We start from the raw sequence: 144,179 nt of genomic DNA, 5'->3' as shown, positions 1-144,179 counted from the left end.
GCTCTCAGTTCTGATAGAGGGTAATTGACCTGAAAGGTTAATTATGTTTTTCTCTCCATGGTTGATGCTGGACCTGCTAAATATTTCCAGCACTTTCTGGATTCCCCAACAGTACACATTCCCCAACCCACCCTAAAGCCAGCATGTTGAGACTCACTCAGGATTTGCTAAAATCAAATGCAAATGGTTCCACATACTACTTCCTCTGTGGCAAGGTGGCATAATGTTCTTTGCTAATTCAAGGAAACAATACAGGGATTTATTAACTGGCCAGCCAATCTAATAATATTAGTTTACGGCCACTCCCCACTGACAAGCATCAGACATTGCATCAGCCAGGATTGTACTCAGTTGAGCATATGTGCAAATACTACATTATTTACAGAGCTAGTTTTTAAATGATCTTCAAATATATCTTAATACTACCAAATATTCCATTATGGTAGTATTAAGATTTGATTCACTCAAAACCTTTTACAAACATATCTACATAGAAGCAACATTGAACACCATAAATGCACATCCTAATGACTCTTTAAATGAAATGCATGGCGGTACAGAAAGACCAAAGGACTGAACAAAATTTATTCAAGGCGCTTATCCCCACACCTAAGGTGAGCTGCAATCAACAAACAAGTATTGAACACAACTTGCCTGTCAGCGCCAAGGTGGTTTTGTTTAAGAGCAGGGAGCAAGTGTGAGCGCTGAGTTTGATGGGGTCAGGGGAAAGGGGCGTTGCGAGGTGAAATATCATGGGATAAAAGCAAACAGTAATGCTCTGCAGTTGTTTGTAAGGTCAGTAGAACTGCCCTTTCAGATTTCACAACAAAATCCTTGAGGGCTTTTCTTTTGAGCAGTCTCCAGCATTCTCTCAAGAACAGGAAATTACATTCTTTATGAACTCAATATCTAAGGCCAGACAAGATTTTCTAGGTCCAGAAGTATATGATTCATGAACATTTAGGTGATGAATCCTGAAATTGGTATAGGGGTCATTGCACCCAAAGATTATTGGAAGTGGGGTCCCACTGTCAGTGGAGCCATCGATTAATTGCCCAGGCAAATTGGGCATGGGTCTTTTCTCTGTCAAATTGTTTATTTAGATATGCAATGAACTTTGATCCAAAAGTTTTGCACATCGTTGAACAATCTGTTGTTTAAACTGAGCTGGTAAAAATGGTTTGTTTTCTTGAATGGGTAAAATTTCAAGTGTTTATTAAAGGCCAAGGATTATTTACACAGCAACGTGCTCCCCGGTCCACTCTTCCATCCCCACCAACCATTCCCCTTTTTACAGCAGCTACGCATTCAACCGCAATAGATGCAAAACCTTTCACCTCTTCCCTTCCCGCCATCCAGGGACCCAAACAGTGATCGACTTACACTTCTTCCAATCCACTGTACTACATTTGATGTTCACAATGAGGTCTCCTCTATATTGGGGAAACCAAATTCAGATGGAATGACCACTTTGTGGAGAACCATTTTCAGTGCCTGGGTCTAGAGGGGGATGGGAGTGGTGGGAGAAGGGGGATCCTATGCTTCTTGTTGTCTGTCACTTTAATGTTCTATCCCATTCTCACTCTGACCTATTACTCTGTGGCCTCCTGCACTGTTATAATGAAGCCCAATGCAAGCTTGAGGAACAGTACCTCATCTTCTGTCTTGGTACATTGTGGCCTTCCAGACTCATTGTCAGATTCTACAACTTTAGGTAACTTGCTCTCACTATCTATATCAGAACTGGCCGTTTCTGTTGTTGAACGGCATCCATTTCTGATACTGATTCAGTTTTTCTTTCTCCATGAGCACACCCTGACCTGCTGGGTATCACCTACCACCATGCACTTTGCAACTTTTTATGCTCCTTTGTTTGTATTCTCATTCTCTAACTAGCCTCATTAACCCACTGACCAAAAGAGCTCCACAACTTATCCCCACAGCAACCTTGACCTCACCTCATCATAAATATTCCATTCATCCTCTCCATACCTCCTCCATCTTCTCTGAAACGTAAAATTAACCTGTTTTCTCTCTTCACCAGTTCTGATGAAGGGTCTCCAATCTGAAATGTTCACTCTGTTTCTCTTTCCACAGATGCTGCCTGACCTGTGGAGTGGTTCCAGCATTTTATGATTTTAATTCAGGTTTCCAGCCTCTTCATTCTTTTTTTTATTTTAATTTACATATTTATATAAAACAATCTGTTCCACACTGGCTTGATTGTGGAGAAACTATTTTAATACTTCCTGGGTGTCTTCCTACCTGCTCCCACTTAATTGACAGTGAACTAGCTACTGTATTTTAGTTATTATTGTGGGGAAACAGTTGGTTGGATAGGGAGTAGCAGGCCTGAGACGTGGCTCAACAAACAATCTGCTGGAAGAACTCAGTGGGTTGAGCAGCATCTGTGGAAGGAAAGGAATTGTCAACATTGTGGATTGAAATCCTGCATCAACCTGCTGAGCTCTTCCAGCAGATTGTTTCTTGCTTCAGCTTCCAACATCTGCAGATCCTTGTGACTCCTGAGACATGGCTCAACCTTTTAGGGAGAACAAAGGACTGGAAGGAAGATGAGTCCTTTTAAATATTTGCCACTTACATATTTTTATCAGACTGGGATTTGTCACGGAGAGATGGGGATATTGCTGAGGGTGGAAATGATTGCAAAGATTCAGGATTGAAATGGCTGAGACTCAGATTAATTTTAAAGAACTGAAAGACAGATCTGCTGAGGTTACCACTGATCACCAGACAGACAGATGCTGAAGCTGGTAAAGCAAAGACTTATTGTGCTGATGTTTGCACATTGACCCAAATTTGAAATCTTTATGGGGAAAAACAAAGGTTAACATCCATGGGCCGTAATATATTATGTGAACAGTAGGACACTAGATGCAAACACTAGGAAATAGTTGAAGCTAAAATTCATTTAAAACAAATTAGTTAAACGCTCTGAATGGAGAGGAATTTCGGATAAATATTTAAGCATGTTTAATCACTCATTAAGTGCATCTTACAGTATATTAGAGCTGTAAGCACAATGCTAGAGTACTTCATTGCCTATAAAATCTGAGGTCATAAAACTTGCTGCATAAATCCAAGCCTTTTTATTTTTATATACACAGTTATTATCCAACAGATTAATTTTAAGACCCTACTTCTTTTTTAATGACTGCTGTTCAAAATGCTGCAGGAGAACAATTTTCCTATGGTCCATTTTGATTTTGAGTCTGATTTCATCATCAGGAACCACTGTCAAGTTTAACATCTATAATATGAGAAAACAAAGCTGACTATGGGTACAGGCTAAACTTAAAATAAGGTATTGACAGATGCAGAAGCCCAGTGTCCAAACATTGCTATAGAAGTGGGGACACTCAGAAGCAGGGAAATCGTTGTAACTGAGCCATAAAGACAATGTTGCTGATACCTACAAACACCGAGCAGCCATGTCAAGAAATAAATGGGATTGCTATTACATTTGTTTCCAGGTAGAGCTTTAGATCCAATATCAATGCAATCACTAAGGTTTCTTTTTCCAGCCCCATAAATTGCTCAACTCTACATCTGCTTCAGTTCATCTGCTGCTGAAACCCTTGTTACTTATAGATTTGACTGCTCCAGACAACTCCTGGCTCGCTTCACTCTTTTTACCTCTTGTAAGCCTGAAGCCATCCAAAGCTCTGCTGCGCATGTCCCGACTCTCGGCAAGCATCATTGCTTTGCTTGCTGATCTAAATTGGCTCCTGCCTAAGGAACAATTCAGTTTTCAAGTCTCATCTTTTTCAGATTTTACAAAGCATCTCTCCCTCCCCCAGCCATACAACAGTCAAAGATCTCTGTGCTTCTCCAATTCTGGCTACTTGATCTTATCAAAATATATTTACACTTCCTTTGGTCATTGTACTTCAACTACCAAGGCCATAAGCAATTGTATTTTCTCTCCTAGGAGGTCTTTGCTCTTTTACCCTTCTTCATCTAAATTTGTTTCTTAAATCATTCTTTAACCAAATGTTTTGACATATTACATCTCGTATGTGGCTACATTTAAATCTTCTTTCTTCAATTATGCCCCTGTGAAATGCCTTTGAACTGTTCAGCTCTGTTAAAATGTAATAAAAAATACAAGGGCTTTGAAATTTAATTGCATTTCACTTTCCACTTGCTTTGTGCAATAGAAATGTGGTTTTACTGGATTGAGACACCATAACAATCATTTTCACATCACTATGTATCTGAGAGAATCCTGGCATGTCACATCTGAGTGACTGTTGCATGTTCTACACTTGTCATGCATAGACTGATGTCATTCCTCATGGAATTTTTCTTTCGCAGGAGAACCCAGACTGGAAATGCCATCACTGGGCACTCCCAGGACAACCAGGTTTTACCAATACAGTGCTCAAATGTGCCTCCTATAAACAATCAAGACTTATCTTTGGTGATGGTCTCCTCTGCCATGGCATCAATCACTTCTCCACTGCCCCTCAACCTTGGTTCTGATGCTGTAAAGCCCAAGTTCCCAAACTGCTCCAGTCCTCCATTACTCCATGAAGCCCCATCGAACCCTTCGCCCACTTGAAGCTTCCCAGTGCCCTAAGCCCAACACCTCCCTCCATCAATTTACTGTTTCCTTGACCTATATCTGAGGAGAATTAAAGTGATGGGCAGGGTCATCTTGATGGACTGAATGGAAGTGTCCTGCAAAGTGGTAACCCAACCACTGTTTAGTTTTGCGATGTGGAGGAGACCACATTATGAGCACAGAATACAATGCACCAAAGTGGAAGAAGGGCAAGTGAATTGCTGCTACAACTGGAGCTGTTTGGGTCATGGTTAAGTGCGACATCTGAACATGGATGGAAGTGGTGTTACTTGTATATCATAATGCGAAAACACAGTTAAACTATTGTATATTTCTGCCTCACCAAAATTAGACCTAATTGTTGTAGCTGAGCTAGCAGACTCACCAATACAAATAAGGGACAAACAGCCCACTGGAATGTACTCTTGAAAATAATCTCGTTTTTGCCTGAGGGTCATGAGATTATGGTAGCCTTTGTAGTTGCCATTAGAGGCCCAGGTCAGCACTAGAGCATACAGGGCATCAAGGGCAAAAGATATATAGCAAAGATTTAATTGACATATTCAGTGTATGCCATGATTTTTCAGAACATACAATGAAGGCAGAGTTGATATTTGACATAGATGGCCTCCAAAGGAAGGTAAATAGAATGCAGCTAGGACCTACAGCCTCTGGAGAGATTTGAATAGTAATGAAAACTAGTACCACTCAATACTAATCTGAGGCAGGGCTCTCCAAGACACAAGGTGGTCACATGGTTAAAGTGACATCAGAAGTGAGCGCTGATGTGTGTGATCATGCACCTTGTTGCTGTGGATGGATTAAGAGATGACAACTGGATCTCTGTATCTTGGTGGAATTGTTGTACTTTATTTCCAAAATGTCATGTTTGGTACAATCAGTGTGTATGGACAACAGCCTTGAGGTGAATGGGCCTTCTCTCTTCCCTACAGCAGAAACTAAGAACCTCTCTGCTTGACCTGAGCACAGACTTGTGCAAATGATTCCTTTGCTGCACAAACATCAGAAGGGAGAAAATAAGAGTACAGGTATTGCATCTTTACCAGTCTGGATAAAAGGTCATTGACTTGGAACATCCACATTTCTCTCTCTGCAGATGTTGCCCTAATATGCTGAGTATCTCGAGACTTCGCTTTTATTTCAGACTTTCAGCATCTGCAGTATTTGGCTTTCTGATTGCTTTTAGATGCAACACCAGCCCCTTTAACTCTTCCCTTCCCATTATCTACATCTGGGCACACTGCCCTTCAGGTCATAATACTGAGTTTAACAATTTCATGTAATTACCCTCTTTTTTTACCTCTCATTCTCAGTTTCAATTTTTTTCTTTTTTTCCCCTCTAACTTCCAGCATTTAAAATAATAGCTATCTTGGCAGCTTTGGTCTGTACCTGATCACAGACATTCCCTTTGTTTACTTCTCTGCAACTTAAAGCATGCTTCCTTTGTCATTTCTCCAGTTCTGATAAAAGACCAGTGACCCGAAACATTGACTCTGCTTCTTTCTTCATGGGCACCGTCTGAACTTCTGAGTATTTACTGTATGGAAAATGTTGAATTGTCAATAAGTAATTATAGAAAAGATGCAGATTACACGGAGAATGAGGGGAACAATGTCATCTCAGCACTTGGAGTATGGTTTGAAATGTTCTTCAAATTGATTGGTCAGAACTTGCTGGGAAATGTCAGCATTTCCATGCAGAACCACTGTTAAAACAGTTAACAAAATGAGTTATGGGAAGTAGTGATGGAAAATAGAGAGATGGCCAATGAATTAAACAGCATTAGTATTCACTCAAGCCCCATCACGAAAATAGATCAGGAATTTTAAAAGGGAGGAATTCAGGAAAAATCCAATCATCAAAGCAATGATACTGAGCAAGTTGTTGGAGCTCTGGATCAACAAGTCCTTGAGCCCTGCTGGGTTTCATCACAGGGTTTTAAAATAAGAAGCCTGTGTAATAGTTGATGCATTGATATTACTTTTCCAAAATTCTTTATATTTGCAAAGGTTCCATTAAATTAAAAGAACAAACGTACCTTCTTTTTTCAAAAAGGGAGGAAGACAGAAAGCAGGAAACTACCAACCAGTTAAATTAACATCTGCCTTAGGGAAAATGATTTTTAAAAAAGCTATTATTGAAGATACTACAGCAGGCACTTAGAAAAATTCAAGGCAATTAGGCAAAGTCAACATGGACTTGTGAATGGGAAATCAGGCTTGAACAATTTTTTGTTGTAGCAGCATATGCTCTGGAGAAAGGACAACTACTTAGATTTTCAAAAACCAACAAGATGCTGGAGGAACTCAGCAGGCCAGGCAGCATCCGTGGAGAAAAAACAGATGGTCAATGTTTCAGGTCAGGACCCTTCTTCAGGACTGCAGATAGAAAAAGGGGAAGCCCAAAATATAAGGTGGAAAAGCAGTGACAGGTGGACAAAAGAGAGGAGGCAGGATGGGCACAAGGTGGTGATAGGTAGATGCAGGTAAGAGCTGGTGATAGGCAGGAGCGGGAGAGAAGGGGAGAGCAGATCCACCAGGACTTGGGTCACAGGTATGGGGCAGAGGAGGAGAGGGCAAAAAAGAAACAGGCGAGGAGAAAGGAGAGAGAGAGGCTAGGAAAGGGAAGAAAAGAAAAGAGGCATGGTCGGGGCAGAAGGGTTGGTTGACTTAAAGTGGGAGAATTCGCTGTTCATACCATTGGGCTCTAAGGTTCCAGGACGGAAATTCAGGTGCTGTTTTGGAACCCTTCCACCTTAAGTAAATCGAATTCTCCCACTTTAAGTAAACCAAAGTCCGCACCCTGCCCCCTCCCCCACCATGCCTCTTCTTTTCTTCGCTTTCCAAGCCTCCCTCTCTTTTTTCTCCTCACCTATTTCTTTTCTTTTTCCCTTTCCTCCCCTTCCCCCATGGGGTGCCTGCCTCCATCTCCATACCGTTGGTCCATCCCTCGGTGAATCTGCTCTCCCCTCCTCCCCTGCACCTCCTATAACCATCTCTTGCCTGCATCTTCCTATCACCACCTTAAAACTTTATTTATACAGCACAGTAACAGGCCCTTCTGGCCCAACGAGCCCGCGTTGCCCAGTTACACACCCATGTTAACCTACCGTCCCATACATCTTTGGAATGTGGGAGGAAACCAGAGCACACGGAGGAAACCCACGCAGACACGGGGAGAACATATAACCTCCCTACAGACAGCGGCAGAAATCGAACCCCTATCACTGGCACTGTAATAGTATTATGCTAACTGCCACACTACCGTGCCTCCCTTGTGCCCACACGGCTCCACTCTTTTGTCCACCTATCACTGCTCTGTTTTTCCCTCCTACATATTGGGCTTCCCCTTTTCCTATCTTCAGTCCTGAAGAAGGGTCCTGACCTGAAACCTTGACCATCTGTTTTTCTTCACAGATGCTACCTGGCCTGCTGAGTTCCTTGTTTTTTTTTACATCTAGATTCCAGCACCTGCAGTCCTTTATTTCTCTCCTTAGATTTGTAGTGGTTAGCATAATGTTATTACAGCGCCAGAGACTCGGGTTCAATTCTGGCCACTGTCTGTAAGAAGTTTGTACATTGTCTCTGTGTCTGTGTGGGTTTCCTCTGGGTGCTCTGGTTTCCTCCCACATTCCAAAGATGTGCAGGTTAGGAAGTTGTGGGCATGCTATGTTGGCACTGGAAGCGTGGTGACACTTCTAGAATACTCTAAAACTAAAAGCATAATGGTATGGTTAAGACTGACTTGCAACAGGAAACATTTTTTCTGGTTGGCAATATGGAATTAATGGTCTATATAACTTTTTACAATTTATGTAAGTGACTTGGATGTGAGTACTGATGGTATGATCGCTACATTTTCTGATGACACAAAGGTAGGTAAGAACATAAATTGTGAAGCCCATGCAAGGAGGATACAAATAGATGCAGAAAGGTTGAGTGAGTAGGTAAGTGGAGCATTTATGTGGGTAAATGTGAAATGATCCATTTCGGCAGGGAAAAGAAAAATAAACAGCAGAAGATTTCAGAGTTTTGAAATGCAAAGGAATCATACCAGTGTATAATTCACAAAAGGCTACTATGGAGGTAAAGCAAGTATTTATGAAATTCTCTCTGGCACAGTAGCATGGGCGGAATGGTGGTGCAGCTAGCTGCGTTGCTGCCTCACAGTTCCAGTGTCCTGGTTTCAATTCTAACCTCTGGTGCATTAGGGCATGGATTTGCAAGTGTTCCTTGTGACCTCGTGCTTCCTCCCACCCTCCAAAGATGATAGATATAGATATTTATTTATTAGTCACATGTACATTGAAACACACAGTGAAATGCATCTTTTTGCATTACTGAGAATGTGCTGGGGGAAGCCAGCAAGTGTCGCCATGCTTCCGGGGCCAACATAGAATGCCCACAGCTCCTAACTTGTACGTCTTCAGAATGTGGGAAGAAACCAGAGCACCTGGAGGAAACCCGTGCAGACACGGGGAGAACGTACAAACTCCTCACAGACAGCGGCCGGAATTGAACCCGGGTCACTGGTGCTGTAATAGCATTATGCCAACCGCTACACTATCGTGCCACAAAGACATGCGGGTTGTTAGAGTGATTGGCCACTGTAAAGTCCTCTAGTGTGTAGATGAGTGGTAGAATCTGGAGGGAGTTTATGGAAACGTGAGGAGAATAAAATCGGATTGGTGTGGGATTAGTGCAAGCGGGTGCTTGATGATCAGTGTGGACTTGATGGGCTGAAGGGCCTGTTTGCATGGTGTGTGATTTGATATCTCGGCTACTTTTTTTGAAGGTTCCTAGCTAGTGAAGCCAAACTAGTGTTGGGGGGGAGGGGTGGGGGGGTTGGTTTGGGGACTATGCCTGGAGTTACTTAAGTCAAAAACTCATGAGGACCCTCCTGAAAAGATGGATGATGGAAGCACAACATTCATACTTGAGGGCTCTATGGTCAGTCTCGAGGATGTGTTCCAGCAATGAGTTTTCAGCTCACCTCTGTGGAAACAGAACAGAACTTTGGCCTAGAAATTGTTTCATATTCAAAATACACCTTAAACTGGTGACACATGGTAGGGCAATGCATGCTCTGGATGTGGAAACGTGAAATTTTGCAGACCACATATGCACAAAATAAATTTAAGCAAATGATGCCCAAGTGTGCATTGAGTACCATTGGATGGCACTGTGCATCTCTGGGGGTCTGTACAAATTAACACACCCTACACAGGGAGGGCACACAAATTTAACAATGATTGTGACCCACACAGTAAGTACTCAATTATGCTTAGAGATATTGTATTGAAAACATTGCACCACACAACAGAATTTCTCAACATTCATCTTTGGAATAGAAACCAGCTGGTACATATGGCATCCTAACCATATGTATCCCATTCACTGTGGCACTATCCCTGTCAGCAATAGGTATTTACTTTAATGAAACTCAAACAAATCATTGATAAAATAGCAAGAAACTATTCTCTTTGATGAATCAGCATTCTCCAGGGTTTCAACTAGCAGTATCAATAGCATTGCCCTAAGGATTCTAATGCACAATTAACAGCAATAAAAATTGTTACGAAGACAACAGGTAATTTACTTAGCCAACTCAGCTCTCATGCACAGAAACTTAAAAAGCACCACAGCTAAGAATTTCCAATCCAAAGTATTATAGAACCTATCTGTCAGGTGGAAGGATCCAAACTCATCTGAGCCTTTATGCTTCCCTTCACTTGTACTACACAGCATTTGGTTGCCAGTGCATTCTGTTGGTCATTTCCCAATGCTGCCCTGTCGAAGCTGGGAACTTCCTTGAAGCTCTCCACAATCCTGTCACAGTGTCATTGGAAATTTGATGATGCTTTAAGCTATTGTTCTTAATTCTTTGGTATTCACTAAGGAGAGGGGCCTTGATGATGCTGAGGACCGTGTCGGTAAGGTTAATGTTCTAGGGCATGTTGATACCAAGAGAGAGGATGTGTTGGAGCTGTTAGAAAATATTAGGACAGATAAGTCCCCAGGGCCTGATGGAATATTCCCCACGCTACTCCGCAAGGTGAGGGAGGAGCTTGCTGAGCCTTTGGCTAGGACCGTTGAGTCCTTGTTGTCCACGGGAATGGTACCGGAGCATTGGAGGGTGGCAAATGTTGTCCCCTTATTCAAAAAGGGTAGTAGGGATAGTCCCCGGAATTATAGACCAGTGAGTCTTACGTGTGTGGTGGGCAAGCTGTTGGAAAGGATTTTTAGAAATAGGATCTATGGTCATTTTGAGAATCATGGTCTGATAAGGGACAGCCAGCATGGCTTTGTGAAGGGAAGATCATGTCTCACAAACCTGATAATGTTCTTTGAGGAGGTGACCAGACAGATTGATGAAGGTAGTGCAGTAGATGTGGTCTACATGGATTTTAGTAAGACATCTGACAAGGTTCCACATGGTAGGCTTCTTCAGAAGGTCAGAGGGCATGGGATCCAGGGAAGCTTGGCCATATGGATTCAGAATTGGCTTGCCTGTAGAAAGCAGAGGGTTGTGGTGGAGGGAATGCATTCAGGTTTGAGGGCTGTGACTAGCGGTGTCCCACAAGGATCAGTTCTGGGACCTCTGCTTTTTGTAATTTTTATTAATGGTTTGGATGAGGAGGTAGAAGGGTGGGCTGGCAAGTTTGCAGATGACACAAAGGTTGGTGGTGTTGTGGATAGTGTAGGGGATTGTCGAAGATTGCAGAGGGACATTGATAGGATGCAAAGCTAGGCTGAGAAGTGGCAGATGGAGTTCAATCTGGAGAAGTGTTAGATGGTGCACTTTGGAAGGATAAACTCCAAGGCAGAGTACAAAGTTAATAGCAGGATTCTTGGTAGTGTGGAGGAGCTGATGGATCTGGGGGTCCATATCAACAGATCCCTGAAAGTTGCCTCACAGGTGGATAGGGTAGTTAAGAAAGCTTATGAGATGTTACCTTTCATAAGTCGAGGGATCACGTTTAAGAGCCACGAGTTAATGATGCAGCTCTATAAAACTGTGGTTGGACCACACTTAGAGTACTGTGTCCAGTTCTGGTCGCTTCATTATAGGAAGGATGTGGAAGCGTTGGAGAGGAGATTTACCAGGATGCTGCCTGGTTTAGAGAGTATGCATTAAGTGGAGAGACTAAGGGAGCTAGGGCTTTACTCTTTGGAGAGAAGGACGATAAGGGGACACATGATAGAGGTGTACAAAACGTTAAGAGGAATAGATAGAGTAGACAGTCAGCGCCTCTTTCTCAGGGCACCAATGTTCAATACAAGAGGGCATGGCTTTAAGGTAATGGGTGGGAAGTTCAAGGGGGATATCAGAGGAAGATTTTTTACCCAGAGAGAGGTTGGTGCATGGAATGCGCTGCCTGGGGTGGTAGTGGAGGCAGGTACATTGATCAAATTCAAGAGATTACTAGATAGGCATATGGAGGAATTCAAAATAGAAGGATATGTGGGAGGAAGGGGTTAGATCGTCTTAGGCGAGGTTTAAAGTTCGGCACAACATTGTGGGCCGAAGGGCCTGTATTGTGCTGTACTGTTCTATGTTCTATGTTTTATTCTACAATATTGCTTGTCTATAAGGAAGAATTAGATTTTTTTTAATCTTTGCTTTTATATTTCTACAATATTTTCAGAATGAAGATATAACAAATGCAGGCTTTCAATGTCCCGTGTGATTTTTCTCCAGGATTCTCACAGTTGTATCTGAGACATTAACATTTAAAAACTTTTAACTCCACTCCAATGAAGTTGGCAAACCCAGGAGTGTACTTTTGGAAATACATCTGAAACACCCTGAAAACAGCAATTCTAATGGATCTCATTGCCTCATCTTTATTATGATAATATAATCAGCAGACAGATGGCAATTTTTAAAAAATGAACACTATAAAGCAAAGTAGAACAATTAATACCAAATCCTGGAAGCAATGTTTTTGATAAGTGACTATCTGGGACAAAGTCAAAAGATCTGTGAAAATATTGCTGCTATCCATGTTTAGACATGTTCATGATCTGGAAACTGATAAATGTAACTAAGGTTTTCAAATTACATCTTGATGAAGGAAGTGGAGAATGGGTAGAGGCAAGTTTTAGGAGCATGGAGGCTCATGAATGACTTAAGTAGAAATACACCAATAAATTAACTGAAGGCGGTGAAGATGAAATGAACGTTAGAAAATTACTTCTCGTGACCTTTCAGCTAATTGCAAAGCACCATTGAATTTTGCACAATTGCCAGATTTAAAAAAGTGAATAATCATAAAGACCTGTTTAATATAGTATTAGTCCAAAGTGGATACGGTGGCCTAGAAATTCCTCACACCCATACAAGAATATTCCTCTGTTGCTGTGAAGTTCCCTGGTAACTATTTTGATAATTCAGCAGCATCAAAACCTTTGCTACTGATTCAGCCTCACAAAAGAAACAAGCCTTTCCTTTGAATGTGGCACCAGTGCAAATCATAGTAAAGAAAAAAGGTAGTCTGAGGTCAGGTTGGGTTTGGAGAAGATGGTGAGGATGAACTGGTTGCAATAATTGGTTGGGATTGTGATTGGCAAGTCTGGACTTTTGCTCAGTGAATTGGTGGGGAGAGGGCAGGGATCAATTGGAGGCTGGATGGAGCAGGATTCCTAAAGAAGGAAGGGAAATATGGATACCTCTGTGTGGGTTTTCTGGCACTGGCTGAGACCTACTCAGGGTAAAGCATTATAAAAACCTAATTGAGTTTGTCAGCTAAAGAAGGATGAACTGACTGACTGGGCCCTTTATCTCTTGAGAAAGGAGGATTGAGGGATGCCCAGAAAGAAATCTTTAAAATGATGAAAGATAGAGTGGATATGGATAGAATGTTTCCATTTATGAGGAAGGGCATAACCAGAAACCATCAATGTTAGACAGTCACCAAGAAATCCAACAGGGAATTCAAAATAAACTTTTTTTTTACCCAAACAGTGGTGAGAACTTTGAACTTCCTACCACAGCGAAAGTTATAGATCTAGTTCAGAGGAGGCTGGACAAGCTTCTGAGGAAGAAGAGAAAAGAGACCTACACTGACAGACTTTGATGAGGAAAACAGCAGGAGTCGTAACTGGAGCTGGGCATGTACTGGTTGGGTCGAGAGACCTACTTCTGCTCTTGCTAATCTTATGTAAAGCTTGCTGTTGTTGTCATCACTAAGGACCCTCACCATCCTGGACATGCCCTCTTCTCCTGTACCTCATCAGGGATGAGGTGCAGGAGCCTGAAGACCCACAGTCAGTGCTTCAAGAACAGCTTCTTCCCCTCTGTCATCAGATTTCTGAACAATCCATGAACACTACCTCATTATTTTCTTGCACTACTTATTATTGTAATTCATAGTAATTTTGTCTTTGCACTGTACTGCTGCCATAAAACAACACATTTCATGTCATATAAGTTAGTGACAATAAATCTGATTCTGATTCTGCTGCTTTGTGTATAAAACAACTGACCAGTAGAATGAACAAGTTCTTTTAACAAATTGCCTATTCCCCGACTGCCGCAAATCATTCCAGGACTGTTTGCTGTGAGGAAACAACTTTTTCAATTATTAGTCAGAATTAAAATCCAGACAAGGAAGTTATATGTGTGTTGTGGATCTGGGAGATAAACCTGCAGATGGTGAGCAAGGACATTTCCTCTGCGGCTGCCTTCTTTCTCCAGTTCCTGCTGGTCTTCAGGCTGGGCTCAGGCTTCAGGCCTCCTTACTGCTCTTCTCTGGCACCAGCTGTTGTCTTTGGCAAGGATATGCTGCATTCAGCCTATAATGAAGCCTCCACATCTGCTTGGTGTGCACTGCAGGTTGCTCCTTAGCTGAAGCACCCAACATAATCTTATATTGAGAAGAACAGTGGTATTTTCCACCCCTGCCCTGGCACTTGTGCCTCTCTCATTGTATTGATGCTCTGCTGCTTTGGTTGATGACCAGACTGGTTTGAAGACCCAGAGATGTAGAGGTTACCTCTTGTATCTCAGGATCCCTCCCTCTGAGATCTGCTGGCTGCTGAAAGTGTCTGGCAATGCAGTCCCTCGATAGTTAAAGATGCCACATGTACTTCTCATAATATAGCATTCACATGCAACAATCAACAAGATGCACAGAGTGAAAACCTTCCCTGTTTGTGAAAAGGTCCTATTTATTAAAGGGAGCTCCAATGGGCAAGAGTGCATTCATTGGCTGCTTATACTCATGAGAACTATCAATGCTAGAAAATCCAGTGTCTGAGATGTCACTTGCTCCTCACTGAAATCAAAGTAGATGCAATCATTTTTCCACTAATACAATATCTAGATATCCTCTTTGATGCTGTGGTGAGCAGCAAATTAGGAGCCATTGGATAGATCTGTTGTGTTGGAAGAAGTTGATAACCAGAATGACCTTAACCACAAGGAGGGAGCAATCCATGTGCAAGAGTGTGACTGACTGTCTTCCTGGAGCATTTCACATATCGGAGTGATGATAGCTTTGGAAAACCTGAGCTTTAAAATGCATTTCCAAAGAGCCAGGGAGGATATGATGCCATTGAAAACCTTTGGGAAAAGGTTCTTCAATGAGGACAAGTCTTAGATCTTGGAACAAGAGTCTTCGACTCACCATGGAGTGCCGGCAATGGTGTCACTATTGAGGCATGTATGGAATAAGTATCTCTACAGTTAAATATTGGGAATAATAAGCATTATTTGGTCCTCTTAATAATCTCTGTAGCACATAGAAAGTGTTTGAGCAGTCTGAGGTCTCTACTGAAGCTGCTTCAGATCAGCAAAGTATCCCTTTAAATAGTGACAAAAGTCATAGTAGCACAATGCATTCCCAGTTCTAGTGAACTGTTCCATAATAGTCACAGCCCAGTAGCTATGCTCCAATTTACCTCAGTAAGGTTGGTAATGGGAGTTACATGAATAATAATGTCATTGAGTATGTGCCTGATGCTGGGAAATCACCTGGCACTCCAATGTGAATAGGGTATGGAAATGCCTAGTTCATTCTCACATCTGACCCAACACTTATAGAACATCACCAGAAGTCACCAGCTGTGTTTCTGAAGTAGCATTAAACACAACAGAAAACATTGCCGCTGCCATTTTGGCACTTACTGATCAACTTTGGAGCCAGAATATTTGTTCAAAATATATGTATGGCAGTTATTCAACTCAATATTAAGTAGAGCAGCAATTCTCAATGCATAATGAATGCTTGTGCTGAATCATGCAATGTTCAATAAGGAATATAATAAACAATAGCTCGCTTGCCTTCACCAATCAATTGGAAACACAGCAAACCCATAATTAAAAACAACCATCGCACCGCAAACTGAAATTTTTAAAACTGCAAACAAATTATATGTTTGTACATTTGATGTTCACGTCTTAAATGGTAAAGCTATATGAAATGCATTTAATTTGCTCTATCTGGAAAAAAGATGGTTGTTCCTTACAAAACCAATGTTAGCTGCGATTAAACAGATATTGCTACCTTATCTGGCAAAGACTAATTTACTCTAATTCTAGTGTAGAGTGGACTTCAACCTGGCTTCAACGCATCAGCATTAACAGAAACATTGCCGTAGTGCATGATTTGCCCTGAAGCCCAGCATAATTAACACCTGTGAAGAGACTCTTGGCTTCCATTAAGGGAAATGAGCAGTTGAAGAATCCAGACTAATTTTCTACAAAACAAAGGAAAACATCTATTATTATAGAGTCAACATTTTGGGTCGAGACCTTTCAGCTGGACTGAACAAGTAGAGGAGAGATAGCCAGATGAAGGGGAGGGATGGGGCATGAGTTCTAAATCATACATCAGGAAAATGAGACCAGCACCTGCAGCAAATATGTTTGAAGTATTCAAATTGCAGTATGGCCCAGTAGATCTCTGTCATTTCATATTGAATAGACAACCTGTTCTTCAGCAGACGGCAAAGGTTATAACTGAAAGTTAGAATAAATAACAGCATTGCAGACAAACCACAATGGCTGAGTTGTGAGTGGCCAATGATGGGTGCAGTTCAACACACATGACCCAGCTTCACAGCGATGTTTAAATTGTTTTCAACTGTTTTCAAATGTTTCTGACAGAGACACTTACACAAGAAATGATGTCATTTGTAGGAAGAATGATGAAATTTGATGCACACCTGTCACTGAAAATTCAATTCCCAAAAAGAAGTGCCTGTTTAAATTTCTGGAGTGAGATGAAATGAGCTGGAAAATTTTATTGCATTTTACTCCGAAAATCATCTATTTCATTTGCATAGCAGAAGAGAAAAAAAATCACCATGCAATTGGATTTCTGAGCCACTGTTTCTGATTCCTGGACGGAATCTAAAAACTACCACGGAAATAAGAACACATCTAAGTTTCTAACTAACGTTTCAAAACAGAGAGAATTTCTTGAAGATCGTGGAATTAAATCATTTAAAATTTGTGACCAAAAGATGGAAATTATGCAGGATTTCAGCAATTAGATGTTAATTAAAATGGTTTTTGCATGCCTAAATGTGCATTAAAATGTTCAAAGTAAATTGTGAACAAGCATTACTTATCAGCATTAAGCTTGATGGGCTGTATTGAATTATTTAAGCATTGAAATTAATTGACATGAATAAAATACAGATTATACAAAGAATGTTAATGGCATTATCTATGCTTTTGCTGCTTGCAATGTAGATAAGATTTTGTGGGTTGGATTTCCTGCTTCATGACAGAGCTCTATAAGACTTCTGCCTGGCCTGTTAAACACTATGTAAACTAAGTCCATTTCCTTAAGTTAAGGTTCATGTAAAATGAAGGTGCAGCATAATTCTCTTTATTAAGTAGGACCAAGGTTGCAACAATGAAGGGATTCCATTAATGCTGCAGCTGGTGAGCAGTCATATGTCTGCCACAGACAGGAATTGGTTTAAACTCTCTAAAGGTCTGCTGTCTTGAAAACCTAGGCAGGCACCAACATCTACAAGTGCAATGTAGTGATTCAGAAAAGAAACCCTGATGTTACTCCAGGCGCTGCTGGGAGGTGGCAGTAACTGGGGCAACAGAAGGCTAATGGGATTAAGCGGCTTCCACTGACATTTACATGAAGCTGTGGAAATGGATCAGTAGGCAAACATGGATTGGTTTGGGGGATGGGAATGGAATGGTGTGGGGGTAGGGGCCAAAATTGATTTCAGGGCTGAGAGAAAGCAATTAACATCTTACCACCATATAATGTTATGATATACATTGCTACCTTGCCTGATTTGTGGGCAGATGAGCAGAGGGGAATTTAGGCCTAGATTTGAACAAGTAACACAGTTTACAATCTAATTCTTTACTCACGACTACATTGTGCAATAAAACCAACCATAAAAGCATCTACATTTAAATTGCATTTTGTAGTGTAAAGAAAGATGTTGCTTTGTTTTCTTTGAGCAGGTTACTTATTTATATTATCTTCTTAGCCAGTCCCTAGAAGTCAAGGATACTTCCACTACAGTTCTGTGGTGTTCAGGTGGTTCAAGAGTCTTATGACTGATCCATGGGCCCTACCATAAATAAAGATGTGTTTTTTTTACTGGTCTGGTGTGCGTTCAGCGCCCAACAATCCTAAAAGAAATACAGGGAGCATCACAATCCATTGCCCATGTCTTTTTTCAACCTCACTAAATCCTTTGATTCCATCAATCTGGACAAACAATGGACCACTCCTCTCAAATTCACAAATTCATTACCACCATATTTGCTTCAATACAGCATGCAGGTCATGATCATAACCAACAAATCCACAAGAGAGCCAATATCAGTTAAGACTGGTGTCAAACAAGATTACATCTTAGTTTTGACAATTTTTTTAAAAATCTTCTTCAAGTGGAACTAAACTTCATAACTAACAGGAAACTATGCAACTTACAGTGATATCTCTTCAGAACCAAGTCACTTGAACCTCATTAGTTGTGTGAAAAGCCTGCAAAGAGTGCTTGTGTTTGCGTGAACTCAGAAACTGAGTTCAAAGCCATTATTGAAGCACATGAGAGAATAAGCCTTGCTCTCAATGTCCTCTATCAATCTACCTTCAAAGGTTCTTGGTGAGACCTTGGAAAATGTGGATAACTTCTCCAATCTAAGGGGACATCTGTCAGTGGAGACAAGCATCACCCTGGAAATTCACCATTGCCTTCAATCCTCAAGCACAACCTTTGGCCAGGATGTTGCCTGGATTGGAGTGTATTAGCTGTAAGGAGAGGATGGACAAACTTGGATTGTTTTCTCTGGACCATCAAAGGCTAAGGGGCGGCCTGATAGATGAATCTAAAATGATGGGAGGCATAGACATGGAAGACAGTCAGAGTCGTCTTACCAGGGTGGAAAGGTCAAGTACCAGAGGCATAGCTTTAAAGTGAGAGGGGGAAAGTTTAAAGATGTATGAAGCAAGTTTTTTTTGCACAGAGAGTGGTAGGTGCTTGGATCACGCAGCCACCAGAGGAGGTACAAGCGGATATCATAGTAATGTTTAAGAGGCATTTAGACAGACACATGAACAGGGAATAGAGGGATATGGACCTTGATGTGGGCAGATAGGATTAGTTTAAATTGGCATCATTGTCAGCACAGACATTGTAAGCCGAAGGACCTGTTCCTGTGCTGTACTGTTCTATTTTCTATGTTCTATAATAGAGAAAAAAAACATTTTTTAACATCAAGACCTCAGAGCCAGCACAAAACTCAAGGTCAACCTGACCTCATATATGCTTCTGTAACCTAGACTACCTGCAGCAGGCACATCAAGGCACTGGAAAAACATCGCCAATGCTGTCTCTGTAAAATCCTTCACATTCACTGGAATGATAAGCCACCAGCATCAGTGTCCTCTCCCAGGAGACAACACCAGTGATGAAGCCTCTGTTACACTTGGTTGGCTACTTTGGACAGGGCACATTGTTCGCATGCCCAACCCCAGAGCACTAAAACAGACAAGCATTGTCTCCTTGAAAACAATGCAATATTTTCACTGACTGCTGGAAATCTTTGGCCTATGACTGTTCAAAGTGGTGAAGAATTTGGGATGGCATTGAGTCCATGCTTAGAAACACATAGTTGCCCTGTGTAAACAGTGGAAGGAGCACATCACCTCACAAACTACCCTCCTACCTGCTCCACCAGGTACCTCCTGCCTCATTTGTGGTTCACACATTTGCTTCATCAGTCCCCTCAAAGGCCACAGTACCACAGTGGAAGTAAGTCATTCTCCACTCCAAGGATAAAAAACACGATGATGCTGGAGGAACTCAGCAGGCCAGGCAGCATCCGTGGAGAAAAGCAGGTGGTCAACGTTTCGGATCAGGATCCTTCTTCAGGACTGAAGATAGGAAAAGTGGAAGCCCAATATATAGGGGGGGAAAGCAGAGCAGTGATAAGTGGACAAAAGAGGGGAGGTGGGGTGGGCACAAGGTGGTGATAGGTAGATGCAGGTAAGAGGTGGTGACTCCCGCAGCATCATCCTGTTTTTCATCTAGATTCTAGCATCTGCAGTCCTTTGTTTCTCCACCATTCCAAGGAACTGCTGAAGAAGAGGAAGTTTGGGATGTTGTGTGGTCCTTCCACTATTTGCACTTAGCCTCTGTGTGCTCTTGTCACGGAACATCACATGGTGTTTAGGGCTTTCTTGGATATTACTTTTCTATTTTGGAAAGTCAGTGATGATGTAACTTATTTTTTCAAGAAATCTTGGAGAATGTCCTCAAAATGTTTCCTTTATCCTCCTGGAAATCTCTTGGCATGACAAAGCTTGGAATAATGTTTGTTTTGGGAGTCAGGCATATCAGCGATGTGTCCTATCCACCTGAGCTGACAGAATTTGATTGAAGCCTCGATGAAGGAGTTGATAATTTGTAAACTACAAAAAAGCTATTTAAAGTAACTTAGGCAGTGTAGATTAGGTTTATTAGATATAAAATCCAACATCCAGCTATTCATGGAAGGCCAGGCCATTGGGGGTTAAGATTAATTTAGGTTAAATCTCTTCGTGTAACACACAAAAACAGTGTGTTACCTGAATTTTCTGCTTTATGACTGACTTCACAAAAAGTCTTACTGGCAATAAAAGGTTCTTTAAATGTTTAATGTTAATCAGCAACCAATGTGAAATTTAGCACAAAAACATTTAAAAGTGATTTTAAAACTAGGTTTGCAATGTTCACACTAATACTATAGCAGGTATAAATCCAAAGTATGGCAAGGCTATCTGCTGCAGGTGCTGTCATCTTACATGCAAGAATTCCCGGTGCTGTCACGTCAGTGGCTCTCCCTAATTAACTAGTTATATCAATGTGATGCCAAGGAAAGATTGCATTTATACAAAAGTGGTTTACAACTGGGTCATAAGTCCCAAAGGCATTGAGGCTTAGTCTACCTGACAAGGAGGGAACATGATTTGCATCCCATATAAATGACATTACCCTTTCCTCTATTTTAATGTGGGTGGTATAAGTTTTTTCTCTGTGGTTAACTCTAAATGGAATTCGAGCTTCAGATTGCAACATACTGCCTTCAGGCCAAAGCCGACACATTGGATGTTTTTCTCCAGTCTGCCCTGAAGCCTTTGACACAACCTTAAGTCTGACTGACCAATAACTCCTTCATTCATTTAACAGACACCAACTCAGACAACAGCATCCACAAAGTACACATGACAATCACTTCGGTTACTAATCTGAATGATACATAGGAGAAGAGTAATAGTAATAATGTTGATGCCTGATGTTTTATAGGGAAATAACAGGACATACTAAATGCCAAAATAATAACTTGCTTTAATTTCCCATCTTAAAACAAATAACTTAAATAATCTTCAGTTTAGAAAAGGTAATATACAAAGGTAGGAAATTTGCATTATAAATTGAGGATGAAATTTGCATTTTGTATATGATTATATCCTTTAAACTCAGTCACATGTCTAATACATGCTTTTACAAGGCAATGGGGCGGCACGGTAGCGTAGCGGTTAGCGCGATGTTATTACAGCGCCAGCGATTGGGGTTTGATTCCCGTCGTTGTCTGTAAGGAGTTTGTACGTCCTCCCATGTCTGCGTGGGTTTCCTCCAGGTGCTCCGGTTTCCTCCCACATTGCAAAGATGTACGGGTAGGTTAATTGAGTTTAAAATGGGCGGCGTGGACTCGTTGGGCCGGAAGGGCCTGTTACCATGCTGTAAATAAAATTTAAAATTTAAAAATTTAAAAATTAAATTTCATTATTTCAAAATCAAAACCTTTGCAAATGACTGGTTCATACCTGTGCAATTTGTTAAATTGGAATCAAGTGTGATGATTGTAAGGTAGCTAACAGTGAAAGCTGAGTGGCTCCTTACTGTAAATTAAAGATGCTCAATATTCAAATTAACCCTAAACCACAAATTACAGCAACATTTTAGGTTGCTGTAATTTGTGATTTGGGGTTAATTTAAACATTGAACATTATTCCATTTGCATCACCAGATTTTGTTTCTCATTACCATTGCTGATTTCACTAAAGGACAGAATACATGCACAAAGTGGCTTAATTCTCAATGTTGTTCTTTTCAGGTTTAGTACTGAGACCTCCCTTCTGCTTCTATGTGAAATACCTACCATGAATTCCTTCTCCAAAGGTTATAAATAACTAGGGTCCCAGTCTTAAAATAAAGAGTAATTGTTTGCAGCCCTTTTTTTTAACACTCAAAACTAAATAAATTTTCAGCATAAGTAAACCTCTTAATAAATATCAAACTGTTTTTTTTTGCAACCAGTCTGCCTGTACTCTGGGATCCTGAGATCTATGGTCTATTAATAACACCTGCTTGTGTACTTATCATTTGCTGAGAGTGAACTTTGATTCAGCACCATTGACTATTACAGTCCTGGTTAGGCTGGGGATGTGGTGGAAATTACAGGCTGTATTAACTGGCAGAGTTTTGAGAATGTCTGACCAAGAGAAGTGTCCAATCAAATTCAGGGAATGGTGAATAGGTAGGGAGACATCCATTCAGATTACTGCACTGAATTATTAATTGTTTGAAACATATAAAATTGGTTACTTTGTTTAATTTAGAGCAGCCTGCTCTGTGCAAGGGAATAGAGACTTCAAACCTCTCAATAGATTTGGTCCAAATTATCTCACCATTAGTAATTTAATTCTGTATTTCATTGCTATGAATCACGCATTGCAAACATACTTTTTGAGATGATTGCAGCTTTCCTAACCAGTCAGGCAAATTGAAAAAGAAAATGCAAAAGCTTCTGTACTAGAAAGACCATAAGACATAGGAGCAGAATTAGGCCATTCGGCCCATCAAGTCTGCTCCACCATTCGATCATGGCTGATTTACTTTTGCCTCTCAACCCCATTCTCCTGCATTCTCCCCATAACCTTTGACACCCTGACTAATCAAGAACCTATCAACCTCTGCTTTAAATATACCCAATGACTTGGCCTCCGCAGCTGTCTGTGGCAATGAATTCCACAATTTCATCACCCTCTGGCTAAAGAAATTGCTTCTCATTTCTGTTCTAACAGGACGACGTTCTACTCTGAGGCTGTGCCCTCTGGTCCTAGACTCTCCCACTACTGGAAACATCCTCACCACGTCTACCCTATCCAAGCCTTTCAATATTCAGTAGGTTTCAATGGGATCCCCCTAAAGTCCAGCAAGTACAAGCCAAAGCCATCAAATGCTCCTCATATGTTAACCCTTTCATTCCCTGGATCATTCTTGTAAACCTCCTCTGGACCCACTCCAATGCCAGCACATCCTTCCTTAGATATGGGGCCCAAAACTCCGAATGTGGTCTGACCAACACCTTATAAAGCCTCAGCATACATCTTTGTTTTTATATTCTAGTCGCCTTGAAATGAATGCTAACATTGCATTTGCCTTCCTTACCACCAACTCAACCTGCATGTTAACCTTTAGGGAATCCTGCGCTAGGGCTTTCAAGTCCCTTTGCACTTCCGATTTCTGAATTCTCTCCCTGTTTAGAAAATAGTCTACGTCTTTATTCCTTCTACCAAAGTGCATGACCATACACTTCCCTATGCTGTATTCCATCTGCCACTTCTTTGCCCATTCTCCCAACTTGTCCAAATGCAGACTCCCTGCTTCCTCAACACTACCTGCCCCTCCACCTATCTTTGCATCATCCACAAACCTGGCCACAGATCCATCGATTCCATCATCCAGATCATTAACATGTAACGTGAAAAGTAGTGGACCCCACACCAACCCCTGCAGAACACCACTAGTCACCGGTAGCCAACCAGAAAAGACTCCCTTTATTCACACCCTTTGCCTTGTTCCAGTCAGCTAATCTTCTATCCATACTAGGTACCTTTCCAGTAATACTGTGGGCTCCTATCCTGTTTAGCAGCCTCATGTGCGGCACCTTGTCAAAAGCCTAGTGTCCAACCCACTTCCATGGGTTAGACATCTACCACTCTTTTCCAGTGAATTATAGCTCTGACAGGCCTGTTTCCTGATGTTATTTAAACTGCATGAGCAGGGAGTTCAATATTTAAGTTTCTGTAGTGAATGCTAAGGATGCCATAATTATTTGGCATCTTCCTTTCGGTGCCTGAATCTATAATGTATGTGCATGGCCACATTCAGAAAGAGCACCTCATAGGTGCATCTTTCCTATGGATAACAAGTGAGTGGCCTCAGGAGCGATTCAGATTGTCAGTATGGCAGTCCCCACAAAAGAAGTCGTGCATCATTGACTTAGAGCAATCACAATACTAACTCCAAATAGAACAGTGGACAGCAAAGGCAAATTCCTGACAAAATTGTTGTCTGTGGCATTTGAATGGAATGTTAAAATATTCTTTGATTAAAAACTAAGGCACAGAGAAACTCACATGGAACAAAATATGAGGCATTTAAAATAGGGTCAATGCAGAGTTAACATATAAAGTGGGATCCTGCTATTTTAATACACTCCAAATTGAAAAATGAAAGGCAGCAGATGAGAGACCATCTTGAGAAAGAGTATTGCTATCCATCCAATTAGACCTTAAGGGATTAAGTATAAAATTAGATTGCTAAGTATGAAAGAGGCAACTTAATGAACAGGATTCATTATATTTGAGCTTGAGGCTTTTGAAAATAAAGACTCAGCTGTTTTCCCTTAATCATTAAATTTGCAATCTTCTTCTGTAAGTTACTTTATGTTTTCCAATATTTTAATTATTGGCGGAGCACCGAATGCATGCTTAATAGAGGTATAGTTAAAGGTTTCTCTCTGACTTGAATTAATATTGTGGTCCTGGTATTCCACTGGCAGTGGCAGCTATTTGTTATTACATCTCTGTGCAGTGCAGGAAAGTATAGATTTTATCAAGAATGAATAAATGAATATCTACATCCGAACTTAAAGAATCAGATACACTTTATTTGGAAATAACAGTGGACATCAGATTCTCATGGAAATCCTCCCCATTTCTAAATATGAAATCTTCATCAATGTCTCAAGGGGGCAATGACAGTATGGCAGCATTCCAAATTTGTTAAGTAGTTAACGTACACTACATGCAATATAAGTATTACAATCCCTGGCAAAGGCTGGAAAATTTAATAGGATCTTGGTGTAGTCACTAACTGTAATTACCAAGGCTGATCAAGCATAAGGATGCTCCTTGAAGAATTTATTTATAAATGCTCTATGCATTTTTATTCCTTCTGTCCATGGTTTGGTTTGGTTTCAGATTTAATGATTGCATTGAATAAGCAATTATTTGATTTGGTCCATTGTAATATAACTGGACGTCATAAGGGAAAAGTCAGCAGAAATTAAATATAACTTACATCAGGGGGGTTCACTTTCACAGAGTACTAGCTAACCCTCCCAATATAAGTAATTAGAGTTACTCTGAGTTATTAATTTAAGAAAAACAGCATGGATAAAAATCTCCATAGGAAAAGTTAAAATTAAAAGACTCAGATGATCAATTATATCATCAAATAAGACATTTGTAAGCACCTGAGACATTGTCAATTTTTTTTTGTGGAAGGCATGTGGGCAGAATAGAGGTGGGATGTAAAATGGGATTCATATATTGGATTTTACCTCTGGAGTCTGAAAATAAATGTCAAAGGTTCTTATTTGCTTAGGCTCTTTGCCTCTTAAGTGGGCAATTTTCCATCTGTAGCTTAGAGCAGATACATTTTTAAACTAGAAAATCAAAGTATTGGTATTGGTTTATTATTGTCACTTATACTGAGGTACAGTGAAAAACTTGTCTTGTATACCGTTTGTACAGATCAATTCATTACACAGTGCAGATACATTGAGTTAGTACAGAGTGCATTGAGGTAGTACAGGTAAAAAAAACCCTCTCTAGGTCTCTCATAGCAAGCTATAGCTGGCCTGTCTGCTCAATCTTTACATCTAACTACAAGAGTGACAACCAGAATGCATCTAAAAGAGATAATTTGACCTTGAGAATCTGAAAATCAAAGGTGGAAAAATATGTCTGGAGCGATGGTAATCTGTCGATCTGTTGGGATAGGAGAAATCCACAAGGATAGATTTAATAGAGATTTCAGTGAGAGGACCCAAGAGATATTGCATCTCTTTGAAAGTTCTTCAATGACTAGGCCGAAATGGTAGCCGGCAAAACTGTACATTGATATCATGGGAACTGGATCCAACGCTGCAGCTCAGAGTGATTGAATGGGGATTGCTATAATCAAACAAGGTTAGCCAACCGATAACCTGAGAAGTTTTAAACCAATATCCCTCCTCAGTACAATTTACAGAAACATGAAGCACATAGTCCTCTGGAGGATCAGCTGTCTCATAGAGTCAGTGATCTCTGAAGGACAAATGTGAAATAATGCAGCCGTAACCAGGTTCTGGTTCTTGCAACACACATCGAAGCCAGTTTTCAGAAGAAATTCAAAGCTGATACAGCAGTTGTAGATCTATGATTGGCCCGTGACATGTTCTGGATTAAAACCTTGATGCAGAAGAAAGGTATTGGAGTTAGTGGTATTACACACCCAAATCGACATTAGTCACAGGTAAGTTTACTGCAGGCTGATTAACTATTAAAGTACTGAATTACCTTCCACAGATTGCACATTCTGACCCAAACCAAGGCATCTTCAAGAGGTGGCACCTCAAGAAAGTGGCATCCATCACTAAGGACCCTCATCATCTGGGACATGCCCTCTTGTTACTACCATTACCATCGGGGAGGAGGTACAGGAGCCTGAAAACCCACAGTCAATGTTTCAGGAACAGCTTCTTCCCCTCTGCCATCAGATTTCTGAACGGTCCATGAACCCATGAACACTACCTCGTTATTCCTCCTTTGCACTATTTATTTATTTTTGCAGCTTATAGTAATTTTTATGTGTTTATTTCTTGCACTGTACTGCTGCCACAAAACAACAAATCTCATGACATTTGTCAGTGATAATAAACCTAATCAGATTCTGATTCTGCCCAGCATTATCCACATAATGTGTATGCTCACATTGATTTGAATGGAAAGCTATGGCTTTCAATGGATTGCAATGGAAAGCACTTAGTTCCAACAGCAGTTTTGTTCATGCAAAAACAGCTTCTGCTAGGTAATTAATTTTGAAAAATTATTATGGATTTCTTCAAGATTTTTAAAATCTCTGAGGTCCTGTTAATTTAGTTTGAAGAGAAATGTCAGGGATTTTTATCTGTTTATGTTGTTTATCCTCAGATAATTATCCACCTTTAATGTAATGCAGGTAAGTTTCTTATTTGAACTGTAAAATCAAAATTTTAGGAGGGTTTGGAAATGTTTTAGGATTTTAAAAATATTTTTAACATTTACGTTTCTTTCCTTTTTAAAGTTTGCTTTCTTATAAATAGTTTGCAAATATCTGAGGAATATTGAGATTATTTTAAGAGAATTTAAGACTTTGATATTTTTAGCTAAGTCTGGGGGCATGGAAGACATTTTCTGCTGTTTGTGGGTGGGCCTTGTTTTGGCCACCCTGTGTGATGCTGCTCATGATGTGACCTTTCGAAGCACGGAGTCTTACCCCAGATATTCTTCCACAAGTTTCTGTAAATTGCACTGGGAGGATAGCCAAATATACATCAATTTTTATTTTAACTGAGGTTCGAAGGGAACTCACAGAGCACCCTGCTAGCCACAAGATTCACCCTGGTGAATAGGAAAAGTTCATTTTTCAATTTTGCAGTAAAATGGCCTGGAGAAGATTTTAGTAAATTGGATATTTTTGTCCAACATAAAGACTATTAATGGGCAACTAAATCACTGCCATCTTCTACTGACTCATGAGTAGGTGACTCAACAAAAGTTTTTCATGAGTTACCTACTCATGATAGACAATTAAGTGCATCTTACAACATCATGCTGCATTAGGGAATGGAAATATATTTCTTCTTCATTCAGAAGTATAAGGGTGGGATACCTGAATTGTTTCTGTTTTAGAACACCAGTTAGTAATTGACAAGGTAACTGATCTGTTACCTGTGGCAGGATCACAACTAAATGAACACGTTCACAACTTTGGTCCAAGTTAATGGAAGAGAATTTTATAGAATATTATAAAAATTGGAACATTAGTTTGCTGTTCATTTACTTACAAGATATGTACATCACTGCCAATGTCAGCACTTATTGTCCATCCTTAATTGCTGTTGAACTGAGAAGGCAGTTATGACCTAACCATATCAGTGATTCAAGAGTCACACATGGGTCAGGACAGGTAAAGAGGGCAGATTTCAATCCCTGAAGGACATCAGTTAACCAGATTGATTTTTAAAACAATTTGATAGTTTCATGATTAATATTACTGACACATTTCTTTTTAATTTTTAGATTTTATTTCATCACAGGGAAGATATGATTACACTGAGGAGGATGCAAAGGAGATTTACAAGGACGTTATTGGAATTGAAAGGCTAGCCATAACGAAAGATTGGATGGACAAAGCTTGCTTTCTTTGGAACAAAAGGTGCTGAGGAAGCCTTAACTGAGATGTATATAATTATGAGGAATCTAGGTAGAGTAAATAGGAAGGATGCATTTCCCTGAGCAGAGGGCTCAGAAGCCAGGGAGGGGGTTGGGGGGGTGGGAGGGGGTTGGGGGGGTGGGCGGGGGCACAGACTGAAAGTAATTGGTAGGAGGATTAAAGAACAGATGAGGAGAAAAGTTTTATCCCAGAGGGTGGTGGGGGTTGGAACCCTAAGCCTGAAAAGGTAGCAGAGGTAGAAACCCTCACCACATTTAAAAAGTACTTGGACATGTACCTGAAGAACTGTGACCTACACAGAGCTTAAAATATGGGAGTAGGCTCCTTTTTGTCTGGCACAGGCATCATGGGGCAGATAGCCTCCTTCTGTGTTGTAAATTTCAATGATTCTACTTAATTACTTGGATTTAAATTCTCCAGCTGCTCGAGGTTTGCGACTAATGGGACTACCTTCCTCAAAGGGTGGCGGAAACAGAGTCTTTGAATATTTTTAAGACAGAAATGGATAGATACTTGATAAGCAAGGGGTTGAAGAGTTGCCATGAATGGACAGGAAAGTGAAGTGGAGGTTACTATTAGATCAACCACGACCTTAGTCTAAAATTGAATGACGGAGCAGGCTTGAGAAGCTGATTGGTTTGCTCCTGCTCTTCATTTGTATGTATATATGCAAAATTTGATAAAGCTAAGGATTCTGTGAAAATATGCAATGTTAGTCTTTGCTAAATTTAGCAAGTAAAGGTGAATATAAAACACTTATTCGGATGTTGTGAACTTTTTTTTGTATTTTACCAATGTATAAAATAGGATTCAGATTCAGGAAATTTCTAATATCTGAAAGCTAATAAACCTGAGCTCCAGTAATTCTTTTAACATTTTCAAGATGTTTTATTTCGCAGGAGTGAGTACTCTTCAGGAAATGTCAGTTTGCTCATCTGCACTTTGCATTGTAAATATGTATTCAATTCCAGACCAACATTACAATAGACAAGTCATTTCTGTGGCTCCTACTTTCCTGTTTAGTGAGCTTGATTTTTTTTTTAAATTCACTTTCATAAACACAGCAAGCTCATATAGATGGTTAATCAATCCTAACTTTACACAGTCTGCTTTTGTAGTGAATTTTTTGTCAGATAACCTTTTGATTTCTTTAATAATATCAGTAATGCTAAGCAAGAAGTGATGAAATTACATCTGCATGCTCACTAATCCTGCAGAGAGTTTGCCTGTGATGTTCAGTCAGTACCATTTACAGGTGATATTTGGTTAGGCAATTCATTTCCAAATATAACCAAATCAATACTGACATAAATTAGAGTGATCTGATAAACATTTTCATTATAGCTCCCAATTAGTGACTTCAAATGATTATACAATCAGGCTTCAAATATCTTAATAAAAAGTTGTCTGAACAAGTATCATGAAAAACTGTCTGATTACCTTATCATGGTTTCCTGATGAAATGAGGCAGGAGCATTTCTCCCTGAAAACTATATCACAAACCAAAGGGATTAAAGAACATTAACAATCTGTTATATCAGCAATTATACAAATGATGAATCAATTTGTACACCGATCCATGCCCAGGATTATTTGTGGATGATTAAGTAAGGAACCTCCCAAATACTTTGAGATAACAGCAGAGTACTTGAAATCTTTGGAATTATGTAGTTTAAGTTCCCTGTTAAATTATAAAAATAATACAAGTAAATTACTGCTGAAATCAATAGCTCCCACAAAGACGTGTCGATTGTAATACGTGCTTAAATTCCCACATTCTGTGTATTGCAGAAAGCGCACAGATTTTGTGCTGCCTGCTAATTATGAAACATTGTAGAGTTTTCTCAGCTCTAATCATACAATATTCATTTAACATTAGTCACCAAAATGTATTTCACGATGTCTGAGGAGAATGGCAAAGCAGAATGATCTGGGGTACAAATAATTAATAGGAGTCAAACAAGATTAGTACAGCCTTAAAAAAGTAAATAAAGCATTGGGGATCATTTCTACAGGAATTGAATTGAAAAGGAGCAAAGTTATGTTAAACTTGCACAGGATCTTGATCAAATACTGTGAATATTTCTGCTCTCTGCAATATAAAATGCACAAAGAATTGTTGAAGGTGGAAGGAAAATGATTGACTAAAATGATAGCAGAGCTGGGTAAGTATATCTATCAGAAAAGAGTGAACAGATAGAGTATTTCTCTCTGGAAAAGAGAGTGACCTGATCAAGATGGTTAAGACCATAAAAAAACATGGTGAAGATATTTCCATTTGTGGGAAGGACCAGGACCCATAAATATAATATAGTCACTAATATGCTCCATAGGGAGCAAAAGAGAAAAAGGGAGTGATCTGCAAAGATCAGTGGAGACGACTAACATAGAAGCATTTAAGGAATACCAAGATAAATACATGAGAGAGGGAGGAATGGAGGGTTATATTGATAGAAGTAGATGAAGAAGGATGGAAAGAACATAGACACTGGCATGGTCCTGTATTCCATATTTAATATTGCAAAATTGTCTTCTTCCCGGGCAGTCCTTTGAAATCAAGTTTTGTGGGCTCTGAGGTAGCTAATGAGGCCAATGTGAGAAGTACAGATGGGCCTGGACGTGGCTGATGGGACAGGTAGGTGGACACTTTGTGAGATGGTCCTCTCCTTCTGCTGCCTCATGAAAACATGTTCCTTGTGAAAATTTTCCTCAAATTATGTTTACAATTTTGCTGGACTACTTACAGCGGGCATTTCAATACACTGGAAAAAAATGCCACCAACACTGTCTTTGAAAAAGCCTCCAAAAATATCTCCTGGGGGGCCTCTGTGTGAGAATGGAAAAGTGTTTGGAATTCTGGTGCTGCTTTGGTCAGGTCAAGTTTCTGGTGCATAACCAAATGTGTGTAAATGGGGTCTCATTACTTAGGATGTTGGTCTGGAAGAGGACACTGGCATTGGATTGCTTATCCCTCCAGTAGATTTGGAGAATTTTGTGGAGACAGCATTGGTTGCATTTTTAGAGTGCCCTGAGATGCCTGCTAATGGCAGTACAGCAGAATTATCAACATAATTCAAAGGGCAATTTTATTAGGAACACATTTTCATGAAGTTTTGAGGATGAAATTCTTTTCTGGCAATACATACTTTAACACAAATGTCTTACAGGAAAGACAGAATACAATATATCAAAAATAAGAAAAAAATCAAATCCTGTGTATAGTGTTAGAGAGCATGTGGTTGATTACTAACAGCACAAACCGAATTGTCTTGTTCCTGTCAGTGTTTTATTTTCATTCTGTGCAATGGAAGTCATTCTTATAACATTAAACCATCTCATACCCTTTTCCCTTTAGTCTATGTTAATGAAGAATCTTGGTAGTTAAATTGGGTGCACAAAAATAAAACAGATACTCAATGTATAAGATATGCAAGGTGATTTGGCAGAACATTCATAGCCTCAGTGCCAAATACTCCACTCTACTGAGGTACTGATTAGCCACTTGTCAGTCCTCAAGTACCACTGAAAACTGTTTTACAAGATATTTAGTCAGAATTATCACAGCAGTAGTAAAGCAACATCAACAAGCAAGTTCCATTTATATTTTATCATTGACATATCACAAACAACCCAAGGTGTCTCATGTATGAATATATTTAACACGAATCACCAAAGGTTTGAAGATAAAAAGCTTTAAGAAATGTCTTAAAGCAGTAAGGATTGATAGAGCTTCAGGAAAGGGAATCCAGAAGTTAGGGCTCCAAAGATGGAGAATTTATTTGTGGATGAACAAGAAGTCAGGGTTTGTCAGAGCTAGAGGTAACCAAGAGGGTCATAAGGATGGAGGAGAAACAGAGATGGGGAGGAGTGAGGCCTTGATTTGAGAAGAAGGATGACAATTTTAAATTCTTATGTCAGTGCAGCCAGTAACCACAGCAATATATTTTGTCAATGTGTAAATTTGGACACTAGCAGTTATGGAAGACCTAAAATTTACAGAGAAATAACAACCCAGTAATTAAAGCAGGGTAATTTGGTATTCTTAACTTAAATCATCCATATATGTGAATATATGTTATTGATTCAGATTTTCTGGTAACAGGCATCTTACAGAATCAGCCATTAATTAAATTTACTCCTACTTACTTAGGTTTATTTAAGTTGTGTGCAGCAATCTGAATTGATAACAACACAGCAAGGGAAATTTGGACATTGGGAGTGTGGGTGAGTAGAACACGCAACTATGGAACAAGTTGAAAACTTTGTAGATACCACTTTGACATGCAAACTTGATCCATGTGAATTAGCATGTTTCAGGCAGTTTGCTCACCTGCATATAAATTTATCACTAATTGCCTGGTATTGATGAAATAAATGATAGTATAATTTGATTTAGGCAGTTTAATTTTTTTATAACATTGCAGAAGGCTATTTGACCCATTGAGTCTCTGCTGATTCTCAAAGCATTGCTATCAATCCCATTCCCCACTTATTTCCCTCTAACCCATTCTCTCTCACACACCCATCAATTCCACCCTGATTCTTCTACCAGAGTTGGGGTACATCAGTGACAAATTGACTACAACCCTGCATGTATTGTGGGAGGAAACCAGAGAACTCAGTGAAACCAACATGGTCACAGAGAAAATATGCTCTAGGCACCAGAGATCAGGATTGAACCTCAGTCACAGGAACAGCACTACAGAGCCATCCCTCTTGATTAAGGGACAGTGATGACCAGGAATTTTTTCCTATAATTTCTCAAGTTGTACCATAGATGATTTCTGCTAGGTTTAACATCTCATTTAAACATGTTAAGAAATCAATAGAGGGCTATTTTCTATTGTCAGGCTGGATCATATGAGCAAACCTCTAGACTGGGATTTGAACCTGTAACCTTGCCTTGGAAGCAACTGAGGCAAAGAGAACACCAGATAATCTGCAGAATCAAAACACAGCAGATGTTGGAGATCATTTTAGACTTTGTCTTTAATTTTTCAGAGGATGTGGACATTGCTGGCTAGACCATCATTTATTGTCCTTGGAACTGCTTTCCACACTATCTCACAGGGCAGTAAGAGTCAACCAGGCTTCTGTGCATATGACTCACAAAAGGATAACACAGACAAAGGCTTCCTTCTCCAATGGACATGGTGGGCCAGATGGAATTTTACAACAATCCAATAGTTTTATGGTCACCTTTACTGATGTGTTTTAATTATTTTAATTTTAAGATGAGATTTGAACTAATTTCTCGCAATTATTAGATTTGGTCTCTGGTTTAACTAATCCAGTAACATTACCATTTTGTCATTGTATCCCATTTAGCATCAGGAAGAGGAGCTCCAAATTTCTAATAATCTGCATTCAGCATTACCTTCAGGAGTGCCCTTCTGCTTGTTAAAATCTTATTGCAGGTCAGTTAAGAGATATTGCTGCTGAATTACACAGGATAGAAAAAGGAAAAGTAAATATTGAATGTAAGGGTAGCTAACTGATGACAGTAAAGAATACCGAAGGGATGATTTTCTCTGTTTGATGTCTGGATCTTGTTGTGAGTGTGGGTCAGACAGGATGGCAGAGGCTGGATGTTTGCAGAGCACATTGCTCCACACAGCAGAGGCAGCTTACCACGGTGTGACAGAGACATAGTACAGGGTAAGGCTCTGGCTTAGAAGTGACGTTATGACTGAGATTTGCCTCCTTGTCTACAGAGAGTTCCTAAGACATGCATTACCAGTGGGAGTAAATTCACTGTAGAAAACGTAGTTTAGAATATACTATTCTTTCCATTAGATATTTGAAATCTTATTTTTCCACACAACCGACTACACCCTCTTCAACAGGGCTGCCCATGGTCAAGTGTGCTCAATCTTTGAGAGACCCGAGTTCAATTCTGTCCACTGCCTGTAAGGAGTTTGTATGTTCTCCCCATGTCTGCATGGGTTTCCTCTGGGTGCTCCGGTTTCTTCCCACATTCCAAAGACGTACGGGTTAGGAAGTTGTGGACAATCTATGCTAGCACTGGAAGCGTGGCAACACTTGTGGGCTGTCCTCAGAACACTCAACGCAAGAGATTCATTTCACTGTGTGTTTCAATGTACATGTGACTAAATAAAGATATCTTATCTTTTCCAGATACAGTAAAACTCCAATAGTCCACCACTCTCAGGACTTTCATGGACCCAACCTAGCAGATTTTCTGGACTATTGAATGTTATTTCTATTAATATCCCAACACACTTTTAATAGATGTTACGTAGTAAATTTTCTAGTGAATCTGTTGCATTTAAAGTGAGCATGGGAAACAAAGTCTTGGCCATTTTAAACAGAGTTTGGTGAGCAGTAAAAAGGGTACATAGTTGATATCAACCATTGAGCCAGACACCGAACCATTGGGATTTCCAAATATTTGGCTCATAGTTTCAATAAGACTGGTTGCATCACTGCCTGGTATGGAGCCTCCAATGCACAATATCACAAGAGACTCAGCCAGCTCCATCATGGATGCAACACTCCCCACCATCAAGGGCATCTTCAAGAGGCAGTGCCTCAAGAAGGTGGCATCCATCATTAAGGTCCCTCACCTTTCAGGACAGGCACTCTTCTCGTTACAACCATCAATGAGGAGGTACAGAAGCCTGAAAACCCACACTCGACAATTTAGGAACAGTTCCTTCCCCTCCGCTATCTGATTTCTGAATGATCCATGTACCCATAAACACTAAAATAAATAAATAGTACAAAAAAGGAATATTTTTTGTACTGTTTATTTATTTTAGTGATTTATAGATTTTTGTCTTTGCACTGTACTGCTGCCGCAAAACAACAAATTTCACGTCATAGGTCAGTGATAATAAATCTGATTCTGATTCTTAAGTTTTACTGTGTTTGGTTTCATTAAGGTCCAGAACATCAATTTTAATTGATTATATCTCTAACAACCATGACTAAAATATGAATTCTTCCATAGGTATGTAATTGTATTTTTCAATATGCTCCAATGTGAAACAAGCCACATAAAAGCATTTTTGCTTGGAACCCAAGACACAGAGACAATGAGTCGGATTGTACCAAACCCAGCTGGCTACCCAAACTCACTTCCCATGATCCCTGCCAAAACAGTCACCTTAGCCTGATTGGGATGTGGAGAGTTGACTGAGCTGACCCTCTGTACCCAAGAGTCCTACTGCACGGCAGAGTGGCCCACAGGTGGCAATGAGGCCTCTGGCAATGTTTCTTGAGGTCTACCTTGTCATCCTTCAATGGGCTTCTGTCAGTTTGCCTTTGAATATTTTCAATGTCTCTGAGAAGCAGAGAAGTTTATAAACAATTCAAGCCAACTTACGTAATTAAAAAGAATTAAAACTATATTTTAAAAAATTCTAAACCCTTAAATTACTAGCAATTAGTAAAACTCATTAAGCAAAATAAACAAAAATAAACACACCAGTTGCTTGCATTTTCCTTTTTATTCAAGATCAGCAACTCAATCAAGTGAGTTAGATCACACTTATTATGTTACATCAGAAAATTAAAATCAAGCTAGCTGAGCAGAATTTGCCTGTTACAAATCCTTGCTGGCTTCTGTTAATGAATCCTAAGTGATTGTTGATCTTATATTGTTCCTAAAAGTCTCCCCACTGCTGAGGTGAGACTGGCTGACTTGTCATTACTGAATTTATCTCGACATCCTTTCTTGAGCAAGTGTATGTCATTTGCAGTTCTCAGGTTCTCTGAAATTACACTTGTTTTGAATAGGTGTGAAAGGCTTTGGCCAGCATCTCCATCATTTCCAACTTATTTCTGTTTCTGAGACGTATCCTATCCAGTCCTGGTGACTTATCTTAAAGAAGTTAAGTGCCTTTACAGTCATCCCTCTTTATCAATTTTTAGCCCATCCAGGACTTAAAGTATACCCTCTTTTTTCGTAATCATGACAGCAATTTCTTCCTCGGTAAAACCATGTAAAAGATGTTCACTTAGTACTTCATTTATCCCTCAGTCTCCATGAGATGATCTCAATTTTGGTCTCTAATAGGACTAATCTCTTCCTCTTATTGCCCAGTTACTACTTGTATGGGGAGAAGAGAGTTTTTTTTTGGCTTGTTTTATGTTGACTGCATTCACTCTCGTATTATCCATTTGCCCTTATTTCCTTTCTCACTTCTCTGAGTTTTCTAGATTCAGCCTCGTTTTCACTTGTACAATTAACCTGACATCTATTTTGAACACATCTGCCTAGAAATTTATCCCTTTCGGAAGTGTTAAAGTGTTTCATGTAGTGACATCAGCACATTTTAATCTGCCTCCAAAATTCATTCCATGGTCAGTGCAGCAATCAGGGATAAATTTCTAGACAATAAACTTCCTTCAAGGCAAAATTCCAAATAACCACATTTTACTGAGTAACAGCCTCATCTACACTCATTTAATCTTGGCTATAATTAAACTGTCATGCTTCTTTAGATAATAAAACGTGATAAAGGCAGGAAGTGAAGGCAAAACTCTTTTATATAAATCACTTTGTTGTTGATTTGTTATCCATTCGTTCAGAGTCAATGACACTGAATCCAAAATTAGCACCTCACTGCAACAGCTGCAGGATTTGAACAATGACTCTTTAAGCCTTATTGAGATTAATGATACTTTTGATAATCACTAAGGTAAAATGTGATGTAAATGTTACATGATATAGGAGCTAAGCAGATTTGAATGACATTCAAAGATAGAGAAGGAACTTGTTGTACTCAAATGCAAATAAGCTGATTTATTTTTAGAAGTACTTTTCTTGAAGTTGTGCTGGCAATGAATCTTTACTATTTGTTGTCAAGGAAACATCTCTTTAACATCAATTTAAGTGTTTTCTAGTAATTATAGAATGAGGTTAACTACCTAATTTGTTTCAGGGTGAGAAAAGAGTTGACTGTTGATTTTAAATTAATTGTGTGGTGAGATTATACAATACATGATACAGTATGTAATTTATTTGGTGACACAGTGTATGGTTGACAACAGTAAAGCAAATTTGCTTCATATTAATGACATTGATGATGAGATGATAAGCAACTGTTGTCAATACTCGTGGACAACTGATTAACATTTGGCTCAATCTTTGAGATTCCTCCACGTTTACTGCAGTTATTAATCCATCTATTGTAAATTGATCTACAGCCCCACCAAAAAAATGTAAAAAATGGGAGGTCATAAGATCAGTATAGGAGAATAATTTTAAACCAACACACCCAACGGGAAACTGACAGGATTGGATACGACCATCAGTTTGCACTCTTCCCAAATTTATTTTTTGTTAAAGTCAGTATAAAGTTCAGTCAATGGGAAATAAAACAAGCAGTAACCTGATGTCATCAGAATTGACATTAGTTCATCAGTTATATTTAGGCTTCACTTAAAAATTTCACTAACCATTGTTTCCTTTACAGCAGGCTGTTCCCATGTCATCATTAAATAAATGTCAATCATGTGATTTTTTTTGGTGTCATTATTGCAAAGAATGATCATTATTCCCAGTAAAATGCAACGTAAATTCTGCAATAAAAAAGAAAAATGATGGAAACACTCAGCAGGTCAGATAGCACTCATGGCAAGATAAACAGGAGTCATTGTAGTGAATCGTCCTGGCTGTGAAACAACCAGCCGCAAGCCAAGCAAGTTCAGGTTTACGCACACCCACTGTAAGTCCAAGATTTACTTACAGACAGGTGGTGTGGCATCTGTCACTACGCTCTATTGCTGGACTCCACACACTGTCCAGGAATGGAGTGCTCAGTCTTACAGGGATTCCTCACTGCTGACACCGGGGAAGTACCTCTCTGAGCCCACGCCAGTACCACCTGGCGTAGCATTTGAAATCCCCTTCACTTCAATGGTGATTCTTAATTGCAGAATTATGAAGCAAACGGTAATCAGTAAATAATATTAATTATTTTACCTGTTTAATGTTTTAATTAACTTTATACTTTTTTATATGTTGTAATAGTATTTAATTTATTAATCATTTACATCAACCTTAATAGTTATTAAGTGCTTTGGAATATCAGAGACATTTAAAAGCTATTATGGACTTTGATGTAAGGCAAAGCTCTACTTCCCTCCCATCTTGCCAGGATGATCTGGGACATAGCCTCTGCACTCCATCAGCTGAGACTAGTTTGCCGGTGAGGCCCTGCCACCCAAACTTCAGAATGTGAAAACCCAACAAGACTGGCCCTCCACATCTGGTCCAACTGAGTGTTGGGACTGCTGGCAGCGGACTGCGGGCAGGTTGATCTTATTTGACATGTTTGGCTAATGACCTTTCATCAGAACTGGAGCAAGTTAGAGATAGTTATTTATTTGTCACATGTACATCAAAACACACAGTGAAATGCATCTTTTTGTGTTACTGAGAATGTGCTGGGGGCAGCCCGCATGTGTCGCCACACTTCCGGTGCCAACATAGCATGCCCACAACTCCTAACTTGTACGTCTTTGGAATGTGGGAGGAAACTGGAATGTGGGAGGAAACCCACACAGTCACACGAGGAGAACGTACAAACTCCTTACAGACAGCGGCGGGAATTGAACCCGGGTCACTGGCGCTGGCACTGGCACTGACACTACCATGCCGTCCTGATGTGACAGCCTTTAAGCAAATGCAAAGCCAAGGAAAGGAGGGAAAGTGATAAATAAACAAAGGGGACAGGAGCACAAGGGCAGCACAGCTGCATAGTTAGTGGAGCACCACAGTGACCCAGAATCAGTGCTGACCTTGGGCACTGTCTGGGTGCAGTTTGCAAGTTCTCCCTGTGAATCTGTGGGTTTCCTCCTACATCCCAAAGACATGCAGATTGGTGGGTTAATCGGCGCTAGTAGGTAAGTGGGTGGTAGAATCTGGGGAGAACAAATTTGGATAAGTGCAGGATTGGTGTAAATGGGTACTTGATGGTCAACATGGACTTGATGGGCCAAATGGCCTGTTTCTATGCTATGTGCCTCTATGACCTCTGGAAAAGTAGGTTTGTGATGAGTTGGAAGACGAGTGAGATTAAATGCCATATTGATGATGGTGCAAAGCAAAAGTGGCAGTAATAACGCAGGGAAATAAATGCCAAGGATGGATTTGGAGAACGGTACATGATAAAAGCAGACTCATTATCAACAGCCACCGTCTGATAAAATGGGAGCAGAATTTATGATCTGAAGTTGTTAAAATCAATATTGAGCCCAGAAGGCTGCAAACTGACACTGCAAAATAAGATGAAGTTCCTACATTTACAACAATTTCGTTAAGGATCTTCTGAAAAACATGTAACTAATAATAGTGGAAATGGATGATTTCCAGAAGGTAATAAATAGACTGAGTGAAATTTAGCAACATCAACTGGAAGCAGGGAATAATAGTGAAAAACTGAGTAATCAGTTTGCTTTCAATATTTTATATTATACTGTCAGATATAATTAATCTATAAATATGCAAGGGGTGGAGTTCACCAATCAAATTTGCAGCTAAATTCCACTCTCAGACTTTAGGTAAAGTGGAAACAAATGAGTGGATGAACTGTGCTCTTTTCTTTATGCATCCCTTTGTGATCTTGCTGCAAAGCAATTCCTCCTCCTGAAGAATTTATTTGGTTTTCAGGAATGCCATGAAAAGAAATGACGTACTTAGCAGAAAAGCATTTGGCTTGTTCATTATGAATCTGAATAAATTTAATTACATTTTGGTTATTAAAAATCTATTCAGGAAAAAAATTAATTTAGCTGACTTTACAGAATGGAAGGATACAAAGGAAACGGGAAGCTTACTACCATAATTGCTGATCACTACTTGAAAGGAATAGAAAGTGCATGGGAAAAGGAAAACTTTATTTGCAAATTCCTACCTCAATTTAATATATTTTTGAAAATTGCAACTGATTTGGAAACACATGAATGTTAATTCCTGTTTGCAGCGCATAAGTAAAGCACCACAGGTCCACTTATGTGAGGGTCAGCGGCATGATGGTGCACCATTAGTGCTGGTGCTTCACAGCTCCAAGGACTTGGGTTCGATCCTGACCTATGGTGCTGTCTGTATAGAGTTTGCATACTCTCCTTCTGACTCTGTGGGTTTCTGATGAGGGCTCTGATTTCCTCCCATATCCCAAAGGTATTCTGGTAGGTTAATTGGTCACTGTAAAATACCAACCTCCCCCCACCTCCCCCATTCCACCCAAAAGGGAGTTGATGGGTCTGTGAGAAAAAATAAGTTGCAGGGCTATAGGAGAGAAAGGAAGGGGGATGGGGTTGTGTCTCTGGGAGCTAGCAGGTACAGGATAGACTGAATGGTCTCTTGTGATGTGATAAGTAAGTAATCAGCTCCAAATGAAACTTCACTGACTGAATATTATTGTTGCTCAATAACGGTTGACACCTTTGTGTTAATGATATTTAAGAGCAATTTAGTTCCAGCAAGAAATTTACACACTGACATCAAATCCGAGAGTATAAAAATGCAGAAGCTCCCTTCAGATCCATATGGAAACAAGGCCATAGATCACTGGGAGCTGGTGATGAAAAATATTGATGGGGCATGAACCAATGTAAACAAATCCACTCCAGACTTACCAATAGTGCTTAATCACCAATTCTGCTTACATGGATCAACGTTCTTCCAAAATTCCTCATGAACGTCAACCCATATTTTTTTCTTCAGCTGGTAGCTCCACTAAATATCTCATCTGGCTTCCCACTTCAAGTAGTTATTTCAAATTTGCATTCCATTTCCGCAACCCAACTCATAGCTAAGGTATCTTATAAGATATCTTTATTAGTCACATGTACATCAAAACACACAGTGAAATGCATCTTTTGCGTAGAGTGTTCTGGGAACAGGCTGCAAGTGTCACCATGTTTCTGGTGCCAACATAGCATGCCCACAACTTCCAAACCTGCATGTCTTTTGGAATGTGGGAGGAAACCGGAGCACCTGGAGGAAACTACACAGACACAGGGAGAACATACAAACTCCTTACAGACAGTGGCCGGATTTGAACCCAGGTCACTGGTGCTGTAAAGCATTACGCTAACTGCTACACTACCATGCCTATATGGCAAAGAGCCAAAATAATGAAATGTAGATAGTTGGGTGATCACTAGGAGAGGTAAGGGGAAGAGACAGATAGTGCAGTGTTGCCCTACGGCCGTTCTCCTCAGCAACAAGTATACCCCTTTGGATACCGCTGGGGGAAATGACTTTTATGGCCACAGCAGTAGTAGCCAGGTTGGTGGCACTGAGGCAGGCTTTTGAGGCTCAGCGGGTAAGGGAGAAGTCAGGCAGGACGGTAGTGATAGGATACTTGATAACTAGGGGGACAGTCAGGAGATTCTGTGGCCATAAAAGTGATGCCAGGATGGTGTGTTGCCTCCCCAGTGCCTGGGTCAGGACATCCTGGAGCAGCTGCAGAACATTCTCAAGGGGGAGGGTGAACAGCCAGAGGTCATGGTGTATGTTGGTACCAATGACATAGGTAGAAAGAAGGATGAGGTCCTGAGCACTGAATATAGAGAGTTAGGAGGGAACCTAAAAAGCAGGACCTCAAGGGTAGTAATCTCTGGATTATTCCCAGTGCCGCATGCTAGTAAGGGTAGAAATAGAATAATAGCTCAGATGAATGCGTGGCTGAGGTGCTGGTGCAGGGGGCAAGGATTCAAGTTCTTGGATCAGTGGGATCTCTCCTGAGGTAGGAGAGACCTGTACAAGAGAGACGGGTTGCACCTGAACTAGAGGGGGACCAATATCCTGGCTGGGAGATTTGCTAGTGCTACTCAGGAGGGTTTAAACTAGAGTGGCAGGGGGTTGGGACTCTGAGCAGTAGCTGATGAGAAATCAGGGGATAATACAGTAGTCCATGAGAACAAATTTAGTCATCAGGATAGACAGGAGTGCAGTAAAGAGAGAGGAAAGACCATTGGTTTAAATTGCATTTATTTCAATGCAAGACACTTAACAGGTAAGGTGAATGAACTCAGGGCATGGCTTGGCTCTGGGAACTGGGATATCATAGCCATAATGGCTTTGTATGAGGGAAGTGGTGTCTGACAAATCTCTTGGAGTTCTTCAAGGAGGTAACCAAGCGGGTAGATGAGAGTAGGGCAGTGGATGTTGTCTATAAGGACTTTAGCAAGGCCTTTGACAAGGTCCCTCATGGCAGGCTGGTCTGGAAGGTGAAGTCACATGAGATCCAGGCAGAGGTAGCAGATTGGATTCATAATTGGCACAGTAAGTGATGGTCGAGGGTTGTTTCCCAGAATGGAGGCCTGTGTCAGTGCTGGGACCTTTGTTGTTTGTTATTTATATAAATGATTTGGATGTGAATATGCAAGGCATGGTCAGTAAGTCTGCAGATGATACTAAAGTAGGTGGTGTTGTAGTGTAGAAGGTTATGAAAAATTACAGGGGGATCTTGATCGGCTCAGTATGTAGGCTGATGATGGGCAAATGGTTTTCAATCCAGATAAATGTGAGGTATTGCATTTTGGGAGCTCAGACCAGGGTAGGACTTATACAGTGAATGGTAGGGCCCTGGGGAGTATCATGGAACAGAGGGTCTTAGGAGTGCAAGTGCATAGTTTGCTGGAAGCAGCATCATGGGTAGATAGGGTGATGAAGAAGGCGCTTGGCAGGCTGTCCTTCATCAATCAGGGCACTGAGTATAGGAGTTGGGAGGTTATGATGCAGTTATATAAGATGCTGGTGAGGCCTCACTTGGAGTATTGTGTATAGTTTTGGTCACCCTATTATAGGAAAGATGTTATTAAACTAGAAAGAGTGCGGAAAAGATTCACCAAGATGTTGCCTGGACTTGGGGGCCTGGAGTTACAGGGACAGTTTGCGTAGACTAGAATTTTATTCCCTGGAACATAGGAGATTGAGGGGTGACCTGATAGAGGTATTAAAGATCATGTGGGGCATAGACAGGGTGAAAGCACATAGTCTTTTTCCCAGGGAGAGGGTGCTAAAAACAAGAGGGTGCTAAAAAACTGCACTAAGTGTCAAGAGGGTGCTGAAAAAAAGAGGTTTAAGATCAGAGGCAAGAGATTTAAAAGGGACATGAGGGGCAGTTTCTTCATGCAAAGGGTAGTGCATATTTGGAATGAGCTGTCAGAAATAGTAGTTGAGGTGGGCACATTAGCAACATTTAAAAGCCATCTGGATAAATACATGGATAGGAGGAGCTTAGAGAGCTATGGGCCAAACGCGGGCAGATGGGACTAGCTCGCCGGAAAACACAGTCAGAGGGACGAGTTGGGCCAATGGGCCTGCTTCCATGCTGTATGACTCCATAGCTTTATGTCAATATTTGTTTGATTATCTTCCCGCATTCAAGTTTCTTTGTAAATGGAAGCTGTTACTGCTTTTGTTGGGAGTCTTTTAATATGCCTTAAATGGGAGACCAATTTATAGTTAATGAATTCCATCCACCCTTACCTTCTCATTAATTGAAATTGTAAGAATTTAGTTGACACATTCTTACATTTTTGTCTGTGTGATCAATAGAGCTGCAGTACACAGAGTGAGAAGAGGAATATTTCCTGACTTTGCACAGTGACAGCATCAAGTTCCTATAGGTCAGGTATCATACTGTACAAAGTCCTATGAATTGTTTAGTAACTTACACCAAATTGTATCTGAGAAAGAAGGAGGAGGAAAGCCAACTGAGGCCAAAATGCAGCAATACATGGTAAGTGAACAAGAAGTCACTTCAATCTGAGTTTCCAATAACTTCAGTGGAAAGAAGTTCAATTCACTAGAATATAGGAAACGAACATAGGAAAGGCTTCAGCAGAAAAATCCCATTTTTATTCCCTGCTCTGCTGTAGCTCAGCAACTGATTCTGTCTCACAGGCCCACCAGCTTCCTTTTATGATTCTTATCCACACCAATGGGTAATTCAGGAAACCTGAGCATCAGGAACAACCCATGGTGTCACAGGGAGAACGTATGAATTCCACACAGACAGAATCAAACCCAAGTTGCTAGACCTGTAAGACAGCAGCACTACCTGCTGCACCATCATACTACCCATAGGTATAACATTAGGAGTAAAATTACACCTACTCCAACCATCCAAGAAAAATCTGTTTCATACACTGACAGTGTAAAGTAACTAAATTTAAATTGTTCCCTTTCTTGAATTTGAGCTTGTGCCCTTCATCTCCAGAGGCTGTAAGAATTAATTATTACAAGGGCTGAATTCCCTTAAGAATCTTGTGCATCCTGGGACTTCTGTTACTCCAGAGGAAACAATCCCTGGCTTTCCATTCTAAAGTGCTCCTTGCTCAGACACTTGAAGGGATGCATAACCCATAGAGATTTGAGGGTATAAAATCACGCTGAACCTTTACAGCTCCCTAGACTGGTCTCATCTGGAGTATTGTGTCGAATTCTGATCACCACATTGTAAGAAGGGCAGTGCCCTAGAAAGGGTTCAGAAAAGATTTATGAGAATTGTTCCTGGGATGCGAGGGTACAGTTACAAGGATAGATTAGAAAGGCTGAGACTGTTTTCCTTAGAGAAGATTGGGGAGAAATTTCCTCAGTATATAAATCTATGAGAGATTTAGATAGAGTGGAGTGTGAGACACTGTTCCCGTTGGTGGAGGAGTCGAGGACTAAAGGTCATAGGTATCAAAATAAAGGGGAAAATATTAAGAGTGACATGAGGATAAACATTTTTATGCAGCATGTAGTTGGAAGCGGGAATTCACTCCCTGCAGATAGGGTGGAGGCCTTTGAGAGTGAATTAGAAAAATATATAGTGAAGAAAAATTTCGAAGGCTACAGAGAAAGGCAGGTGGAGGTAATAGAGTTGCTTGGAGAGAAAACTGACAGAGACAGGGTGGGTTGAACAACCTCATTCTATGAACCTATGATTAGGCGAGCTCACTATTTATGCTCTGCTGTACTGACTCTGAAAGGTTTCATCATGAAACTTCTGGTTACCACTCCACCTTTGGAAGTGTAGCAGGACTGGACTCCTGGCAGATGGCATTGAATGCAATCAACCTGTGTCCAAACTCATGGAACGGGTTTCCTTGAATAGCCTGAGTGGGTAGGCTGCACAGGAAACTGACTCGTGTAAAGCAAATTGTAGCAGCACCTTGCTCTTCAAGAATCAAATTTTATATTTCAACAGGAGGCTCAAGTAGCACGTAAGGGGAAGTCAATTATGATAAACAAAGAGGAAAAGGAATGTGGAGGAGAGATAGAAGAAGTTGGGTCACAGATTGGTCATGCTAATATTGATTGGCAGAATAGACTTGAGCCAAAATAGCCATTGTTACGCATGTTTCTACCTTTCTCTGAACACTAGCGTGTACTAGCAGTATTGATTTATTTAACACATATAAAAATATAAGATGAAGTATGTCAATTTAGTCTTAGCCTTTTTATCATTTGTGTTTTTAAAATATTTTAATCTTTATCAAAAACTAACTCTTTATTTTCAGTGAATGCCATTCTCTTAGCTGCTTGTCCATTTTTGTCACTGCTGAGGTCAACGGCAGTCACGATCCCTGAACTACCTGGCTTTATCATTAACAATAATCCATTCTTGAACACTGTTTCAGATTTATTCACTATAAGCAAGATGACTCACCCACCCGTAATTTTATATGGATTTGCAGTAAAAATTGCACAGGATTTAAGGGATCCAGCTTGCTGATACAAATGTAAATGTTTTTAATGAGAAACAAAACTGCTTCCTTTGTAAGATCAGAGTCTGCTTATTTGCAGAGCTCCAATGCAATGGTATCAACAGTGCATTTCTGTCACATGTCAGTGAAGCAAAATTCACTAGTACAAAAGAGCACTGATTTCTTAAGAGTCAATGTTATTCATGACAAATGAATCTTCTAGCAGAGGTAGTATGGTACATTTTATGATCAATGCACAATTGAAATTTACAAGCAGAACAGGATTTTTTAAAGCTTTTATCCTTATTAATGTACAGATAAGCAAACCACAGTTACTTACAATTAGTTTGGTAATCAGTCATATATTGTTATTTTGTGCCATGCTTTAATGCTGTAATCAAAAATGGTTAACTTTCTTCATAATTCACTTAAACCTTAAAAATATGTTTGTTCTTGCTACTCAAACTAAGCCAGGGGTTAGAAGTGGAAAAAAGCTGCAGATGTTGGAAATCTGAAATAAAAACCAAAAATATTGGAAATACGCAGGAGGTCAGGCACTATCTGTGGAGAGGGAAGTTGTTTACATTTCATGTAGATAACGTTTCATCAGAAGTTAGAAATTAATTATGCATTCCATTTCGGGGGGGGGGGGGGTTGGTGGAGAGAATAAGGGGAATGTCTGTGATAGGGTGAAGACCAAGAGGGACTGAATGTCACGTGTAATGGTGATGTCAGCCAAGAGTGGGTGATGAAGACTAGTTAATTACGACTGATCAGTCTGAAGGAAATGTAAGCAACAGGAGGTGAATGAAAGCAGAGGATGTGAGAGAAAGGAAAAAGAATCAAGTCAAGTTTACTGTCATGTGCACAAGTACATATATGCACAGGTGCAATGAAAAACTTACTTACAGCAGCATCACAGGCACATAGCTTTAAAGACAACATTTACAAGAAAAAAACATAAATTAAACATAAATTTACAAGAAAGAATACAATTAGAACAAAAAAAATTCTATTATAGTGCAAAGTGTTCATAGTGTTGCTATACTGAAGTAATGATCAGAGTTGTGCAGATTGCTTCAAAAACTGAATGGATGAAGAGGGGGGACTATTCTTGAACCTGGTGATGTGGAACTTCAGGTAGTTGATGGCATGGCCCAGATGGTGAAGATCTTTGATGGTAAATGACACCTTGAGGCAGCCTCACAAAATCCATGTGACAACTATGAGATACAAAACGCTGGAAATCTGAAATTATAACAGAGTATGCTGGAACGAGGCAACAGTTGCGGAGAGGAAAAAAATCTGAGTTAATATTACAGACTGATGACTGATGACTTGTGCCAGATATGACACAAACTGAAAGGTTGTTATCTGAAATCGCTGAATTCAATGTTAAGTCCTGAGGCTTTATTTTACTCAGTCAGAAGAGATACTATTCCTTGAGCTTACTGAAGGAACATAGGAGGCCAAAGACAATGAGATCAGGATAATAGTGGGGTGAAGAATCAACGTGAAAGACACCTGGAGGCTCAGAGTCACCTCTGCAGACTAAAGAAAAGTGTTCTGCAAAATAGTCCCAATCTACAATTCATTCCCATTTTATTGAGGAAGCCACATTGTGAGCTGAGTGCAGTACACTAGATGAAAGAGAGCCAGAGAACTGCTGACTTACCTGGAGTACTTGGATCTCTCCATGGTGGGACAGAAAAAGGGCAAAAGAACAGTTGCATCTCTTGCCATACCATGTGAAAGTACCATCAGAAGCGTGCTGGTGAAGATGGAAGAGTGAACTGCAATGTGTGCCTTTGAAATTGTGAAAGGGGTATGGATGGGAGGGTGTGTCCAGTGCTGACATTCTGTTAAAATGGTGGAATGTCGAGTCTATTAAGGAAGGTGAGGAAAAGTGGAACCCTGTCCTCGTTTTAGGTGGGAGAACAGGAGGAGAGCATACAAATACAGGATATGATATGCACGTGGTTGCGAGCCCTCTCGACTGGATGCCATAGGAAAGAAAAAAGGAGGACATTGCAGACACACTGTTGTGGAAAATCTCCATATCAGAAAAGATATGTCAGACCCAGAGAGATAGGGAATGGATTGGAGTCCTTATGAAAAGCAGGCTGGGAGGAAGTGAAATCAAGATAGCTGTGGAAGTCCAGGGCTAGGTTTGGAAGTGACTTTCAAATTTTCTGGGAACATGCACAGATGATACAACGTTTCCCAATTCCTCCACTGAATCCTTATTGTCAGTAACTTTGCTTGATCTACAATGCTTACAAGCTCCCCTTCAGCTGAACATTAAGAAGGCCATATCCATTTACTTTGGGCATCACCACAAATTCTGCATTCTTATTAATGATTCTATCTGACATCAGGCTGTTGCTTCAGGTTAAAGTCAACTGTTTATAACTTCAACATACTTTGTGCCAGAGCTTTCTACTCCATTTTTTCTCCATCACTAGAGCTGCCCATTTTCACCTCCATAACATCCCACATCTCTCCGTCTGCATTAACCGTTTGCTGCCAAAACTCTCATTGCTCTTGTAATGCAGAGAATTGCTCCAGTATTCTCCTGGCTAGTCTTGCAGCCTGTGCCCTTCACATGGGAGGGTGTTCGTCATTGGGTTGCCAATGCTGGACAAGTGGAAAACTATCAGGCACCAGTGGTCCTCACCTCTGTTTGCTTGGTCCAGAAACTCGATATATGAAATTGAGAACAACCCTGAGACAATATTCGCACATGCCTATAATGCTTATGACTAAGGGTGAATTTCACCCCATAAGGTTCTGCTGATTGAAAACTCTGCCACCCATTTCTCTACAATCTATATCATTATTGACCTACATTAGCTCCAAATGTCACCAACTTAAAATTCTCATCCACATATTCAGATCTGCCTTTTGACACACCTTTCTCCATTGTGATAGCTCTAGTTTAGCCTTTCCTTTATCTTTTATTTTAATGAAGCTATGGCTTTAATAACATGCTAATCCTTGGCCTCCTTTTCATATATCTCAAATGGAATTCCAAGAGAGGTTAAATCAGCAATGTACAATCAAAATTAAAAACTCAATCAGATTACTGTTTTCGTTACTAATGGAGCAAAGGTAGCATTTTTTTCGGAAGTGTGGAAAAGGGTTAAGTCATGAAGCACATTTCCTTATATGAACCCTAAACAGCAAAGTCCAGTAAGACTTTTCCATGAATTTGGCATAATTACTTGCTGTAAGGATCCCCAGTGAAACATAACCTTTATACAGTCCAAAGTAAATCATATCCTGTGCATCAATCAACAACTGATTCTAATATTTCCTCTGTTTAAAAACATGGCATGCCCTTGACACAAATTAAACCAGGGGCTTTCAACATTTGAATGTCAAGTAGAGTTTTCTGGATGATCTGTATTTAATTAGTTTTGCAGAAGCATTTGTGGTAAAATGTTTAGTGTAGTTTTCAGAAAGGTCGTTGGATATTATTTTAGCTCTATACTTACCATGAATAACTGTTCGTTTCCACTATTACAAAAATAAGGTCCCTGAAAGAGCAGCAGCTTGTGCAATTACTTTGGAATTTAATGCCTTTGTAATGGCATGAATGTTCCAGCAAATTTTGTAACGTGGTAATAATTTATTTTCACCAACACTTTAGTTAGCGTTGACTCAAGACCATATTGCATTTCATAGTATTTTATTTTACCCCATAACTTTGCTGTACTTTTACGTTTTCATTAAATATTGATTTTCATGTTTAATTTTAATTCATCAAATGTCTTTCAAACTTTCTATTGATTTTCCAATAAATAGTATGCCAGAAGTTCACCTCCAGCAGTCTTAATCCTTAACGTTGTGTTAATCCATTCTACTCAGTGTGTAAGCACACATTAAACTGCACCGCAGGAATCTCACACTGCAGATATATATTATGTTATTGATTCGGAGCTGAAATAAACAAGTAACTGAGGTACGTGTCATTAAATATTAGCATTTTCATGTTTGTTGTGCTGAAAATACCAAGAGTAATGAAATTCAATGTTATTGTGTTTTGAAATCACTAATGTTGCTTTACTTATCCAGAAAAGGAGACTAGGGTAAGCTATTATTTTAAACCAGTGCAGAATCAGAAATGTGGTTTCAATCCAAAAGACGTATGTTTTAATTCTTGGTTCAGTGCTTACAAAGAATAGATTGATTTATGTTTGCAGATAGAATGTAAACTATTCAATATGAGAGACAAAGTCGTAAATTGCAGCACATCCTTAGAAATGGACTTGACCAATTGCTGACACACTATTAACCCCGAAGGACCATTGAGGCAGGGTAGAATGGTTAACAATGTTCACAGGGTCTGCAACATTGGGCAGGCCACTTTGTTTGCATGTTCAACACCAGAGTGCCAAAAGAAGCATTCAGTGCTGCGCTCTGCCATGGGAAGAAATTTCCAGGTGCACAGGGGAAAAAATTCAAGGATGGGCTCAACACCTTGTTGAAGAAGTGCAACATCCCCGTAAGCTGCTGATCTCCAATTGCAGAAGGGGCTTTCAGGATAGAATTAAGAATCTTGAGTAAACACATTGGGAGCACACAGAGGCCTTACTTTAGTAGAGGAGGGAACAGATCACCTCAAAAACTACCCACATACCTGCTCTGTCTACCACCACTTGCCTTATCAGTGGAAGAGTCTGGGGGTCCCACACTGGCCTCATTAGCCACTTCAGAGCCCTTAAAATAAGAGTGGACAGTCTAGTAACAAGAAGGCATGCCATGTACTTCAACTTTGACTAAGCATTCTGTACCATGTAATATTAAGGGAAGAATAAAATTACATTTTCAATATCTCAATAGTTAGTCATCGTACCAGCCTGAATAACCTTAATAGGTGAAGGGGGATTGGGGAATCAAGAGGTTAATACCTGCACAATCTTTCAAACAGGATTTCTAACTGCAAAAAAAAAACAAACTGCTGGAGGAACCCAGCAGGTCAGGCAGCATCTGTGGAAGGAGATACACAATCAATATGGCAGGTCGAGACCCTTCATCCTTGAGTCCCAGAGTCCCAAAATATTGACCCATTTCCCTCCACAAATGCTGCCTGACCTGCTGAGTTCCTCCAGTGGCTCATTTTTCACTCCAGATTCCAACATCTGCAGTCTCTTATGTCTCAGATTTATAACCTAGGTTGTTAATCTCCTGAATTGTCCTGGAATTCCAAGATTTAGAGCTGCTCTCTGGGACACTGCTTCCCCCAAACCTGCAAGTTTTTTACTGACAGCTGGTAAATAGGGGTATCCTGAATAACTCATTTTGCCTGACATGTAAATGATGTAGTAAATATCCTGCACTGTACGATTCTATGAAGAGCCTGCTGTTTATTTCCCCAGAAGTTGCCTGCACACAGTCTGTTACAACCAGAACATTCAGCACCAGAGCATACAACCCTTCCTCTCTTGCCCACTGACCGCTGACTTAGTTTTGCACATTTCAGGTGGTCAGCGAAGATAAGATCTTTATTAATCACATGTACATCAAAACACACAGTGAAATGCATTTTTTTTTGTGTAGTGTTCTGTAGAGAGCCCGCAAGGGTCGCCACGCTTCCGGCGCCAACATAGCATACCCACAACTTCCTAACTCATACGTCTTTGGAATGTGGGAGGAAACTGGAACACCCGGAGGAAACCCATGCAGACACGGGGAGAACGTACAAACTGCTTACAGACAGTGGCCGGAATTGAACCCGGGTCGTTGGCGCTGTAAAGTGTTATGCTAACCGCTACACTACTGATAACATGAAGAGTTAAAATTCCCCCAGGACCTATCTGGTATCGGGGCCCAGTACTCACCTTTTGCCTTAGCTTAAACATTGGAGCTAAGGTTAAGAATGGATGTGTTTCGCTTTTTCTCCACTCCTTCCATATGAAACCTGTTTGCCATTGAAATCCAGGACCATCTGATGTAAAGGCACTTAAGCTTTTCCACTTCTGTCATTCCTTAGGTTTTCTCTGTAAATGTAGCAAGTACCTATACATCATACTTTAGAGAACAATGATTACTGCATTAGACATGAACACAGACCATCAGCCAATATGTTTTCTTATCTACTTCACTCTATATGTCCACCTTCCTGTTCTCTATATGATGAAGCAATGTGGCTTATTAAAAACCCAAAACAATAATAGCTGCACCAAATATAAAATCATGGAGGAAAATTGTGATTAATCCCTGTTATTTCCTTGGATTTTGTCATTAGTGTTATCAGTATTAATGCCTTTCTACAGTCAATTAGACATTTTTCTTATTGGAATGCAGACAAGAGGTTTAAGGATGAAAAACTGTAACAATTAATATGCATATCGCAAAGTAATATATATTCATTGTACATTTTTACTTCAAGCTTTGCATCAGTTTCTCAAAATGAAATATATTCTAATTTGCTAGAAAACAGATGCAATCAGTGTGTAAAATTATTACAGGATTTGGAATTGCAATTACATGGTAACAATAATTCTGTGATGAATTATACTGCATAGCGTATTTTAATTTATAAAATGAATAATTGATCACACTAAAAATTACATATGTAAGTACACTGAGAAGACATTTTAGAATAAGTTAGGTCTGGAAAATATGGAAATGTATACAAGGGCATGATAGACCACATTGTACGTTTCCGATTACTCTTACTGTGGTACACTCAGAACAACATGGCCAACAAAATATTGATCAGGGGAAGTGACAATGTAACACCAAACACCAACCCAAATGTGGATTTAAGTTTTACTTCTTGCAGTTACAAAAAAGGATAGTGACAATAATTGAGAGAAGGGCAACAGAAATGGAAAAACATTTTAGTCATACATTGAGGAACAGTATCCATGTTCGAAAAATAAATTGCTATGCTGCAATAATGCATGACTCAAGCAAGCAAACCAAGATATATAAGCTAAGAATGAAATGAACACAATTTAATGAATAACTCCTCCAGCAAAAGAAAACTATCCCAGTACATTATGGTATTACAAAACACAAAGCTCAACAGCACTGATGATATGAGCATAGAACAATAAATTAATTGAATAAGACAAATATTTTCTGCACTCGGTCAATATTTCCTCAGGGAGGAGGCTAAGCGACTTGATATCAAACATCAGATAAACTGATTACCTAATAGTTGGATTCTCCTGTAGGCTTGTTCAGAAGTACCCAAAACATTTGGGAGAATTATACACCCCGGTAAAGAGAACAATTCAGCTATGTAACCTAATAATGGTAAACCACCCACAGTACTACAAAATGTGAGTAGCCCTCAGATAATCTCAATGCTAGTATATTGTTTGACAGTGCACAGATGCATACTGAAGCATTAAGCAAACTAACATTACATGAGTGGATTTTGCAAAGCCTGGCAATCAAATGGTCCTTTGATTGGCTCACCTCATATCTCCTCTTGTGTATGCAGAAACATAACCATTCAAGGTCACCAGCTACTTGTAAAAGCCTTTCTCAAGTTTGTCCTCAATTGTGAGCATTAAACGCCCATGCAGTAGAGTTGTACTCTTTTTGAAATTTGGCTTCACTGACTTAAATGGAACCAAATTTGGACACCAAAATGCAAAACACAGTTCCTACTATATTGCACTCTTACTGCTAATGACCGAGAATGAATCCTCGCCAGTCCTTCGCATTAACATAATGCAACATCTCTTTCTTATTCACACATGGCACTTGTTAATAAAAAACAGAAATAATTTTCCATGCCATGGACCCTCCCCACTGCTAGTCCACTCACCACACTCCAACTAACTCAAGGCCTGGTCTCAGTGTTACTAAACAATACAGGTATGCACACCATCTGTGAATCACTGAGTGGCTGAAGTTTGTGAGAATTAACTTGACTTAATTTTAGCCACTAATACATAGGCATGTACCATCTTAATCCATGTTTTAAAAGCTAGCATTTTAAGCTACCAACCAACCGCATTGCTTTGGCTAGGCAGACTACAGCATGAAGTTAGATGGGAATAATTATGATGATATAACATGATCATAAAAATTACCAAGGAAGGATGCAATAACATTATGATCATAAGTAATTAAACACTGCTTTAAAAGTTACATGTTTTACATCCTTTATCCAACATATTGGTGCTGTAGCTGAATATTTTTATTCATTCATAAGGCACGGGAGTGTAGCGGTTAACATAACGTAATGTTACAGCGCCAGCGACCCGGGTTCAATTCCGGCCATGGTCTGTAAGGGAGTTTGTACGTTCTCCCCGTGTCTGTGTGGGTTTCCTCCTGGTGCTCTGGTTTCTTCCCACATTCCAAAGACGTACGGGTAAAAAGTTGTGGGCATGCTATGTTGGCGCCGGAAACATGGCGTCACTTGCGGGCTGCCCCCAGAACACTCTACACAAAAGATGCATTTCACTGTGTGCTTCGATGTACATGTGACTAATAAAGATATCTTACCTTAAGCAAAGCCTGTGTTTACCATCCATCACTAATAGCCTTTGAGAAGGTTGGAATGAGCCATCTTACTGAACCACTGCAGTCCTTCTGATGAAGGCACACCCAACTTGTTGGACTAAAAATTTCAAGAACTTGATTCAGCAACAGAACTGATAGTTTCATAGGAGAATTGGAGGAGACTTACAAGTGGTTGTGTTTGATCCCCGGTTGTCCTTGATCTGCTAGATGCTAGGGCTTGCAGATTTTGAGTGGTGATGTTGAAGAAGCCTTGACAAGTTCCAGTTATGCATTTTGTATCAGTGCAAATTTAAGTTGGTAGAATGTTTGTTAATAATATTAGCTTATCCTGGATGGTGTGAATCAACTTGGTTCTTGTTAGAATGCACTCAGGCAAGAGGAGACTAATCCACCACACTCCTTCTTTGTGCCTTGATGGTGATGGAACTGCTTCAAGGAATCAGTCACTCAATGAAAAAAATACCCATTCCCTGATCTGGTCTTGTAGATTCAGTATTTATGTGGTTACTCCACTTAGTTCTAGTTAATGCTGACCTACAAGATATTAATGGAGAATGGGAGGTGGCAATAAATGAGGAACCGAAGCAACACACACAAAATGCTGGAGGAACTCAGCAGGTCAGGCAGCATCTATGCAGGGAAGTAAATAGTCGATGCTTCGGGTTGAAACCCTTCATCAGGACTGAAGTCAGACTTGAGACCTCTTTGGGCTTGGAGTTAATGTTGAGCATGCCCATGGCTCCTGCTAGTTGAAGGTACACCACTGCATTGACACTGATACTGAGTCCGATCTTCTGGTGGGAAAGGACATATCCAGTAACTGTAATGGAGGAGTTTGGAATGTTTAGCTGAAGGTTTGAGTCTGTAGGAGAGGTGCTGGAGTATTGTTGTAGCTATACACATTCAGGGAAGTGGAGAGTAATTCATCCACTTGTGTGTTTTATTTGCTGGTGGTAGAAAGGAGGGTTCTCAATTTTAGCACAAACCTCAAATTTCAGAAGCAGAATTTTTCAGAACTGACTGCTTGGCCAGTGCTGGATGGTCTGTCTGGTTTTACTATTAAGCTTCCTTGTAACTGATTAGAATGGCTTTCTATAACACTTCGGAGGCAGGTTGATTCAACAACATTGCTTTTGTTCTAGGGCAGGTAAGGAAAATAAGCTCCCTCCTCTGAAGGACATTAGTGAACCAAATGGCTTTACATGGCAGTTCAGTAGTTACATTATCACCACTGTAGACACCAAATCTTCTTTTATTGCAAACTTATTTAATTAACTGGATTGATATTCTTCAACTAGCTTTTTGGAATTTCGGCTTATGTCTCCAGGCCTCTGGACTACTGTTGTTACATTAATTATGCTACCACATCCAACAGATAATATCAAATTCCTGTGGACAGATTTAATATCAGTTTCAAAATAATGTCAGCTCGTGTCAATTGGTGAGTGCAAATTTTCATAAAATGTATTAAAAAGTTATCCATGGTCAATAACGGCAAAGGCAATAGAAGCAAAATTGAAATAATTAATTTCATTATTGGGCAGGTTACCTTCCAAGGGTAATGGTCTACACACGGACAACTGCTTGGAAATTCACCCCCATCTGCAGAACGAAACATGCTATAAAGTAAGTGCTGTGATCACAGGATGGTTTCAGCACTGAAGGAGGCTACTTGGCTCATTGACTCTGTACCTGCTCTATTAGGGCAATCCAACAGGTACCATTTTCCAGCCCTCTCTCCATAGCCCTATTTTTTTTTCCTTTCAGACACATATCCAGCTCTCTTTTGCATCTACCTCCACTACTAACCCTGGCAGTGTATTCCAGCCACTAACCATTCACTATATCAAAAAAAAATCCTCATGTTCTTTTCTCACATTGCTCTTGTTCTAGGGCAGGTAAGGAAAATAAGCTTCCTCCTCTAAAGGACATTAGTGAACTTGGTGGCTTCTTTCTATACCCCATAGCTTTTGCCGCTCTCCGCTTTGTCTATAGCCATCATGCTTGTAAATACCCCGAAGTAGATGGACTTACAATTCCTCCAATTTAACATCTACAGAAATGTACCCCAAGGTTGTTCTTGTACCCCCTTTAAAGTGTGCCCCCTAATTTATATTGCCTTTTCTCATTCTTCCTACCAAAATGTAACTTTTTGCATTTTTCAGCATTAAATTTCATCTGACACCCATCTTCTCACTCGTCCAGCCTGTCTTCATTTCTTTAAAGTCTATTACTAACCCCCACACGTCATCTGAAAAATTGGAAATTGTGCCCTGTTCAAATCATAAATGTATGTATTAATAAAAGCAGTGGGTCGTAGTTCCAACCCCTGGGATATTTCACTGTACACTTCTCTGTAGTCCATAAAACAAACTTTCACCACTACTCTCTGTTTCCTGTTACCTGGTCAATTTTTTTTCCATACTGCTTCAGACCTTTCTTATTCCACGTCCCTTAATCTTGATGACAAGCCTTTTATGTGGCACCATATCAAATGCTGTTTGGATGTGCATAATAGTACATCAACTGCATTTCTCTCACCTATTTAAGATAAGAAATATTTATTAGTCACATGTACATCAAAACACAGAGTGAAATGCATCTTTGTGTAGAGTGCTCTGGGGGCAGCCTATAAGTGTCGCCACGCTTCTGGTGCCAACATACAATGCCCACAACTTCCTAACTCGTATGTCTTTGGAATGTGGGAGGAAACCAGAGCACCCAGAGGAAACCCACACAGACACAGAGAGAACGTACAAACTCATTACAGACAATTGCGGGAATTGAACCAGGGTCACTGGCTCTGTGATAGTGTTACGCTAACCGCCACACTACCGTGCCTGCCCTAAAAAAAATCAGTTAGGCATTATTTACCTTTAACAAATCTATGCAAGCTTTCTCTAATCAATCCACGCTTGTCCATGTGACCAATAATGCTGTCCCTGATCACTATTTCTCCACAACCAATGTTTAACTGACTGCTATGTTTTTACTGGATTTATCCCTTTTTTGAGCAAGGGTATAACATCTGCAATTTTTCAGGCCTCAGAGACCAACCCTGAACCTTTAGATGTTTGGAAAATTTTACTGAGGGCCTCTGCAGTTTGTTCCCTTTCTTTTCTCATCAAGCAAGGATGCATTCAAACTGGCCCAGGTGATTTACCAGCTTTAAGTGCCGCTAGTCTTTCTAGTACCCCCTATTCATAAATTCTTACACCATCCAGATATCAATGACATCTTCTTTTGTTGAGACTCCCAGCAGCAACTTCTCTGCTAAAGACTGTTGTAAAGGATTCATTTGTCTGTCAGCCATGTCCACTGCCTCCATAAGTAAACGTCCTTTTCAATCTCTGCTCAGCTGCATCTCTCTTCTCATAACTTTCTTTCTGTACACTCACCTATGGAATAGTTTTGGATTCTCTTGGATATTTTATTAAGCTTTCCATTCGCCACTCTTATTTTTTTTGTTTCCTCTTTAAACTTACTGTAATCTGTAAACAACTTGACAACTGCCATATACTTTTGTTCTGCTCTGTGTTAGTCTTTATCTTTTTGATCATCCAGAGAGCTCTGGCTTTAATTCACCTCCCCTTCTCCTCATGGGAAGACAACCAAGCTGTAACTGAAATGTTTCCACTTTAAGTGACTCTCATTGTTTGATTACAGTTTTGCCAAGCTTTGATTTGAATTTTCTGGTTCAGGTCTGTTCTCAACTCATTAAAACTGACCCTTCTCTAAGTGACTATTTTAACCTTGGAGTGGTCCATCCCGTTTCATGGCTTTTCTGAACTTCATGATCACAGTTTTCCAGATTTTTTCCCATTGATCATTTCCAAGAATCAAGTGTAGCCACATTGTCTTCCTTGTTGGGCCAGAAAGATACTGAACACACCTGAGAAACTCCTCCCCTCTTTGCTTCTTATTTTCTTGCTTATGTCAGTCTATATTTGGAGAGATGAAGTTCCCCATTATCACTGCACTATGATTTTTGTACATGTATTCAATGAAATGAGTTCTAGTAAATGGAACCAAATTCATTTGTGACAGAATAAAATGTACAAATATGATTAGCCAGCAAGGAAACTAGAATCTTTATTGTTTTTAAAAAAGTGAAGCTTAATTGGTGCAATACATAAAAGGTTGGAGGAACACCTCATATTCCGCCTTGGGAGTCTCCAACCTGATGGCCTCAACATTGATCTCTCTAACTTCCGGTAAACCCCCCACCCCTTCTTTTTCTTTCACTCCCGCCCCCCCCCCCCCCCCCCCCCCCCCCGCCAACCCCACTTCTTTGTCTTCCCTTATTCCCATGGCTCCCTTCCCCTGCCTTGATGGCCTGCCCATCTCCTCTCCTCCCCTCCCCCATCCTTTATTCCATGGACCACTGCCCTCTCCTACCGGATTCCTCCTTCTTCAGCCCTCGGCCTCTTCTACCTATCACCTCTCAGCTTATTACGTCTTCTCCCCCTCCTGCACCCACTACGTTCCCCCTCTCACCTGGACTCACCCATCACATAATCTCACCTATCCCCTGCCTGCGTGTGCACTTCCCCCTGCCCCCATCTTCTTATTCTGGCTTCTGCCCTCTTCCTTTCCTGATAAGGGTCTCAGCTGGAAGTGTCGACTGTTTATTTCCCTCCATGGATGCTGCCTGACCTGCTGAGTTCCTCCAGCACTTTATATGTATTGCCCCAGATACATACAGCATCTGCAAAATTTTTTGTGTCTCGAAGCTTAATTGGTAACTGATTGAGGATGGAAAACCCTATTCTTGTAGGTTCTCTGCTGCTTTAACGTTGTTGACCATGAGCTCTGATGCTTCTTCAAATCCAAGTACGGAAGGGAGAACTATCGGAAGGAAAATCCAGGCATATGATTTTTGCTGGTGTCCTGCAGGAATTTACTCCTGCATAAATCTTAAATACTTTTCAGCAGGATGCCTGCCAGCAGTCAGCCAGATTAAACCTGGCAGTCAAGATAGGAAACAAGCACGAGGTGTCAATTCATCTGACTTCATGAGAGGGCAGGGCTGGACTTAGTGGACAAATTGGGTAGGATCAGTGATTATGGGAGTTTTATCTCGTGGGTCTGGGTGAAATCCTCCTTTTCTTTATGGTCTGGGTGAAATCCTCCTCTTCGTAACCTGCAAGCATGTTGATTCACTGAATTACTCTGATTCTAATGCATGTAAAAGAGAGAAAAGATTAATCCCATAAAATGTTGCTGGATAAATATAGCTCTATGCCTCATATAATAAGATACAACACATGGGTAACTTGTGAATTATGAATAGGCAGGAGAATATTCAGTGTTATGTTGTATTGAGGCATTTGGGAACCTTGCAGCTTTCATAAGTTTTATGGTTCATTGAATATTACAGATCAAATGAGTACCCCTGAAACATTAAACAGTCGCCAGTCAGATAATGCCTAACCATTGTTAATTCACAAGTGTGCAAATAAATAATGGAGGCATGTTTTTCTACCCATAACTTTGTATTGACTTTCGTAAACCTTTGGTTCATTAATCTAAAGATAAAGAAATTTGACCAAATTATATCGCAAAGAGATTAATTCATTCATTTCTAGTCTCATCATCAGTTTCATGCAGTTGATAATATTCTGTATCTATGAGGGATTTTATGAATCAATTATGCATGAAATGGATATAAACTAATAAAGAGTATTTCATGAAACAACCTCAGAGAACATAAATGAGAAGAAAGAATTGAATATAAATGTGATGTAGCAAAATTCATTTGTTCTTCACAGGACATCTAGACAAACGTAATGGGGAATAGGCTTTAATAAGTTCTAAAAAGACAGCATCAAGGTATGAAAGAAATGCAGTGAACTTTGTTCAGTTACAACCAGAGATAAATTTTTATTTCCAGTTCATTCTTAATTGAAATCTTTCATGATCTTTTGATAAACTATACATCTCTCTCCTCATCACCAAGTATTATCGACACTCTCCATTAATATTTTGCTAGATCTTCACACCAGCAAATTAAATTCCATTAGTAAAGCCAAGGAGGAAAAACAAGACAACACACAAACTATTTTTTAAAAGGGTGGAAAGAGCACAGAGCAGAATTTCTTCCTTGGGAACTGGCAAGAATGTGTGAACATTGTACATTGTACTTTACTTCTGAAATTTTGTTCCATTGACTTTTTCTTAGCACAAATGATTCTATACAGAAACCTCACTATATCCCCTTTGAAAGACTCCTGCTGCTCCAATACTTATTTGAAGCAATTAATTCCAGTTCATGTTAGCTTGAAAAAAAATGGCCTTGCACCATTTCAGAACTTTTGCTCATATCTATCTTTATTCTTTTTACATAACCATCCAAAATCTAACCTAGTTATGAACACCACCTTCAAAATGCCTAATAAGGTACAATAGCAGAGCATTTGCAACATTATTGGGTGTAGAATCATAGAATCATACAGCAGGAAAATAGGCCCTTCAGCCCATCATCAAGCACCCATTTACACTAATTCCATTTTATTCTCCCCTCAGATTCTATCACTCACCTATATATTGGGGATAATTTACAGTGGCCAATTAACCTACCAACCCGCATATCTTTAGAATGTTGGAGGAAAGCAGAGCACCCGAAGGAAACCCACACAGTCATAAGGAAAATGTGCAAACTCCACACAGATAGCAGACGTCAGGACTGAACCAGTGTCAATGGAGCTGTGAGGCAGCAGCCTGCCTCCAAATCATTAGCTGCTCATTGGTATCCCTTAGCATTGAGTCAATTGTTCCTCCACATGCAATTGCCTTGAGTGCAGCCTAGACATCTAATCTGTCAACGTACAGATCTTGACACAGGAACAGGAAAATTGGCCTATTTATTTCCCAAGAATTAATCACAGATTGCTTCAATATTTCCTTTTGAATTTCTTATAAACTTCCTCTTGAATCTTTTCAGTGGTGATTCTAACCCATCCTCCATTTCTATTTCTTAAGACCCTTTATTTCTACGAACATATTGGTTTTTACTCAAGCAATAGGAAATCTTCTAATGTATTCTTATTTTTTATAACTGATGTAAATGTTATTGTATTCCCAGTGGAATACAGCCCATATGTTCTAATCCACAAAATTTTAAAGCAATGTCACTCCCCATAAAATGAAGGGCCATATTGTCCAAAAGGTAAAGAAAGAGCAAAGGTTCTCAGACAAAACATTAGTCCAGATGAGGAAGTAAAGGGTTAAGAAATTGTGACTGTACATATAACTAATTAAAAAAATACCATGCAAGCAAACCCCTGACTCAGGACTAGGTGGTAATTACTGTGTCCAGAACTTGATTGCAAGCCAATTATACTAAACAATAAGGGTGATGGTTGTATTAAACAGTAAGTGTGAGGTTTGTCCTAAACAATGAGTGTGATACCTGTCTTTGAATCTCTTGATTGTAAATCAATTATACTGAACAATGAGTGCGATGTCTGTCTTTGAATCTCAGGAGCCTGATCGAAACTTGTGGAGCCGCATTGTTTAAGTGTGCGACAAGGACTGTATAAATTATTGTCTGCCCCTCTGTATTGTAGCGACCTCAGATAAGACTCTACATGAGAGTCAGAAGAGTTCTCCCTGGCAGTATACTGCTAATAAATGCGTTTTAACAGAATTAATCTGTGGCACTGTATGATCTTGCAGCAGGCAGGAGTGGGAACTTAAAATTGGGATAACAGTTTGGCCAGACAGTATTGTCAAAAACAGGTATAGTGTAATGACACAAGGGCCGAGAGGTTTTACTGAAACTCTGAGATCATAGAGCTCAGTGCTGCATCAAGTGACTGGCTTGATGGGAGGTTTGTAGCTGCTGAGCCACCCACCTTCTAATTTGAAATGGAGATTAGTGGGTCAGCTGATCTGGCCCAAGGTTGATTGGAAAACCAGGCATGCATCTCTTGTAGTTTCAGAACTCAGCTCAACTGGCCTCTGTAACTTGCAGTTATCAGCAGAGATAATTCATAGGATTTATAGTATATTTCCCACAGTTCAAATCAGAATAATTGACTAGGATTAATATCTTATGGTTTTCACCAAAGTTAGTCAGTAGAAACTTTGGTGAAAAGTACCATGGCCTGGTAATTGGCTCAAGTTTTACCAATTTCTTTGGCTGTATGGGTGTCAACATAGTCAGAATTTCAATAGTGAACTGCGATCACACAATTACAACATGCCTCTTGTCCTTTCTCAAATTATGCAGTGCAAGGGAAGTATGTAGAGCAGACATTTGGTTTTGTCAATAGCCATGCAATGTTGATTTGATCCCAACTTTACCAAAGTTATGGCATGTCATCCCAGTTAATACACTCATGGAAGACCATTTTTATTAGAATATTGCCACATTGCCCCTCCCACATTCCATCTGTGCGATGCAAAGTGATCCTTAATTACCTGTAAGTGATTACCAATGTGATCTTTAATTATTGAGGATGATGGTGGGAGTTTTGCCTGAATCTGCTGTATTACCTTTTCTCAGTCTGACCACAACCAAATATCCCATTTTGGGATAGGAAGAGCACTCTGTCTCTGTAGATTCCATAGGAGATTTGGTTATAGTCTAACTGGGCCTCATCATGACCATGAGCAGCAGGAGAAGTCCCAGAAAGAAGGTGAAGGAGGAGAAAGTGAATTCTCACTGGAAGAGCCTTTCCTTCCCAGCATTTTGTGAAGATTAGTCTCATGTCCACCTTAGAGAACAGCAATTTGCCTGCAAGCTAAGATTCACCAGAGAGAAGGTCACTAATATCTAACACCTGTTGCAGGAACCATTCTATGCACAGAGCTAAGATACGCCCATGTTATCTGTGTCAGTAATCACCACTGTAACCTTCCAGCTCATCACAGGGAGATTCTAACAGAGATAGAGGCTCTCTACTCGGGTTTATAACAGCAAATCCAACCAGGATGATGGATGCTGAGTGGAATCCCAGGCACTATCTGTTGTAGCTTGGAGCAAGTGTGTGAAGCCATTTTCTTCAAGATAGATAGAATGTGTAAGTAACAGTGTTGCAATGTGTCTTTGTAAGGTGTCTCCTGTGGTCACATTACTGAGAATGAGGGAAAGCTGACAAATACTGATGTGAGGAGGAGGTGGGGTAACTAATGCACTTTGAAATGGAGAGCTTTGTTGGTCACTGGGCATAGAGGAGCTCTCTCTCCTCTCTGCCACAAGACATCAAAAACTAAGAAGCCCTTTCTCGTTTCTTCTCTGCTCAGGTTGTGCAATAGCTTCTGCCAGTGGATGGAGGTAATAAGCACTTTTCCTTTAGGATTAGTAGTCATGGTTTCAATCAGTCCCTGATAGCACTAACTGGTGCTAATGGCTCCAAAAAATTACATCCCAGAAATATACAGTATATACCAGTTGGCTAATCAATGCAGTTGATGTTGGTTAGATGTTGCACATGTAATGAGATGTGAATATGAACTTCATTCAGACCTATGCTGGGTCAATCTGGCAGGTGTCATTAACACATTGTGATTACAGTGTGCACTATTCAGCACTCTTGAATATCTCTCCTTGTACTTCAGGGATAGCTGACAAACTGAAAGACAACAGCCTTAAGTACTGAGCATATTTCAAGAACATTGCGATAAATAAAGGTTTACACCTGTTTTGCCAAAATATGTCAAGTTGCGGTTGAAAATGCAGAACATAGAAATGAATTCAGGAAATTCCCAGTGAAGAGAAGGTGGTTCTGAAGTTGCTTACAATAAAATAAATGCTGTCAGGAATTAAACAAACATACCGCATGAAGGAAATAAGCTTCTTAAATCATGAATTCCTAAAATTTGCCTCAACAATAAGATATTCAACAGTAATCCAGAAAGGAAAAGAATGTGTACCACTACATTGATTGAGATCAACATAAACTGCACAGGGACAAAGTTTTCACACAGATGAGTAAGGCAAGCAGGAATATCTGTATTATTTTCATATAGCTGTGTCACTAGTGTTGTGAGAAAGGTTCTTTTGGTATCTTAAAGATAAAGGTCTGGACACACAGTCTTTGTAATTTAAAAATGGTTTATTAACAAAGACAAACGCAGGACAGAATGAATGGGAACAGATGCACACTTGAACAGATGCACACTCGCAAGCATGAGATCATGAATGTGGAGGGAAATCGCGACAGAGGGTAAGGTTCACACACACACAATAACTGGGTACAAATGATCAAGGAATAAACTATACAATGTTTGGACACCCTGATTCTGGACAAACATTGGCTCTTTGGTCTCGGGAGTCCTTAACTAACTGCCCTGAAGTAGTGCACAGCTTACCTCAACATCCTTGGACACAGAAAAAGAAAGAAAAACCAAACATGCAGCACTTTTATGCTGCTGGGGGGCTGGGTAGCCCAGCAAGGACAAAGGTGTTTTAAACAGGCCAATTCGAGTGGTCCAGCAAGACAAAGGTGTTTACCTAATGGGGCGGAGATGGACCCGATTGACAGTGGCATAGCTTCCGACCTGATAGGCAATGCTATAATCCGAACATGGGGGTCAGTAGTGTTGTCACTGTCATCTGACCCCTGGCCTTTCATACTACAACTAGGTAGTTGAAATAATAGATACTGTTGCTGTCAGCAGGTAGTCTGAAAAATGTATTCCTACTCACACAGAAAGTATTCACCTAAAATTGAATAAATAATGATGAGGGGATAGGGATGTGTTTGGTCTGCTTCTGGATGTGGTTCCGATAGTCACTTAAAATCTGCTGAATGATGAAAAGGAAACTTGGGGATAGAAGTTCACATTTGAACAAGTGGGGGTCCCTCTCCTGTTAAGAAATCAGAGAGATACAGCATGGAAACAGGCTCTTCCATCCACCGAGTCCATGCTGACCATCTACTACCCATTAACATTAATCCCACTGTCCCCACATTCTATCAACTCCCCCCAAATCCTGCCACTCATCTACACACCAGGGTCAATTTACTGTGCCAATTAACCTACTGACCCACGTATCTTTGGGATATGGGAGGAAACTGGCACACATGGGGGAAATCCATGCTGTCACTGGGAGAACATGCAAACTCCATACAGAGATCGCCAAAAGTCAAGATTGACCCTAGGTCTCTGTTGTGAAACAGATTCAGGGTCTCAAAAGGCGAGGACTCTGAACACAGTCTGGCAGTAAATGATTTACTTACAAAAGACGAGCAGGGAAGAGGGTAACGGGAGTAACACACACACACGCGCATGGTTTAAAGCGAGTGTGGGAAAATCACAATGGGGGTAAAATACACACACAAACCAGGTACATACAATCAAGGAAAAGCAATGATACCCACCACCCCTTGACTCAGTGCAGGCACGGCTCTCTGCTACTAGGAACACTAACTAAAACACTCCCAACCCTTAAGCAGTGCACACCTCACCAATGGGGGTCCCTCTCCTGTTAAGGATTCATAGAGAGATACAGCATGGAAACAGGCTCTTCCATCCACCGAGTCCACACTGACCACCTACTACCCATTAACATTTCTCCAGCGCCGCTCCACGGTACTCGGCCTGGAGTAAAGCAGGGTAGTCCCTTGAAGGTCGCAAAGAGGAAGAGCTGAGCACATGTGGCGCCCTTTATAGTGCTGGAGGGGTCCAGCCCAGGTAATTTACAAAGGCCAATGGCCCAAGGCCAAGTACAAAGGTACTTAAAGGGACCAATAGTCAGCCATGTGCTGATGGGTGGGGTGGGGCCAAACCTTGATTGGCAGTGGTGTGTCTTCTGACCAGGTAATGGGCAGTGCTGTCATGTGACAGCCACAACCCTCCACAATACAGTCTCTGGCACTGAGGCAAAAACTCTACTAGCTGTGCCACTGTGCTGCAATAAATTGCTGTTGATTCCCATAGTTCTCTGAAAAGCTAATAAAGACATTGGCGCAACACACAAAGGCACTGAAGGAACTCAGGAGGTCAGGCAGCATCTATGGAGGGAAATGGGCAGTTGACATTTCAGGTCAAGACCCTTCATCAGCACCGGTAAGAAAGAGGGGAGAAGCCAGTATAAAAAGGTGGGGGGAAGGGATGAAGCAAGAGCTAGTGGGTGATAGGCAGATTGTGGGGGGGGGGGGGGGAGAAAGAGGGAGGAGAGTGAGAATGATGTAAGAAGCTTGGAGGTGATAGGTGGAAGTGACAAAGGGCTGAAGAAGATGGAATCTGATAGGAGAGAACAGTGGACCATAAAATAAAGGGAAGAAGGTGGGGAGGGGAACCGGAGGGACGAATGTGTGGGTGCTGAGCAGATGGAGAGGGTGGTGAAGGGAAAAGAGATGAGGTGATGGGGCCAGTGGGATAAGGAAAAAAGGGAAGGGACAGAGGGGAGTGGTTACCAGAAATTAGAGAAACTGATGTTGATGCCATCAGGTTGGAGACTACCAAGATAGAATATGAGGTGCTGTTCCTCTAATCTGCGAGACATTGGCCTTGACAAGCAATGCATCTGCAACTTCCTTGATACAGCGGAGGACAACGTGTATGGTAGATGACCGCTATATGAAGAGTCAGACATGAAAAATATTGAGAGTTGTTGTGACTTGATGGCCACAGCCAATGATGTAAGATGTGGCTTAGTAATCCTTCTGAAGGTAGTGTTAAAGAAGTGAATCAACCACATGATATTTTTTATGTACCTTTAAGATGACAAAGTTCACTCACGATAGCCACTGCAATAATGCTATTCATGCTTGAGGGATACCAAAGGGACCATATATGTGAGTTTTGAATCCTGAGAGTAAAGTTATCATTCACTCACAGCATGAAGTCTTTCTCAAAGGCTAGACGCTCCACTTGTGCATTGTTACCAATATTGTGTCACACACAGGAAATGCAAAATTAATGCACGTAATAAGCTTTCACTTATTTAATCTGCTTTGACAAGCTAGGATGCCTGCAGCTTTTTTTCCAGTGGAATCAAGGAAAATCACCAGAACTGACATGATTTTCATATTCTTTGGAATATATCCTGAAAATCCTACAGTTAGTCAAATAAGAGCCATATTGACATTCCAAGCCAAATTTGCTTCAAGCCTTGAAAAGCAATGTCCTAAAAAAATAATGGAGACACAGGACATTACAGATGTTGGAATCTGGAACAACAAGCAATCTGCTGGAAGAGCTCAGCGGATCAAGCAGCATCTGTGGGAGGAAAGGAATTGTCAATATTTTGGGTTGAAACCCTGCATCAGGACTGAGAGTGGAGAGGTGAGATGGCCAGTATAAAGAGGAGAAAGGGAGGGGTGAGACAGGAGTCTGAGGTGATTGGTGGACTGAGAGGTGTAAAATGGCAGGTAGGTTGTGCCAGGTGGCACTTGAGAGCAGGTGTGGAGTTTGGAGACAGTAGCAGGTGAATGATAGAAGGAGGCAGACAGAGAGAGAGTTAAAAGAGGAAAAAGGGGAAATTGTAGGTGGAGCAAGGTGAGGGGAGGCAAGTGTGAAGATGAGAGACACATAAAAACAATGTTATACATATTCTAATTTACTTACATAACTTTTTCAAAATATAAGTTTAAGTATTTTCTCATTTACTTGTATAAATATTTCAATTTAAAATTAAAATCCCTTTATACATTGGTATTTATGATATTTAGCTTCTATTTTAATATGTATATGTTCCATTCTTTCCATACAAAAAATTGGCTCTGCTAGGAGTCAGCATGGACCTGATGGGCCAAAGCCCCTCCTTCTGTGTTGTTAAAAGTACAAGATCAGAAAGGAAGGCAAGAGAGAGGAATTCTAGAGAGGAATTCCAGAAAGTCAATGGAACACCAGAAATAGAGCCTTAGTGGGTGAAAGGAGGTTGGGAGACAGCTCCCCTGTAAGTAATATGAATGCAGGAAACGGAGTCCTTGTGAATTTAAAAGGAATGTGTGGAAGAGAGTTCTGGTCAATTTAAATATGTATTTGTTTTAAATGAAGAATTAGGGAATTTTTTTTTTTAAATCTTGTTCCGGCTAATCAAAATAGGTAGTAATTGAAGTATATTCTTTATCTGTTAATTAAGTCAATGTAAAACACAGAAGCATGGCAGAGCACCTCCCACCTGTAAAGTGCACATCCAGTCCCATATGGGAACTTTGGGATGCTTCCCATGGCCGGGACAACAACAGGTACAGGAAGAGCGACCATCCAGAGGAACTCAAGCTCTAGCTTTTGAAGACTGAGCAACAGCTGAGCTTGAGTTCAAATTGTGATCCATTCATGAGGCTGAGTCTTTCTATAGCTCAAGGGATTGGAGGTAGAGAGGGAATGCTTGACAGGTAGTTGGGGAAAATAGAGTAGACAGCTAGTTCATAAGATCCCTGGGAGCACCTTACTCTCTAAGCAGTATTCAATTCTATGTAATGCTGGGAGAGATGGTGCGCATCTGGGAGTGCAGCTAGAATCAAGACCACAGACCTGTGGATGTCTCAGTTGTACAGGGAGGGAAGAGAAAGGTCAAGAGATGGGTTGCAGGGGATTCAATGGTTGGTGGAGCAGACAGGGTGCAGATGTGGTTCCAGAATGGTACACTGCTTCCCAAGTGCCAGGACATCACTGGAGGAGGAGGGTGAATAATTAGAGGCCATTGACCACATTGGTACCAATGACTAGGTAGAAAAATGGATGAGGTCTGGCAGACAGATTTTAAACAAATTAGGTGAGAGGTTAAGAAGGAGGACCTCAAGAGTTGGTAATCTCCAGATTAATCTTTGTGCCACATCAATGAATATATAAATAGGAGAATAGCACAGAAGTGTGACTGAGAAAGTGCAGAGTGTTGGTGTTATGGAGGTAGGGGGCTTAGATCCTGAGCATTGGAATCAGTTCTGGGAGACCTGGAACATGTAGTGGGACAAAAGTTGTCGGGATAAACCTAGGAATTTTACACCTGTCATTTTAACCGTAGTAGTGGAGAATGTTCTAGAACTAATAATCAGGCACAGAATCAGCAGCCACTTAGACAAGTATGGATTGATTAGAGAAACCAGCATGGATTTGTTAATGTTAAGTCATGTCTAACTTGATAAAGATGTAGTTACAGAGAAAGTAGATGAGGGGAATGCAGTTGGCAATGTTATATATACGTCACTGGCGCATCCCTCCTCACCATCAGTAGTAGCTACATGATACACTGCTTCAAGGCGGCAACATCTATCAAAGACCCCCACCATCTGGGCCATGCCATCTACTTGCAGCTACCATCAGGCAGGAGGTACAGAATCCTGAAGTCCCACACCACCAGGTTCAAGAACAGCTGCTTCCCCTCAATCATTTGGTTCTTGAACCAACCCCAATAACTACCCCAGATTAGCAACACAATGACCACTTTGATCACTACAACTGACTGCATATTTTTTGTTCTAATTTTGTTCTCTTGTAAAAATCATATTTAATTTATGTTTAATTTATGGTTTTCTTGTGAATGTTGCATATCTGATGTTATGTGCCTATGATGTTGCTGCGAGTAAGTTTTCCATTGCACCCAATTTTGACTTTGATATAAGCACTATTTATTTGATATAGTGCCGTATAATAGACTTCTCATCAAGAATAAAAGTCCATAATTTAAAAGGGTTTGTAGCTGTATAGCTAGAAACTTGTCTAAATAGCAGAAAACAGTAGCCATGAAAAGTTGATTTTACTGACTGGAAGGAAGTGTACAATGGAGTTTCCCAGGGGTCAGTAGTGGGCTACAGTTTTTCTCAATATATAGTAATGACTTGGGTCTGCGTGTGCCCAGGATACACTTTCCAAATCAGCTATTGGCATAAAATCTGGAGGTGTGTCTAGTGCATAGCGATAGACTTCAAGGAGACAAAGACAGGGTGGTGGAGTAGGCAGAAGAATAGCAGATGAAATGTATTGCTGAGGAGTGTGAAGAGTTACATTTTGGTTGGAAGAATGAGAATAGGCAAGATAAGATAAAGGGCACAGTTCTAAATGGGGTATAGAGCAGAGAGATCTGGTGATATATGCATTGTTCATTGTAATATTTCAGGGCAGATTAAGGAAATGATTTAAAAAGTACATGGTATCCTGGGCTATATAAATAAAGAAGGAGACACAGAGCAAGGTACTCATGATATATTTTTACAAACACTGGTTTGACTCCAATGAGACTATTGTGCCCAATTCTGGGCTCCACAATTTAGGAAAAATAAGAAAACTTTGAAGATATTACAGAAGAGACTTATAAAAAGCTGGGTTTGTTCTCCTTGCATCAGAGGAGCCCATGATGTTGAGCCAAACTAATTAAGCTAATGACGCATAATTAAACTAATCTCTTCTGTCTGCACGTGGTCCAAGTCCCTCCACTCTCCGCACATTCATGTGCCTATTTAAGAACCTCAAATGTCTATCGTATTTGCCTCCACTACCACCCCTGACAGTGCATTCCAGGCACCCACCACTCTGTCAAACTTGCCCCACACATCTAATTTGAACTTACCCTCTCTCACCTTAAATGCATGCCTTCTAGTATTAGACATTTCCACCCTGGGAAAAAGATACTGGCTGTCTACCTATGTCTTTCATAATTTTATCAACAACTATCAGGCCTCACCTTAGCCTCTGCTGCTCCAGAGAAAACAACCCTAGTATGTCCAACCTCTCCTTATAGCACATTCCCTCTAATCTAGGCAGCATGCTGGACTAATAAAGGTAAGCATGCCATATGCCTTCTTTACTACCCTATTAAAATGTGCAACCACTTTCAGGGAGCTATGGACTTGGACCCCAAGATCCTTCTGCACCGAGCAGGAGATGGGACTTGGACCGAGAGACATGAGTGTTTAAAAGAGGTAGGTCCCAGGACTTGTTGGTGAATTTCACTGAACAGGACCCAAAAAGAGGTACATTTGCAAATTGTTAGTTAATAATTAATAGGCTAATTGGGGAGGAGGAGTGGAGAGAGATACAGAAGAGGAGTAGGGGTGGAGTTGAGGCTTTGGGATGCAGAAGTGGAGTGACAGCAGCTCTTTTGGAAAAAAGGCATCAGTAAGAAGGTACAGGTAAGGGTTTGTGTGCAGCTGTGCTGAGAGAAATTGACATGAGAGAAGTGTCGAGGCTTTGGTTTGAGAGGCTACAGTGAGCGGAGGCTAAGGTGAGGTTCAGGTAAGGCCTCTTTCTTTCTTATTGCACAGTTAGACCAGTGGGAATGGCAGTCAGAGCAGTAGTATGTTCCTCTTGCAGGATGTAGGAAGTCAGGGAGATCTCCAGTGTCCCTGATAACTATACCGGTGAGAAGTCCATCCAGCTGCAGCTCCTTACAGATAGTGTTAAGGAACTGGAGCTAGATGAACCCTGGATTATTCAGGAGGCTGAGGGGTGAATTTGTGGAACTCCTTACCACGTACAGCAGTGGAGGCCAGATCAGTGGGGGCGTTCAAGGAGGAGATAGATAGATATCCAAATAGTCAGGGTATCAAGGGATTATGGGGATAAGGCTGGAAATTGGGATTAGAATAGGTTTGTTTTTTTGTTTCCCCCCTCCATTCCCCATTTCTCATTTCTTTTTTCCCCCCTTTCCTTGGAGCAGACTCAATGGGCCAAATGGCCTGCTTCTGCTCCCTTGTCTTGTGATCTTGATAACCAGGAGTTACAGGGAGACAGTCACATCTAGGTTGCAGGTAGCTGGGCTTCTGTCAGGAGAGGGAATGGGCAGTCAGTGCAGGGTACCCCTGTGGCTGTTCCCCTCAATAACAGGTATACTGTTTTGGATACTGTTGTGGGGGATGACCTCTGGCACTGAGTGGCTCTGTGGCTCAGAAGTGAAGGAGGAGAAGAGGAGTGTGATATTGATAGGGGTTTCATTGGTTAGGGGAACAGACAAGACTTTGTGGACAAGAACAAGGCTCCTGGATGGTATGTTGCCTCCCTGGTGCCAGGGTCAGAGACATCTTGGATTGAGTCCACAGCATTCTTAAGGGGGAGGGTAAGCAGCCAGAAGTCATGGTACACATTGGTACCAATGACATAAATAGGAAAAGGGATGAGGTCCTAAAGACCAAATATAGGGAGTTAGGAAGGAAGCTAAAAAGCAGGACATCAAGGGTGCTAGTCTCTGGATTGCTGCCTGTGACAGTGAGGGTGAGAATAGGAAGTTATGGCAGATGAATGTGTGGCTGAGGAGTTGGTGCAGGGGACATGGTTTCAGATTTGTGGATCATTGGGATCTCTTCTGGGGAAGGTATGACTTGAACAAAAGGGACAGGTTACACCTGAACTCGAGAGGGACCAATGTCCCTGCGGGCAGGTTTGCTAGAGCTGTTGGGGAGAGTTTAAACTAGGTTGGCAGGGGGATGGAAACCAGTGTTAGGTCAGATGATGGAGCAGTTGGTGGAAAGGAAAATGCAACGTGCAGAGACATTGAGGAAGGATAGGCAGTGGAGAGGGCATAAACGCAGTCAGTTGGATGGGTTGAGATATGTTTATTTTAATGCCAGGATTATTAAGAATAAGGGTGATAAACTGAGAGCATGAATGTATGTGGAATTAAAATGTTGTGGCCATTACAGAGACTTGGCTGTCACAAGTGCAGGATTAGCTGCTTGATGATCTGGGGTTTAGATGTTTCAAAAGGGATAGGGAGGGAGGTAAGAGAGGTGGGAGTGGGAGTGGCATTGCTAATCAGGGATAGTATCACAGCTGTAGAAATGAAAGATGTCATGGAGGGATCATCTACTAAGTCAGTGTAGGTGGAAGTCAGAAACGGGAAGGGAGCAATCACTCGTTTGGGAGTATTCTATAGGCCCTCCAATAGCAACCAGGACACTGAGGAGCAGATAAGTCAGCAGATTTTGAAAAGGTGAAATAATAACAGGGTTATTGTCATGGGAAACTTCAAGTTCCCTAATATTGATTGGTACCTCCTTAATGCAAAAGGTTTAGATGGGGCGGAATTTGATAGGTGTGTCCAGGAAGGATTCCTGACATAGTATGTGGACAGGCTGACTGGAGGAGAGGCCACATTGGATCTAGTACTAGGCAATGAACTGGTCTGGTGACAGACTTCTCAGTGGGTGAGCATTTTGGAGATAATGACCACAACTCCCTAACCTTTAGCATAGCCATGGACAAGGATAGGAGCAGGCAATATGGGAAAGCTTTCAATTGGGGGATGGCTAATTACAATGGTATTAAGAGAACCTGGCAGTGTAAATTGGAAACAGATGTTCTCAGGGAGATGCACAGCAGAAATGTGGAGGTTGTTTAGGGACCACTCGCATGGGGTTCTGGATAGGCTTGTCCCACTGAGACTGGGAAAGGATGGTAGGGTGAAGGAACCATAGTTGACAAGAGAGGTGAAACATTTAGTCAAGAAAAAGAAGGAAGCATACTTAAGGTTTAGGAAGTAAAAATCAGACAGGGCTCTTGAAAGTTATAAGGTTGCCAGGAAGGAGCTTAAGGAGGAACTTGGGAGAGCTTGAAGGGGATATGAGAGGGCCTTGGTGAGTAGGATTAAGGAAAACCCTAAGGTGTTCTACACCTACATGAAGAACAGGAGGATGATGACTGGAGTGAGGGCAGAACCACTTGGAGATGTGGGGGAAACATGCCTGGAGATAGAGGTGGTAGTGGAGGTCCTTGATGAATACTTTGCTTCGGTATTCACCAGGGAGAGGGACTTTGACAAATGTGAGGTCAGCATAGAGCAGGCTAATGTGCTGGAGCATGCTGAGGTTAAGAAAGAGGCAACGTTGGAGCTTCTGAAAAACATTAGGATAGATAAGTCCCTGGGGCTGGAAATGATATACTCAAGTTACTACAAGAAGTGAGGGAAGAGATTACTGGGGTGTTGATGATGATCTTTGCATCCTCCCTGGCCACAAGTGGTATCAGAGGATTGGAAGATGGCAAATGTTGTTCCCTTGTTCAAGAAAGGTAATAGGATAATCCTGGGAATTGTAGACCAGTGAGTCTTGTGTCAGTGGTAGGCAAACTATTGGAAAGGATTCTTAGGAACAGGATTTATGAGCATTTGGAGAAGCATAATCTTATTAAGAATAGTCAGCATGGCTTTGAGAGGGGTAGATTGTGCCTCACGAGCCTAATTGAGTTTTTCAAGGAGGTAACAAAACAAATTGATGAAGGTAGGGTGGTGAATGTAGTGTACATGTGGATTTTAGTAAGGTGTTTGACAAGGTTCCCCATGGTAGGTTCATCCAGAAAATCATGAGACATGGGATCCATAGGGACTTGGGATCCATAGAGACTTGGCTGCATGAATTTGGAATTGGCTTGCCCACAGAAGGCAGAGAGCGGTAGTAGATGGAGCATATTCTTCCTGGAGGTCAGTGACTAGTGGTGTTCCACAAGGTTGTTGTGGGACCTCTGCTCTTTGATATATGTGTGTGTGTGTATAAAATTGACTTGGATGAGGAAGTAGAGGGGTGGGTTTGTAAGTTTGCAGATAACATGAAGGTTGGAGGTGCTGTAGATAGTGCAGAAGATCGTTATAGGTTACAACGGGATGTAGATAGTATGCAGAGTTGGGCAGAAAAGTGGCAGATGGAGTTCAATCTGGAAAAGTGTGAAGTAATATACTTTGGAAGAATGAACTTGGAGTGCAAGGTTAATGGCAGGATTCTTAGCAGTGTGGAACAGAGGGATCTTGGATAGACAGACCTTGGATCTATAGATCCCTCAAAGTTGCCTCGCAAGTTGATAGGGTGGTTAAGGTGGCATGTGGTATGCTGGTCTTCATTAGTTAGGGGATTGAGTTCAAGAGCAGTGAGGTAATGTTGCAGCTCCATAAAGCTTTGGTTAGACCACACTTAGAGTACTGTGTTCAGTTCTGGTCACCTCATTATGGGAAGAATGTGAAAGCTTTAGAGAGGGGGCATAGGAGATTTACCAGCATGCTGCCTGTATTAGAGAACATGTTTTGAGGAAAGGTTGAGCAAGCTAGGGCTTTTCTCTTTGGAGTGAAGGATGAGAGGTAACGATAGAGGTGTACAAAATTATGAGGGGCATAGATAGAGTGGATAGCCAGCACTTTATTCCCAGGGCAGCAATGGCCAATACCAGAGGACATTTGTTTAGGTGAGTGGAGGAAAGTTTAGGGGAGATATCAGAGGTAAGTTTTTTTTTGAGTGGTGGCTGCCTGGAACACACTTCCAGGTGTGGTGGTAGAAAATGATACAATAGGGACATTTAAGGGGTTCTTAGGTAGGCACGTAGATGTAAGGAAAATGGATGGTTTTGGGCTGTGTAGGAGGGAAGGGTTAGATTGATTGTGGAGTAGGTTTATATAGGTCGGCACAACATCGTAGGCCAAAGGGCCTGTACTGTGCTGTACTGTTCTATGTTCTACTTCAGTGCTATTGGGGGGTGGGGGGGGGGGCTATCATTAACTGTATACTTTCTCCTTTCATTTGACCACCCAAAGTGCAAGGAATTTCAGCAAGACATGCTGCCATTTTGCCACTGACTATAAATTCTTGACCATTTAAGCACTTTAAACAGCTATTGATTGCCATTGCAGACATGTATTTCCCAGCCATGAACATTGTCTTGCTTGATATGCAGCATCTCAAGCCACTATCAATGGTAAGTTAATACAATTATTCTGCAATTCTGATAACTACTTTTAAGCAAAATAAATGATCACTTACCCCCCTAATAATATATCACCATGGGGATGTTTCCTATCATTTGTAATACAACATCAAAAGAGCATGTTTTATACAAGCACTTATGATCTTGCTATTAATAGTAAACAACACCATGGGAGATCTGCACCAGTTAATATTAATTCTTGTATAGAAAAGCAGGAACCTGCATTTATTGACTATCAAGTGGCCCTGGCTGTCGGTTTGCAGAGGTTATAGACAAGTTCCTCTATCAGACTGGAAATGTAAAATTGTGATCCAAGTGTCTGTTTTAAAAGCCCCAGTTAAGGATGTTTCCAGGTATGATTAGGCAAATGAAATAAACAGTGCCAATGATAAGAAATTGCATCAGACAGCAATTATTTAACAATGTACTTCAGTTGTAGTGCTGAGAGCATGTCAGGTGTGCAAAAAAAATCCTTTGCAATATACCCTTCATTTCATTGATGGCATATTGTGGGGCTTCAGATACTGAAATTTGATTCTCTCCATTCTATTTCCTTCCAGGTAATGTCTTAAATGATTCAACACATTTGGGAAAAGTTAAAGGAAAACGTTTGAAGCTCAAGATCAATCACAAATCATGAGCATCACTTGGGAATGGTAGTGACAACAACAACAACAAACTGAAACAACAACAAAAGGCACCAGTAATTCTAAATACATCTGGATCCTTGTGCTTTGTGTCATTGGGTTTACTGAGTGTTGTGATTGTTCTTGGATTCCAGATGCCCTCATTGGGTAGAATTTTATTTGTTATTTTGTACAACAGCTGGCATGAAGCGATAATATACGCAGTATTGCACCATAGATTTTAGCAGAAAGACAGACAGGTGTGGAAGTTATCTGGACAACCTATCAAAGTGCAAGTATTAGATCAACTGTATGCTAAGGAGAATGCGAGCACCTTTCTCTGGAATTTTATTTTTGATACCCATGTCTTCTTTGAGATACAAGTTGCACTGAACTATTGAATGGCTACATGGGTGAGGAGCAAACTTAATGGTTGCAACCAAGGGACTGAGGCAGTCGGACATTCATCCAAACTTTCAACAAAATTAACTCACCAGACAGGGGGACTCTCCAAGGTGCAGTGCCATTGGGCTTGGCAGGATATATGGACTGACTGGTGCTAACCATAAGCAAAGCTACCACTCTTCAATACTGTATATCCTCAGCTGGACTGGAGGCTCTCTGCAAAAATAAGAGACAGTCTGCTTAGCTTTAATCTATCTAGAAACAAATATTAAAGTTTGTGACTGTAATATACATAGTGTCCTGGGTAGTGTTGGTGGCTGGATGAAGTAAGGGTCATCAACACAGCCCTTCCAATATTGTTTGGGGAAGGGGAGGGGTACGACTGTTGTTTTCATAACCAAATCCAAATTACTTAAAGAGTGAGTTGCCAACATTGATCATGCATCCAAAAAGCAAGATTATGTCAAACTCTGCAGTAACATGGAGGCCACCAAAGAAACCAATAGCTAATTTCCTTTCCTCAGTGTACATCAGGAAGGTTGGCCAAGCTCCTATATCCACATTAATACCAAAACTGTTCCTGGTCCCAAACTCATGCACACACTCATCCTGATATCAATGTTTAATGGACTTGGAGTGGCAAATCATGTTGAGGTTATTTCATTGGCACCTGTAGCTCACTGAATTTGTACCAAAGGCATTCAGTGATAAGTTTAGAATGGTCCTCAAAATTTCTTTCTGGGTCTACAAGTTCAGTGTGGGACCACTGCGATTATGCATGATAGTGTTGCCTTTATCATCTACTAATGCCAGTGTTAAGTTTGGTCCATACCTGCAGAGGCTCACTAAACATCAACTGTGTGGTGGGACAGTGAGCAGGTTGTTTGAGGTCTCACTGATTGAAAATTCAATGCTGCCCAAAAGCCCAAAGCATGAGGTAAAGAACACACAAGGAAATCAGGGAAACCTGGGTCTAGATGTCTAAAGAAGGGTGGGAGGGTGGTGGGGTTGGGAGGAGGTGGTGTTGTGGTGATCATGCATTGGATGGGTAGGCACAGAGACTAGGAAAACAGGGGAGGGTTGGCTGCTAGAGGGATTGGTGATCAGGGTGCTGGAGTGGCAATCGATGAGTCAAGGCTTCTGACCAGCCATCAGGTTTTGGAGCAGTTGGTGGTCAGAGCTCATGATCAGGCAATAGGAGGTGGGAGTTAGTTATTGGAATACAACCAGCTGTGAGTTGATGGAAGTTAATAGTCAGAGCCAGGAGTTGGGTGGGGGAAGGGGGCTCAAGTTAGCTGTGGCAACCAGTTCATGGGTGGAAAGGCTTTAGGGTGAGTTTTGGGATTTTTATGGTAGTGATGGGGGAACAGTGGGAAGCATGAAGGTGAGTTAAGTGACTAAATTACTTCAGGAGGATAAAGCCGAGTCAAGTTCCCATTGCTAGATTTGCACCTGCTTAATGAAGAATACTGTTTGTTGAACAAAAGCAAGCTTCACAAGCACTGTGAATACTTCCTTCTCCATGAGCAGCCTGCATCCACATAGGCCATTGTATATCACTGAGGTTTATGCATCGGGAGCCTAGGTCTCCCTCAAGGGGCGGTATGGTAGTCTAGCGGTTAGCGCGACGCTATTACAGGTCCAGCGATCGGGGTTTAATTCCTGTCACTGTCTGTAAGGAGTTTGTACATTCTCCGGTGTCTGTGTGGGTTTCCTCCCACATTGCAAAGACATACGGGTAGGTTAATTTGGGTTTAAAATGGGCGGCGTGGACTCATTGGGCCGGAAGGGCCTGTTACCACGCTGTAAATAAAATTTTAAAAAAAGTGTTGTATACCAGATGCATAGAGGGCCCTGGATATTGTAGACCTTGAAGTCCACAAGTTAAGTGCTGGATTTTTGTTAAGGTTTTATTTTTTTTAAAGGTATGATCAACTCTGTTTCCACCATATCCTTAATCTATTAACAGGATAAGCGAACCAGGATTGGCTTCCTCTTCAAGGCAACATCCCCAGCATCAAGGCCCTGTCATACTGCCAGCCTGCCTGGTACCAGATTCCTGAAATGTGCATTCTACTCCTACTTGTACACCAGGAGATCTTGTGAGAACACAGTGGTGCAGTCAGTAGAACAGTTGCTTCATGCTCCACCGATCCGTTCAAATCTCCAGTGTTATCTGTGCAGAGTTTGCACTTTTTCCCTGTGTTTGCACGGATTTCCACCAGCTGCTCTGTTTCTCTCCCACAAAGTGTACTAGAGCACAGAAATAGGCCCTTCAGCCCATCTGGTCCATGCTGCCTGGTCTTCTGCCTAATCCCATCTACCTGCACCCAGACCATATCCCTCCAAACCCTTATCATCCATGTACCTATCCAAACTTCTCTTAAATGTTACAATTGAACCCACATCTACCAATTCTGTTGGTAGCTCATGCCACACTCGCACCACCCTCTAAGAAGTTTCCCCTCAGATTCCCCTAAAATTTTTTGCCTTTCACCCTAAACCCATGTCCTCTAGTTCTAGTCTCATCCAACATTTGGGGTGAATGCATGCAGACTTTTTTCCCTTTCTATACTCCTCATAATTTTGTATACCTCTATAAGATCTCCCCTCATTCTCCTGTGCTATAGGCAATAAAGTCCTAACTTATTCAACTTTTCTCTATAACTCAGGTCCTCAAGTCCCGGTAACACCCTTGTAAATTTTCTCTGCACTCTTTCAAGCTTATTGAAATCTTTCCTGAAGGTAGGTGACCAGAACTGCACATAATACTCTTAATGTGGCATCATCAATGTCTTATACAACTTCAACATAACATCCCAACTCCTGTTCTCAATGCCATGGTTTATGAAGGCCAAAGTGCCAAAAGCTCTCTTTTCGACCCTATCTACTTGTGATTTCACTTTCAAGGAATTATGGATCTGTATTCCCAGGTCCCTTTGTTCTACCACACACCTCAGAGCCCTACCAATCACTATATTAGTCTTACCCTGGTTTGTTCTCCCAAAGTGCAACACGTCACACTTGTCTGCATTAAATTCCATCAACCATTTTTCAGCCCATTTACCTAGCTGGTCAAGATCCCACTGCAAGCTTTGATAACCTTCCTCACTGTCCACTACATTCCCAACCTTGGTGTCATCAGCAAATTTGCTGATCCAGTTTACCACGTTATCATCTAAATCATTAATATAGAGGATAAACAACAACGGACCCAGTACCGATCCCTGCAGCACACCACGAGTCACACATCTACTACCACCCTCTGGCTCCTCCCACTAAGACAATGTTGAATCCATTTGGCTACTTCATCCTGAATGCCAAGCGACTATACCTTCTGAAGCAGCCTCCCATGCAGGACTTTGCCAAAGACCTTGCTGAAGTCCATGTAGAGAATGTCCACCACCTTTCCTTCAACTTGACTCTAAAATTCTTCAAGGACATCTCTTGAAAAAAGTTTCAACATCATCATTGATGTGGGAATCCCAGGCCCAAGACCACATGAAATGGAGACAGGACATGAGGAGCCAAGAGAAAACAGTGAATGCAAGACAGAACCTCCAAAAAGCCCAGTTACCCACCCCATCAAGCACTTTCAGCCCAACTCTTGATCCTCCTCAGAACGTACAGAACCTGATTGAAAAGATGTCATCCTTGACCCCAAGGAATGCCTTAAAAAGATTTTCATAGAATCTGGATAGCACAGTGTCTAGAAATGTGTCATCATTTAATAATATCTCAAGGTAATACTGTCCTAATAAAGGTCTTTGTCAATCTGTATACCTTAAAATGATTGCTATGTTTTAAGTTTTTAAATAGCAAATAACTGTGATTTTATGAAGTTCTCAACCCTCAATGTTTGCATCACTATGCATAATTCTGCAACCAGTTTGCAGATACACTGCTGTGTGAAAAGGTTCTTTCGGAATCTTAAAGATGGAGGACTTTAGACACAGTCTTTGTAATTTAAAAACGGTTTATTAACAAAGACAAACGCAGGGACAGAATGAATGGGAACAGATGCACACTCACACACATGCAGGAGACCGTGGACATCAAGGGGGAATCACAACGAGGATGAGATACACACACACACAAATACACAATAAACAAGGTACAGCTTATTAAGGGATAAACATTTCAATGCCTGAATACCTTGACCTAACAAGCATTGACCCTAACACTCCCTGGAATCTGACTAACACGCTCCCAAACCATGTGGTGATGCCCACTCTTACCAGTGGTCTCTGCAGCATTGTCTCACTACTCCTGGGGCAGTCAAAAGAGAGAGACCAGGGCATTGCAACACTCTTTATAGTACTAGGGGGCTGGGTGGAGCCTAGCCAGGTGATTTAGTTCAGGCCAATGGTTTGGAGGTCAAGGACAAAGGTGCCTACCACGGCCAATGGTCAGGCAGGTTCAAGGACAAAGGTGCCTCTCCAAAGCCAATCCCTATGCCCACACTTGATGGGTGGGGTGGAGCCACACCTTGATTGACAGTGATGTCACTTCCGATCCAAAGAGCAATGCTGTCCTCCGACCAGCTGGGTCAGTGTTGTTACAGTCACATGACAGCCATGTGCTCTCTTACTACATATACTTATGTTCATTGGGCAAGAGAAAAATGAGAAAAGACAACAAAAAAAGGTCCTTCCAAGTAAATGGAAACCAAGTAATCGATTTAGTTCCCTGCATCAGGAAAAATAAAGTGTACAAAAGAGCATGAAATATGGAGTACAGATAGGATCTGATTATGATTAGTATAATCTTAATATGTCTTTATGAAGAGGTTTCCATCCTGTGCTTTTTTCCTACACCTACTCTGGACCATTCCTCTCAACATCAACACATCATTTTGCTTATTTTCATTTACTAAGCTATTCAGTTTTCCTTTGAGCAGAATACTTAGTGATATGCTCATTTGAAAAAAAGTAAATCAGCTGAAACATAGGTTGGTTGAATTTTAATTTACAAAGAGAATCAGGAATTGATGAGTAAATTTGTTGAAAAGGGGATAATTGTGAAATATTTATAAAGTGGCAAGGCACTAATTATGATGACATCAGTGAAGTCATTGTTGCCTTCTGGCAACTATTTTCTGCTCTATTTGGACAATTTTTTTTTTGGATTATATAGAGGCAATTAAGTCCTATGAAATAGCATAATTTACAATATAAAATCTTGCAAACCAAAAGAAATCATTCAACATGTAGAAATGAACAATTATGCAACATTTGGCAATTTAGAAATAACTTAAAAGAGCCCAATTTCTCCTTGCAATCATTTCTCAGCATGAATCAATTAAGTTATTTTTTCTAATATAGTATTAACATGATCAGAAGAATTTCAAACAAATGTGTTTACTAGTATTGAAAGCAGAAAACAAGGATTTTTTATTCCTTTGTGTTCTGATGTTAATGACTTCCAAAGCTTTATCTCTTTAGTACAGTAACTTCTATATGCTGTTGGTTTGCTGCATGGTGATTAGAGGCATCTGTAAAATATACCATTAACTGGAATTGCAGATACCTTTATTAGAAATGTTGTTATGTTGCACATTTATTTGTAGATTGATCAAAAATGAATCATAAAAACAAAAAATCTGTACTTTTGCCAATCCTGTCTGAGCAGAAGCCAATTCCAAAAACATTGTCACCAGTAACCATACAAATATTAACATCCAGGCCTCATGGTCAACTTTGCATCCATTTTGAGAAGTAGGCAACATCCCGTCATCAGGGGAGGAGCAAACGTAGAGTGTGAGTGACCTTCTTGGCTGGGACAGCAAAGGTTGCATGGTCTTTGGTGAACCTGGATGAAGTACTCCTGCAATTCTGATCCATCTAAAGAGACTTTCTTGGCCATTATTATAAAAGGCTTTTCAGCCTTCCAGGCAGCTTCACCTGGTTAGGTAGCAGACAGCACAGAAGCAAGTTAAAATGCCAGTGGGGTTTTATTTAGGCCATGGGAGACAAATTTACATTTATTAATGAGACACCTACCTTACAGACCATTGTCCAAAAGCATTTAAAATACAGTTAACTACAGCTCAAGCCTTTGTGTGGACCTTTAAGACAACAACACAATTCCTTTCTACATTTTCTTGTATTCTTTATGCAATTTCCCATAACACCTCATATTTGGGTCATGAATCAATGTTATAATCATTCCCATTATACTTACATCTGAACCATTTACAGGAATGGAAAGCAAAAGTGGCTTTAGCAGATTGCAGAAGTACACAGTAGCCTAGTCTCTCCCATTTATCTGATGCAATTAAATACTGCATGCAGGATGATGTAACAAAGACCCCAGTTATTTGAAAAAGATCCTCACTATGAAGGTATAATTTAAATTCATAAAGATATTGCTATGAAGTCTATTCTTTCTTGTGTGGCTGTGTTCGAATATGATGATGGCATAAACTATTGCTCTAATTATTACTAGAAATTCCTGTACCATTATTTTTTTAAAAAATACTGTGTGCATGCTGTTGGTCAGCACGATATCCAAGCATACAGAAGGACATCAGAATGCAAAAAAAACCACTTTGCTCCATTTTTCCACAGAGAATTGAGTGAACATCAATGCAAAATACAAATATAGAATGCGCATCTATGACCAAGGGGAATTCAAAATACAGCATTTGGCAAAATAGAGACAGCTGTCAATGAATAAGAAAAAGTGAAACCAATATTTATGTAAATAATATCTTTAAGACTCTTACTTTACTTTTAAAATAATTATTGTAGTATTTTTAATCTTTTCAGCCAACCTTCAGACATGCTCTCGAACAGCCTCATTGGTATTGGTATTGATATTATTGTCACTTGTACCGAGGTACAGTGAAAAGCTTGACTTACAAACTGATTGTACAGGTCAATTCATTACACAGTGCAGTTACATTAAATCAGTATAGAGTGCATTGATGTAGTGCAGGTAAAAACAATAACAATACAGAGTAAAGTGTCACAGCTACGGAGAAAGTGCAGTGCAATAAGGCGCGAGGTCACAACAAGGTAGATCGTGAGGTCATAGTCCATCTTATTGTATAAGGAACTGTTCAATAGTCTTATCACAGTGGGGTAGAAGCTGTCCTTAAGTCTGGTGGTACGTGCCTTCAGCCTCCTGTATCTTCTACCTGATGGAAGAGGAGAGAAGAGAGAATGTCCTGGGTGGATGGGGTCTTTGATTATGCTGGCTGCTTCACCAAGACAACGAGAGGTAAAGACAGAGTCCAAGGAGGGGAGGCTGGTGTCCATAATGTGTTGGGCTGTGTCCACAACTCTCTGCAGTTTCTTGCGGTCTGGGCAGAGCAGATGCCGTACCAAGCCGTGATACATCCAGATAGGATGCTTTATGGTGCATCTGTAAAAGTTGGTGAGAGTCAAAGGGGACAAACCAAATTTCTTTAGCCTCCTGAGGAAGTAGAGGCGCTGCTGAGCTTTCTTGGCAGTGGCATCTACATGATTTGACCAGGACAGGCTATTGGTGATGTCCATTCCCAGGAACTTGAAGCTTTCAACCCTCTCAACTTCAGCACTATTGATGTAGACATACCATACCATAATACGTTAGTCATGGGAGTACAAAGACTTTTAGAAATAGTTAGCTAGTGCTTGATCAAAAAGTGCAGAAATTAAAATGAGGAATACTCAAATTATGTAAATTACAATTGGTAGCCTGACACTTGATAATAAGATAATACAAACCAATATCTCAGTAACAACCCCACAACCAAAGCTATGGTGAATCCATCTAGTTTTTTGCTTAATTGGTGTTCTACCTACAGGGAAAAAAACAACTCTGACAATTCAGAATTTAATAAAAGGAACACAACACACCAAGCTGAAACCTGAGTGAGAGTGAAGTTCACCAACGACAGTTAAATTCCAGCCAGCTTGGGTTAAAACTTAAAGCTGCATCCTTAACATACTTCAGTCCAAATCAAGGCCTATCTACTTATAGCATGGCTGGATACTGAACTGTGGATCCTTTCACTTCCCGAGCAGATGTTTTTAGATGATCTTCTTTCTCCACTATGCCATTACTTAGTAGGTAATTGGAATAGGTCAAAACATAAAAAAATCCATATGGTTCTGCAAATGCAGTAAAGCCTACAGTTAAAAATTGCAGTCTACTTTCTGAAATTACAGGTCCTCTTCAGCTTATAAACGGCCAATTCATGTATAGCCCATACATGGGAACGAATGTTTAGTAGACCAGCGGGATGGATTTGCTGGCTGCTGCAGTGCTGTAGGCATTTTCTTCCATGTGGGAACTCTGTTTACGGCTGCATTCCCTTTGTTACAAATTCTTTCAGTAATAAAAGGTTGGATGTGAGAATTTACTATCTATTTGGAAACCGTATGATTAACTAGAGACATAGCTACAAAAAAAACTATTATCTTGGATCTAAAATCAACAATAAAAGGTCATTTTGGGTGACATTCAAAATGTTCGGACATCAAAAGCTTTTCCAGGTCCTTCATCCTCATTGCCAGTGTAAACTGTAAATGTTAGCCCTCCTAACTATGGTTGATGAGACAGACTCTTTGGTGTTTTAGCTACTGAATGTAATGTAAAATAATAACTGGCTTCTTTTTGCCACACATGAGATACCAGATGTGCTCAAAACTATACACAGTTTTAAGGAGGAACTTAAAAAGGAAATGTATAAAATGGTACAATAATAATGTAAGATAACAACACTATGACCTCTAGTTTGCTTTTGGCCCCTTACTTCTCCATCCTGGCAACCTTATGAATAGATAAGGATCTGGCTTTCTCACTGTCCGATTGTATGCTCTACCATGTCAAATGAGGTTCCAGCTCCCAGCACCAACTGGACAGCAAGACATACAGGATCAGGAAGGAAAGAAGTAGTATCAACCACTAATGTCCATTTTGTCAAAGCTTTCAGGGAGCACACCTTCACAAGAACTATCCATCCTCTTCCCCATATGCTGACAGTCTCACTATGTTTATCAAAAACATCCTTAGTTCTTCTGGCACCTGATTACCTTCCTTCAGTCCAGACTCTTGGATCATGCCCTCATGGCACTAACTACAATTACTGTCTTTAACTTTAAACCCAGAAAAAAAATAAGTTATATCCATAAAACCAATTCTGTCTGTGTTGTGTTTAACAAGACCAATTATGGATCAATTGTTGTGGTTCCTTAATTGGCTACAATTTGGTAGATGAAACATACAGGCTGATAGGCATCAGTTATGGGTATTTCAGATGGGAGACGATGAGCAGCTATGGACCCAGCTGTAGGGTGGCTCCTGGAATGGTGTGGCCCAGCTGAATGTGTGGCACATCAGAGGCACTGGCAGATTGGATAGCAGATGAGCAAAGATGTTGTCCACCATCCTGAGCAATGGCAGCAATTGCATCTCCCTCAGTTTCCTGACACTGCCCCCAAACAAACTTGCAGCTCTGTATGAACATGGTTTATCAGTGATGTGTCACTGTAGAGGCCTCATTCAAGACTGATGGCAGCCATCTAATCTTCAACAGCCTTGAGCCCTGTCCTTTATACACCTAAATTCAGGTGCACTCAGAACTCTGGCCCTTTGTATTTTTAGATACAAGATTTTATTGTTTTGATACAATTTTTAAACTTCCATGGTTTTTTTTTCTTTTAAATTATGATTTGCTGACAATAAAAAGTAGCTGTGGTAGGCAGAGTCTGATGGTGTGGTATCTGTAAAGGAGAATTGGATGAATTCTCACCCCATTGGTCCAATGTAAGCTGGGCATTGGTGCCCTGAAGAAGAAGGCAGTGACCTTCTGTTCATGATCACTAGCACTGCACCCCAGCATTGTCCACTGGAGTGTGATGTCGGGCCCTGAATTCAGGCTTAGACCATGGAAATCAAAATGCTGAAAGGTCAACAGGCCCCACCCATCATCATTTTTGAATTCAGGTGAATGGAGTGTACATTGCACATTCTCCAGTCAGAACTGATTACCAGCAGTCTGTCAGAGAAAGGTCCCAAAAGTAGATCCATTTCATTTCTGCAGGGCTGGGTAGATCAAGGATGATCTTCCAAGCTGCAATGGTCTGGTGTCGTATGTGAGAAAGATGTAGCCTGTCCATTGTAACCAACTGCATATAACTCGGCTCCCAATACTGGGGATGTTGGCCTGGGAGAGAATGCTGACATTGATTTAATTATTCCTCCAGTGAATTCAGCAGATTTTGTGAGACAGTATTGGTGGTATTCACCAAGTTTTGCTCTGTTGGTTGGTATCATGGTTTGCATGGCATCGTGGAGCAAACATAAGATGGCCAGCCAAATTTGTGGAGGATATTCCCGACTGATGGAGTCAAAGGCTTCTGTGAGGTCAAGAAAGACCAAGTATAATGACTAATCAATAGTCTGCTCTCTAATCAGCTCAGAGAGTCTGTTATTCAACTCACTTAGTCCTAAATTGTTCATTGAAGATGACAGATAAACTCAAGTGAAGTGCAGTGCTTGCGCTTAATTAGCCTGATTTCTTATGTAGATTTGGCTGGCTGTGGGGAGCACATTAGTGGTGCAGCAGATCACTGGATGCAAATAAAACATAAGGACTTTGGGACAATTAGGCTGTTGTTATTGGTTGACCACAGCTCTGAAAACCCTTGGATAGCCACAAAAGAAAACATTTGTTAAGTCAGCAAGGGTAAGAAATGGAGAGCAAAATGAAAGAAGAGTTTGCATGATGCTTTCAATCTTCATAAAATCCCAGAACAATACGCAAAGACTAAATTACTTTTAAAGTGTGGTCACTAGTATTTTGCATAGAAAAAGAAAATGCAGTAGCCACCAGCATGATTTAAGAAGTAACACATGTTGTCCAGCTGATCTATTGGAAATTCAGGAAACACATCACATAATGAATCCCACAAACACTGATTTACACCATAATGGTAGCCAGCAGCAAAAATTGTGATGATTTACACATGATTAATGGCTAGATAAACTGATTCCCAAAGGATTACATCCCAAGAAGAACTTATCACTGTCAAGACAAGCAGAGAGGACATTTTCAATATAAGTGTAAAATTGGAGCTGACTATTTTTATAATTGTTTAATACAATAATTTGATCTCTTGCAAAAAATATCAATTCTTATATAAAATGACCATTGCAGAATACATTCATTATGGCCTTTAGGTTAATTGTCTTCAGCTAGCCTCAATTCAGATGCAAGCACTTATCAATATTTTCACAAAATGTGTTCGAATAGAATGATGAATAATGTACTTGATTACATTACCATCCAAAATGAGCTCTAAGTAGCTTTCCTGATTACAGTGACTGAAATATGAATAGGACCATTATAGTAAATTCCATCATGAATGTTTTCAAGGAGAATATTACCACAGGAAGCTCCATGTGTCTAATGATAACTATTGTACTCTTCCCTCCACATAATCCTTCTGCTGCTTGTGAACAGTCATCTTAATGCTAAAAGCCTGAACAGCTACTGCTGGATGAAGCATTCACACATGTTAAAGTTCAGGCTCTTTCTCATCCTTTCTCATTCAGCCTTGCTGAATCAAGGCATTTTCCAGAGGCAGACCAATGCTTTCTCTGAGCCAAACCTGATGATTTTATGCATGAAATCCAAGATGGGTCACAGGATTAACTCTTACTCTTTCACCATGATTTAAGAAGTAACATGTGTTGTCCAGCTGATGTATTGAATATTCGGGAACACATCACATAATCAGTTCCTGTCATTCATGTTAACAGGAAAACTGAAAAATATTGCAAAACATGGTATAGAAAAGAAATATAAAGAGTCATTAATAATATTGTTGCTATTATAACTATTAGCAAAAAACCATAGAAGTGGATTAACTCACCAGAATTTATTCTGAATTATTAATAAGGAGTTAGCATCAAGTGTGGTATTTAGGTGAGTTGAAGTTAGAGGGCCAGGAATAATGAGATCATTTTAAAATCATGCATTTGGCCTTTTTTCTGTGTCCATATCCTCAGGAAGTCTCTCCTGCATTAATCCTAGCCTTGGATCAGTGGTCATGGCAATGTGCCATCCTGGGAAACTACTCAGTACAAGGCAGACAGTCAAGCTCTATTGAAAAACATTTTTTCAGTCCTTCTCCTCCTGAAGAGCAGTCTTTTTATTGTCTCTAACTGAGTCACTCATTAGTCATTTATGTTACCTGAAAGAAATAGATAGCAATCTCTGAGTTATTTGAAGTAACCATTACTGGATGAAGCAGAGATTTTTTTTGGAACTTCTGTTTGGTGTAGGTCACTTTAACTGTTGTAACAGAGACAAGCAGCTCTAGTCTCCCTCACAGCTGTGTATGGTTGGAGTTGCTTTATAAATTTATACTGCCGTGTGAACATGTTTGGAATACATACTAACTCATAACTTCTTAGCTATAAAAATGAATTGGTAAAAAATATTTAAGACAAAAAGTTTATTTTAGAATACACCAATTATGGTTTCATTTTTAAATTCATAACACTTGTCCACAGCAAGAATCCATAGCAATATATGGAAACACAAGGAGGGTAGTTTCAGTGCCTGATTCTTGTTCCTATTGTGCTCTGCAGAATTTCTACTGCTGGAACGTATGTGCATAGGAAATATTGATCTCATTTAATTTTAATGCTGAAATGAATTCCTCATGTCGTTCAAATGTAAGCTTCATTTCCTGGTGTTCCTGTTCTTATAATATTACTTCCCCTTCCTGTCAATTGAAAACAGGTATTGAGGGTGAACATGCACAGAAATATATTTAATTTTCCCTTTCCATGAGGCTTTCCATAGTATAACCAACAGGGTGTGTAACAACCATTTTACCAGTGCTTCCTCGGATGAGGGAAGCTGCAATGTTTCCTCTCTATTAGACTTACTTCCCATTTGACATCTCCTGACGTGGCATGATAATGTTTCATGAGGGGATTTGTGGCTATACATCCAGAGTGCTTTTTTTGTTATAACTGTGCCATCCTTGTATACTTTCCTAATGTGGCATATGGTAGCATTGTTGTGTTTACACAATACTAATTCAGGATTTGCATCAAGGAAACAAAGCATTTGAGTTTGTCCCACAAGCCTGATGGGGAATTTCAGTTTAGCTGGACAAGCTAGAGATGGACCGCTGATATAAGTGATAAGAAGGTATAAAAATTGAGCTGATTCACTAATATCCTTTAGGGAAGGAAATGTGTAGCCCTCACTTAGACTATCACCCATTTGCATCTTGAGTCAGCACATCCATATTTAATTGTTCCCTGCAGTGGTCAGACAAGACAATCAGCCATTTCAAACATTATCACAGACACTAAAGATCACTGACACTTTCATCCTAAAATTTAACTAAAATCCATGTTAAGATTTTCTTGAAAGAATCAGTCATAACAGTCCAATAATAATCACTGTAATTGACTGAAATCACTCCTAATTCCTATACCAAAGGTGACTCAGGATTAATAATGTCAAAAGGATCAAAATATATACTTAAAATTGTATCCACTGGCAATAGTAAAGATCCTAACACAGAACCTATATGGCTCTGAATCAAATTATAAATAGAGAAATAACAGGGAAAGGTTCCCTTTGTGTACTATCTTTGAAAGATTCATAAGATTACAATTTTGTTACACACGATACACAGAAGCTCTCCCCTATAAGATGTATAGTGCAATTATGCTATGATGCTGGCTTGAAACTGATGACAGTAGAGTGCAATATGCAATTTCCAAATTTGAAGATTTCTTGTAATGACATAGGAGATATCCATACGTGCAGACTTCCACTCCATCACCATCTATGATTAAATGCCAGGGAAATTTCAATGGCAGTTTATGCCTTCTCGTAACTAAATCATTACATCAAATAAACTACCTGAGCTGTTCTCCTTCAGAGCAAAAATATTGGTAGAACACCCAGGGAACTAGTGAAGCCAGCATTAATCTCTTGCAAAGGTTATGCCAAAAGGCCATGAGTACCCTCAATAAAATGAACTGACTGCATTGAGCTTCACAGAACCAAGAGCAGCAATTTTCCAATAACTGATTATTTCTTCACAAGATGTAAGTAGTTCTTCTCACATTGATTTATAATGCATTGATCAAATGTATTGATATGGGTCAATTAATTGATTATATTTTGCAGGATCAACAGCCAAAATTATCTATTTGTTTTAAGGAGATTCATGATAGCTTTCAATACCTTCTACAACTTCCCAGAGCAATCTAAACCAGAAAGAAATAAACCTAGTTTTAAAAAAAAGTCAAAACAGTTACAAGTTTTTAGACAGCTATAGTGAACACCAGTGGATAATAGATTTGCTTCTTTTCTTTTAGTGTGATAGTTTAGGAGGTGCAGCACAGAGAGGGAAAATAGGAAGGGCGATTATTGCTTACAATAAATGGGTTATGTAGGGGTGGCAGGGCATTACATTCTGCTCTACCAGAGTCAATGAAAGAAGATTGGTTTTTTACAGATGCACAATTGGCTTCATTAAATCACTCCATATGAGCAACCTTTTATGCTCAGGGACAATGAGAAGAAAAGTTTTCCCATTTGCAACGCCTACTGAGAGACAAGGAATAGGCCATGACACCACTAGCAGTCACATGGTTACAGAATCATTGAGGCATTTTTCCAAACATAATCTGTAGCTAAGAAGACCCAAAAATTAAGCTCTACTCAATTTTCTTTTGAATCACTGACTGTCTGACCATTTTTAAGATGAGACTTGTTCCTTTCTTGGCTTCATCAAACCATGTTATTAAGAATGAAAAGCAAGTATTTCTATTAAGGTTTCATTCTATTGCAGTGCATCACTGTTGTTTTGATTTGAGTGTGGTTAGGAACATAGGAAGAGGAATATGGCATACAGCCCCTCAAGCCCATTCTCGCTTTCAATGAGACCGTGACTGAGCTGTGATCCAACTCCATCCACCTGACTTTGCTTCATCTACTTTGGCGGGTAAAAATATTGGATTTTAAGTTATTTAATGGACAACCATCAACTGCGTTTTGAGGGAGGTAATTTGAATTTCTACCATTTATTGAATAACTAAGTGTTTTCAAATTGCTCTACTAAAGGGTCTGGCTAAGATTTTAAGGTTATTTCCTCTTGTCTTAGAAACATCTGCCAGGAGATAAATAAACTCTGCATCCACCTTATCAATTCCTTTCAAAGTCCAAAAGAGTTCAATGAATCCATCCTTAATTTTCTCCGTATCTGGAATGCAAGTATAGTTCATGTAATCGCTCCTCTTGCTAACATTCTGATGTAACTGTGCTACACTGCTTCCAAGACGTCTCTGAAGCGTGGTGTCCGGACAGTACCTGGTACTCAAGATCTGGCCCAAACAAGATCTCATAAAGACATTGCAAAAGTCCCTTTATATCCTAACCCTCCCATTACAATGGTTAACATTCCATCTGCTATTTTAATTACTTCTTTCTCTGATCACTCTATTTCTGTGTTCTGTGTACCCATAACTCTGATTATCTAAATCTCCATTGTTCCTCAGTTTTCACCATTTAAAAAAAAATTGGATTCATACGGTCCAAAATGTTTGACCTCATGCATTGAAATCCATCACAGTTTTGCCGACATGTTTAATATATAAAGAAATCTTATATTTGTATTTTAAATTCATAGCCCACACTACTTATTGGCTACCAAGCTTTGTATCATCTGTGATATATATTGATCTCTATTGCATTATCTAAGTCATTAATAAGCCTAGTCAATAATTGATACAGCACTACTGATCCTTATAGGGCATAGTTCCAATCCTGTAATTTACTGCTTTTGTAAACATTCAACCAGGTCAATAATTTACTTTCAATCCCAGGAGCTTTAATTTGGCTAACAATCTCTTATATGATACACCTGAATGTCATCTTGAAGTTCATATAAACCATGCTCATACACAACCCCTTGTCCATAACATTATTACTTCCTCAAAAATTTAATTTGGTTGGTTAGACGTGACCTATCCATGTTGGCTCTCTCTAATTAGCTCAAATTTCTCTAAGTGTTCTTTTCACTCTGGCCTTAATTATAGATTCCAATAACATTCCTAGAACAGATGTTAGGCTAACAGGTTTATAATTTCCTGGGTTCCCTCTCGCACCTTAAATAATGGAGTTATCTTCAAAATGTTCTCAGCTAAAGGGACAGTTCCTGAGTAGGAAGTACATTGGAGGATTGTGGCTAAAACATTAACAATTTCTTCATCTGCTCAATTTAAAGCCCCAGGGTGAAACAATCCACTGACAAAGATTTGTCAGTCTTTAGCGCCATTATATTTCTAATATTGTCTTCATCTATGAGTAACTTTTGAGAGTTTCATTATCAATTTCTCTGGAATGTCAGGTACATCATCCTCTTCCTCCGCTGAGAAGACTGACTCAAGGTGATTACTCAACCATCTGCCATTCCCTTCCTTCATCTGTTATAGTTCCCACATCTATTTTTGTAGGATCTACATTCTCCTTGCTTACTAATTTCCCCCTCATACAACTGTTAAAAAGCAGTTTCTGTTAGCATTGATACCACGTATATTTCTTTTTTTTATCGAATACAAGTGAAACATTATCATGATGCTGTCATAAACAACAGCCAGTTAAAATGAGGCTTTATAGTGTTTCTAACTAATAACTTTCAGATAAAATGCCACTGAGTGTTATCAATCTGTTCGAAGGGTACTTCAGTAATGCCTTCAATTTCCAGTTTTTACATTTGACTTTAGACTCTATTTGCTTTCTATTTTTAAATTAAACTCATATTTGCAGAACCATAGAACAGTCCAATACCTCAAAATTCTTGGAAGTGTCAGTTTTATTTGTATGCTTGGGATTGGAATGCGCTGACTTCTCAAGATAATTAAGCTGCCCTGCTTACTTCTCTTCCCCACATGACCACTCTTCCAGCAAATTTTGCTGTGAACCTGTAAAAAGCATGCAATGGAACATGTATTTTTTGTGGTATTAATGCAGATTTATCCTCTGTACTCCTGACCTCATTAAACATGCCAAATCACAAAACAGTTACAATAAAGTTCCCGCTGCTATAACACACCTACAAAATCCTTTGTTGTCTCTCCTTCCATATGTCATTTGGAGGGTTTCTGTTCCCACTTCAGCAATGAAATGGGAAATAGCGGTTGACTGTTGCAATCATGCTGTTGTAAAAACACTTCAGATTAACATAACTCAAGTCACAGTAAAAGGACAGAGTGTCAGTTGAAATACTACCATGATTATGTGGTGGTGTTAACCTTAGGGCAGTTACTACCTTTATCAACGCTCAGTAAGCTCAGAACAGTTAACACTTCATTTCATCTTCTCACTATAAAGATGGCTTTCAGGTTGGATAAGGCTGTGAACAATATAAAAACAGCTGTTTAACTAACAGTGTAATACAAATCCTGCAAATAATTAGCATGCATTTAATATAATGTTGAACCACTATAATAATAAATTAGCAATGGACCAGTAAAGCTGTGAATGCAGAAGTATAACCAACTTGTGAAGGGGTTATAATGTTGTGCAATGTGTTATTAATTTTTATTTTATGGGAATTAGTGATAATTTTACAGATCAAATAAATGAATATGGAAAACAATAATTCAAAACAGTTCAAATCACGAAGAGAAGAAAATCACAAGGAAATGCTTTGTCTTTAATTACTTTTCACTATTCCAAAGAAGACGCTGAAGAGAGATATTTACTGAGGTTCATGCAGAAGCCAGTCATTGGCTATCCATTAAAGGGCATCTAATTAAAATGTACAAGGGAAGAAAGTACAAATGGTCTTGTTCAGAACCGCAACTGAAACTGGAGCATAGTTCCCCTTCAATTCCTGTCTGAGTTGTAGTGGTGACAGAGGACAAACACATATCCCTACCTTCATTTTCCAAAATCAGCAGAATTCCCATAATTCAAATGTGTTGCATGTATTAAAAAAAGCTTTTGATTTTGATCTTATCTAATTGAAATGGGAAATGGTGTGGAGCTATCGAGGGTAAATGCCTGTAGCAGCTTAAAATGGTAACAGCACAAAACTTCACTTGACAAAAATAAGAACATCTGATAATGATGGGCAGGAAGAGGCTAATGGCTCCATCAAGTCTGCTTCACACTCATAAACTGCAGGTGGTAAAAAAATGTCTTAAACTGAAAATGTCAGGAGTATTCCTCCAGGTCACAGACACCTCTTTATATCAGATTACATTAATGCGCCAAATGCTTAGAGACAATAGGATGAATGGGCAGGCAGAGTACTCTGAAGAGAAGAGCATTGCATTAGCAGAGGGAGACGGCCAAGGCAATCAGCGGCATTACAGCTATTCTGTGCGTGAATACAAGCAGAGTACTCTGTGCAATCATGAAGGAGGCACACCAGTAGCTCTACTTCATTAGGAGTTTGAGGAGATTTAGTATGTCACCAAAGATTCTTGCAAATTTCTGCAGATGTACGGTAGAGAGCATTCTGACTGGTTGTGTCACTACCTGGTATGAAGGTTCCAATGTGCAGGATTGAAAGAGGCTGCAGAGGGTTGTAGACTCAGCCAGCTCCATCACAGGTACAGCCCCCCCCCACCATCGAGGACATCTTCAAGAGGCAGTGCCTCAAGGTGGCGGCATCCATCATTAAGGACCTTCACCACGCGGGACATGCCCCCTTCATGCTCCTACCATCAGGGAGGAGGTACAGGAGCCTGAAGACCCACACTCAATGCTTCAGGAACAGCTTCTTCCCCTCAGCCATCAGATTTCTGAATGGCCCATGAACCCGTGAACACTACCTCGTTATTCCTCTTTTGCACTATTTATTTATTTCGTAACTTGTAGTAATTTTTTATGTCTTGCACCATACTGCTGCTGCAAACAAATTTCATGACATATGTCAGTGATAATAAACCTGATTCTGATTCTGACTCTGAATAGATCTATTAGTTATAACAAGTCTTCCAAGTAAAGTAGATCCAACAGCTGCTTCTGAGAAAGTTACCGTAAACTAAATGTGTTGATCACGTACAGTTCCTGCCCAACACATGGTAATTTCATGGATTACACTCACTTTCTTTTTACATCCTGAGCTTCTACCGAGAATCATTCCCTCACTCATTTCACTCAGCTTTCATCTGCGTGCTCTGGTTTCCTCCCCTGGTCCAAAGATGTGTGGGTTAGTAGGTTAATTGGTCACTATAAATTGCCCATAGTGTGTAGGTGAGTGGTGGAATCCAGGGGAAGTTGATGAAAATGTAGGGAGAATAAATAATGGTATTAATATAGAATTAGTGATAATGAATGGTTGATGGTTGGCACAGAGTTTGTGGGCCAAAGGGCCTGATCCCGTGCCATATCTTTCTATGACTTCATGACTTATACTCCTACATTTTACCGCACCTTCAATGTAAAGGAAATTTCAAAGTGCTTCAAAAATGTGTGGGGAGAAATGCGGGCTGAAGTACAAAGGAGACATCAGGGAGGGTGGCCAACAATTTGGTCAAGTGGTGAGGTTTGAGGAAGATCTTAATTGAGGAGGGGGAGATGGAGAGTCAAAAGGTTTCTGAAAACAATTCCAGGGTGTGGGATCCAGGCAGGAAAGCATAGCTGGCATCAATAGATTTATGGAACAGAATACCTGAGACCAGCGAGCTGTGGATGAATATAATCAGGTCTGGGATTTAAAATTGTGAACTGCATGTGAATGATTCTGGGAATCAGGCAGCAAAATGGAGTTAAAGCCAATGATCAGATCAACCATGATCCGATCAACCATGATCCTATAGGATGGTGGAGTGCGTTTAACAGACCAAATGTCTTCCTCATGCATTTATTTCTTATATAAAGAAAGATCAGGAGACTAGAATCAGGGAACTTGAAACATGGAGAATGGGAAAAAAAATCGAACAGTTTTTGTCTCTCTTGTTTATTGCTAAACCATTCATTTCCAAGCTTAAAACATTCATACTCTTTTCCCTATTTTCAGATTAGATTTCAAACTTTAGTATTTTCTTTCCGCCTTACTGCCTGTTTGAAATCTGATACTGGGTTACATACAGCATCTTAGGATAGGAATTTCTTTGTCAATTTTCCATCAATTTTGGCTCACCATGAGTTAAATATTCCTGCTGAAGGCATGAATGCATTTGGTTTGCAGACAATGCTTGGGCTTGATCATCTTTTTGAAGAATTGAAACCATTCAGTGACCATTATATCTGTAAAAGCTCTCATCACATAGCCTCAAAAGCAATTTTACATTCCCCTTAATCTTATAAAATAAGTACACAATCAATTCTAACTGGCTGTGGCACTTAAATTTTTAATTAATACAATTACTGCCCAACATCATGTTTTACAGTGTGCTCTGATCTTCCACTCTTGGACTAGTTTTGAACTGATTTCAAATATACATTTATTGCTCCATTAAAGACTATTAATCAGATCAATAAGTATCAGGACTGTGGTTTCTCTCAATGATACTTCATTGCCTTACCTTGGTTTCTGAAAAGGCCAATTGTGCTTTTAAAGCTAACAGTGCTAGGCTGGAAGTGAATCCAATCTGAAGACAATCAAGATTGCACCCCATCGCACACCAGTGCCCCAGTACTTTCCCTCCTTTAAGTCCATCACTCTTATAATCCTTTTGATAAACTATCTTGCAAAATGCTTACAATTGCACCCTCTAGCTTCATAGAAAATTAAGCAGAGATTTTGTTTGTTGCTGCTCATTTTCTGAGCTGTTCCCGCCGAATCCATCTTCGCTGCTTCATTGTTACATACACCGACCATACACCTTTTCACCAGTCCAGCTCCCATCATTACTTCCTTGTTCAAGTACAAGTTTGACTACACATAGTATTAATTGCTTTAGCCTTCCACTGTCAAACCTCACACTCCTGGCAAAGCTCTCAATTGCAGATTTCCTTCACTTCTACCAAAACTATCCACTGTCTGATTCCACTTACATTTACTAAAATGACCATTGCTCCAGTCTCCTGTAACAAAACCATCCAAGGCCAGGATTCACTCTTCTCTCCCAAAACAATCTACATTCTGAATTGCCTCTTCTCTGCCAGACTCATCCATTTCCTGGCTTTGCCCTTCTTGACCTAAATTAATCATTGTTGGGCTCCTCACTCTTCTACCAAAACTACTCATTGCCAGACTTCACTCTCCAGTACCAAACCATCCTATGCCTGGCTTCACTTAGCTTTAACAAAGCCACCTTCACCTCAAACAATACAGAAGAAGCTCATGTATTTCCTTATTACTAAAGAAGAGACCAACATTAAGATGACTCTGCTGGCTCTCTTCTGTCTATCAAAGCAAACCTCCCAGTTTCATACCAATCCTGTTCCTGAATCCATGTCTGCATCACCCCTCAAGATCTTCCACAAAGATCATCTTGTTCATGATGTCTACCTCACTCACTCAATCTCACACTCATTAACTTCACAACTTCACAGTAATGGAAGTGTTGATACTGGACCTACGTTAACTGACATCTTTAGTTGTTCTGTATCTTCCAGCATAGTTCCCCTGTTAACACCACTATCATTACCACATTTGTCCAGTATTCAACACACGAGCCCTCTTTTCAGCCAACAGTCATCCCTCATTCCCTGACCCCTCCCCATCCCTTCCCTCCCTCTCTCTCTCTCACACACACATAAACAAAATAAATACACACACTCTCAATCACACATACAGTCACACACACTCTCTCTCACAAACATACGCACACACAAAGAGACAACAAATACACACACACATACACACACGTCATACACACACTCTTTCACACACACATACACACATAAAAAGACAACAAATACACACACAAAAACTCAATCACACACAGTCACGTACACACGAATAAACACACACACACAGTCAAACACAACAAATACACACATTTACACAGTCACACTCACACACACTCACTCACACACACACACACTCACACACACACACACACTCACACACACACACACTCACACACACACACACTCACACACACACACATAGTCACAAACATAGACACATAAACAGATAAACATATACACTGTATTTTTCTTACTTTTCTTCTGTTGCGTAGGACTGGTGTCCTTCCCTGTCTTCTTATATTTACAACAGGCCAGTAATTAAATTACCACTGGTCATGCAGAAGTCCTGACAGGTGATTTAGAAAATGAGCAGGCAACATGGTGGCACAGAGCAGCTGCCTCTCAACCACAATGACCCAGGTTAAATCCTGGCCTCCACTGCTGTCTGTGTGGAGATTGCATGTTTACCTTGTGACCATGTGGGTTTCCTCCAGTTGTTCCAGCTTCCTCTTACATCCCAAAGACTTGTGGGTCTGTGGTTTAGTTGGCCACTGAAAATGCCCCCTAGTGTGTAGGTAAGTGGGTATGTGGGGAGAGTTGATGGGAATGTGGCGAAAATAAATACGGAATTAATATAAATGAATGCCTGATGGTTGATGTGGACTTGGTGGGGTGAAAGGTCTGCTTCTATGTTGTACGTCTCTAGGAGAATAGGCCAGGATTCCTCATACTGCAGTGACACACATATACCTTGAGACTGAGAAACTACAGTAGCCTTAATGTAAAAGCAGACACCGTGATATCTTTCCTTTGTTCTCTGTGCCTTTATGCCATAAATTGAGTAATGCATTCTCATCACTGTTTCAAAGATCAATCCCCTGACAACTTGATGAGGCAAGACTGCTGATGACTGACCAGGTCACCCTTTCCTGACTGCAGTCTCTCTCTCTCAATGGTTCACATGCCGACATCTGCAGGTGACTAGCCAGGTCTCTTTTCCCGGTCTGTGCTACCCTCATGGTTCAGAGATCTTACTGTGGGTGTGAAACCCTGCTGGCCATTAATAGCTGTAGCTGAGCTCTCCCTTTGACTTAACACTCAGTTGTGCACTGCTCCTTCCTCCCCTGGCCTAAGCAAACAGGACTTCAATTCTCTTCCCACTTCCTATCTTGTGTCAGTGTCAGCTGTTTGATACAATTTAAGTATGTTTCAAAGTCACAATTTTGTATCGTACACGAGGTGGTCAAACACAATTTCAAGAATTATAATAACATAAGATATTTATTTATTAGTCAGATGTACATCAAAACACACAGTGAAATACATCTTTTTGCATTGCTAAGAATGTGCTGGGGGCAGCCTGCAAGTGTCGCCACTCTTCCGCCGCCAACTTAGCATGCGCACAGCTCCTAACCTGTACGTCTTTGGAATGTGGGAGAAAACTGGAGCACCCGGAGGAAACCCACGCAGACACAGGGAGAATGTACAAGCTCCTTACAGGCAGCAGCGGGAATTGAACCCAGGTCGCTGGCGCTGTAATAGCATTACGCTACCTGCTATGCTACCATGCCGCATGGTTATGGTGGTAGTCTGGTAGTTAGGTTATCTGACCAGGAATCGAGAGAACTAGATTAACAATCCAAGAATGGGATTGTGTAATTGTGGAATTTAAATTTAGTTACAAATCTGGAAGTTGAAGGGGATAAACACTAACTAGTCTCAATAAACTACTGGATTGTTGGAAGGCCTATCTGGTTGACAAATGTCCTTCAGGGAAGGAATTCTACCATCCTTACTTGGTCTGGGCTACATGTGAGTGTCACAATGGCATAAACTGTACCCTGGATGGGAGAATTCAATGTGTATCACCAAGAGTGGCTTAATGGCACTATGAATATGATAGAATAAGTCTGGCAGCACAAATCTGGGCATCCGTGAAGTTTTGTGGACCATCAGCACAACAGCTAAGTACACCAACACAACGTGTAATCTCATGGCCAAGCATATCCCTCAATCTACTTTTGCCGTCAAGTCACGGGTGTCAACCCTGGATCTATGAGAAATGCAGAAGGGTTTTTTGGGAGCTGTACCGCGCAGGCCAAAAAATGATGAGGTGTCAGGCTAATGAAGCTGCAATACAGGAATATTTGTGTGTAAAACAGTAAAAACAGCATGCAAAAGACAGAGCTATGCAATGCCACAAACCAGTGGATCAGATCAAAGCTCTGCAGTCCTACAACATCTAGCCATGAATCATGGTAGACATACATTATACATTCAGGGGATAAACTCTCCATAGTTGAGTCAGACCTCAGCAAAGGAAGATGGTTGTTGTTGTTGGAGGTCAATCATCCCAGGCCCAAGACATCACTGCAGGAGTTCCTCTGTGTCCAACCATCTGCAGCCACATCAATGATCTTCCTTCCTTCTCAAGGTCAGAAGTGGGGATGTTCACTGATGATTGCACAATGTTCAGTTCCATTTACAACTCTTAAGCAAATGAAGTAGTCCATATATGCATGCAGTTAGACCCAGACAATGCTCACGTTATTACAGCACCAGCGATCCGGGTTCAATTCCCGCCGCTGCCTGTATGGAGTTTGTACATTCTCTCCGTGTCTGCATGGGTTTCCTCCGGGTGCTCTGGTTTCCTCCCACATTCCAAAGACGTACTGGTTACGAGTTGTGGGCATGCTATGTTGGCGCCAGAAGAGTGGCAACACTTGCAGGGTACCCCCAACACATTCTCAGTAACGCAAAAAGACGCATTTCACTGTGTGCTTCGATGTATATGTGACTAATAAATAAATATCTCATCTTATCATGCATCAGCTTCTAACTGGCAAGTAATATTCATAGAGCAGAAATGCCAGGAAATGACCATCTCCCAGAACCTAACCACCTACTTTTCACATACAATGTCCTTACCATTGCCAAACTTTCAACATGAATATCCCGGGGGGCAGGGTCACCATCGTTCAGAAATCCAACTGGACCAGCAATATAAATATCATGGCTACAAGAGCTGGTCAGAGGCCGGGTATCCTGAGGTGGGTGACTCACCTCTTGACACCCCAAGACCTTTCCACAACCTGCAAGGCACAAGTCACTTGCCCGGATGAGCTCAGTGTTAGCAATTCTCAAGAAAATCAACACCATTCAGGACAAAACCACTCCCTTAACTGGCATCCCATTCACCATCCTAAATATTCATTTTTCCACCACCAGCAGAGTGGCTGTAGTGCATACCATCTACAAAATGTATTTAGTTACTACTTCTACTGCCAAAGGGACAAGGGCAGTAGGTGCAAGGGAACACCACCACCTGCACTTCCTTTCCCAATCACACACCATCCTGACTTGAAAATATGTCGCTGGTCCTTCATCGTCTAAATCCTGGAGCTCCCTATCCAACAGCACTGTGGCGGAAACTTCACCAGAAAGACTGGAGTTGTTCAAGGAGACAGCTTACCACCACCTTCCCAAGGACATTTGGGGATGGACAATAAGTGCTGGCCCTGACATTGATGCCCAGATCCTGAAAATGAATTTAAAAGATGGGATTACCCTTGCAATGGGGGGTTCATTTCAAGTGGAACCAGTTTTAATGGAATTACATATTTACAATTTGGTAACATCGCAGGTGTGAAATTACAAATCTCCGCACTTTCCACCAGCCATGTTGTTTTGTTTAAATGAACTAACTGCACATTGGCATGAAATACCACGTGGTAACAAATTAGTCTTTGTCAGAGGGCAGTATTTCCGACTGTAGCAGCCCTTTGCTAGTTTGGATAGCTGAAGTGCTCTTCTAATGATTTTTAACTCAATGGTTTCTGACTATTAGCATTTCCAAAGCCTTTAACTACCAAGCTGTTTGTGAATGTTATTGATTTGTAGGTAGTCAACAACCATTGGGATTCAGAGAAGAAAATGCATGGTTCAACAGAAAACACTCTCTCTCTCTCTCTCTCTCTCTCTCTCTCTCTTGCTCTTCATGAATGCTGGGACATTAAACATTTTGCCTATTTCTGGGTATATGGGCCACAAACTATCTCTGCTGCCCAGCTGCCTTGCCATATTCTGTTTGGTTGGTCACTCTTCCTGAAGTATGCCCCGTGCACTTTGGAAGTCTTCACCTAATCTGCTCTGGCTTTTTACTTTTTAGATTTTTTAGACTTTTTAGATCCTGTATTTTTATCCAAGCCTTTATTCTATGGCTCACATCCCTGAAACATTCTGAAACACCTTGAAATGTTTATTCCACATAAACCAGAGCTATTAAAATGCAATTTGTTTTTGTTTTTCCTTTACTATTGTAAAAGTAAGTACCAAATAACTGAAATAATCAATAAAAATTAAGGGAATAATGTTCTTACTTCTCTGTTGTTTCACGTGTAACCAATTATATTTTAAGCAATGAGATGGCCAATGCCTTGCTATTCAAATTGGATGATTCCAACTTGCACTTTTACAATTGCTTTCAGTATTTTAAGTTATGTCCTAGAAACACCAACATCAAAGGACATCTTTATCTCTCTTTACCTATCTAGTTATTTTAGGTATAACCTGCTTTATGTGTGACTCTTCCGTAATTCTATCGGTCTCTCTTTAAAATGCAGTGTACTCATTTTGCAGCTCACTAATTTTAGTGGCTTCGAGGAATATGCTTCTTTATCACTTATTCTCAGCATGGCACTAATCAAAACCAACCCAATTATGCTCAACACCACACTATCCAGTTAATTAACTGTCTGTTGTTGTAGACAACCCAACAGCTGTGATTGCTGGAATTATGACAAATGTTTATAGTCAGGTCTAAAGGAGAATTTTTGCAATCTGGAGAGGAAATGTAACAACCTCTTGCTATCAACAAACAATGCAATGTTTGTTGTTTTAAACATAAGAAATAAAAATAGGAGTAGGCCTCCTGGCCCTTCAAGTCTGCTCCATCATTCAACAAGATCTTCCATCTCAATGCCCTTTTCCCGCATTTTTTCCTATATCCCTTGATTCCTTTAATGTTCAGAAATCTATCATGCCCTATTTTAAATGAACTCAATGACTGATTCCCTCCAATAATATCCTGTGGTAGAGAATTCCAAAGAATCACCACCTTCTGCATGAAGAAGTTTCTCATCTCAATCCTAAATAGCCTAGCCTTTAATCCTAGACTGTGACCCCTGGTTCTAGATCCTCCCTGCATCCCTGCACCCAACCTGTTGAGCCCTGTAAGAACTTTGTCAGTTTTAACAAGATCTTTTCTCATTCTTCGGAACTCTAGTGGATACAGGCCTCAAAGAGCAAACCATCATACATGAAACAGCCAACTGAACCTTCAGTGCATTCCCTCTACGGTAAGTATACTTATTTTTTGGTGAAGAGGCCAACACTGTACACAATACAGTGGTCTCACTAATGCCCTATATAATTGCAGTGTTGTACAACCAGGTCAGGTTAGCAGAAGACCTTTCTCTTGCAAATGTTGAGTGTAAGGCCAATCCTCTTGGATGCGCCAGTGAAGGTGTTGACATTGACTTGGGGATTAGACTCTGCGCACGCACAAATTAAAGATCTAAAGATGGCGCCAGAGAGGGGCGGCCTTTTGTGTGCAGATCCCAAGGGAATTATAAAATACTCCAGTTTATAACTACTACAGCTGAAATCTGTAGACTATAGCAAGCAACATTTCTTCAAGTTATTTAAAAAAAACTATAGCAATCTTAAGAACTGACAGACTCGGGACTCCCGACCACCCGGGAAGTGAGCACAGGAGCTGAAAGCTCAGGAAATGTCTTCATTGTTTCAGAAAACGTGGCTGCAGAGGAGGGCTGCAGGTAAAATTGAAATGCAGGTTCCTAAGGACCCCCCCCCCCCCCAAGACCACCACCATTGTCCTGGCTAATGTACAGCCTCTGCAAAATAAAATTGAAGACCTCAGAACAATATGACTGCAGTACCAGTGGGACATCAGGGACTATTGTGTACTCTGCCTCACAGAGACATGGCTCACCCCCAGCACTCCGGGCTCAGCGCTCCAGCCCGAGGGCTTCATCATCCACCGCATGGACCAGACGGCGGCATCAGGTAAAGGCAGAGGCGGCGGCGTTTGCTTCATGATTAATCCTTCATGGTTCACAGACGTGGCGGTTCTGCCTCAGTCCTGCTCCCCCGACCTGGAACATCTGGCGGTCAAGTGTTGTCCATTTTATCTACCAATGGAGTTCTCCATCATCATCCTGGTAGCAGTGTACATTCCACCCCTGGCAAATGTCAACCTGGCACTGGAGGAGCTGAGCACCACACAGTCACTGGACAGCGCACCCTGATGCCTTCCCTTCAACCAGGCCAGCTTGAAGAAGTCTCTGACAAACTACCACCAGCATGTCACCTGCTGAACCAGAGGAGCCAACACACTTGATCACTATTAGCCCACCATCAAGTATGCCTACCATGCCATCCCATGCCCATATTTTGGCAAGTCCAATCACCTGGCTGTACTTCTACCCCTGACGTATAGGCATGTCGTCCTGATTTTAAGTTCCCACTTCTGTCTGCTGCAAAGTAACACAGTGCCACCAGGTTGATTCAGTTAAAACGTGTTTATTAGCAGTATACTGCCAGGGAGGGGTCTCTTCAGCAGTCTTTGAGAGTCACTTCCCGAGATCTCTGCAGTCCAAAGGAGCAGACAGTAATCTATACAGATATTGTCACACACACTTAATGAATTCGGCTCCACGAGTTTCGGTCAGGCCTCAGAGATCCAAAGACAGACATCGCACCCATTGTCCAATATAATTGATTTACAATCAAGAGATGCCTCATTGTTTACAATCACCTTCATTGTTTAGGACAAGCTTCCCACTCGCTGTTTATTGCACCCACCACCCTTATTGTCTAGCATAACAGGTCTGCAACCAAGGTTCCGGACACAGTAATTATCACCTATCCATGAGCCAGTAGCTTGCGTGCTCTTGCTTGCAAGGTATTTTTCCATCAGTTATCTGTACAGTTCCAGTCAGTCACAGTTTCTTAACCCTTTACTTCCTCAGGCAGAGACTAAGGACCATAGCGCCAGTGGTGAGGACCACAAAGGTATGGTCAAGGCAGGCAGAAGAGTGTTTACAGGACTGCTTTGAATCAGTGGGCTGGACCACATTCAGGGATTCATCTTCGGATATGAATGAATATGCCACAGCCGTCACTGACTTCATCAAGACCTGCGTGGATGAGTGTGTGCCGTCGAGAACATACTGAGTTCTCCCAAACCAGAAGCTCTGGATGAACCAGGAGATTCACAGTCTGCTGAGGGCTAGATCTGGGGTGTTCAAGACCGGTGATCCAGAACCCCACAAGAAGTCCAGGTATGACCTACTGAAGACCATCGTGAGAGCAAAAAGACAATTCCGTGTGAAATTAGAGACACAATCAGATGCACGACAGCTGTGGCAGGGTCTGCATGCCATTACTTTGAAACCTAACAGCATAAGTGGCAGTAATGCTTCACTCCCCGATGAGCTCAATGCCTTTTATGCATGCTCTGAAAGGGAGAATAACACTACACTGGTGCAAATCCACACAGCATCTGGTGAACCTGTGACCTCTATCTTCGGAGGCCGACATCAGAACAACCTTCAAGAGGGTGAACCCTCGTAAGGCATCAGGCCCTCACAGTGTACCTGGTAGGGTACTGAAAATCACTGCCAACGAACTGGCTGGAGTGCTTAAGGACATCTTCAACCTCTCACTGCTGCAGTTGGAGGTTCCCACCTACTTCAAAAGAGCATCAATCATACTGGTGCCCAAGAAGAGTAGGGTGAGCTGCCTCAACAACTATCGCCTGGTAGCACCCACATCTACTGTGATGAAGTGATTTGAGAAGTTGGTCATGTCTAGAATTAACTCCTGCCTGAGCAAGGACCTGGACCCGCTGCAATTCACCTACTGCCATAACAGGTCTATAGTGGACACAATCTCACTGGCTGTCCACTGGGTTTGGAGAACCTAGACGACAGCAAAACATACATCAGGCTGCTGTTTATTGATTACAGATCAGTGTTCAACAGCATCATCCCCTCACTACAAATCAACAAGCTTCAAAACCTGGGCTTCTGTACCTCCCTCTGCAACTGGATCCTCGACTTCCTTATCGGGAGACCACGGTCAGTGCGGATCAGTAACAACTTTTCCTCCTCGCTGACAATCCACACAGGCACACCTCAAGGATGTGTGCTTAGCCCATGGCTCTACTCTCTACACTCACGACTGTGTGGCTATGCACAGCTCAAGTGCCATCTGTAAATTTGCCGATGATACCACTGTTGTTGGCAGAATCTCAGATGGCGACGAAGAAGCGTACAGGAGTGAGGTAGATCAGCTGGTTGAGTGGTGTCGCAACAACAACCCCGCACTCAATATCATCAAGACAAAGGAATTGATTGAGGACTTCAGGAAGTGGAAGCCAGGAGAACACACACCAGTCCTCACTGAGGGGTCAGTGATGGAAATGGTGAGCAGCTTCAAGTTCCTGAGCTTCAACACATTGATGCAATCACAAAGAAGGCACGCCAGCGGCTCTACTTCATTAGGAGTTTGAGAAGATTTGGTATGTCACCAAAGACTCTTGCCAATTTCTACAGATGTACAGTGGAGAGCATTCTGACTGGTTGGATCTCCACCTGGTATGGAGGCTCCAATGCGCAAAATTGAAAGAGGCTGCAGAGGGTTGTAGACTCAGCCAACTCCACCATGGGCACAGCCCTCCCCGTCATTGAGGATATCTTCAAGAGGTGGTGCCTCAAGAAGGCATTATCCATCATTAAGGACCCTCACCATCCAGGACATGTCCTCTTCTCATTACCACCATTAGGGAGGAGGAACAGGAGCCTGAAGACTCAAACTCAATGATTCAGGAACAGCTTCTTCCCCTCCACCATCAGATTTCCAAACGATCCATAACCTCATTATTCCTTTTTTTTGCACTATTTATTTATTTGTGTAATTTATAGATTCTTATGTCTTTGCACTGTACTGCTGCTGCAAAACAACAAATTGCACGTCATATGTCAGTGATAATAAATCTGATTCTGAGCTAAGATGACTGTATTCAACTTGCACCCCCTCTTCTTGTTACTACCATCGAGGAGGAGGTACTGGAGTCTGAAGACCCACACTCAACGTTTCAGGAACAGCTTCTTCCCCTCCGCCATCAGATTTCTGAACAGTCCATGAACCCATGAACACAACCTCATTATTCCTCTTCTGCACTATTTATTTATTTTTGACGGTTATAGTAATTTTTATGTCTTGCACTGTACTGCTGCTGCAAAACAACAAATTTCACGACATATGTCAGTGATAATAAACCTGATTCTGATTCAAACTCAAACATGTATATACTACAGCTCGATTGCTGAGGTTTGGCTGATCTTGTTTCTGAAGCATAATCACTGTGGATTGAACAGTTTCCCATTAGTTCTGAAGATTAGCTCCACTCCCATGGAAAGTTTGTTGGATGTGATTGCAGTGAGAAGGATTGAAAGAAAACATATCAGGGTAAGGGTACAGCCAGGTTTGACACCTTTTTTCACTGAGGTTGGCTCTGTTCCCAAATCATGGCTTGTATTCTGTAATGAAGCAAAAGTAAGATGGAGACAAATGTCTGTGTGCAGTTGAATACTTCACAATCCCTCTAGTTAGTGCAGTCAAAGGCATTAGTGAGGTCAAAAAAGATCTTTTTTAATGGTTAGTGGTGCTCTCTGCATTTCTCCTTGAGTTGCTGCATAGTGAAGAACATGTCCATTGTGCCTCGAGAGGGATGCAATCCACACTGCAACTTGGGGAGTAGCTTTTTGGCCACTGGGGAGAGGCAGTAGAGAAGGACAGAGTTTTAGGGTAAGGGGTAAGAGATGAGGGGATCTGAATGGGTGAGAGAGTGATGCGTACTTGGAATATACTGTGTAAGAGAGTAGTGCAAGCACAGTTGTTGACAGCATTAAAGAGGTGTCTAGACAAGCATTTGGATCGAGTAGGCATAGAATGCTCCAGGCCAAGTGCTGGATGACAGGATTAATACAGGTAGGTGCTCACTGGTCGGCATGGACGTGATGGCCCAAGTGGCCTGTTTCAATGTTGTATGACTCTATGCCTCTATGACCCTGGCAATGCCCCTCTGTTGTAACCACAGTCAGACTTGTCTTCTCCTCTTTAATGGCACTGGAAAGTTACCACCTCTGCAAAACTCTTGAAATTTTCTGGAAGGATAATTGAACAACATCAGGCCTAGGCCAACATCACCACCACTGAGGCCCTGATACACTCAGTGGGATATATTTTCACATGCCTGAGTCCTGAGATCGATATTCTATTCAGAGCTTTGTCATGGGATGGGACTACCAGGGAGACTGAAGCAATGATTCAAGATTTGCGCAAAGCCTCTTTGAGAAAGTGTATCATCCCCGATGACTCTTGGAATCCCTGGCCTATGACAGCTCAAAGTGGAGAATTAGCATTTGGGATAGTATTAGGTACCAAGAGACCCTGCATCAGGAACATAAAGAATTCCTGCATAAATGATGAAAAGAGTGCACCACCTCACAAGCTACCTACCCTCGGGCACGTCCTGCCCCATCTATAGAAGAGTCTGCAGTCCCCACATTGGTCTGCATTGGATTGGATAATGTCACTGCGTTAGATAGTGTCACATTGGTTCTACATAATACTGCATCTGCCATGTCCTTGCCCATTCATTCAGCTTGTCCATATCCCCTGAAACCACTTTACATCTTCTTCCTGACTCACAATTTCACCTAGTTTAGCATCATCAGCAAATTTAGAAATATGATATTATTCCCTTCTGCCGAAGTACTGATATAAGTAATGAGTAGCTGAAGCACAAGCACTGATCCCTGCAGTACCCCATTTTTACAGGCAGTCACCCTGAGAAAGGTTAGTTTGTTACCACATTTTACTTTCTGTCCAATAACCAATTCTCAATCCAATTTAGTACATTAACTTCAGTTCTATGTGTTCTAATCTTGTTGACCAACCTTCTGTGTAGGATCTTACCAAAGGCCTTTTGAAATCTTGTTTCACCACATCCACTGACACTTCTTAACTATTCTACTAGTTACATCCTCAAGGAACTCCAGTAGATTAGTCAAACATGATTTTCCACTTCATAAATCCATATTGACTTTTCTCAGTCATATCATTCTTTTCAATGCGTTCTCTTATTAATCCATCATTGTTGATTGCAACATTTTCCTTATTACTGAAATTAACCCAACAGTTAAGTAGTTCTCACTTTACTCTCTCCCTCCTTCCTGAAGTAGTGAGGTCACATTTGTTACCCTCCATTTCAGAGAAACAATTGCAGAATCTGTAGCATTTTGGAAGGTGATAACCAGAGAATTCACTGTCTCTACAGCCATCTCTTTCAAAACTCTGGAATATAGATTTTCAGGTCTTGGGAATTATCAGCTTTTAGTCTCAACAATTTCTCAAGTACTATTTTTTCACAAATACCTATTCCTTTCAGGTTCTCATTCTCACTGGATCTTTGAATCTGTTTAGAAGCGTTTTTGTGTCTTCTCCCATGAAAACAGAGCAGCAGTTGATTAAATCCTCTGCCATTTCCTTATTCCCCATTATAAGTACTCCTGCATCTGTCTATAAGGCCCCACATTTGCCACATGTGCCTTTTAGGCCATAAGACATAGGAGCAGAATTAGGCCATTCAGCCCATCGAGTCTGCTCCACCATTCCATCATGGCTGATTTATCTTTCCCTCTTAACCCCATTCTCCTGCCTTCTTCCTGTAACCTTTGACATCTTTACTAATCAAGAACCCATCAACCTCTGCGTTAAGTATACCCAATGACTTGGTCTCCACAGCCGCCTGTGGCAATGAATTCCACAAATTCACCACCCTCTGGCTAAAGAAATTCCTCCTCATCTTTGTTCTCAAGGGACACTCTTCTACTCTGAGGTTGTGCCCTCTGATCCTAGACTCTCCCACTACTGGAAACATCCTCTCCACGTCCACTCTACCCAGGCCTTTCAATATTCGGTAGCTTTCAATGAGATTCCCCCCTCATCTTTCTAAACTCCAGCGAGTACAGGCCCAGAGCCATCAAATGCTCCTCATATGATAACCCTTTCATTCCTGGGATCATTCTTGTAATGATGTGCACTCCGATGTGTGGTCCAAAGTGCATTCTTGCTTCTCTTTTACTCTTTACATAGCTGAAAAAACTTTTGATATCCTCTTTTATATTATTGGCTAGCTTACCTTCATATTTCATCTTTTCTCCCCTTATTGCTTTTTTAATTGTCTTCTGTTGGTTCTTAAAAGCTTCCTGATCCTCTACCTTCTCACTAATTTTTGCAATATTGTATGCCTCCTCTTTTGTTTTACGCTGCCTTTGACTTCCCTTGTTAGCCACGGTAGCCTCATCCTCCCTTCAGAATGCTTCTTCTTCTTTGGGATGAACTGATCCTGCGTCTTCCAAATTACTCCCAGAAACTCCTGCCATTGCTGCTCTACCATCATCCTTGCTAGAGTCCCCTTCCAATCAACTTTGGCCAGACCATCTCTCATGCCTCTGTAGTTACCTTTACTCAACTGTAATACCAATACATCCAAGTTCAGCTTCTCTCTCTCAAACTACAGTGTGAATTCTATCATATTGTGATCACTGCCTCCAAAGGGTTCATTTCCTAATCAAATCTAGTTAATTACACAACACTAAATCCAGAATTGCCTTTTCCCTAGCAGTCTCGACCACAAGCTGCTCTAAAAAGCTATCTCATAGGCATTATACAAATTCTTTCTCTTGAGATCCAGTACCGACCTGATTTTCCCAGTCTACCTGCATATTGAAATCCCCCACGACCACCATAACATTACCCTTTTTACATGCCTTTTCTATCTCCTGTTGTAATTTGTACCCCACATCCTGACTACTCCTCGAAGGCCTGTATCTAACTCCCATCAGGGTCTTTTACCTTTGCAGTTTGTTAACTCTACCCAGAAGGATTCTACATCTTCTGATCCAACGTCACTTCTTGCTAAGGATTTGATTTCATTTTTTACCAACAGAGCCACCCCACCCCACCCCCTCTGCCCAGCTGCCTGTCTTTTCGATGGGATGTGTATCCTTGGATGTTTAGCTCCCAGCTGTGATCTTCTTTCAACCACGAATCTGTGATGCCCACAACATCATATCTGCCAATTTCTAACTGTGCAATGAGCTCATCGACCTGATGTCGTATACTGCATGCATTCAAATATAACACTTTCAGTCCTGTATTCACGACCCTTCTTTTCAAATTTGTCTCATTGTTGCCTGAAGTTAAATTCTTATCCTTTCGAAACTTTCTGTCATTCTTTATTCTAGAGACTTCAGTAACCTCTCCTACATTCTCCTTCCCTCTTACTTTATCCATACTTTTCCAATCTGTTGAACACCCCCCCCCCCCCCCGCTATTTAGTTTAAAGATCCATCTACACCCCTAATTATACAATTTGCCAGGATCCTGGTCCCAGCATGGTTCAGGTGGAGCCCGTCCATTGGAACAGCTCCCTCCTTCCCCAATACTGGTATCAGTGTCCCACGAATTCAAACCCACTTCTCCCACACCAACCTCTGAGCCACACATTTAACTCTCTGATCTTACTGACCCTGTGCTAATTTGCAAGTGGTTCAGGTACCAATCCAGATATTATTACCTTTTTGGTTCTGCTTTTCAATTTAGTCCGTAGCTGCTCAAATTCCCTCAGCAGATCCTCTTTCCCTGTTCTACCTACGTCGTTGGTACCCACATGGACCACGACAACTGGATCCTTCCCCTCCCATTTCAAATTCCTCTGCAGGTTAGATGAGATGTCCCGAACCCAGGCACCAGGCAGGCAACACAGCCTTCGGGTCTCTTGATCCTTGCAACAGAGAATTGTGTCTATTCCCTTGACTATACTATCCCCAATTACTACTACGTTTCTCTTCTCTCCCCCCTCTTGAATGGCTCCCTGAACCACGGTGCCACAGTTCAGTTGCTCATCCTTCCTACAGCCCCCACACTCATCCGCACAGGGAGCAAGAATCTCAGACCTGTTGGACGAACTCAATGGCTGAGGCTCCTCCAGTACTACCTCTTGGATCTCCCTACCTGCCTCACTCACAGTCAGACCCTCTTGTCCCTGACCACAGACTGAATTTGAAGTAGTTAATCTAATGGGCGTGACTGCCTCGGGAAATACAATATCCAGGTAACTTTCTCCCTCCCTGATACGTCGTAGTGTTTGAAGCCCATATTTCCTTTTTAAGTACCTAAAGATGCTGTTACAGTGCCTCTTGAACAGTTTCTGGGTGAGGCTATATTGCCACAACTCTACAGGTTCCAAACGGTACAAGCTTCCAGCTTCCTGATTTCAGCCGTCCAAGTGTTGGAGGCTGATTTTATCATGACATTGAGCCTCGGACAGATCCTTCTTCTGCACTAGTGCAAAACTGGAGAACCAATCTTAAATCCTAGCAACAGCATCATCTGCAGAACTGGGAAGTCACATCAATAGCACTGCCTCAAACTTTCAGCTGAAAAGAGCTGAATGATACCAGTTTCAAGTGGCATGTGGCTCAGGAAAACTATAATTTCTAAGTTGGTCCAGAGACTCTTGAGACATATTCTTTTGACATTGGGTTGTGTGCCTGGGTTACGTAAAAATCATAAAGTCAATATGGCACATAAAGGAGGTTATTCATTCTGGATCTCTGTGGAGCAATCCTATCAGTCCCAATCCCTGCTCTTTACATTTAATCTTGTAAATTATTTTCCTGCACTTTAAAGAGTCACAGTGACTGAAGCAGAATCTGATTGTGGCTGAGTCCTGAACTACAACCCAAAGGTGGAAATGTAGATTTCCACCCTCCCCTGCCTCAGCCATTTCAAGGGATTAATGTTTCTGCACTTGGCCCTTCTTAAGTGATCATTTGAAACTTCTTAATTGTCTTCTAAGTTTACATTTTCTTGCATCAAATATGTTACTCCAGTTAATGATCTTTATTTCATTCAACACCCACCCGTAAAACACCTCCTAAATTGAACTAAAAGTAGATTTGATGTTACTCACAGGTAATGTGTTTGTTTAATGTGAGTTGTGGGCCTTTTTGCATCATGAAAGAGATTAATTTAACATTCCAAGAGGAACTAGCTGGTCAGGAGTGGATGAGTCCACATTCTAGCCTTGCTGCAGAGAGCACAGATGTTTACTTCAAAAGCCAGGGTGTAGATGACTGATGGTTTCACATCACCAACTGCTTGGCACATTGGTCTGTCTGTTGGTAGTTTGCATATAATGTCAGAAAACTTGGTAGAAATTCAATGCAATCAAATTTCAGAAGGGGACTGTAATATGCAGCAGCTTAGTGCTAACAACCAAAGATATATTCCATTTGCAATGCCTTTTATAAATTAAAATATAAACAGAAAATGCTGGAAGTGCTCAGCATCATGTGTGGGAGATAACACTGATGGTTCAGGACAATAATCATTCATCTTAACTAAAGCAATTTACAGAAAGGTTAACCTTAAATATTAACTCTTTCTCTTTCTACAGATGCTGTCTGAGCTGCTGAATATTTCCAACATTTTCTGCTTTTATTCCAGATTTCCTGTATTCATTTTTGTCTGTTGATTTAAAATGAGATGAAAAATAAAACACAATTTCACTTGCAATGTCCAACACAAATGTTTATCCTCAGAAGGAAACAAAACATATGGCTTTCTCAATATTGTGAGCTCTGATAGTTTCAGTTTAGGGAAATATGTAGGCCTAGTTGTGAAATTGCTTTGTTCTGATGCATTTTAAGACTTAAATATTTCAAGCCTTCATCAACACTGCATTGATCTAGCTTCTTATCTTGCAAAGTGTTAAAGCAGTAAGATTTAATCATGTACATTTTGTCCAAACTTATTTATTGTTTCTTATACTGCTGTACCGTTGTATATTGTAGAAATGATTTGAGGACTATATTTCAACATTTGCAAGATTTCATACAGTTACTCTGGTCCTCAAACAACTGAACAAATCATATCAACCACCAGTGAATATATGCAAATTGGTTTAGTAATAACTTTCTATAGATAAGCTGGAATATTTCTTCAAGGAACAAAAGCAATATAAGAGGAATGCTGGAGTGTAATTGTCAATGTGTTTTGTCCCACCAGGGAGTCTCCAAGTGTTAGTTAACAACATGCAAGTACTAAACCATAGAACCATAGAACAATATGGCACAATACAGGCCCTTCGGCCCACCATGTTGTGTCATCCTTCAAACCGCCCCTAAGACTATCTAACCCCTTCCTCCCACATATCCCTCTAACTTAAATTCCTCCATATGCTTATCTAACAATCTCTTGAACTTGTCCAATGTATCAGCCTTCACTACCACCTCAGGCAGCACATTCCATGCACCAACCACTCTCTGGGTGAAAAACCTCCCTCTGACATCTCCCTTGAACTTTCCACCCAATACCTTAAAGCCATGTCCTCTTGTATTGACCATTGGTGCCCTGGGAAAGAGGCGCTGGCTGTCCACTCTATCTATTCCTCTTAATATTTTGTATACCTCTATCATGTCTCCCCTCATCCTCCTTCTCTCCAATGACAACAGCCCTAGCTCCTTTAGTCTATCCTCATAATCCATACTCTCTAATCCAGGCAGCATCCTGGTAAATCTCCTCTGCACCCTTTCCAACGCCTCCACATCCTTCCTATAATGAGGTGACCAGAACTGGACACAGTACTCTAAGTGTGGTCTAACCAGAGTTTTGTAAAGCTGCATCACCACTTCGCAGCTCTTAAACTCGATCCCCCGACTTATGAAAGCTAACATCCCATAAGCTTTCTTAACTACCCTATCCACTTGCGAGGCAACTTTCAGTGATCTGTGGATATGAAACCCCAGATCCCTCTGCTCCTCTACACTGCCCAGAATCCTACCATTTACCTTGTACTCCACCTTGGAGTTTGTCCTTCTAAAGTGTACCACCTCACACTTCTCTGGATTGAACTCCATCTGCCACTTGTCAGCCCAGCTCTGCATCCTATCAATATCCCTCTGCAAGCTTCTACAGCCCTCCACACTATCCACAACACCACCATTCATTGTGTCATCTGCAAACTTGCTAACCCAGCCTTCCACCTCCTCATCTAAGTCGTTAATAAATATCACAAAAAGTAGAGGTCCCAGAACTGATCTCTGTGGGACACCACTAGTCACAGCCCTCCAATCCGAATGCACTCCCTCCACCACAACCCTCTGCTTTCCACAGGCAAGCTAATTTTGAATCCACACGGCTAAGCTTCCCCAGATCCCTTGGCCTCTGACCTTCTGAAGAAGCCTACCATGCGGAACCTTGTCAAACGCCTTACTAAAATCCATGTAGACCATATCCACTGCACTACCCTGATAAACCTTCCTGGTCACCTCCTCAAAGAACCCTATCAGGCTTATGAGGCAAGGTCTTCCCTCCACAAAGCCATGCTGGCTGTCCCTAATCAGTCCATGTTTCTCCAAATGCTCATAGATCCTCTTAGAATCCTTTCCAACAGCTTACCCACCACAGACGTAAGGCTCACCGGTCTGTAATTCCCTAGACTATCCCTACTACCTTTTTTGAATAAGGGGACAACATTCACCCACCTCCAATCCTCCGGTACCATCCCCGTTGACAACGAGGACTCAAAGATCCTAACCAACGGTTCAGCAATCTCCTCCCTCACATCAAAACACATCAAAACAATCAAAAATGTTAAAAGGTAAAGATTTTCCTGCACAAAATCAATGGACCAGCCAGATTAAAACAGACATTTGACATCTGAATACAATTTATTTCCAGTGCAAGTACTGGAATTTTCCAAATGACTTCTGTACCTTGTAGGTTCCTCAAGCTAATAAGAGCATGGTACAGCAACATCACAAAGAATTGACAAATGTTTCATTTTTGTAGTTCAATTTCATTTCAGAAAAATACTAAATGTTTTGAAGCAACAACAATTTTGGAAGTAATTTGCAATCACATTTATGTCACAAGGCCACTTTACAACAAAATTGCAAGTTACCAGTAATAGTCCAATGTCATTGAAGATGAATCCAGCAGCAATTCTACCTGCATAAATTTTATTCATTACATTACTTTTGAATCGGAACGAGCTCCATTTAATAAAAATATACATTTATCTAGTAGTTCTAAAGAAAGAAGAGATGAAGGATACTCTAAACAACCAAATATGAGAACTATAATAGAACATGGACCAAAGAGGTGAATCCTAGAAATGAGGTGAAAGTGACTGCCCTTGACATCACGGCAGCATTTTTACTGAGTGTGGCATCAAGGAGCCCTAGTAAGGCTGAAGTTAATGTACACAAAATGGAGATCATCAATGTTTGGAGACATCCCTTGCAAAAATGAAGGAGTATATGATTAACAGATGTCAACCATCCCAGCAACATGTCATCAGTGCAGTGTCCTGGGCTCAATATCTTCAGCTGATTCAACAATGACTTTTCTTCTGTCATAAGATCACAGTCGGGATGGTTACAGATGAATGGACAATGTTCATTTTCATTGCAAATGAAGCAATCCATTCCTGCATGCAGAAAGGCCTAGACAATATTGAGGCATAAGTGGCAGATAATATCCATGTCATAGAAATTTCATAAGATGATCATTTCCATCAAGAGAACCTCTAACCATCTCAAGAGCAGGTCAGAGGTTAGGTATCCTGCAGCGAGTTACTCACCTCCTGATACACAAGGCTTCACCACCGTCTACAAGTCCAGAGTGCAATGGAATGCTCTCCATTTACCTGGATGAGTATATCCCTAGCAACTCTCAAGAAACTCAACACCAAAAGAGCCTGTTAGATTGACTCCTCATCAACCATCCTAAGTATTCAATTCCCTCCTGCATGAGTGCACGGTGTTGGAGTGTGTAGCATCTACAAAATGCACTGTGGTTAGTCACCCAGGCTATTCTGTCAGCACCTCCCAAACACAAGACCTCTACCACCAAGAAGAACAATGCTAGCAAGCATATGGGAACATCACCTCCTCTCTGAGTCACACATCAATCTGACTTGGAAAGATATCGCCTGTCCTTCATTGTCACTGGGTCTAAGTCCTGGAACTCTCTTCCCAACAGCATTGAGGGAGTACCATCACCAGAAGGACAGCAGCAGTTCAAGAAGGCAGATCAATGCCTCCTTCCCAAGGGCAATGAAGGATGGGACAGAAATCCTGGCCTTGCCAGCAAAACACAGGTCTTGTAAATGAATAAAAGTGGTTGAAGTGGTTGAGGCAGGTATAATAACAACTTTTAAAAGACAGTTGGACAGGTATATAGATGGGAAAGGTATAGAAAGTTATGGGCCAAATGTGGGCAAATGGGACTAGCTTGGATGGGTACTTTGGTCGGCATGGACCAATTGGGCCAAAGGGCCTGTTTCTGTGCTGTATGACTTTATTACTCTATGACTTTAAAAGAAAAGGAATTATTCTGTCAAATCTTGCTTGACTTGGCTTGAAACTCAGAATCAGAATCAGATTTATTATCATTTACATATGACATGAAATTTGTTGTTTTGTGGCAGCAGTACAGTGCAAAGACATAAAAATCTATAAATTACGAAAACAAATAAATAGTGCAAAAAAAAGGAATAATGAGGTAGTGTTCATGGGTTCATAGATCATTCAGAAGTCTGATGGCGGAGGGGAAAAAGCTATTTCTGAATTGTTGATTTGGGTCTTCAGGCTCCTGTACCTCCTTCCTGATGGTAGTGCTGAGAAGAGGGCATGTCCCGGACAGTGAAGGTCCTTAATAATGGATGCTGCCTTCTTGAGGCACCACCTCTTGAAGATGTCCTCGATGGTGGGGAGGGTTGTGCTCGTGATGAGCCTACAACCCTCTGCACCCTCTTGCAATCCTGTGCATTCGAGCTTCCGTACCAGACGGTAATGCAACCAGTCAGAATGCTCTCCACTGTACATCTATAGAAATTTGTAAGACTCGTCGTTGACATACCAAATCTCCTCAAATTCTTAACACAGTAGAGCTGGTGGCATGCCTTCTTCATGATTGCATCAATGTGTTGGGCCCAGGATAGATCCTCTGAGATGTTGATGCCCAGGAACTTGAAGCTGCTCACTCTTTCCACCACTGACCTCTCAATGAGGACTGGTGCGTGTTCTCCTGACTTCCCGTTCCTGAAGTTCACAATCAGTTCCTTGGTCTTGCTGAAATTGAGTGCGAGGTTGTTATTGCGACACCACTCAGCCAGCTGATCTATCTCACTCCTGTAAGCCTCCTCATCACCATCTGATATTCTACCAACAACAGTGGTGTCATCGGTGAATTTATAGATGGTGTTTGAGCTGTGCTTAGCCACACAGTCATGAGTGGAGAGAGTAGAGCAGTGGGCTAAGCACGCATCCTTGAGGTGTGCTTGTGTTGATTGTCAGCAAGGAGGAGAAGTTACTACTTACCTGCACTGACTGTGTTCTCCTGATATGGAAGTCGAGGATCCAGTTGCAGAGGGAGTTACAGAGACCCAGGTTTTGAAGCTTGATTATCAGTACTGAGGGGATGATGGTGTTGAACGCTGAGCTGTAGTCAATAAACAGTAGCCTGATGTATGTCTTGCAGTTGTCTAGATGCTCCAAAGCAGAGTGGAGAGCCAGTGAGATTGTATCTGCTGTAGACCTGTTGTGGCGGTAGGTGAATTGCAGCGGGTCCAGATCCTTGCTCAGGCAGAGTTAATTCTAGCTATAACTGACCTTTCCATGCATTTCATCACAGTAGATGTGAGTGCTACCGGGCGATAGTCATTGATGCAGCCCACCCTGCTCTTCTTGGGCATCGGAATGATTGCTGCCCTTTTGAAGCAGGTGGGAACCTCAGACTGCAGCAGTGAGAGGTTGATGATGTCCTTGAATACACCAGCCAGCTGGTCGACACATGTTTTCAGTACCCAGCCAGGGACGTCGTTGGAGCCTGACGTCTGACGCATTTACCACCTGCGGTATACCATTGGCCACACTAAATTTTACATTGCACATATTTAACTGAACTCGGGACTTCGTTGGCAAGGCCAACCCATGAAGCAGAGTGGTTTGCAAGCAGCAACCAGGCTTTGGATGTTGGATCCCTCAGACGAGCACCCAGACCACCCTGCTGGCCTTTTAGTCAATAAGAATGTGGATAAGAATGTACAAGGCATGGTTAGTAAGTTTGCAGATGACACTAAAATAGATGGTATAGTGGACAATGAAAAATGTTATCAAAAATTACAGGGGGATCTTGATCAGCTGTGTAAGTGGGCCGAGGAATGGCAAATGGAGTTTAATTCGTATAAATACGAGGTGTTGTATTTTGGAAAGTCTAATCCAGATAGGATTTTTACATTGAATGGCAGGGCCCTGGGGAGTATCATAGAACAGAGGGACCTTGGAGTACAAGTACGTGGTTCTCTGAAAGTGGAGTCAAGGATAGATAGAGTGGTGAAGAAGGCTTTTGGCACACTGGCCTTCATAAGTCAGGGCATTGAGTATAAAAGTTGGGAGGTTGTCATGTGCTTGTACAGGATGTTGGTGAGGCCATACTTGGAGTATTGTGTTCAGTCTTGTTTGTCCTGCTATAGGAAAGATGTTATTAAACTGGAAAGAATGCAGAAAAGATACAAGGATGTTGCCAGGACTTGAGGGACTGAGTTTATAGGGAGAGGTTGGATAGGCTAACACTTAATTCCTTAGAGCATAGGGGACTGAGAAGTGATCTTATATAGGTGTATAAAATCATGAGGGCATAGATAGGATGAATGTACTCAGTTTTTTGCCAGGGTTGGGGAATCAAGAACTAGAGGGCACAGATTTAAGGTGAGAGGGGAAAGATTTAATAGGAACTTGAGGGGCAGCTCTTTTACAAAAAGGGTCATATCTATGTGGAATGAGCTGCCAGAGGAAGTAGTTGAGGCAGGCACCATAAAAACTTTTAAAAGACAGTTGGAAAGGTACATGGATTGGAAAGATTGAGAGGTTATGGGCCAAATACTGGCAATGGGACTAGCTTAGAAGGGACATCTTGGTTAGCATGGGCCAGTTGGGCCGAAGGCCCTGTTTCCGTGCTGTATAAATCTATGACTCCATCTATGACTCTGAGAATGCTTCAAATAGACTCTCGTCACTTATGGAGTCAAAGGTTTTCCCCACTGTGCCCACACCTTTCTGATTATTAGAGATATTCAAAAAAATAGCCAAAACAGCTCTAAGTAATTTTAAAAAATTAAGAACGATGTTTTTAGAACTTAAGAAAAGTTTATTTAAAACACAGCTCACTTAAGTTAATTAAAAACATTAATATTAATTGAAATTTAGCAATAACTGCTTGTATTTCTGTTACTAGAAAAGCTAAATGGCTGGTTTAAAGCTAAAAGAGAGTATTATCTAGAACCATGTTGAATTCAGAGTGAAATTTCTGGGGGTAGTAAAGACTATAAGACCATAAGATACAAGAGTAGAATTAGGCCACTCGGCCCATCGAGTCTGCTCCACCTTTCAGTCATGGCTGTTTTTTTGCCTCCTCAGCCCCATTCTCCCTGTAACCCTTAACCCCCTTACCAATCAAGAACCTATCAATCTCTTCCTTAAATACACCCAGAGATTGAGAGGCTCTTGATTGGTAAGGGGATTAAGGGTTCAGGAGTGAAGGCAAGAGAATGGGGTTGAGGAGAAAAACACAAAAAAATCAAACGTATTTCTAATTTCTGAGTTTCAATGAGGAGTAGACATCAGATGCTGACCTGCACATTGCAGCTTGCTGACCATCTTTAAAAATCCATTTGCTGGTCTATGTAATCAGACCCATTCATCTCCAGCTGTTAGAGTGAATATTGAACTTTTAGTGTAATTACCTGTGCTTTGCTGACAATATTCTGCAGAAAATGTAGATGTTGCTGTGTTGGCTGCTTTAAGCAGTAGTGTTACTTTCCTCTGCCTGCATTGTATTTTTATAGTGGCGGCAACATATGAAGCATGAAGCAAAGTATTCCAATCTGTTCCGTTTCATTACTGTCACAAGATGTGCACTTCTGGAGATAGCGAAAGAGATTGCCTATGAATTACTCCATCAGCTGTGTGAAAAATAAAAAAAAGATAAATGGCACAATTGTTCTTTTATATCTATGATACACCTTAATTTCATTTACAATTCTGTCCCCATAAATCCAACAGCAAAACTGCTGAAAGAAAACTAATAAAGAAATTTCAGAAAATACTGGAATCACTCAGCTATATTATAGGTAGCACTGGCCAGTGAGGGAGGAAAGAAAAGTCACCATTTCAGAAATTGGTAAATGGTAAATAGTTTATTATTGTCACTTGCACCAAAGTACAGTGAAAAACTTTGTTTTGCATGCCATCCATATAGATAATTTCAAAACAGCAGTACATTGAGATAGTACAAGGGAAAAGCAACAACAAAATGCAGAATAAAGTGTTGCAGTTACAAAGGAAGTGCAGTGCAGGCAGACAATAAGGTGCAAGCCCATGACAAGGTAGATTGTAAGGTCAAGAGTCCATCTTTTTTGTACAAGAGGTCTGTTCAAGAGTCATATAACAGAAGGATAGAAGCTGTCCTTGAGACTGGTGGTGGATGTTTTCAGACTTTTATATCTTCTGCTCAATGGAAGGGGGGAGAAGAGAGAATATCCGGGTGGAGCTTTCTTCAGTAATAGATTAAAAATAATGGACAATAGCATGTTAAAAAGAACTAAGATACCAAGTTGTCTGAGGATGTGGGTCTTCCACGGGGATCATCCTATAGATGGGGTCATGTTCAGCCTTGTTGCTGAACTACTTTCACCTCTCAGGTTCTGACACAATTTATCAACTTTTTCATTTTCCCTCAGACCAGCTTGATGTCTGGACCCTTAGATTATTCGCAGGTACAGTTCCTCCCTCAGTAATGAAGGGATACTGTTTTTACAGACGTCCATAAGTTGATTTTATCCGTAAATTGGATAAAACACAAAAATCACTCCGGATGGTAACCATACCTCCACAGTATTGTAATGAATGGCATCAAAAGCACAAAGCTGATAAGAAAGAACAAGTACTAAAAGTGGAGAGAGGGAGGAAACTAGTTCTGCCGTTCATGGGAATGAACCTATGTGCATACAGCTGAATTTAATAATACGACGGGAGCTCATTTGTATATAGGGGTGTTCATAAGTCGGGCATTCATAACCCAGGGATGGCTTGTACTCTGTTTCTCTGAAATGTCTTAAATTCCTTTCAATGTACTTTTTCCTATCATTTTGTTGTGATTTCTTCAACTAATTAACAATTTCCTATTTTCCATTTAAGATTCTGTTTCCTATTGCACGTGTTGGCCCCTTCTTTTTATTCTTTTCTTTCTTTCAAAATGCAGTTTGTCTGTTGGTTTTCTAGTCCTGTTAGATGGTTACACTGGCAACTTTCACCCTTGTCTGATTACACTTTTTTGAAGAACCAGAGAACGTTATTCTATGTTAAAGACACTTTATTAATGCAGGTTGCTGTCATTGTCTGTCTCTCCATTGACACTGACTGACCTGCGGACCTTGAAAAATGGGGGGGTCGGATTGGATGGGAGGTGAAAATTTTACAACATTGAAAAAGAACACAAGCTGACTCAAAACCATCCTCTTGCAGTTTTAATACAGGACAATTAGGCTGACGGCAATTTAATCTACTCTCAGGACGTGTGTTTGTCTTTGAAACATTTTAAGAATGTTGCATTCTTCTTTTAGAGAGTTTCTATTTTTAACTTGATTCGGCTGGGTGTCCTAAACATCGGGAAGCCCAGCAGGTAAAGAAAGGGGAGGAGGGCTGGAACCATCTGGTAGCTGTCTTTGGAGCACTGCTTGTGAAACAGGAGGAGCAGAAGTATTAACCCTGTAACCCTCCTCAAGATCTACACTCTCTGCACTCTCCCCTTTTTTCACCTAACACTATTGGCCTGCAATAACCCTCCACCCTCTTAAAACACAATCTACTTATAACAATCCTCCCACCTCCTGCCCTGTGATTCACTCCAACAATCACCAAAAATCGCAGCTCCCAGGCAGTAGCATCATGCTACAGGATTTCCCCAACCCACAGTCTGCCAAATGAGTCAATTAGACTGACTATCAGCCAATGAATCTGTCCACAGCATTTGGAGAAATGTACACTCTCAGCTTTCCCAACTGCAACTCCTCTGCCCCACCCACTGACTCTACTCTGGTATCACATGCCCCGCAAATGTCAGATTCGTTTTGTTTTTAATGTCAGATTTCTAACATCAGGAGGCTTGAACTTTTAAATCATAAATCAATTATCTTTGCCAGAATAGAATCAAAGGATATATTTATCACTGACTTCACCTCTTCCAGGAAGGAGATGATATGAAAGATGCTACAGATTACGTATGACACATATTTCAAAGCCAATGACAATGAACCTTGGCAAGAATGTAAAGCTAATGGCAGTGGATTGGTTGCCTATGATCCATTCTACCTGTGATTCAGGCAGCTGATTCACTACTGAACGTGTTTTGCTCTCAGTAAAGGTTTATGATGATCCCTTTAGTGTCCTTTGTCCATAGGAAATGATCCAGTGATAAGTATGTAGTCAGCACCAATGGAATGATCCATCAAACTGCAAAGCTGTCCTCATCAGGTAATGCCCCTAGCTGTTGGAGTGCCACTGCTGATGAAGTTCTATGGCCCATGATACTGCCACTTACACTAGCAATCAACATCACCAAATCAAATTATCCGACCATTACCACATTGTTGTCTGTGAGGGCTTGCCGTGTGAATTAGTTGATGGCTTTCCTATATTACAACAGATATTAGACAAAGTGTTTCATTGGAAATATATAGCAAACACAAAGTGCCTGTACTATTCTCAGAGTCAAAGTCAGGGTTACTCCCCATGTTCAAAAACCTTGCCACAGGTTGTCTCTACTGACATGTGCAACATTTGACACTTCACCACAAAAGTGTGCCTCATCAAAGCCTCCTGATGGCCTGTTCAAAAACTAGAGTAACTGGTATTTTCCTGATGATGCCACCTTACTCTGTTTACAATGACACTTCAGTCACTGTCATTCTATTAGAGGCTCTCCACTGGACAGCAGAGCATCTCTGCTTCAAGCTGAAGACCCTGTCAATATACAGGAAGGGTCCCTTTGAGCCCCAATGGAAAAATGAATGGGACAGTAGAAAGGGTAAACAAAAAGTAACTTTAAAATTATTGAGATGACAAGAAAAAAAAAGTGCTTCTGGGCTTACTTTCACTCACACAATGCAATGCAGCACCATATTACCACCAACCCATCGATAAATGTTCCTGCTGACAAGTTGGGTCACCAGGCTACCTAATACAGTGCCTGCCTAGAGTCCATGAATCAGAGTAGTTTATATGTTTGCAATAATAAATAATGAGGCATGAAGTTAATCACAACAAAAAACTATGCCTTACTGTTTCTATTATAGGGACTCAAATTTGAAAGTAATTATTTGGTTTTGAAACATTTTGACTTATGCGAAGGACACAAAACATGACTCACAAATTCAATTTTTTTACAATTTCATTTACATACCTTGATTATGGTCAACAGATAAATCTGAATATTTTAGGATACATGAACTGAAAATATATCATAATCCCTGAATGCTCAAAGGCAGCCTACAGTCACCTGATACAATTTGGATATGCTTCAGGGATGATACAATAATCCTTGCAAAGGCTAAAACCACAGCACAGTTTCCACCTTTTTAAGAAAGCAATCATTATCACTTATTCTTGGTTACTTAATCCAACAAATATTACCAAACAGCCCAACATCTTCTAAAAAATTAAATGCAATAACAAGTGCAAAATGCAAAGTCAGGAATGGCAACATCAATTTTTCTTTGAACCATAGTTTTACTATACTTACTATCATTAAAGGAATAACTAACTTCAAGAAGGTTGGCAGAAGCAATGGATAACTCAGTGTTGAGTAAAATGAACTTAGAACATAGAAAAGTACAGCACAGGAACAGGGCCTTTGGCCCGCAGTGTCTGTGCCGAACACGATGTCAAGTTGCACTAATCAGTTCTGCCTGCACACAATCCATTTCCTTCCACTCTCTGCATATTTATGTGCCTATCTAACAGACCCTTGAATGTCACCCTTCCACAACTACACTCTGTCTTCTATGGGCAAACCAATTCTGAATCCAAACTATCAATTCACCATTGATCCCGTACATCTTAATATTCCTGATCAATTTACCATTAGGAACCTTGTCGAATGCCTTACTAAAGTCCATATAGACAACATCCACCACCCTACTTTCATCAATCACCTTGGTCACCTCCTCAAAAAATTCAATCAAGCTTGTAAGACTAAAGAGAAACTCTGAGCAGTAATAAAAACAGAGAAAGCTGGAAATATTCAGCTGGTCAGGCAGCATCTATGAAGGAAGAAACAAAGTTAATGTTGCAGGCCTTTCATCAGAACTCTGAGGTAACGTTTTGACTCATGCTCCTTCTCACTATTAGTGCATGTCTGAAGTTCGTTGAGAGATGGGTGAAAGAGTGGGAGGTCACACAATGAACGATTCAGCCAAAGCACATTTCAAGTGGGGAAAGCTGAAACTCTAGGAAATTTGCTCTTTGGTGCATAATCCCAGATATTGAGTGACTGATTATCCTTATTTGTTAAAAGAGACAGTCTGACAAGAATAATTTAAGAAAAAAAGCCAGAATAAACAGTTATATCAATCACTTATGAAGAATCTAGCCAAAAGAGTAAATCACAAATGGTTGAAATTCCCTGTGCCTATAAAATATCACCTGAGCACTAAAGAAAGGATATGTCAAAGCAGATTACGTCCCCATGGATACCACAGTTTCACATCACTAAGTACACTTTATTTAGCAGACTGAAAAATCCAAATCAATAACTCACTGAGTGAAATGTTTCTAAATGGATTTTTGTACAAATTTGAAAAAAAAAGAACCTTTCACACACCATCAAGTGGATTAACCTCTTGGCAGAAACAGAGTCACAAATTGCAACCTTCTCCACAGAAAGAACTGGGGAAGTTGGTGTGTGTAGTTTAGTAGGGCAAGGTGGTACAGTGTTGCACAGGGATCCAAACAAAGTCAGTCACTTATACATTAGGACACCACTTACCACTCTCATACTGTTGCCTTTTTATTGTGTCCTAATGTTAACCTATTTTTTTTTAACAGGCTGGTGGTGAACCGAGGTATATGTGGCAGGGAAGTGGCAGGTAGGTGGAGGGGTGACATGGCTTGTGGAGGACATGGGAATGGTGGGTCATGGGGAGTGTGGTAGTGTCATAAACTGGTGACAGGACACACCTTATTTTCTATCGCTTGACATTAATGGAGGAAAGTCCTCTTTATTCTCTAATTGCCATACAGTCCTCCATGCCGGTCTAATCTTTTCTGAGCACCTTCCAGACAATACTTAATGTGGGGTTTAAGGGAAAATAAGAATCCCCAGGCTCATAGACCAAAATAAACATTTTGCTTTCAGTGGTCTTCTCCACTTATATTCACATTTTTGTTCAAACACTCAATTTTGTAAAAAATAAGCTGATTTTTTACACACCTCTTAATAAATTTGAGTAGTAGATCCTTGTGCCATCCTTCTCTCTGTTTCTTTAACATCTTCAAAACATAACAGTGTAGGGTTAGGAGAAGATATAGAGGAGATGTCAGGGGTAAGTTTTCTTACTCAGAGAGTGGTGAGTGCGTGAAATGGGCTGCCGGAAACAGTGGTGGAGGCGGATACAATAGGGTCTTTCAAGAGACTGTTAGATAGGTACATGGAGCTGAGTAAAATAGAGGGATATGGGTAAGCCTAGTAATTTCTAGGGTAGGGACATGTTCGGCACAGCTTTGTGGGCCGAAGGGCCTGAATTGTGCTGTAGTTTTTCTATTTTCTATGTTCTATGTTGATAGAGGAGGGCAGTCAGGATATGAGGAGATGAGTTTGGTAGGGGAGGAGCAGGCAGAAACAATGGGCCTACCAGGACAGTTTGGCTTTTGAATCTTGGGCAGGAGGTAGAAACGGGCAGAGTGGGATTGGGGAACAATGAGGTTGGAGGTTGTGGAAGGGAGATCTCCAGAGGTGATGAGGTCAGTGATGGTGCGGGAGACAGGGGCCTGATGTTTCTTAGTGGGGTCCTGGTTCAGGGGTAAGTAAGAGGAGGTGGCTGAGAGCTGCTGTCTGGCCTCTGCAAGGTAGAGGTCAGTCTGCCAGGCTACAACAGCATCGCCTTAGTCTGCGGGTTTGATGGTAAGGTTGGGACTGCTGCAGAGAGAGTGGAGAGCAGTGTGTTCAGAGGGGGTGAGGCTGGAGTAGGTGGGGGGAATAGTGAAGTCAATACAGTTAATGTCCCATCGGCAGTGTGTTGCTCCAGTGTTTTAATAAGCTGGTTTGTCCATTAGCATAAACATTAGGGGATTCTGATCCTTAGTTCCCAGTAGATCCATGTTTGGAAAGAATTCAGGTTGGAGAATCAGCTAATTCGTCCCTGTTATTGACCAACAGTCCCTTCAGATGTGGATCCCTGCTTGGAGTGCGGTATTCCAAAAACCCTCACAAAAAGTGGTTACAAATGTTCGAATATTTTGTCTTTGATTGATCATTGAGTTAGCTTGGGATACAGTCAAGAGCACAACTCCAGATCGGATAAATCCAGAAAAAGGCCAGACATTATCCTCTCAGAGCAGACACAAGAGACTGCAGATGCTGGAATCCGGAGCAACACACAAGATGCTGGAGGAACTGAGCAGGTGAGGCAGCATCTGTGGAGGGAGATGGACAATCGACGTTTTGGGTCGAGACCTTCCCCTGGACTGAAAGATAGAGGGAAGATAGCTGGTTTTAAAATGTGGAGGGAAGAGGTGGAGCAAGAGCGAGCAAGTGATTGGTGGATCCAGGTGAGGAGAGATGATAGGCAGATGGAGGAGGTAGAGTGAAAAGAGCGCCAGAAGCTAGGAGGTGATAGGTGCAAGCAACAAAAGGCTGAAGATGCTAGGAGAGGAAGGTGGAGCATGAAACTAAATAAGGGAGAAGGGGATGGCAGATGGGAAACCAGTGTGTGGGTGATGGCAGATGGAGAGGGTGGAGAAGGGGAAGGAAACTGGGTGATGGGAGGCACGGGTCAGTGTAGGAAGAACTGGGTAGATCAGGAGGAAAGGGAAAAGAGACAGAGGAGGATCAGTTTGCTACAAGTTGGAGAATTCAATGTTTATGCCTTCAGGTTGTAGATGACCCAGGGGGAATATGAAGGGCTGTTCTTCTAGTTTGCATTTAGTCTCACCCTTGCAGTGGAAGAGGCCAAGGACAGACATGTTGGTGTGAGAATGGGGAGAATTAAAATGGCTGGCAAGTGGGAGCTCTAGGCGGCCAAGATGGACGGAGTGCAGGTGCCCAGTTTGCGCCTGGTCTCGATGATGTAGAGGAGGCCACACTGGGAGCACCAGATGCAATGAATAAGGCCAGAAGATTGTCTCAGCCGGAAGGGTTGTGTAGGACCCTGGATGGTGGTGAGGGAGGAGGTGCAGGGACAGGTATTTCACCTCCTGCAGTCACAGGGGAAAGTGCCTGTGAGAGACGGGGATGGGTGGTGAGGGATGAGTGGACCAGAGAGTCACAGAGAGAGAGTGATTCCTGCAGAAAGCAAGAAGGGGTGGGGAGGGGAAGATGTGTCTGGTGGTGGGATCACATTGTAATCCTCTCAGTCCAATTCATTCCCCATTTTTTCCTATTAGAAATCCCTTAATTATGTAATTATTTTGTATTTGTTAACTGTATGAATCACTTTACATTTACCAGCATTAAAAAGTGGCTCCTTGAATATTTAATCACTTTGACCACAGTCTCCAATCACACAATTTCCCAATAACTTTCAGCAGACCAGGGAACATTTCTCACCTTCCCTGCATTCCCAACCTGAACCAGCTCCTCCAACCCACCCACTACCATGGATGTCTATTTACATCTACAAAACTATTATACAGTGATTTGCCTTACAAAAATATTTAAGGAGCTATGCTATTTACACAAAATGTGCAAACCATCTTTGAGATTCCTGTTATTTAATTACATCCTCCCAAAGCATTCCATTATAATACCACTTGCATCCTAGCTGTTAACATAAGGTCTGCTCATCTTTGATATTTTTGTTAAAGTGTTGGTATCAAAAGCATCCCGTAAAAACTTAGCCATAAAGATATTGATAAAACTGTATAGAAATTTGGGCCAGTTTTAACCCAAGCTGCCTGATGAAAATGATCACATGGTTAACTTCCCTGAATTGTAATTACAAATTGTAACTTGCTGTTACATTCCCGTCAGTGATTCATCTCCAAGTGTCTTATCCCTGGAGTTGACTCAAGTCAGAAATGCATCTGTCAGAAATATATAATTGGAACTCGGCATGGTTTGAACTGGGCTGATGAGAAGTTCCACTCAGTGTCAACTCCAATCTTCTATTGTCCTTTATGCCTCAGATAAAGCTACATGGAGCTTTGCTCTGTGCAGTGTACATTCATCAGCACTAGATATACTAATGTGCATAAAACTGTCTTTGATGATATTATTTCTCACCATTTGCTCCTCTACACCTCACTTTATTTCCTTTGATCTATCCAATATTTCCTTTAAGTTCTGCCGCAGAGCTATCCTCAGAGGCTATGTTTGCAAAGTGCTGAGGCGCTCTAAGAAAAAAATAATATTCCACCAGTAGGATTTTGACCTTTGGCATTACTTATGAGTATTTGCCATTCTTCAGGTTTCATTTTAATGTACTACTACAGATTAATACTTTCATCCAAAGAACCCCTTCCCCTTTCACCCAGAAGTTTGCTCATCCAATGCAAATTAAAGTTTGCCACTTGTAAATCAAGGAAGTGAAAGATGATCAGGGAAAGCTGCTGAATGCTCACCAGCTTTCAACTTAGAACACCAAGGTGCTTGGCACACCAGTGCTGTAGTTGATTCCCTTTCCCATCTACAGCATCCCACTATCCCATGTACAACTTGCAGATTAGTAATTCTTGTCTCTGCAACCACTATCATTTAATTTTGACCTTTCTCACATTATTGAGTTTTAAAGAGATGCATGCACACTTCTCTGCTTATCCTTCACTTGTTTATACTTAAATTGTTGGATTAGCAATTGTCTCTTTTCGTCCTGACTATCTTGTGATCTTACAAGTACCGTCATTTTGCTTTCACTTAAATTTGTTTTTCCATCAGGCCAATAACATCCATGCACTGAAACCTGCTGCAACTCTAACAAGACTAGGGAAAGGATGCCCTCAGAAATATTGTACAACCAGTCCATGAGTAATCATATTGATACCACCCCACCCCTCACTTCAGTGGAGTCATGGGAATTTGAAACTTGTACTACAACTTCAGCAGGAACCACTAAAAAACTATGATAAAAATAATAGAGTACGTACTTATTACTGACTACTAATGTTGCATGTACACAGGTGTGAAAAAACAGTAGGAAAAACATACTGGTCAATCATCCCAAATGAAAAATCTAATAGCATGCAGCAGAATATTTTCCCGAAATATTAAAAATAAACACAGCTGAAAGAACAAACTGACGAACCCAAGTCAAAAAGGGCACAGATTTTCCTCAACAAAATCAGAAGCAGGGTCAATGTGGTCATTGCACTGGAATCTAAGTAAATGTGGGCAGTGGTATGGGTTAATCTTTTACTAAAATGTTTTTGAGGCTTTTAAAGATGCATTATTGAATATTGATCATCCGTCAGGCATAAAAGCACCCTCTCAAGTGAATAAACAAGTTCCAGGTCCATTCACCTTTACCATAGTTAGCCTCACATTAAAAGCCAGTGACAAGATACAAAAACAGATACAAGGAGAGAAAGAACAGTAGACACCAATAGTTGCAGTGGATCACCACATTGATCAGTCATCAGAAGAATTAAAAATGCACAAAATAAAACCCCCAAATTATTTTAAAATGGAGACTTGAAATTGAGTGTCACATTCCAGCACAATGGAAGAATGTGCTTGGGTCATGAATATTCCTGTGGATAATTTGTTGATCTTATTATGGAGGTTTCTCAAAAAGTTGTGACTACATGAAATGAGACAGGCAAACTGTAGAAAAAATGAAAATGAAATACATTTACATGAAGTTAAATGGCCCATGATACTGCCACTTACATAGACAATCAACATCACTAAAACAAATTATCTGCCCATTATCACATTGCTGTTTGTGAGAGCTGGCTATGCGTAATTGGCTGTTGGGTTTTCTACAGTACAATAGATGACCACACCTTAAAAGTACTTCATTGGGTATAAAGTGCTTTAAGGTATCCTGAGGTCACGAATAGCATAATATAATGCAAGTCTTTCTTTTTATATTGGGTTCATTATCTGCTTAAAACTGTTGTAAAATTAGAAAGCTATTCATATTGGAAATTGGAATTACTTGGTAAATACCCAGCATGATTGTCTGACTATATTTATTCACCTTGCAGAGCTCAGTAAAGCAAAGTATAAAAGAGCAATTAGGACAGTTCCTGAGTTTAAAACTACATTGGAGCAAAAGACAGCAGATGCTGGAAATCCGAAACAAAAACAAAAACTACCTGAAATACTCAGCAGGTTTTCTGTGGAGACAGAAACAGAGTTGACTGAACTGTCCTGGTGAAGGGCTTTGATCTGAAACATTGATTTTGCTCCTCTCCCCACTGATGCTGTTTGACCTGCTGAGTGCTTTCCTTGTTTAAAATTTAAATACTGGCTTTTTGGAGTCAGAAATGTTTGTTTGAACATAATGTTTGAACCCCATAGGTGGCAATGGTAACTAACTCTAGCCCCTAAAATGTACAGAAGAGGGCAGGCATAAAAAGAAGATAGACTCCATAATTATTTTTCTTTTCTCTCCAGACAACAAAATCTAATGAGTCCAGCTCGAGTTTGCGTGTGTTGTATGACAAGTTCGAGGGTCTTGAGGGACAAGGACTCTGGACACAGTCTTTGGAGTTAGAATGATTCATTTATAAAAGGCAAACGCGGGACAGGATAAACAGGAATGAATGCACACATACACACACGCACACTGGTGATCGCGAATGTGGGGGGAATCGCAACAAGGGTGAGATATACGCACACGCGCACACAACAATCCGGGGACAAACGATCAAGGAAGAAACAATACGATGCCTGCCACCCCTCGATCTCAGTGCAGGCACGTCTCTACGTTACTGGGAATCTACTTAGGACACTCCTAACCCTTGTAGAAGTGCACACTCTTACCAATGGTCTCTTCAGCGTTGTTTCACGATTCCTGGAGCAGTCAAAAGAGAGCAAGCCATGCACATGTGGCACTCTTTATAGTGCTGGAGGGCTGGGTGATCCAGCCCAGGTTAGTTCAAACAAGCCAATGGCCCAAGGCCAGGTACACAGGTGTTTACAGAGGCCAATGGTCAAGTGTGGACTAATGGATGGGTGGAGCCAGACCTTGATTGACAGTGATGTGACTTCCGACCAGGTGATCAATGGTGTCACGTGACAGCCGTGACTCTTCACAATACAACGTGTCGATTCCGTGTACGAGTTAGCTTGTCCCTATTTATGAAAGAGGGGCAACTATGATCTATCATTCAGAGTAGGCGCAAAGAGTCTGAGCTGTCTGCTGAATCTGGCTGATGGCTATGGTGAGGGGCCTGGCCACTTCAGATACCAGAGTTTCAGCCTCAACCTTATCAAGCCGCTACAAAATCTTGGGGAGCACCAACTGGAAAAGGATGCAATTCCAGCACCTCCCAAGAGGGAGGGGAAGAAGTGGACAAAACCTCAAGGGGAGGGTCACAGGTCTTGACTTTAGAACCATTTATTCATCCTGGCCTCTCAAAAATTACTTTGATATCTCCCTGTGTGGATGTTCCATGCCTGGTGTGAATGGCTGGAGAATGTAAAGCATATGTTTTCACCTTAGAACTAAGATTGCAAACAGGATCATACAAATGGTGCAGATTATCTACAAAGGCAGTTTGGGCTACCTGAAAATTTGCATTGAGCAGTTATATTTTATAGATTCATAGAGTGTACAGCGTTGAAACAAGCCCTTCATCCCACCATATCTATGCCGACCATCATGCCTATCTGTGCTAATCCCACATGCCTGCAATAATTCCATATCACTCTTTGCCCTGCTCATTCAAGAACCTGTCTAGATGCCTCCTAATTGATGTTACTGTCCCTGCCTTCACCACCTCTTCTGGCAGCTCATAACAGATACTAATGATTCTTTTTGTGAAAAAATTACCCTCAAATCCCATTTAAACCTCCTTCCTGTCACCTTAAAGTTATACTGTCTATTTTTAGACACTCCTATCATGGGAAACAAACACTGGCGATCTACCCTCTCTATGCTTCTCATAATTTTATATAACTCTAACATGTCACCTCTCAGCCTCCTTTACTTTAGGGAGAAACAGACCCATCTTATCCAATCTCTCCTTATAACTTGTCGCTCCTTAACTGTTGGCCATCCTTCTTATGCTAGACAAAGACCTGGGCTGTTGAAACCTTAACCCTATCCAATTTCTCCTCTGCACCTGCATTGAAACATTTCATACGTGTAGAAGTGATATTGTGCATTGCACATGGGAGTATTTGGTATGGGAGTAGCAATAAGCCCAGAAATACTGACTACAAAAGAAAAAGGTCCTACTTTTCATCGACTAAACATGAACTATTTCTAGCTCCACAGATGCTGTTTAAGCTGCTGAGTATTTTCAGCATTTTGTGTGCTTGCACTGGATTTCTACTGTTTGCAGTTTTGTTTTGCTTTTAAAATATTTCCAAACATCAACTCTATGTACAGTTAGGAGCTAAAAAAAGGGGGACTTGCATTTATATGGCCCCTTTCACAGACGTGGTATGTCCCAAAGCATTAACTGGCCAATGTAGCCAATTTGTGCATAGCAGGTTCTTGCAGACAATACTGTGATAATGATAAGTTCATCTGTTCTGCAGATTGGGATACATTTAGCCCAGAATACCAGGGAATAGCTCCCCACACTTTTTTCGTCACAGGCTGGAATGCTGGATAAATCCTAGCTTCAGGACTTAAGAGCTGGAGTTGTTGCCAGTTTAGCTGGAAACATTGCCATGGAAACAGAGATACACTGTGCAGTAGCACATCAAGTAAATGATAATGACAGTAACATGGTCCAGGCGGAATTGCAAAATTAAATGTTTTAGCAACTTACATCTGGTGTTTTTCAATCATTGTCAAACCCACAATCAGCCCAATTCCAAGTAACAGGATTGAGATGGATTCACCCAACTTTAAAATGTTAGCCAAAGTGAAATTTCTTCAGTTGTCTGAGTAGGACTTGTGACTGCGGGAAGAACACTTGCTAAATAATGATTACTTTGAACTTGGCAGATAAAATAATTAGTTCCTAATGGCTTACTTCTAAAAATGGCACCACAGGAGGTTGGCATGTTCGCATATTCAAACCTTTCACTATTTTTTACTTGTGGCTATAAAGCCATCTTCCAAAGGATATTTTTAAGCACTCAAGAAATAGGATTGCCAAATATTTGGTTTAACAGGAGCAAAAGGAAGTGTTCAAGCAAAGTTCCTTCTTTCAACACAAGGTTTTGTTTCTAGTTATAACTAAGATACCATTTTCAGATACTTCATTATTTGCAGCCAGAGAAAGCGTAGTGTCCTTTGCTCTTTATTTTCCATTACTGCTCAGATGCTTAATTTGACCAATTATTTCATGACTATGAGATGGATGGAGGCAAATTCTGTTGACTCTGTTGCTCACTCTCCCACTCCCCAAAGCCTTTCTACCAGCTACAAGGCTCAGCTCAGGAATAGAATGGAATACTCACTACTCACCTGGATGGTTACAGGTGAAACATGAAGTCAAACTAGTCTGTTGGGTTTACATTCCTGCCAGTGGATTAAGTGAGTAAGATAAGTTAAGATATCTCTATTATTCACATGTACATCAAAACACATAGTGAAAATGCATCTTTTGCATAGAGTGTTCTGGGGGCAGCCCGCAAGTGTCGCCATGCTTCCAGCACCAACATAGCATGCCCACAACTTCCTAACCCTTTGGTCTTTGGAATGTGGGAGAAAACTGGAGCGCACTGAAAAAACCCATGCAGACACAGGGAGAACATACAAACTCCTTACAGACAGTGGCCAGAATTGAACCTGGGTCACTGGCACTGTAATAGCATTACGCTAACCGCTACAGTACCATGAAGGCACCCTCCACCAATAATGCACTAAAACTGTAGGAAGTACTGGCAGTTCAATGCATCAGCTGTAAACGCACAGATGTCTGTGACTGCCAAACAGGCCTCAAGGTTTGGTGAAAAGGTCACTTGCATATTTAAATTGGGTGGGGGACAGTGTTAAGAATGAATCAAGGGTGTTCACTGCACTCCCTTGACGGAGAGTGGAGTAGCTCATTCTGAACCAACAATTTCAAAAAGTTAGAAATAAACTAGGGGGCAGAGTGGTGCAGCTAATAGAGCCACTGCCTCACAACACCAAAGTCCAGGGTTCATTCCTGACCTCAAGTTCTGTCTGTGTGGAGTTTGCACATTCTCCCTGTGACCACCTGGGTTTCCTACAGGCGCTCCAGTTTCCTCCCACATCCTGAAGATGTGCGGGCTGCTAGGTTAATTGGCCACTGAAAATCGTGCCTAGTGGTTGAACCTAAGCATGTGGGAAGAATAAAAACATAGAATTAATGGTAGGACGAGTGTAAAATGGGTGGTTGATGGTCAGAGTAGACTCAGTTGGCCATCAGGCCTGCTTCCTTACTGTATCACTCTATGACCCCGTGACTCTATGGTTTTATGAAACTTCGGGTCCTAATAAGTGATTCACTGAAATTTATTCCTTTTCCCCTTGTAAAATCTGGGTTAAAATGTAAGAAAAAATACTAATGTGGTCACAGAGGACAGGTTGATCATTCATGGTTGGACTTTAAAACTATTGTTGACCCTCTGCCTAGTGCTATGAAGCTTGGGATTCCCATGCACACATGCACAAATGTGGGCAGTTCTGAATTTGCTGGCTGCTCATCATCAGCCTTTTCCTGACTGCATGAATTTGATTTTTAATCAATTTTTAATGTTTTTGAACATTCTGTAAAACAAAGGTATTCAGTACATTTGTACTGAATTAAGCTTGGGACCAGATTCAAGTGGTGGCTATTTTATAACTGGTTACTGAGGTAGAGGACTGAGATAAGCAAAGGTGGCCATAAATACACAATGTGTGGGTGAGTACCCATGGTTGCCTGGTGACCACTCACTTATGGAAGCTCAGTAAAGGGCACATTAAGAAGGTTCAGTGGACAATTTTAAGATCATTTTGACATTGTTTCTTTTTCCTGAAGGAGAGCAGGTTTTGCTTCAAGCACTTTTATTTTGAGCATACTGGGAATTAACCTGCTGTTTCCTGTTTTTCCCAACAGTTTCAATAGCTCCAGTGTAGTTCTTCAATTTCAGAGCTAAATAGAAAACAAGATTTATTATTGAGCATTTCATCCTGCAGTGGAGGTGTCTTCTGCACATGCCCTTAAATCCACCTCTATTGACAGAGGGGCAGAGAGTCTGCCTGGACAGGGACTCCAATTATCAAGAACCACAGGCAATAAACTGAAACTTGAAATCCTGACTGACCATAATGTTGATGGTTCTTCAGAAACCACTTCAACTGCACTGTCTTGGTTAAGTATAAGTGTACAGTATATTCCAGTGTGTGTTGTGGGCTAGATCCTCCACTGATAATTGGACTGTCTGAACTTTGCTGATTGACTGTCCTTGAGTCATATTCTTCCTTCTTGTATGGCCCAGAGCACAATCTTCCTCTGGGAACCCAGCTTCCAGCTGATTGGTGAGAGTCAGCTTAAAGCAGCATTAGGATTTCCTGAGTTAAAGATTGTGGTGCAATTACAGAAAGACTTTGGTGGCTGGTGAAGCCTTGCCCCAGCTCACAACACCATTGTTTAGACTGAATATTTGTGATCTGAAAACCCAGGAAGAATTAAAAAAAAATTCCTCACGTACACTTAAAAACAATTAAGACCAGTTAAAATAAGTTAAATGAAACAAAAAGAGGTCCTCACTGTCCTCCCAGTAACTGATTCTTCCCATTCATTTCAACAAGGTCACTGTCCTTATGTCAGACTATCCTGCTGCAAGTTCAGAGGGCAGATTTAACAGCTTTAAGAGCTAGGAAATTTGAGGAAGGCTGACTGCTCAGGTGGGTTCCTCAAGGCAGTGCAAGTGACCTGGAACAGCACACTGCACCTCAGCCAGTATTAGTGAGTTCCAGTCAATTAAGTGCTTAAAGGCAGACAGATCCAAGCAGAAAATTTCTTTTAGCTATTTCAGTGCTGTGGACATCACTAGTGAGAACTATGTTTATTGTTCATCCCTAAATAGCCAATGAGAAGGTGGTGATGAGCTGCCTTCTTGAACCACTGCAGTCCTTTTGCTCGAGGTCTTCCCAAATTATGTTGTGTTGGAAGTTCTCGACCTATCAGCAATGAAGGACTGGTGATATAAGTCCAAGGCAACAAGGTGTGAGACGTGGAGGAGAACCTTCAGGTGGTGGCATTCCTATGCATCTGCTGCCTTTGTCCTTCTTGACGGTAGAGGTCATGGGTTTTAGGAGGTGTCTTTTCCATCTTCATTACAAGTAGCACATTTTGTAGATGGTGGACGCAGCAGCCACTTTGCACCAGAGGGCAAGGGAATGAATATTTAAGGTTCGTGAATGGGGTACCCATCAAGTGACTGAGTATCTGGAGTGTTGTTGGAGATAAACTCATCTAAGCAAGTTGGGGATATTCAATCACATTATAGACTTGTGCCAAGTAAATGGTGAAAAGCCAGGGTGTGTCAGATGGGGTATACCCATTCTATCTGGATAGAATCACGGATTGGAATGGCAACTGCTCTGCCTGTGACTACAAGAAACTGCAGAGAGTTATGGATACAGCTCAGCACATCACGGAAACCAGCCTCATCTCCATGCACTCTGTCTATACTTCTTGATGCTTCAGTGAAGCAGCCAGCATAATCAAAGAACGCACCCATCCTGGTCATTCTCCCTTCTCCCCCCTCCCATTGGGCAGAAGATAAAAAAGCCTGAAAGCACATAACACTAGGCTCAAGGACAGCTTCTATCCTGCTGTTATAAGACTATTGAATGGTCCCCTAGTATGATAAGATGGAATCTTGACCTCACAATCTACCTCGTTATGACCTTGCACCTTATTGTCTACCTGCACTGCACTTTCTCTGTAACCGTAACACGTTATTTTGCATTCTGTTATTGTTTTACCTTATACTACCTCAATGACCCGTTGTAATGAATTGATCTGTATGATCGGTATACAAGACAAGTTCTTCACTGTACCTCGGTACATGTGACAACAATAAACTAATTTACCAATCCTCCACCTCCTATCCAAAGGCAGAAAACAGTAGATGCTAGAAATCTAGAATAAAAGCTGAAAATGCTGGAAGCACTCAGCAGATCAGGCAGCATCTGTGGAAAGAGAAACATTTCAGGTAGATGACTTTCATCAACCTGAAACATGACTCTGTTTTCCTTCCCACAGATGATGCCTGACCTGCCAAGCGTTTCCAGCTGCTTCTGCTTTTATCTCCTGAGCTGGTCTACTGGGGTGAAAATTAGTCAGATTTAATTTGATTCTGCTTTTTGTAAATGACATACCTGGGCAATTTCCCACATTGTTAGGCAGATGTCAGTCCTTTAACTGTACGAAATAAAAACAGAAGATGTTGGGAATAGTCTGCAGGTTAGGTAGCATCCATAGTGAGGGAAATGATAAACATTCACCAGAAATGGGAATTGTCAGTGATCCAAAGTGTTAACTATTTCTCACTCTAAAGGTGCTGTCTGACCTACTGAGTATCTCCAGCATTATTTCCATTTTCTTTAATAAAAACATGAGACCTGGGATACTCCTTCATTTGCCCACAAATCAAAGTCAAAGTCGAGTTTATTGTCATATGCACTAGTACAGGTATGCACTGGTGCAACGAAAAATTTACTTGCAGCAGCATCACAGGCACATGGCATCATATAAGCAGCATTCAGAAGAAAAATTAAAATTAAACATATATCATACACAGTCTTTACAAGAGAAAAACACAACTAGAACAAAAAAAAGACCATTTTAGTGCAAAGTGATCAGAGTGGTCATAGTGTTGCTAAACTTGTAGTGGTGATTAAGGTTTTGCCGGTTGGTTCAAGAACTGAATGGTTGAAGGGAAGTAGCTGTTCTTGAACCAGGTGGTGCAGGACTTCAGGCTTCTGTACCTCCTGTCCAATGGTAGGATCCCTATATTTTGGGCTCCTTTTTTCTGGTCATTTCTTTTGCCATTTTCTTTTTTATGTTGTCTGCTGTAATTTTGTTTGCCCATTTCCGACACTTATTAGCAAATGAACTCAAAATTTAGTGCAGCAATGCTTCTAACTCCTGGAAGTGTATGAAAATCAGCTTCAATCCTTTTTACATACAAGCTAGTGCTTTGGAGCCAAGACAAGCAGAACTCCTTCAATCTGAAAATAGCATTAAATAATGTAAAAATGATGTAGAATTGATTTGGATTACACAGATTTGCATATAAGCATCTTTCGACTGCAAGAGTTTATGGCATGTAATAGATTTGATGTACAACCATTGCCACAGCCTCCCAGGCCATCTGGACTACCAAGACCTCAGAGTAGGAACATGCATAGCTTCCATCAGATTGCCAAAAATCAAATTAATATGGGGAATTGCTCCTTCAGTCAATTGTTTTGAATGAGTTGTCAGTCAACATACTAATGCAGTATGTAATATATTTTATAAACTGAGCTAAACAGAAAAAAAACAGACCAAGGTAACACATACAAATAAAGCAGTGTTAAATTGATGTGCTTGAAACAGTTGTTCTATTAAAATCAATGATCTCCCAGTGGCAGTACTGTCCCCATGATGTGCTTTCAACATGTCTCTCAGGTGATTTGATGAGCCTAAACTGTATTTGTCTCAAACATCATTTAATAATTAAAACAAAAAAATGCCAGATAATACAGCTCTGCTCTCAGGTAAAAATATGCACAGATTAACAGAATTTAATGTGCTAAATAATGGAAGCACAAATAACTAATGTGTAAATATTTTTACAAAATAAACACATCTGGATCTCGTGGCTAATACACACAATGTCCCCAGACATGTTTTGACCGATTGGAAGGCTATCATTTCTGAATTCTAGAAATCCTATGGCTAGCCACTGGACCATGATCACTCTGGGACTGGATTTCCCCATCCACCCCATAACAGCTCAAGTTTGAACTGCTGGCTATGTGAGAGTGGGAATCCCACCAGATCCTCTCTCCACAATTAGCAAACTTCAGCAGAGTGCCATTTTCATGCCATATTCAGATAAATGACAGATTTGAAAGTGACAGAGGTTTGTCATAGAATTCGTCCTCTTTTGATGAAAATTGAAGTCTTCCCCCACCCCCCCCATCATCTTCCAATGATATTTAAACATTAATTTCAAGAAAAAGTGATTTATTACAGTTAGCTTGAATAAAGGGTGATGTTGAATTAATATTCATAGAGAAAAGCGAAATTGCAGTATGCTAGCATTTGAAGATCATGCAGACAATTTTCTAATCTCTTCTGTGTCCTTTCCCAAGTACATTTACAGAAGTAATCATTAATGACTCCATTGAAAGCTCATCATTTGACTGAAATAGAAGTAGATGCAGATGATGATTGTAGCTGGGCAAAATGAAGCCACCGTATCTATTGACGTCCAATTTCATTTAAGTTCAAACTCCAACCAACTCATATTAATGTTCTGCAGTATTTCTCTGTAAATGAAGATTGTCCCATAAATGAAAATTGACTGCATTATATCTTTCCAAACTGTAATTTGTCTCTTTCTAATTCAATCTATTTGTTGATTTGCATAATCACTTCACTTGCAGTCGATGAAATAATTTCCAACATAGAATATTTGCACTGGAACCTTGACAGACATTTTTATAGCTTGAAACATGTGGAGTCCGATAAAAGCAGTTCCTGATCTCACTGAGACCTTGTATATTAAATGCAGCCTGCAACTTAAAAAAAAAGTTTTGCTTTATCAATGGTTAATGATTATTAATTAATATCATTCAATATTGTCTAAGGAGGATAATTTATGGTTTTGCCAGATATAAAGTCAGCAGTGATTCAGTTTGTAACATCCTCCTCCCTTAACCTGTAGGTTGTGGGTTCAAGAAACATCAAGTCAAGTTGAGCTTATTATCATGTGCACAAGTACAATGAGGTACAGGTACAGTGAAAAACTTGCTTGCAGCAGCATCACAGGCACATTGGTACAGACAATACACAGAATAGAAATTATACATAAAATTATACCATACAGTGAAAACAAAACTGTGCAAAAGGAAGACCTTAGTGCAAAAATACAAAAACACAATTAAAGACAAGTCCATGGTAGTGCAAGAGGTGGTCTGTAGTGTTCCATTACTGAGGTGGGGTTAGGGTTGTGCAGGTAGATTCAAGAACCTGATGGTTGTGGGAAAGTAACTGTTCCTGAACCTGGTGGTGTGGGACTTCAGGCTCTGTACCTTCTGCCTGATGGTAGCTGTGAGAAGAGGGCATGACCTAGATGGTGAGGGTCCTTGATGATAGATGTCACTTTCTTGAAACAGCGCTTCCTATACATGTTATCAATGGTGGAGAGGGCTGTGCCCAAGATGGATGGGCTGTGTCCACTATCTGCAGCCTCTTGTGTGCCTGTGCATTGGAATTGCCACACCAGGCCATGATGCAACCAGTCAGGATACTTTCAACAGTGCATCTGTAGAAGTAAATTAGAGTATTTGGTGACATGCCAAATCTGCTTAAGTTTATAAGTAGAAGCGCTGGCATGCCTTCTTTGTGTTTGCATCAATGTGCTGGGCCCAGGGCAGGTCATCTGAGATGTTAACGCCCAGGAATTTGAAGCTGATTACTCTCTCCACCTCTGGCCCACCAGTGAGAACTGGTACATGGTCTCCCAACTTCCTCTTTCTGAGGTCCACAATTAGCTCCTCAGGTCTTTTTACATTAAGTGTAAGGTTGTTATTGCGGCACCACTCAACCAGATGTTCTACCTCACTCCTCTATGCTGACTCATCACCACCCGTGATTCAGCTAATTGGCACATCATGAAGATTCAGGCAAAAAGGTCTATTTAGTGCTCCAGAACTGAAGCATTGTCAGTGTTGTTATCTTTCAGATACAGTGTTGAACTGAGCATCCAACTGCTCTCTCAGGTGAATATAAAAGATCCCATGAAAATATTTTTCACAAAGGGCAAAGGAGTTATCCCTGGAATCCTGGCCAATATTTATTCCTCAGAAACAGGATAGCTGATTGTTATCATGTTTCTGAGAATATGCTGTGCACAAATTGACTCCTGTACTTCCAATATAAAATGGCAAGAACATTACCATTGTGTATCATCATATTTCGATGTCCTAATGACCTCCAAACATGGGTGAATAGTGTCCTTGGTAGCAGGTATGATTTGTTTTGTTTATTAGAGAGAGAAAGAACAAACAACACAACATGTAAAAGCTGGAGATGCAAGTTTTCAGAGCTGCAGGAAATTCCCAGTGGATAAGGCATTTTCAGTGGAGAGAGAAAAACTGAGTTAATAATGTAGATGCATGACTTAAGGC

The 144,179-nt window shown here is 40.9% G+C and overlaps 1 long non-coding RNA gene across 1 annotated transcript; it reads right to left on the bottom strand.

The window, feature by feature from the left end:
• Positions 1-59,422: 59,422 nt before the first annotated feature.
• Positions 59,423-122,353, bottom strand: LOC127574880 (uncharacterized). The gene is made up of 3 exons (XR_007956970.1): positions 122,223-122,353; positions 77,499-77,625; positions 59,423-59,980 (listed from the first exon to the last, which is right to left on the bottom strand). It is a non-coding gene; the product is annotated as an uncharacterized LOC127574880 (long non-coding RNA).
• Between the last annotated feature and the right edge of the window lie 21,826 nt (positions 122,354-144,179).

Source organism: Pristis pectinata, chromosome 10 (assembly GCF_009764475.1).
Source record: "Pristis pectinata isolate sPriPec2 chromosome 10, sPriPec2.1.pri, whole genome shotgun sequence".
NCBI classification, from domain to species: Eukaryota; Metazoa; Chordata; class Chondrichthyes; order Rhinopristiformes; family Pristidae; genus Pristis; species Pristis pectinata.
Note: the sequence above shows the minus strand (reverse complement) of the source record. Positions and strands in the feature narration are given on the sequence as shown.